The sequence below is a fragment of the Gouania willdenowi genome, chromosome 10 (assembly GCF_900634775.1).
Source record: "Gouania willdenowi chromosome 10, fGouWil2.1, whole genome shotgun sequence".
NCBI classification, from domain to species: Eukaryota; Metazoa; Chordata; class Actinopteri; order Blenniiformes; family Gobiesocidae; genus Gouania; species Gouania willdenowi.
Window position 1 is genome coordinate 30505392 of NC_041053.1, and position 144179 is coordinate 30649570.

At 37.8% G+C, this 144179-nt stretch overlaps 1 protein-coding gene across 1 annotated transcript; it reads right to left on the reverse strand.

The window, feature by feature from the left end:
- Window positions 1–7452: 7452 nt before the first annotated feature.
- tnmd (tenomodulin) lies at window positions 7453–97257 on the reverse strand. The gene is made up of 7 exons (XM_028459729.1): window positions 97130–97257; window positions 86541–86675; window positions 34603–34743; window positions 24710–24817; window positions 17028–17181; window positions 15248–15345; window positions 7453–8114 (listed from the first exon to the last, which is right to left on the reverse strand). Exons 1-7 carry the CDS (start codon window positions 97175–97177, stop codon window positions 7905–7907), a joined length of 894 nt encoding a protein of 297 aa, XP_028315530.1. The 5' UTR covers window positions 97178–97257; the 3' UTR covers window positions 7453–7904.
- Between the last annotated feature and the right edge of the window lie 46922 nt (window positions 97258–144179).

Sequence of the window (144179 nt, forward strand, 5' to 3'; positions counted from 1 at the left end):
AAGCACTTTTAAGGTGGGTTTATGTCTTTTGTTTATTGATAATACATAAAATATTGTTATTGTGAACGTTACTAGCACAAGTAACACTTAAACGTAACTCATTGTTAGGCAAGAAAAAACAGATGAATTAAAATGTATTTCATTTAAAATCTGATATTGTTATTTTAGTTTTATATAATAATGACTATAAATGTAATACAACTAGTAGCTACGATAATAAGTCCTACTTTAATGAATCCTGTCCTTGAGCACTGAATGCCGGTAACATTTTAGAGAACTGCAACATATGAATACATTTACAAATTGAGACCAAATTTAATCTTTAAAATGCCTAAAGTTAAATTATGTTTAAATCATGCTTTCTCTGTAGGAGACCATGGCAACAAAATTATTATTCTTTGTCAAGCCTGTTACAAAGGTGAAACATAGTCTCTACTTTCTTTAAAAAACAAACAAAAAACACACATTTTTTAAGCCTTACATGAAAAATAATTGATCGTTCATATTTCTAGAAAGTTTTTATAAAAGTACATTATATACAGTGAGACAAAACATATGAAATACATAAATATTGATACTAAAGGTTTTTCTGTAGCTTTTCAACATCAACTGCACAAATAAGTAAACAAATCAAAAATCCAAAGCATTAAATACAAATTTTTAGTATTAAATAATATTTTAATATTAAAATATTAAATTCTCAGATTTTTTATTCATGAATTATTTTAGTCATGGTTTCTACCAGAACTTTCCATTTGTTCATGCAAACCTCCAAAACGATCCCAGTCGTATGGCCATAGTTGAGCCAGAGAAGAAGAGAATTGAAACTTAATGGAAATACGTCACAGTTCCCCGTTGGATTCTTGACTCTATCAGAAACCTTAGTATTTTCATACATTTTTAAACCAAATTCATACTGGACATGAAAGTGTACACATCATTCGTCCTCTGTACCATCATCATCATTTTGTTATATTCTGAGTCGGTCCCTCGCTATATTTGAATTTTGAGAGGTTTGTACTTGAAAGTTTGACTTTCATGGCCAAATATTAGACTTTTGTCCCAGCAGGGACGAGCAGCTCTCAGGGAGCCGACTGTAATATCTGTATCAGCCTCTCCTGTCGGGGTGAACCATGCCATTCAGGTCCACACTCAGTGCTGCCATGGCAATTGACTCTCACGACAACACAAAAGAGTCCTCGGCGACCTCAGCAGATCGACAACTCACGGCGTCTTACAAAATACAACACTTTGTACTGTTTTCCCAACACTGAGTTTGAATTCTCTGCAACAGCAAGTGGAGTGCATCCGTTTTAATAATAACTCGGCCATCCTGTGTGATAAATGAGAAATGAATTATACAAACAATGATTTTTATGAAGTTTCCCAAGCTGCCCAGAGGGCTTTCCACTACACTTGTCAGTTTGTGTGAAGGATGTTTGCAATGATTACATTTGTTACCTCACGCCAGAATTTTTTTACTTGACATGTTGCTTTGGGCTATTGACATTATTGATTTAGAAATAACAATATAGCTTCAGCTTGAACAACAGTTGCACGAATACAGAGTAAACATTTGCATACGGTAATCCGTTTCACTGCCTCCATTTCACTGCCAATTATTATTGATTTCATTGACATGAATTTCATTCTGAACCAGCACAAAGCGAGTGTTGTATTTACTTAGCGAGCTAGTATTTTTTTTTTTTTTCTTTCTTTTTCATTTTACAGTAAACAAAGTATGATTAGGTTTGAGATACACAGGAGAGTCTCGAGTTATAGAATAGATGCAATAAAAGCAAATGCGTGCTAAATGTTTCTGCTAATGAGGAATGAGACTAAACTAATCTTAGGAGGAAAAAAAAAAAAGAATCTTTTTTCTTTGTCTCGTATGGATACCATACAGCGATCAACTTCCACACAGACTCCTCAGGGTATTGAGTGGATTTTGAAAAGCCTCATGTTGTTTTGTATGATAGGACAACAGAGATCCTTCAGACGATGAGAAAGTGTAATTAGAAAAAAAAAAGAAAAGAAAAAATCCAGGAAGGATGCAGAAACATTTTACAAGTCTTCAAACACTGTAAACATCTGAGCACAATTGATTCATTTTCGTCTGTGCTGAACTTCTCAGTATCACAGCTTTTGAATACACACGGGTCTTTACACGTCTTGTTGTTGTTATGACACAACATCAATTACAAATGCCTATCTGGCTTGCTCATCTGCTCGTTCACAGATGGGAGTCATTGCAGCTCGACACAGGCGAGATGCTGCGTTGCAGATCACAATCACGGCAGCTTCGTTTGAAACGTTTCGCAATAAGAGCTGAAACAATGGTGGTGACACATCAGTGAGGTCATTGGAATGAAGCTAACAACATGTATTTACAGTATAGGTTATTAACTCGACATGGAGGAAATCATAGAAAGCTACTGCCTACGAACCTTTACACACACATACAGTACATTTCTACAGTCTTTACTCACCAAAAATAATTACGTTTTATGTAATTGTGGCCAAAGTAATTGGGGTTTGTCTTTTTTTATAATGATCTCTGTGGGTATGTTTTTGACTTATGTGCTACTTATTTGTTGGGTTGGGAATGGGATGTGTTTTTGTGTTTATATTTTGTAGGTATGATCTGTTACTTTAATGCAGAGGTAGGCAACTGTTATTACGTTTGATCGGAGGGCCACATGATCAACATTCATCTAGAATAATGAGCGATCTGAGCATTAATACAGGAAAGAACAAAAGAGTTTTTATACTAATTTTGTGTGTTTTTTTGCCATTCTGTGTATGTTTGTTCTTGTCTTGCTCTTTGTGAAGCATTTTGTGCATTTCTGTTGTTTTTTTGTGTATTTTTCCAGTAAAATATATATTTTTTGGAGTCATATTGTGTATTTGTGCTGCCATTTTGCGGGTTGTTTTTTTTTTTCTTTTCTTTTTAGTATTTTTTGTGTATTTCTGTTGTCATTTTGCTTGTTTATTAGTACTGTGGTTTTTTTGGGTGTTTTTCTTGTCTTTTTGTGTACTTTTGTTGTCATTTTTTGTACTTTTGTATATCACTTTTGTTGTTTTGTTCATTTTGTAGTAGTTTTGTGTGTTTTTGGAGTATTTTCTGCCTTTTTAACTTGTCTTTTACTCTATTTTCTTGCAGTGTTGTAATTCCTTGATTTTTTTTTTTTTTTTAATGTATTCTTTCTTGTGTTTTGTGTATTTTTCTGTCATTTTGTACATTTACTTTAGGGGCAGCCTAAAACTAGACAGAGGGCCACATGTGGCCCCTGGGCCGCCAGTTGCCTATATATACTTTAATGGGTCAGTGGGTAAATTTTAGTCACAGTGGGGAATGTTTTTCAGTTGGTTTAGGGCTGGGCGTTATGACCAAAGTATATCACGGTATTTTTCTAAATTCTAAGGGTTTCATGGTATATGACGGTATTTTTTTTTTTCATGCATAATCAGGTGTTCACAGCATTTTCTACTGGTTGAGAGAGGAATTAGAATCAGAATCAGAAAGGTTTATTTTGCAGAGTACAGTTTTAAAAAAAAAAAAAACAGCACATGGAATTTGAGTTGGTAGTCGGTGCGCAGAACAAAAAAAACCAAAAACACAAGCCAGCAGCAATTATAATTATAGTGATAAATAAAGGATAAGGGATAAATAAAGGATAGAGGATAAGGAAAAATCAAAATAAAGATAAGAAAGAGGAATTTCTGCAGTAGATTGACTTAGGATGGTCTATTTTACTGCCATTATGAGTGAATACTGTAGAATAATTCTACACTAGTAGTAATACAAGTTTGCAACAGCAGCCCAATGGCTCTTTGCTTAGCTTAGCATTAGCTTGATTTCTAGCTTTAAATGCTGCATACTCAGTGATGTGGTGGTTTCTTATGATGAATAAGGTAGCGTCTTGTTTGAACCTCCACCAGGACTTATTTCCACATTATAGGAATTACAAATTGCGATCCTTTGCTCTCTTTTTTTGGGTATTACTGCCGACGTGCTAAGCTAACCGTATCGGCTCCTGATTACACCCCTGCTCGGGCTCTGAGGTCTGTGGATCAGAGTCTGCTGATGGTTCCTCGCACTCGTTTCTTGACCAGAGGAGACAGATCCTTCCAGGCTTTGGAACGATCTTCTGCTCTCTCTGCGTTCTATTATCTCTGTTGACACTTTCAAAAACCAACTTAAGACTCATTTATTTGTTCATGCTTTTAACTAGCTATTTTTGGGCTGCTATGGTATTATGTTGTCCTAGCCCTTTTTTATAATGTGTGTACTGTTTTGATTCTAAACTGTATATTTTAGTGTATTTTTTTATTTTAAACTATGTTGTGAAGCACTTTGTGGCTTTTTGTTTAGAAAAGGTGTCACTGTATATAGATTAATATGACTTACTTACTTATTTACCCTGCCTCTGTGTCTGTTCTCCTGTAGCAGAGGCACGCAGGCACATGCACACATGCAGCTTCAGAGCTTTCAATTGTGTCTTTCTTATTCATTTACACGTATGATTTACACCATAACTAACACCAGAGCGCTACTGTTTACCTTCCTATTTAGAAGTGCAACTTGAAAAGGGTCCGGTCCGTAACGTGGCACAGCGTAGCGTTCCGAAACCTGTGTAATCAAATACACCGTTACGGCAGTATATCAAAAATTCATATGATAACAAAAATCTATATCGGTATTCGGTATGAACCAGGTATACCGCCCAGCCCTAAATTGGACTGATTCTGTAACCTGTTTAGCTTTAGTTCTGGTTTACTTTTTGCTAAATTATTGTCTCATTAGGTCTTTAATTCCCGTTTCCTGTTGGTGTGTAATTGCAGCCAGATATATTAGATGGTGCATACTGCCTTCCTTCACTACTTAAGGAGTGTTTCAAAATAAAGTAAGGGCTGTTGCATTGTCTCACCTCACCCAGTTGGTCTGTACTCCTCTTTTTTCAGTAAATCAGTTTTTCTGTTAGCTGGTGTGTCATTTTTTGGGTTCTTACTGTTTGTCAACTTTGTTATGTAAATTGTTGTTTTGGGGCTTTATTAAAGATTTGTTTATATCTCCACCTGCTAACTCCGTATATCTTTTGCACTTGGGTCTTCCAGTTTATTCTATTTTTCAATAACAGTGCGAGTGATCTCAGAGGGTTTTTCTTTTTTTAATCAGTATTCATGCTAAATCATTAAATGTAGTCTTTTTTAACTCGGAAAAATATTACCCAAAAATTCATGATGAACATTTACTTAACCTTTGCGATTTTAAACTTTTCACCATAACTAAATAATCAGCCAATTTCTCCTGTTGTTTACATCTGTCACATCTTATTCTTCTACTTATGGATTGAATTGACTGTTTACAACCATCTTCAGGCATTTTGCTGCAAGCCAGGTCTTCAGTGTGTAACCTTCCAACGCTCACCCACTCAGTTGCTGCTTAAACTGGTTTGAAGGACGGCCGTTTCGCTGAAAAGTTCCAAGGTTCAGAGACTTGTGAACGGCACTCGTAACTGAACTAGAACCATGTCGGTTTTTTCTTTCTGTTTGTAAAAGTAAAGATACATTAAGAAAAGAAAGTTCTTAATGAAGTCCTCTCTCTTAAACAATGTGTAGGTTACAGTTTCATTGGAATTGCACATCTATTAGGTTCATTCACATCTAGTATATTGACAGTAGGTTGGTTTATGTGTGTTAAACCATTGATGGACAGGCAACCTGCTGTGGGTGGAACCTGTCATAGACCTTTAGTAATCTAAGACAAGCTCCAGCTTCCTGTGACTGATCAGGATAAAAGGAAATGGTGGACATGAATTAAATGGAGGCTTTTGAAGGTTTTGTTTCATTAGTGAACCTTTATCTTCTCTTTTTAGATTTATCATGCTTGGTTTTGTGTGATCTCTCTTTTTTTTTCCTCCTTCTTTTCACACCCTGATGTTCTGCACAGCTTTAGTTTTCCATCTCTATGTCTGCTTAGATTTGTGCTTGGATCAATGTGGTGCTAAAAGCAGCTCACACAATAGTAGCTGAAGAAAAGCTCTGCTGAAACTGCTATCAATCCGATCAGATTTATCAGCATGAGTATTTCTTTTATTTTCGCATGTGCTCTGTTATTTGTGCGTATTTTCTGTACCGCAGGTTCCTCTGCCTGTCTGATCCTTTTGCTCTTAGGTGTGCTCGCTCCTCTGGGGCCACTGGAGCGAAGAGTATGGAAAGGACTTTTATCTTCTGCCTATGCGAGAGAGAGAGAGAGAGAGGGAGAGAGAGAAAAAAACGTGACAAAAAGCAGGGAATAAACATTCACCGAGCTGTTTATTGGCAACACCTGTGCAGACTAATGCAATCCAATACAACTCCTCTGCCATAAATTCCACTTTTATGACACAATTATACATCCAGTTCTTGTTGGAGGTGTCAGAGGGTTGATCACTTCACTTTGTCTTTACATTCCAGCGAGCCATTGGAAATGCATTAACTGTAAAATGTTTCATTTATTTTATTCAATGCCTTTTAGTTATTTGGTGCATTCACATGTAGCATTGTGACAGCTAGACATTAGCATCCGTATGAATGGAGTTTTTTCCATGCCTTTAAGGGTTCCCTCAAGGACTTTCCATCCTTTGTAGATTGATTTTAGTCTTCCTGGTTACACAAGGTTATTACTTTACCTCAAACGGGATGTTCTGGTCTTGTTTACCTTTGTCGATTATGTTTTGCGCTGATAGATCAAAAATGTGCCTTTATTGGTTTCTCAAATATTTGTCAAACACAAGGCCCGGGGGCCAAATCCGGCCCTTTAAAACTCCCAATTTGGCCCGCAGGAGAAAGTAAGAATGACATGATTTACAGATGACTCATTGTGTAAATCTCCAACTAATTCAAGTATAGATCTCTCAGTACCTCCAAATACACAGATTCAATGAAACTGCACATTTAGGGAGTTATTTTTAATCTCAAATTGTTGTAAATACTCATCCTAAATTTTTCTTCAATTTATTTCCCAAATTAAATAAAAAATTGGTCAAAAAATCAGAGAAATTTAAGATACTGCACGGACTGATATCACTTATTGCTTGGATATTGTTGGTGCTTTACATAAATGAAACACTATTTTACGTGGAAGTGCAAACTAGGGCATAAGAATAATAAACATGCCCATTTTACCATCTATTAGCTGTGGCCCACTTGAGATTAAACTGGTCCGTATTTGACCCCTGAACTAAAGAGTTTGACACCCTTGCTCTATACTGATGCTAAGGTTGCGAGTCTTTGATGGGTGAATTTTAATGGCAAGAAGAAAATATGAGAAACACCGTGAGCTAAAAGCAAAATATATAAATATGAAAATAAGGATGTTTGTTAAATTTACACATACCTGCCTTTTAGGACTAAAAATTCCTTAGTTGGCAGAATAAGTAAGAAAGAAAACACAGCCAAAGCAAAACCTTTCTATTGATCAGGTTTAATACACATTAATGAGATTAACACAGATGGGATCTAACACTTAATAACAATTGTTTAGGCATTTAATTCTTTATGTTTTTGTGGACTTTCACATGACAGCGTACGAAGATATTTGTCATTGGTCTATCCACTATTTATTTATATTGTCACACATGAGAGTCTTTGTATATACTGTATATATATATATAACAATAATAAAAGGAAAATCAGATGAAATAAACACTGAAAAATTTGGTTTCAGAGCAGGCTCATCCGTCTCCATTGACCGAAATAGAAAAGGAAAGAGAAACAATCGGAGAATCAGACATAGAGCCAAGTCTTTAAGGAAAGAGTCAAATTTGCAGTTTCCAAAGCCACCTCTCAGACTATGAACTACTGATTGTGTGCAGCTTTGATTTCCTCAGTGGGCTGGAACATTTTACATATAACAGCGCTCAGACCCTTCCCAACATGCGAGCGATCCACCAGTTGCAGGGCATGACAATCTGACAGATGGACCGGCCTCCTTGGTAGTAGTAGGGCCAGGGGTTGAAACCTCGCAGGGGCTCGTGGTAGCGGCGGCAGTAGCGGTAACCACGGCGACAATACTGGCAGCAGTAGCCGCGGTCATCCAGACGGCTATCCAACTGGATCCCGACCTCGCTCTGTGGGACACACGAGCAGGAAGGGTTATAATCCCACATGAGAAAACAGCTTGCCCCGTTGATTCAGAGGCAGCAGGATCAAGCATGAGGAGAGAGAATGAAGAGGATGAAAAGGAGCTGGAGGTTGTGTAACAACTGTACGAGTGATCAGATCAGGTCTGACATGTCCGGAAATGCAAAATTGTGCAGCGACAAAGAGATCAAAGCGGTGCTGAGATTGACTGAGCTTGAATATAAATCTAATACCCTTGACCTTTTCTTGATCTACTGAAGATATCCTGATTGACAGCTGCACAATGAACTGAGCTTCTCTCTCTGTACTTCCTTTTGTCAGAAAGACTCTTATGCTGGTAGTTACCAGAATAATTTCACCTTTTCTTTCATCTCTGACCTCATAACTACCTCAGCCGGAGCACACACTCCTCACTAAAATGGCTGCCACTCCTCCTGCAGAACATTCAAATTAGAGCACGTCTTGGTGCCCTCCCCCTGACCTTGACTTTAAGTGCATGGCCCATTGCTAAAGCAATTAGCAGAGTAATGATCGCCTAACAAGGATTCTTTCATTTGCTCTCACTGGCTGCCTCTGAATTTATAGAGAGTCCAAATGAAACCTAAACGAAAGGTAAATTGGGTAGAATTAATGGCCCTAGGATGTTTCCATTGTGCTGGTTGGTTCGTGCCCTCATAGACTTGAGGGGGCTGAGTGCCATGCCTTTGATCAAGAGCAACTCCAAATGGGGTTTGGAGAAGTGCCACTTAACTCAAGGCGCAGGTTGGAGCAGCAACTTCCCCTCAGTATTCATTTAACCACATTTCAATCTCTTTTAGTAAATGAATCCTCTGGGACAATCCGCTGCGGCCTGTTAAACTGCTGTAATCCAGGAGTCAGTGCGTACCTCACAATCAAAGCGAACGGCAGAAATCTCTGCAAGCGTCAAAGTCAGCTTCAGGAAACAAAAGTGGGGATTGTTTAAGAGGTCCATCCATCCATTGCATAGATCAGTGGTTCTCAACCTTTTCAGCTCACGACCCCTAAAATAAAGGTGCCAAAGACCGGGGACCCCCTCTGTACCTGAAGGTGGTTGAACACAGACATGAACATTGAAGAACAGTCATGTGGAGACAGGGCCATCTATAAGGGCTAATAAAGGGTAGAACTTTATGGGGCGCGTCCATAAAGTCAGCAAAATGATGGTCCATTGTTCTATGAATCAGTGTTAACCACATGTATTTATATATATTTTTTATTTATCAGAATAATATCCACTGTTATACAGGACGTTTATTATTATTTTCACCATAGTATATAATAGTGTTGTGTTCAAGACCACACTATCCGAGACCAAGACTTGCCCGAGACCAGAATGGACCAAGACCAAGACAAGACCAAGTCTTCCGGGAGCCGAGACCGAGTCAAGACCAAGACCAAGACCATAAACATTTTTTTTTTTAAATTTAAAAAAATATATAAATAAAAAAAATTATGACAAGGTTCGACAGTTAAATAACATTCTCTCTTTAGTTTTAGTTTCTTTTAAATACATTTGATGGAGAAAAAAGGTGTATTATGTGTATACCGGTAACTTGTGCCATGAGAAACGTTCTGCACTGTTTCGAATGCGTATTTTTCTGTAATGAATTAAATGTGATAAAGTCCCAGCACTAAGAAAAATATAAAACCGGCATTGCATCGAGGAACACATAAAACTACTTATATTATAGGTCACCACCTACACTGGCATATTTCAAGGTTTCTGACAGGAAACTAGCCAATGACAGATGCGTTCAGTTTATTTCTTGCTCTGCTTCTCTCGTGCTTTGAACTGTCAATAATAATACATGCATGATATTCTTAGCATTATCTGTATTTGTTGCTGTCAGAGGTATAGGAAACACACATAGTTCAGTAATAAATGACATGCCAACAGCAGTGCAACCAAAAATAAGTACCAATCACTTTGATGTACGATGTGATGAAGTGAGTGCAATTACAGAATTGTGAGGCATACTTAAAACACACAGGAAAGGTGCATCCCATGATATCTGGAATAATAGGTGGGCTTGATTTATAGTGGTGACAGGCTCAGGTAGGCCTTTAATGATTTATTGTTCCAGTCAGGTTTCAGGTCACCAGCTTCCAGGCAACAATCTGTTATAGGAACAACACGAAAGCTGTCAATGGTCTAGTGATATCGGCTTCTCACAGCCACAAACTGCGAAATGCAAAAATCTTGAGCTTTAGCTCGGAAAATGAAGGAATATTTTATTCAAATAATGCAGGCGTTTATCAAAACAAAGGGCAAATAGGTAGCATTGTACCTTAAAGCCAATTAATCAAGACTATCCTTTTAAAACGGAGGCTTCATATTAATCACTCCGGCTGCGAGTTACTGTCTCTCGTGGGAAACCGTGGTGATAAGAACAGCTAACCTTGGGAAATCTGAGGCAGTCACTCACAAACAAGCGGCATTAATGAAAAGTAAAAGTCATTACCCCTTTTGCTGCATCTGATTTTATCACAGTCCCCACATATACATGCAAACAGAGTCACAGTCGTAGGCACAGGCACAAGCAGCCACTGCCATGCATATTATGAGTCACGGGATGTCAATGAGTGGAAAAACTGCGTCAGTCATTCAATAAGATGTAACGAATCAAAGCGTGACTCCTTTAATCTCCACCCTTGTTGATATTATTTCACAGCACTGATGACTGCGTTTCATGAGCTCGAAGCACATGCCTGGATGTGTTATTAAATCTCATTGCAGAGCTTGTCACATTTACTCGGCAATCAAAACGCCACTGATAACATTTGTGTTTCATTCTCTGCGTTGTGTATTCCAGAGGTAGCGTCTCTTATGAAGACGCACAGCACAGGACAGTGTAACACATCAAGTGCTGTGCTTTGCTGCGTGCCCTGATCTTAGATTTCCATCTCACTGTACTTCCCCATTGAGGTGGCATGACAATGAAATGGGAGGTAATTGAATAAGCAGATAGTGGAGTATTTCAGTAAACTCTGCCCGCTTCAACAAGGCGATAAGCTTCAGTGCAGAATTTCCTCTGAAAGTACAAACTGCTCATGCATTCATAGATATAAATTATTTCAGCTGTTTGCACTCGTGTTATACATCAGCGTTTGTCTGGCCTAACCCTGTGTGCGTCAAGCGGAGGTTTATAGTTACAGCCAGGTGTGAAAAGAGTACTGATATAACTTAATTGAAATTGTACAAGCAGGTCATACATAAAATACTCAAGTACAATTAAAAAGTAACTCTATTAAATAGTACTCAAAGTAAAAGTTACTAGTTGCGTTCAAACCTCATGTTCATTTTTTGGTAATAAATCTTGACAGAGATCCCTTGCATACAGTAAACATTTCATGTATAAACTTAAAAAGGAACCTAATTGGAACCTAATTTATTTTCCACAAAGGCATATGTATAAAATAAAAGCTTTGTCAAAATGTTGAATTATTTTTTCAATAAAATAACACCAATGAAAAAAAAATATATATCAGGCTCTATATATAGCTACATTTCTGAACTCTAAAACTGAGAAAATAAACTTCATTCAAAGCTGTTTTGGCAAAGTGCATTATACGTTTAATCTGATTGGTCGGCTATGATGTGATGCATTTGATTGCTGTCTGGTCGTTTCATTTTTTGTAGTTTCACAATCTCCGTTGATCATTTTAAAAACAAAAAATAATAATTTACTCAGTAACAGTTGTGTGTGGAAATGTAATAAGCTTACTTTACTTCTTTTAAAACGCAATTAAGTACAAGAAAAATTACTGATTTGGAAATATACTCAAAAAAGTACAAGTACACATAAAAGCAACTCAATTACAGTAACGTGAGTGCTTGTAATCTGTTACTTTCACCTCTGGTTACGGCACACATTGCAAGTACTCCAACACAGGCAGACTGCACTGTTTACGTGTGTGTGTGTGTGTGTGTGTTTATATATGTGAGGTCACATCCTATCACAGGGCGCTGGGGTCAAGGACAAAGGAACAATCCCTTCATGCTTGTCAGAAGGCAGTTATTCAGTTTGAAGTTTCCAGGGCCACCTCTGATAACACGCTGCAATCAGCCACGGCAGCTGCTGCACACTTCAGCATCAGCATCATATATCTGTAGAGATGCGTTACAAAAAATCAAGCGATTATTCTGCTTTATGAACGCCGCTACGGCAAGACGTTAACCCTGAAATTTAGCCTAATGAAAAGCGAATTATTCATGTGACACAGAAGAAATGCTTCAGAAAAGCAGAAAGGAAATATGGAAATACGACAGCAATAAATAAAACTGGCCACCCTGTGTACTTTCTCTCTCCTGTAGTTCTTACGATAGGCAGTGTCGCACGTTCAATCTCATCATTTCCTGCTTGAACTGATTAGCCTTGCTATTATCCTCAAATATTACACATTTTACCCTCGGTGTCAATCTGACCCTAGGTTTTTGTGTAAGGCTCTTTGTTTATTTGTTGAATACATAAATAACAGCTTGATAATGAAACCTTGACCACACAGCTGATCAAAAATAAATAAATGTTTCTTCTGTTGGACTTGTCCTTTATTTTTAAAGAAATTTTCTTTTGACAGGCATGTTGTCAAGAAAATATATAGATTTATGTTTTTAAAATGATAATAATGCTGTTTTTTTTTTAACCCTATTGGTTGTGGTAATGATATGATCTTGGGCGCATAGTAGCTTAGTGATAAGCACGCCAAAAAGCACAGCAAAAAGGTCCTAAGCTTATGCCCCGAGGTGGACACCTGGGTAGCCCCCGTGCAGAGCCCACATGCCCCCCCCCGCATCGTGTGGGCCCTCCCTGGGCACCCTGGCCCACCCCTCCAATCCAAAAACATGACTGCTTCACCTCAAGGAGCAGCCAAAGCAGTGGTTCCCAAACTTAGGTACATGTACCCCTTGGGGTACCTGAACACCCCTCAGAAGGTACACAAAAACGTTTGTCTGTTTAATTTTTAACATTATAGATTTTATTTTATTTTTTTTACATGCACATACTTTTTTCTCTTATCCATAAATAACAATTTGTGACATAACTCATTAAAATACAACAAAAGGTGAAGTTCAAACTCTACAATGAGCAAAACATCAGAAATGCATGAATAAAAATGCCTAAATTCAAGGTTAATGATGGACAAGACACAGGAAAGAGTTTAGACGAGCCTGCAGACACAAATAAATAATGTATATAATGAGCTAAGGGGTACGGGGGGCAATAAAGTTTGGGAAACACTGAACTGAACGTGTGATACTGTGTTGGTAATTTTGTCAATCAAACTAGCACAGCTCTGTTGCTGGTGTCAGGTTCTTTTTGGTTTTTGTGTCTTTAGCCCTCGTGGTACTCCTTTTTTTTTTTTTCTATGAGTTTTTGTTTATTGGGTTTTCTATTCTAGTTTCATGTTTTAACTGTTGTCTTTGTGTTCCCAGGTCTTCCTGCTCATGTCTTCACCTCCCAGTGATGTCAGAGTGTTTGGTTGGTCATTTTTTTGCACACAGGTGTGGCCCGTTACCAATCAGGCCTCCCTCACTATTTAGCTGAGTGCTTGTGCCTCCATGTGCTTTTTTTTTTTTTTTTGTGTTAGTTTCTGCCATTGAACATGGACTGGTTTTATGAACGCTATGCCAGCCTCCATCTCTCTCTGTGCTTGGGTCTTCCACCACCACTTCCACAAGGTGTGACAGCTGACAGAATTTGAAGCCCAATGTTTGACTGATAGGTGAGTGTGTTTTTTCATTTTTCTATTTGTTTCTCCCAATGCTAAGCACAAGTAAATTCCACATTTATTGTCCTATAATTCAGCTTTTAAAGCAGATTTACAGATGTCTAAACTGAAATAATTGTGGTGTTCTGTATACAATTTTCTCCCTAGAGTCAGGGATTTTAAAACTAATAGTTTACATTCAACTAATGTTAGAGGTGTAAAGAGTACTGATATATCCTATACTCAAGTAAAAGTACTGTAACTTGATTGAAATTGTACTTAAGTACAAGTAAGTTATACAAAAAATACTCAAGTAAAAGTAAAAAGTAGCTGAATCAAATAGTACTCAAAGTAAAGAATTACTAGTTACTTTAAAGGCACACTGTGGACTTTGTGACCTAAAGAGTTGAGTTATATTAAATGGTTCCTCAGGCCAATAAACAGGGCTTGACAGTGTCAATGCTCCGAGCCCGGGGGCTATGGCTACGTTTATTATTGGCACGGTTCTCTTGCATACAGTAAACATCTCATGTATAAACTTAGAAAGAAAGAGACAAAATCAAATAAATAGGAAGAGAGGAAATCTTGCACAATTGGAACTTTAAAAAAAAGGCTTCAATTATAGTTACATTTATGAATTCTAAAACTGAGAAAATAACCAGCTTTCAATGCTGTTTTGACGCGGTGCAATATGTTTAATCTGGTTGGCTATGATGTGATGCATTTGATTGTTGTCTGGTCATTTCAATTTTTGTAGTTTAACAATATCCGTTGATCATTTTAAAACAATAATCACTTACTCAGTAACGGTAGGGTGTAGAAATGTAATGAATGACTTTTTCTTTTAAAATGTTCTTAAGTACCAGTCAAATTACTGATTTAGAAATACAATAAAAAGTACCCATAAAAGCAACTCAATTACAGTAACACAATTACTTGTAATCTGTTACTTTCACCTCTGGCTAATGTTACATGGCCTTTCCATTTCCTGCCAATGATTTGTCAATTAAAGCCTTATTTCTAAAAGTATCTTATCTGTCCAGCAATGAGTGACCTTGAGAGGAACTTTTTGTGCGATGCCTTCGCTGCTTCAGAAAATAGAAAGTGGAAAACGTGTGGAAATGTGTGCTGTGAGGCACGAGTTGCTTCCTTTGAAAAAAAGCTCTCAATTAACGGACGGACATTAAGGGAGTCTTCAATGAACTGGCTTTACTTATACAGATATATAGAGCAACTGTTGTGTCCTCTGGTGCACAAAGTCAGTTTTAACATCAATTAGTGCGCGATTTATATGCAGAAAGAGTCACGGCAGAGCTGCGGCTCATTGAAGTGACTCTACTGGAACTCTTGGTTTTGTCCCGGGGGGGGTTGGACACGTTCTTTCACTTACATAGTCGTTAACGGGTAGGTGGTCCAGGATGTCACGGGGGAGGCGCTGCCGGCCCACAGGCTCTGCGTCAGGTGTGTCCACGTTTTCCGCCTCAGTATCTGAACAGAAGATAGAGGGAACGTTTTATACTTGGAAGTTTTCTCTTGTAAGACGTAAGATAAGAGACCACCTAGATTTAATCTTGGCTCATACACTCTTGGATTTCCCAATGGCTTGATTTTTAGCAGCAAGCATTAATGAGAAAATATCTGAAATATCAATAGGACATACTCCATTCCTTTCCCAAAACCTATGATTTTTAGATGCAACTAATTTAATACTTCTAAAAATATCCTAACTTGTCAAGCCAACAAATCTCAAGATGACCAAATAAAGAGATTGATCATCTGTGATGGTTTCACTAGAGAATGAAATGTATCTCATTACCCAGTAAGTAAAGACAGGGCAGGTAGTTTACAGATCAATGCCATCATGTACACTTTGAAGCTTTAACTTTGGCTTCAGAACTATTACAGCATTTTGTCGTGATTCATTCAAAAAAAAAAATACAAACAGTATGCCGTCATGTCAGAGAGCAAAGGCTCGCTTTTGTTTTGTTTTAGCGTTTCATGCTTGTTTGTGATTGTTGCAAGAAAACATGTTTAGTTTTTGGCATGGTAACACAACTCATTCTACAGTTTAGTATACATTACTGCATAATGTTGAGCAGTTTTCATTATTTGCAGAGTTTGCCAAAAGGTTTAATTAAAGTTTTCCCAAATTCATTTGAAAAAAAAAAAAACAATTATAAATATAATGTACATAATATACAAATATTTTGAATGCCATACAAAACAGTGACTGTACAAAATATACAATAATTCGTTTGTTGTTGTTTTTTAAATATTAGTATACATTTTCAGTGAAATGAACTTTTGAGGCTTTAGGTTGGTTCTTCTGTTGTGCAATGTAAATGGTGACACGACACTGCTCCCAGCAGTTCATGTATGGTACTGCAGCAAAAATGAAGCAAAAAGCAGCCGCTGACCTGATTTTCTCATGAATTTATAACATAACGCGTCAACGCAAATATTTGTCGTCAACCTTATCAATTAAGTTACTAATCACTTTTGCATTATTGTATATGTTTCACACATTGTGATTGGCGCGAATCTCGAGATGGTCTATATATTTAATTCTATAGTTTTATTTTCCCCCCCCGGCAAGAATCTTAAACTCTGCCGATGGTTTCTTTTTGGTGTAAAAGTTAATCCACGTGCAGGCTCATGTCTAAGTGAGTAAAGTCCATAACCTTTTTTTTTTTAGGCGAATACCCTGGATATTCATTTTTATAAGGAGGAAAATCTTCTCTCCAAGACCTGAGCCTGTCTTTTTTTTTCTTTTCTTTAACTCTTGTCTTCAGGCAGCAGCAGCAGCATCATCCTAATCTTTTGTTAAACCCAGTGGCTGTTAAAAGTTTAAGCAATTAATATTTTTCCATATTAAACATGTCGTTTTGGCATTGTAAAACAACCACTTTATGAACTTTTGAATGAAGTTATTATTGACATGACCTTCTCATAAGTCTTTGAGAATAACTAAGTGCTATAGCAACGCATCTGAATGCTCTTTTCACCACTGACCAAAGCCTTTAGGCACACACAAAAACAGAAACACAGTTTGGTTTGGCAGCTCATATGGGTTTGGAAAAGCTGGCCTCTCTGTGGACTCTGTTGAGATGCCCTCCAGTGAGCGTGTTAATAGTGTGCGTTTAGAGGCAGATATGCCCCCCTGCTCTCACCGCTCAGAGGGGAGGGATGGATCCAGTGGATGGGCAGCTGCTGGCAAACCTCCCAGATCTTGGAGTTAAAGAGGAAGTCTGGGTTCACGATGGGCTCCTCAGCAGGAACCCACACCTGGGATTCCTCCACCTTCACATCCGTGGCCTCATCCACCTAATGGAAAACACACACACACACACACATCGCAGCACGCAATGCACACACCCATTGAAAAACATGTCAGAGCTAGGGAAACCGTCCAAGCCTGAAAAACAGTGGAGTCCTGCATTTGCACGTTCTATCCCTGGAGCCACAGCTGCTCCATCCCTCTTGTTTCATCTCTAACCTCTCCATCTTTTGATAGGATACAAACTTCCAGACTCCTGACTCCCGCTGCTTCCACTCCCGCACTGTCTCTCCCTGTTTCCCCTTTTCTATATCAAACATCATTGAAATTCACAGACAGTGGAGGATTTGACTTTTAAATGACTTTTCAGAATTTGTCTTCATTACTTCATACTAACGTGTATGTGCATTACGGTTTAATGTGCCTTTGCATCCTCCTCCTCTTTTCCCTCCATCTCCCACCCCCTCCACCCCTACTGCTCCCTTTGGCACCCTGCACTATCAGTGGGCTTAATTTGTTGATACTGTAGTTCATGAGCTGTAAAGTAAACTATTATTGCTTAATGATAGGGACTACACGTCAATGTTGTTTAATAGAGATATATGAAGGGAATTTAGTAATGCGCAACCCTGACCATGGGGATATTTATTTTCTTCCATGTATATGTAAATACACACACACACACACACACACACACACACACACGTCCCATCCTCCTGTTAATTAGCAACCGAGAACAGAAAAGCAGTTCACTTGACAAATGTTTTTACAAGGTGATTTTCTTCCAGTCTAAAGCTTAATTGCACATTAGTTAAGCTTGATTTAGGATCCTGGGGCTATGGTAGTAGCAGAGATCATTTATACTGGGTCATACCCCGCCACACCCCCTCTGTAACCCCCGCCACTCTTGTTTGAATCACAATTTTGCTCTTTTTCGCTCCCTGTTTGTCATCCGGTTGTAACTTGCAGGGAAAGAAAACAGAACTTCAGCATGTGGAGCAATATCAAAGGTTGTGTTTGAGCACAGGAGGGGTTCAGTTGAGCTTTTGACACACTGTTTTTTTTTTTCTCACTTTCAAATGCCAGCCAGCAAACTAATAATGATGCGGAGGACGTGTGACCATCGGTCGGTGTTTATCATCAAGCTGGGGTTTGCAGGAGTTATAATCCGACTGCCGGAACACAAACAGCGCTCGTCTAATTGGACTTCTGAAACACTGAAGCCAAGTTAGGCTTCTCTGGGAAGAGAATGGAGGTCACGGCGTGGGGCTCGCTACATGACTTTGACTTTACAGTTGAAAAACGACTTCCAATAGCTCAGAAGATGGTGCCCTGAGGGAAAGTGGTTAAAGGTCAGCGTTTTAGCATGTGACAGAGGTTTCAAAGTGCCATTTTAGAGGCAGAAAGACAGTATGATTACTGTTCACCACAGTACAGAAACCAAATCTCCTTTGCTAAAGACTAATGATGCATTATTAAGACACAAGCAACGTTTTTTTTTAATTTTTTTTTTTTACCAAGTATTAGTTCTTGGGAATGCTGCTTATTTGTTTTGTTCCTGCTGTATATGTGCTTACAGTGTACAACCTAATTATGCAGCAGTTGTGCAGCAGTTAATGAATTTACCCTCTCCTGCCACTGTGTCCCAAGGGGAGGGGGTAACACTGTCAGCATGACACATTGTTTAAAGTGGTGTTAGGTTTGCCAGAGATCAACAAAGATTTTCTCACACACCCAGGAGGTTTCACATGCTGCACTGAACACAGAACCAGCTTTTTTATGCTGTCTGCCAGGTGTTAAATTTCAGCTGACAACCTTATTCCCCGCTTACAGTTATACCTGCATCGAGACACCCAACAACACCTCGCAAAGAGTGGAAATTCAGATTCATAACAGCCTTTCTTTTCCTTCTCACACTGATTGGATTTGCTAAAGTAAAAACTGTGCAAAAATACTCTGGTTTCTTCTCAACTTTGGTGAATTTTGACATGCAAATGGGTGCCTTGGAAAAATGAAAATCTGTGCAGCTTTGAGTGAACCGACAGCTTGGAGAATTTCAAATAGATGAACCTGTCCTAACACACCAGCTGTGTAGCACCGTGCAGGCTTTTTAATCCGCATCTCCTAAAAAAATAAGAAACTATCTTCAAATGACAGAATTGTAAGAAAGAAGTAAACAGCACAAACTCACTGATTGAAAGACTGTGGAATTTGTGAAACTACACATACAGTAAGTGATGCACATGTTGTTTTTTAAATTTTCCATCCAGAATATGGGGTAAATACCAATCAAAATAAATCTTCAGCTATCCAGAGTAAATGTCAACTTGGTGCAGAAATGAAATACTAGTCACTGACACCAAAAAGCCTCTGCTATTGAACAGAAAAAGCAAATTTCCTGTGCATTCTAGCAGATGTTTGGGTCTTTTTTTTGTGGTATTTTTTTGTCCCCAGAAAGTTAAATCATTCTCCAATTCAATCTATGAAGATTTTCTCCCCTTAAATTAAAAGATATGCTTTATGTTTGTGTGGAATGTGAGTACCACACCAAATGCATGTTTCTTTTTTTTTTAACTTTTACTTGACTTTTTGGGGGAAACTTGTGCGTTAAAACCACACTCCTCCACCTATCATGCTGTGGGGCAATTCAAATTGACAAAAGACCTGTCTTCTTTTTTTAATGTCTTCTGGTGCAAAACTAAATATTCTGAGCCTCCAATGGGGATGTGACAGGCTCAGAATGTTGTGCAGACAAAGAAAAGCATGTTCAGAATGAGGACATGCTTGGATTGAGGCTGAGTACCTTTGCATGGCAGCTGCCATCGAGCAGCGTCAACTCATGTACAAGGATTTCAAACGCTTCTTTGACACTTTTTGAGATGAAATGGCCATCAAATGTTTACACAGAGAACAGCAGCATCAGAGGAATATTTCGTTATCCCATCGCTAGGCATTTGAGTTTGATCATTAATGATGCATTATTTTGGGTTTTGGTGAACGCCGCTGTGTGCCGTGAGTGTTTGGTTCATGAGATGTTTGTGCTGCAGTTTGTTTTTATTAATCCCTTAGAATAACTTGTCAGGTTGCAAGTATGGATACCCGAGCCAAGCCCGACGGGACCTGAAGAGTCGGGGTTTCCGCAGTTGCCTAATAAAAGGAGGCTTTTCCAGTCATTAGTTGACTTATCCCACCATCCTGCGAAGCAGCAAGCTCATTGGAAAATGGATGGATGGAATTTTGACTTCATTACACCTTTATGCACATTAGCAAAAAAGACTGGTATGTTTCATTCTCCTCAGATGAGGCAGAGGACTCAGTTTTGAGGCCCCCAAGTGGCTCTTGGTCAGAAAATGCAATTGCACTTTTAAGTTGGGAGAAATGTTATAGTAGTGCTTTTATGTTGAGTAATCAGTTAAGCCAGTTTGGTGACAAGTGTGGAGAAATTAAAGCAGGTGATGCAGCACCCAATTTAAGTATAATGGTGGCCGTGAACAGAGGGAAGGGGTGAGGGCTTATGCCTAAAACTGATATTTGGGGTCATACTTGGTATATACTTTGATGGTCTAATGCAGGGGTGAGGAACTAACTTCTGTTCAGGGGCTATTTACAACTCAGTTTAATATCAGGTGGGCCCAACCAGGAAGATACAGATTTATTTGAAATTAGATTAATATTGTGTCAGAATTTGCTTTTCACTGTGTAAACAATGCACGTCACTCACTGAGAACATCCTTAAGCAAGAAACAATAACATCAATGTTTAGTATTGATGAATTTTTTTCTTAGAAATTGCAATTTGTAGGAATTTCTGTGAATATTTGAGAAATTTCAGGGTTTGGGGAAATAAATTGAGTTATACCGAATAATTTGTGATTTAAAAATACATATATCCTTGATTAGTGAGCTTAGAAAGATTGTACATTGTACATTCTACGTATTTCAGGTAAATGTAATACATTTTGGAATTTAGATGAACTGAAATGTCTGAAACTGAAAAAAGATTTTCATTCATGTTTTCTCATGTAATTTTGACTTTGAAAAAAAAAATCCTCCAGTGGGCTGAATAGAAAGCTCAAAGCGCTAGTGGCCGGATTTGGCCTGCGTACCTTGAGTTTGACACCCCTGATCTACAGAATGCTACAAAGCATATTATTTTAAATATATCTTCATTTTCCCTGATTCTGAAGTTGATTACTTGCTGTGTAAAAATTCCACAGAAGCTGTAATGTAATCACTTTCTTTGTCAGTGGCCATAATGTATGATGGAGATTTTGCTAATATTTGCAAAGACGTATTGACACATTTCTCTGTGTGACCCGATCCCTAACAATTATTCCTCCAGAGTAAAAAGTGAACTTTGTGCTGCATGGTGCGTCGGCCTTCGCTGAGTTCATCCCGACGATTATTATGGAGAACAATCTGTGCTCTGTGCTCGTGAGACTTTGGTGTATTCACTTCCTCTGCAGCGCTGTTGATGCCCTGCACACTGTTGCTCTGTTTGTGGTTTGCTGTCTGAGTGGGAGGTTTGGGGTTGCTGTGTGAGCGTTGGTCATCCATATTAAGTGGCTGTTTATTGGAGCAAGCAGCATTCATTGACAATGTTAAAGGCTTCGAGGGAAGCGGGCAGCGATTTTTATTTGTGTTTGTGTCAGAGGGGAAGCTGAGTGGAATCAAGCTCAGGGATTACTCCCTCAACACTTTTATAGAGAAGGCTTTTTTTGAAAAGGAATGAAAAATCCTGGCAACAATTCATGTTTGTCACCTGCTTTTCCCTCACAGGAGCTGCTTTTCCTTATCAGTCGCTTGCAGTATTCCCACATTTTTTCCACATTGTTCTTCACCTTTGCTCTAAAGCCGGGCCGTGGCTGCTCGGGGGGATTGTCATCGCATGAACTCAAAGCTTCCATTGGAACAGGACAAAAAGAAATGATGCAGCAATACACTGTGCTGCTTTTATAATCAACTGGAAAAAAAAAAGACAATCAATGTCCAACAAAAAACATGCAAGAGGGAACGGCTCAGCTGCAATAAATAATCAACACGAGATTAAGTTGAAAAGATTCATCCAACGGTTGATTGTGTGTCTGATGGTTTTGATTTCTGATTTAGAACAACAAACCCTGACTTGCTTGAAAATAAAAGTTTAAACCAAAGAGAAAACATCTTTCTATGGCAGTGGGGTTGATCCTATGATCTCTTTCATGTGAGGCATCAAAGCAGAATTACCCAAAACACTTTAAACTTCCTTTATGATGATTCCAGCGAGTTCATAAGGTCTTCTTGTTTTGAAATATGTTAAAGCTGATATGCGGAGTTTCTGAAAAACGTCTCGATGTCCCGCCCTAAACAGCTCTACTTCCTCCCACTGCCTCTGCCAGTCTACCAGAAGCCACGCCTCTACTTTTCTGCACGCGCATTGCGGAACATCACAAGATTGCATCGGGTTGCATTGATATACAGTAGGTCTATGGGTCGGATAAGAGCCTAAATTATATTTACCTGTTTGCTGTTGTGAAGCGTGGCCTTGTTTCTGTGCACAGTTCCACATTCACTTTGATTGACAGTCTCAACACTAGGAAGTAGAAGCCTATTGGCTGGGCGCACTCGGTGATCGTTTCCATTTGTATAGGGGTCTATAGGACGAAGGACGGACTTATATACATAAATGTATGTGAATGACCGTAGTAAAAGACCAGTTAGGTATTTTTTCACATTTCTAAAGAAACATACATAAACAGATTTCTCAGCAACTCAAGATATCAGCTTTAAGGTTTTGTTTATTCAGATAATTTTTTTTTTTCAGGAAATTTAATTTCCTGACATGTTTTGACTGCCAACTGTCAGTCTTCCTCACAGCAGACTGGGATGGATTGTATATCAATTAAAAAAGAAAATATTCCCAGAATAATCCTGCCTGTCTGCGGTGATGTAGAACGGATCGTTGATATAGAATAGCTTGCTAGCCAACAGGAGTAAAGCATCAAGTCAGATGACTGGTGTACTGGTGAAATGCATCATTATGAATACATACATAAATCAAAAATAAAATTTGGAGATGACGACAAACACTTGAACATATCTGATTCCAGGAACCAGAGTTAGTGTTCTATATCTACTGGTGCCCATCATTTCTTGTGATCAACTTCCGTGTTTTGAGGGTGACCATTGGTAGGGATAGGTATTAAAATATGGAAATCATTTTTAGTTTTACTGTGTAAGAAGCTGTGTAATTATTATTTTTTTAAGCCTCTAATCTTAAATTTTCTAACATCAATTGTTCACGTCAACCACCAGTTTACACAATCATCTTATTTCCTATTGGATCACCAAAAAAAATGGTTGTTTTAGTTCAATACCTTAGTTCTAATTGGATTTTGTTCCATGTGGACATTAGAGATTATTTAACAAAAATGTCTTTTTATTTTATTTTTTTTAGTGAGTAATTGTCTCGTTATTGTCACTTAAAAAATGTTTTAGAAGAAAACTATGACAAAAATCTTAACACAAATTCTAAGGAAGAACATGCAAACTCCTCACTCAAGCCAGTGATTGCACCGACTGATCCACGGAGGACAGTATAGCATTTTGTTGCTATCTTGCTATGTCCTCACAGCTTCACAGTAGTGCTAAACTCCTGAGTATTTGTGTTTTAATTTATACAATCTCTACTGTTGTATGTCTCAGCCACTTTGCTGCCTACAGATGATTCACTTCTGAGCCGTGAATTAAGCATATTAGTCTTTGCAGCACACTAAAGACGACAAAGATGGCCCGGACATATGGTGCTTCCAGGGCAATTAGTATCTGTAAACGTGGCTCCTGCTATGAAGATGCAAAGTTTTTCAAAACAAAAATACCCATTGGTGTCTGTTTTTTGTTTTGGTTTTGTTTAAGTGTCACAGCTTGTGTTCTTTCAGCTAAAACTGAAACTGGGCTTACAATGGGCTCATTGGGTTCCACTCAGCATACCAGTGAGCCTCAAGCACCAGATACTTGTCCATGACTGCTTTCCAGCAACAATTTGACATGTAAATGAGAAGCAGTGCAGAGGACTCTCCCTTTGAACACAAGGCCAACCTAAACGCTTTGTGACTCCAAATAAATCCCAATTTAATTGAGAGAATTTCCTCCACTACTCTTTACTGGGGTTTACTCAAATCCATCCAAAGAAGTGAAACTGAATCTTTTGGAAGTTCAGGCCCCCAAAAATCACAAAGAATACATCTTTGAAAAGGCAAAAAACTTAGTCTAATGGTTTACCTTCACTCCTTCTCCCAGACCGAGCTCACACCCTTCCTCCCGTAGGCTATTTGGGTAAAGCCTTCTGAGGTGATGATTAAAAATGTATATTGCCTCAAGATTGACAGCAGACACTATTTGATGTCAGCCACAAAGAGGCTGTGTGTTTGTGGGCAGCTTCCGAGCAATTTCACAGGCACCACAAAAACCTAGTTTATACTTCAGTGAGATGGGATGAGATGGACAGGCGGTGGGTTTGTGTGGTGTTGGACTCTGGTTATCTCCCTACAATATGCATGACAGGCTGTGCAGGACTACACACAGAGGAGGCGTATACCAGCAGCTCTGCGTCCTCAGTCTCCACCTCTGCCACTATGGGTAACTTCTTGGTCTGTGTCCTGATGTAGCACCTCTGATGTTCCGTGAACCGGATCCCAGTGATTCCCTTTGAAAAAGAAAGGGAAATGAAGCTTCAGTTAGAAATTCAGATGTATGTATCATTCATTAGCTGTCTGTGAAGTGGATCACCCCAAAGAGCTGGGAGGATGGTTTTAAAATCTTATCTTTTATTCTGGAAATCACATGTGTAAAGAATATTAAAGCCTTGTGACGGGAAGTGTGTGAACTTTTTTTTTTTTGTAAATTTTCTTTTTTACCCTTTTATTTTGTTATATTATTCATCACTGCATGGTGTGTGCAATGCAGCTTTCAAGCCAAATGAAGGGAAAAAAAAGAACAAGAATGGTGAGCATTGCTCGCCCTCGTGGCCAAAATTTATAATTACATTTTCCCCAAATTATTAGCAAAAAATACAATTCTTAATATCATTTTCATAATATACAAATATTTTAAGTGCCATAAAACGCTGTCAGATGTTATTCTACCTCAGGTGTGTAGTATACATTTTCAGTGAAATGGTCCAAGAATGTGGAGACTTTAGGTTGGTTCTACTTCTTCACATTGTAAATGGTGAAAGCGACACTGCACCCAGCAGTTCATGTATGCTACAGCAGCAGAAATGAAGCAGAAAGCGTCCACCGGCTAGCCTGGAATCCATCCTAATCCTGTATTATTCAATGTTTAATACAGGTAATTGGTCTGGAAGAGCTCACAAGGCGGTTGTATTCTGGGGGTCTGACAAACACGTGCAAAGTAACCAATCAAACGAGTGGACGTAGATCTTTTTCCCTAAATGGAGCCGGCAGAGGAAAATGGCTCATAGTACGGTACAGACTTACCGTTTTAACGCCTCTTCTTGTTTTGGTTTGTAAATCCAGGTCTTTCAAAACAGAGCAGACGCAGCTCCAAACATCTCCGTGGCGGGCGCCATGTTTGTTTTGAAACTGCTTGGCACAGGACATATGACATTCTTTCTGTACATCTCTGATTGGCTCGATTTCTTTCACCATAGCCACTTTCTGACAAAAAGTAAGAAAGTGTGTGTGGCTTATTGCCAAGCTAGCTGGCAGCCTGATTTCCAACATCAAATGACGCGTCAATGCCAGTTTTTGTAGTCAACATTATCAATTATGTTGCTAATCATTTTTGCATTATTATATATGTTACACACATTGTGGTTGGTGCGAATCTCGAGAGGGTCGATATATTTAATTCCATGTTTTCTTCCCTCACCCATGACAAGAATCTCAAACTCCGGCACCTATGATGTTGGTCTGTGTTTGCATAATGCTTCATGGCAGGATATATTGCACAAGAGAGCCAAGTGACATTGTTGAGAATGAAGTGTTTTCTACAGAGAGTGCACCCACTGAATTAGCCAGTCATAGGTCCCTGTCACTCTCCTAATCTACGCAGTCAAGTGTGGAGTCGCTCTCTTCAGCTGCTCTGATGATCCTCCAACCACATGGACCGTGGCTCCATTCAGTCCGACACGCAAAGCCTCAGTAGGCAAGATGAGATCTGTTAATTCTCTGCCTTGGCTTTTCTGTGTTAATCTAAGATATTCAGCTGGAAAATAGTCTGAAAGACTTTGAGGAGATCAGATTGTATCCAATTTATTTCAGCAGAGTGGAGCTGCTCATTAAGCAGACTGCATTAGAGGAGACGACAGGATCTACATCTGCCACGGCAGCTTTTAAATTGTATCGAGTGAAAATTGTATGAGCACACCATGAAAATGGACTAGATTCAATCTAAATTTAATTACAGTAACACAGTGATTGCTATGACATCTTCTTTGAATTGGCTAACTTGACCATGTGGATGCTTTTTTCCAACATTTTCTGTGGCACTGTCACTCCAAGAAGCAGAAACCAGCTGCAAATGACACAATACAACGTGATGGCTGTTATAATATACTGCTTGTAATTTCATCAGCGTTCAAAAAGGGATGGGGCAATAATAGTCTCATACACAATGGCGTGATGTTGATGCCGAGCTTTATTGTGATGAGTCTCTATTTAATTTGGCTCATCTTTGGCTGGTGTGTCGCAGCAGAAGAAAAACTGTGATGAGATACAGTGATTACTGCGTTTGGTCAACCAGAAAATGAAGAAAGATACATTACACTGAGCAGAGAGATGGAAAAGCCATGTCATCTCCACAGACAATGCTGAAATATCCATGTTACAAGATGCTCATCAGAGCCTATTCATGGGAGCAGAAAACATGTAACGGCAGATGCATTAACACCTTGATATAGACTCTTATCTAAGCTTTATTTGTTCAAATAATTTACCCATGTTTGCAATCTTTCTGCTTTGTTGAATTTTATTTAACCCACTTCGTTTTTTGGATTTAGAAACAACAACATAATTTATCTAAGAATAGACATAAAATAAAAAAGAATTAAGAATAAGAATAAAGCCTCCCTACAAAATTACATGTTTTTTTCTTCTTTCAAAGATATTTTAAGTTTAAATTTTGAAGGTTTGAAATCCCAATTACTGTGCACTTTGGTTTCAGATATGACCTAAAACTGCTGGACATTAACAGATAAATCCCTATAGTGTATACCTCATAAATAAAAATAAAATACAATTTAAAAAATTTAAATTTGCTCAAAAAAGGACCCGCTTAAGTTTTTTTTCATCTCCACTGTAAACACTCAGTTGACATTTTTGCACATTGTATTGTGGTATGTGAACGGGGCCGGCTATACGCAGGGGCAAGTGGGGGCAGTGCCCCCTCAAATAAATGTCTTGCCCCCTCAAATCAAAGATTATAATTCCTCACTCCTTGCTCAGATTTCCCGAGAGACGCATCTATTACACTCAGTTCCTGCACGTTTTTACACGTGTATTAGCAAGCAAGCCTGCCTGAAGAGGGTCCTTTCTATTACACATCTGTCTGTGTGACTCCACTCACATGGAACTTTAATAGTGGTTTTCAAAATTTTAATTGTTAGCTCTTTTACAATAATAATGTATGAAAAGGGATTTTTATAAATAAAGATTGATTTGATGTGATATATATAATAGACCCTGCATATATGTGTATTTTTTTCCCCTCAATACTAACAACATTATGTCATGGACTAATTTGATTTCTTTAAGTGAAAGAGAGGACACATGTATGCCTTGTAGTTCCTGTATGTTTCCTTTATATTTGACTGGTGACTATGATTTGACTGAACTGCCCTTCAAAATGTTCTTTACCAGCACAAGGAAGGCAAAGAAACATCTTTGAATGTTTTTAGTAATCTAGATGATGGTATATGAATATATTTCAGTTAAGACAGTTTAGGTGTGAGCCAGATGGAACAAAGTGTAACATTGAGTCTAAGCTGGTTTTGCGTTAAAATCAAGATATCTGAACTGCTAAGTAGGGATTGTTCTCTGCATGGCTTTCCTCCCACAGTTGGAAGATTCACTGTTAAGCCAGGTGAGGTTTGAGCACCCAGGGGCTCAGATCGGGCAGACGTAGGAGATAAATGTTTGTTTTGCCTGGAGTTTACCTTGAGGATTTTAAAGGCAATTTTGGACTTGTGTCTATTTTTGGGATCAGGCCAAGTCTGTTAAATTGTGTGTAGTGCATCGCGTAGTATACATGGGGTCATGAGAAGCAATTAACACCTCACGACCAGCTCCCGATCAGCAATCGTATGGTCGTGAGGAAATCATAACTGTTGAAGCAATGCCACGGACCAGCTTACCACAAACGCTCACACTGCGCATACGCCAACACCGTAGGACCGCTGTAAAATTGACGGACTGTACTGCCCATTTTCTGTCCAGCCAGTTCCTGGTCCATCACATCGCCTTCTTTTCTTTTGTAAAGCTCTTTTCGCAGAAATTTGCGAGTGTGTCTCCACTTCCGGGTACTACTTCTTTGGTTTTGTACGTTGTGCTTCCGGAAACAAGACTCCGACGTGTCGTGTATGAACGTACAGTGTGAGCAGTCAGATTGTCTCAGTGTCGGTCCGTATAGTGTGAGAACATGAATCATGAGCTCTGCACATTCGAGCTCTGGAATTGAGTCGCACAGTTTGAGCTTGAGCTGAGTACAACGAATCAAAAAATCGCAGTGTATCCCAGCCTTAAGGCTCCACATCATGGGAGAAGGAGGAAGGATGAAAACTCTTTAATTTAATCTCCAAACAAGTCCAGTTGCCTTGACTAAGTTTTGCTGATACACTGGTTTAAAGAAACTGGAAAATCACCTGGAGGCCCACAGCCTTAAGGATGGAACGCACTTTGCATTGGAGAACTTCTCAATTCTCTATGAACCTCCATCAGTCTGAGGAAATAATAAAATGTATTCTCCATCCACTGATATACATTGGAATCAGTCAGAGAAAGCAAAGCAGGACTTAGAGGCTCACCTCCACATCATCTGTAGTTTTCCTGCAGTCATGAATTTTAGAAATGCTCAAAAGAAGTTTTGGATGGATGAAACGCTCCAGGCCATTTTTGATGTTTCCGTTTTATTTGCAGTGAGAGGAGGCGGCAGCAGGGCATGCAGCCGACGATAGGGTAGTTTAAAAAAAAATAAAAAACCCTGTTGTACCGACATATCTTCATAGCTAAGGGCAGTATAAAAGGTTGACACAGCGCTGAATACAAAGAGCACACAAGAGGTAAAGAGCATTTTATATGAAGATAAGCTGTCAATATGGTCAGAGAAGCAGCTTGTTTTATTGACAAGATGGATAAACTTTAAAAAGTTTACTTTAATAGTCAAATCATTTGCATCTAATAATTCCAGTGACACCTTCAGGAATTTTTTCTTGAGGATTGAAAACCTTTGATTATGATCATCCAGAGACACATTGGTTTCCTTTAATGTCCAATGATCAAACTTGAATGTAACTTGTTTTTTTGTTTGCTCTAACTCAGGGCTGTCAAACTCATATTAGTTCAGGGTCCAAATACGGACCAGTTTGACTTTAAGTGGGATACAGATTTTTGGATGGAAAAAAGAGCAAATTCAACAACAATTTACATACATTTCCCAGGATTTTTTGGAATTTGGGGAAATTTCATGGAATCATTTTGGAAAAATTTGCCAGATCTTGGAAAAAATATGCCAGATTTTGGAAAAAATATGCCAGATTTTGGAAAAATTGAGTTCTTTCAACAATTTGAGATTAAAAATCACTTTTGTCATGTGATATAAGAACTGGAAAACTAAGCTCTGCAAATATTGTGGATTTTAATTAATTTTTTTTTTTATTTGGAGTAGCTGAAGTATCTACATCTGAATTAGTTGGTAATTTGCAAAATCTTTCATGTTTTTTCCATCATTTTTACTTTCTCGAGCGGGCCGAATTTGATGCTCTGGATTTGGCCCCCGGGCCTAGAGTTTACACATGCTAAGTGAACTTACAATAGTGAATTACAGTCACTATGTGTCATTTTAAAGTTTGAACTATTTTAAAAATGCACTAAATCTTGGCCAAGTGGTTTGGTTTAACCCCAAATTTGTCAGTTATCCTTTCAAAAAAGACAGAAAACAAGCTTGTATCACAGTTTTTGTCTTATAAGCAACAAACATCGACTCCAAGCTTGATATTTGACAGAGGCTATACGTCAGTACAGGAAGGTTTTGAGTGGACTGTGGGTGAATTATCCTGGGAACATCTCGAGGTACTTTAAAAAAAAAAAAAAAAAAAAAGGTTTTACCACAAATTAACTAAAAATGGAGACAAAACTTCATAGAAGTCAAATATTTACATGTAGATTTGACCATATTGAATAGTCAAAAAAGAAAATATATGAAATGTTTTGTTAATTTTATCATAGTGAAGTCTAAAAACTGCCACTGAAATTAGCAATCACTGATAAGTAATGCTAAAAAGTAATGGATTATAAATGAGCCACCAAACAAAAAGTGGGATCCTAAATGATGAGCCTGCTGTTTATACAAACATCTGGAGAAGATAACAGATTTTGGCTTTCAGCTTTGCTGTTAAGAGAGATTTGTTGCGATGTTGTTTGTCATTGCTTTGTTGCTGCTAAGTCTATTCCTACATTATGCAGTGCTTGCACCACATATTGACTTGAGTCTATTTGAGCTGCGAAAGACACAATCTTTAACATCTACATCTTTAGAGTGATCAGTAAAATGGTGAAATTCAGTGAATTATCATAGATTCTGACAGTGAATACACATGCTATCATTCACACCTTCCATGTTTTTCCAGTAAGAGTACACTATTCCGATGACTGATGTTAATTGAAGGATTCTTGCAAGAGGGAACAAGTTATTTTCTGGACACTTTAACATTGGGATGGCTAACAGCAAAGAAACGGAGGAAAGACAGATGTAAATCAACCCAAAACCAACATCAACACAAATATCAGTTATTACTGAGAGACAGCATTCACCAGCTGTTTTCTTCCAGCAAGGTTTTCTTCCACATGATTTATGGATACTGGCTACCTTCAGCTTCAGGCTACATGCCATTTTGAAAGCGAGAAGCTAAGACTGATGACTGACAGCCTCTGCAGTGTGAGTTTGAGAAGAGCCAAATCCAGCAATACATGAGCTGAGAGGCCGGCGGCAGTTGTCTCATGGTTTTGTCTTTGTACGTGATCAAGAAGGTCAGGTGGTAAATGAAGGAAAAACACAGCAGGTGTGCTCAAAACTCAAAGGTGACGTCCTAACATCTGTCTATTGCTACGACTGGGTATTGAAGACGATTTGAAGCGCACTCTACTCTGCTCAAAATACTTTTCCGTAGAGATGGGCGATATCGTTGGCCCACTGATATTATTAGCTGATATTTGCCAGAATATCAGCTAATAATATCAGCTGACATCAGTATCCGTTTTTTCCACAGATATTGAAAAAAACAAAAATATTATGTGCTGCTCTGGCTGAAGCATGCATTTACTTTTTTTTTTTTTAAAGGGAAAATGTTTTTACAAATGTGGTCTAAAATCTTTGAAATCTTTGAAATGTCCTTGTTAGATTATCTATGCCTAACAAAAACACATTATTTTGCACCATATTCGTTTTATTAACTTTTAAAAATGGGAGTACTTTTTAAAACCTGTATTCTACCATCTTGAAATCACGTGATTAAAGACATCTCACTTCCCCCAAGTTGCCTGTAAACAGCCCATTGTTTTCTATTAGAGTGAAGCGTTCCGACGGCTTTTTAGATCATTTAGGTGCTTTTTCGGTCAAAATGGCAATTTATGATGCTTTTGGTTTCTAAATAATTAGGAAATGTTAAAAATGTCAATGAAACCCTCTTTGGTTTGCCAAAAGAGGATAAGTTGTGACCCGAAAAATAATTCACTTGGTCGTAGACAATGAAACGGAGAAGAAGAGCTCAGTGCATGGTTGACGCTCTTGTGGCTGAAGTTGGCAAGTAATCACGGACTGTTGAAGACACACAAACCCTGAGGATAGAAGTCCTTTTGGGTGGGAGTCCTTCAACAGTAAAGTAGTCCCATTTTTAAAAGTGAATACAACAAATATTGGGCAAAATAATGCTCACTTTAAAGTGTTAGAGTTTTATCCAGTGTTAGAAAAGAATGTTTGATTTCCTGACCAATACAGGTCATTTCCTGTCACAACCGGAAGCACTGGAACGTACTGTTGCAATGCAAATAACTTCTAAATGGCTTGTTAATGTTCATACTTTGTGCTGAAGTAATATCTGTTAGCGTTTTCAGTTGGTAGACAGTGTTTATGATGTGCTTCAGTCATTTTACATCTTAATATAGATCATTGTTACCTGTCACGTACATGTTTAACTAGCTCATGGGCTAACCGCTTGTTGCACATTTTTGAAAGGTTAATTTATTGCTACAGTTCACAGTGATCATCATCAAAGCTGTTTCTATTTTGTTTATTTTGTATTTTGTTTTCTCGGAGATAAGTAGTCATGGGACCAAGTACGTCGCGTCATGTGACCAGGTACATCAGTTTTGTGATGTGTAATTATGGAAAAAGTGTTTCCAGAGCAGTTTTGCGATACATTTCACTATCGAAACAACTGTAATACCTCCTCATGAAAGTGAAAAAACTTTTTAGCGATATGAGTGTTTTTTTGATACTCGGGTGTTTCAATTACCAGTTTTTATTGCGCCATTTAGATTTTGCGCATTTCCAAGGGTAATGGAAACACAGCTAAATATCTTGTTTGTTGTGGAGTTCTTGCAACTGACCACTGATACTGCTGTTGTTTGAGACAACATACAGTAATAAACAGGACAATGGCGCTTTTTTCATTACTTAAATTAAATACATATTCTTACTTTATAAAGAATGTTTATTTGTGCAATACATCCAGTGTGGGATCACTTTAAAGCAGGCTTATCCACTTATATCTATAGCGATATTGAGGTGTATTGACTGCTTCATATGATTCATTTAATGCAATATACATTTTACCTAGATTTGAGTGTTGCCCTTTTGCATGTTTGGACACATGTTTTCACAATCAAACCCAGCCAGCGCTGCTGTTGAAATGTTGTATTGACTTGTGAACCTTGAGGGTTCCCTGTTCACAGGCTAGTTCTTCCCCAATCGTAGCTATATGCCATAAACAAGTCTAACTCTGGCCTTTGTTTGTTGATATGTGGAAGTTCTACCACCGTATTACCAACATTTTTTGCTTCCTTTCTTTGTCCTTTAGCTAAAGCCTTAGACTACACATGTTGGGTTTCAGGTTTCTCGTCAGATCATATGTCTTTGCTTGGCTGTTCGTCCCTCAGAGTAGGGTTTGGCTTTGCTGTTCTCAGACCTTGCCATGGAGGGTCTAATTTGGACACTCATCTTCACTTTGTATTAATAAAATGTTATGTTTATATCAAGAAGGTGTCCGCGAAGAATTCTTCACATCATCACATCAACATTTAGATAAAGGGGAACCCACCACAATATGATGTGACCTGAAATTAGATTTGGGCAAGGTCTACGTATTTGTTCATGTGAGTTGTTTTTCAGGAATTTAGTGTTGGTCAATATCAGCAAAAAGCTAATATCAAACATCTCGTCTGGTTTTTCTAATAACAAGGCCTACCATTGAGACTAGGTGTCTCACTTGTTTACTCCCTCACTCACTAAAATGTGTTTCTTCACATGCTCTGAAGACTCTTTGTAAAAGAAATGGATAAAATAGAAGTTTTTTCTGCGGGATGTCGTCTTGTCTCTAACATGAGCATCATCCCCATAAATATTAGCTCAGGAACAAGAGTATTCATTATGTATTCAAGCAGAAGGCTTAGATCCCTCCACTGAGGTGCAGCCAGTGCAACCTCCTTCACACTGGTGCAGGATTTGGGAATGAAAGGTAAGTTAATGAGCTCTGCTTGAGACAAAACTGCAGCAAAATAAAGTGAGAAGAACAGTGATGAGACTCCTAATGGTGTTTGTGCCATTGTACAGAGTTTGAAAAGTAGAACTTTTTTTTTTCTTTTTCTGTGTGGACTCAAGCACGTAACAAATCTCCTGCACCGGCTTTAGCGTCAATTACTCGTACTGATAATATCAGTAAATACGGCAGTGTTTGTACAAAAGTATGTTTTTGAAACCTTTTCCGAACCTTCAGTGAGTATAAACTCCATTACTCACATTGTCATATTTCAAAGGTCTGTCACACCTTTATTTATTGGCAGTGACAAAGGAAGAAAGCAGATAGCTGAAGAGGAAAATACAATTTCAAGAACCGATAAAAGTGTCAATTGTCTCTTTGAAAAGGGCACAGTGTGAACATCATAATCTCTATTCTGCTGTGGAGGACACGATTACAGCATCAATGTTTCATCAAGAGAAGAATCACATATTGTATGTGACCTCGTGGCCTTTGCTTACATTTTTGAAGTCGTGCACCTCAACAACTTCCTCACTCCCATTTCCCATTCTGAAGATCTCCACGCGTTGATCAGGGTCAATTTCCATTGTGCTGTCCTTCTCCACACCGTCCAGAACCGCTTTGTACTGATGATCGTACACCTGCAGTGTAGAAGAAGAAAAAGAAAAAAATCTACAATAATGGTAGATAACAGCTTCATGGATTTCCCATTCATTTAATCACTTTGATATAATCTTTAAAAAGATAGAAATGTTTTAGCACTTTTATTTTAGATTAGAATAGATTAATTTAGAATGCAAATTAAATGACGTTTCACTATTGGCAGAAAACTGAGCAAAAATACATGAATAAAAACACCAACTACACTGGAAGCCTTTTAATTCATTATTCATTCATCATTAATATCGATGCAGGTTAAAGTCTGGTGCCTATTGTATGGGGGCTTGACACAGTTTACATTTTTTTTTTGAGATTAGAGATAGTACTTCATAGTGTGAAGATTCCTAATTCAAGTCCAAAAATGTGTGGGTTTACCCCAGATACTAATAATTTCACCTCACAATCTAAAAGCACATGGGGAAACCAATGAGTAGGGTGGACCGTGAGAAAAGTGCTATTAACCCACTCACTACCATAGACGTAAAAATACGTCATTTCAAATCCATACGCTCGCTGCCATTGACATAACTTTTTGTCTATTGTGTTTTTTGGTTTGCTAGGAAACACTCTGGTGGAGGTCCCTCATGAATATCGGAGCTGTAGTGTGATGTAGTGACCAACTGTAGGCATGTAGGTGGCAGCAGCGCACCTTTGGGTGAGAGATCGGCCATGATTAACACCATTGATGGGGAGGGGGAACCCAGGGACGGGGGAAGAAAATGGTGCTACGAGAGAAGACGGTGAATCTCCCAGCAGTTCACTGCAGCGCAGACTCGACCAGAGCATGTGTCGACCTAACTGGACTATTGAGAGTGTTGGGATCGTGAAAGAAAACAATCAACAAACCGAGGCAAGTGGTGACACTCGGCGTGTCCGGAAGTAGGAGGAAGTTGCGTCTGTGGAGACTGGCCTTCATCAAAGTCCCCCCCCAATCAAATATACAGTATAAGAAAACCATACAACTCTGACCTAGATAGCAAAATAATATACATTTTGCCCTCAAAAGCTCAGTCTCAGTATTGTTTTTGTTGTTTTATAGAAGGAAACTAATGTTGAGGTGTCACGAAAGCAAAAAAAAATGTTTAAATTTCACTGACAGGATTTTTCAGAAAAAGGCTGTTTTCTCAGATTTCTGTTAGAAACTGGCGATTTGTGTGAAACTTGCCTCTAATCAACTGCTGATTATGGTATAACAAGACGAGCTAAAAACATTTTTTTTTTTCTTATGAACGTAGAGACTATTTCAGAATTTGATTTCAGATTGAAATGAGCATGTTTATACCCCACAATTTTGTTTTTCACCTCTAGCGGGCGGAGTTTTGACTATACCCGGGAGGGATGCACATATTCAGACTCGGGCGGAGCAGACTTTTCTGATGATATCTTGTTAGCCCGGAGCACTTCTTGAAGCACTATCGATGCTGAAGCCGCTTTCACATTGCTCTCATAGACACAATAAGGAGGCGGCGCCCAGACCCCAGCGTCTCAGAGCAGAGAGAAGTGCTTGTTTTTTCATGATTTTGAGATCTAATTTCATATACTTAGCAATTTTTTTCATCTTTCAAATTTGGCTCAGTGGCCAATGACACACGTTTCTGTGGTGTGACAAACTCATAACATAGATTTATTTCTGCTTTACACAGACTTTAATAAACCTTATTAATATATTTTGGTTACAGCTTTCTTTACTACCTCCACCTAGGAGGCAATATTTTTTGCCAGTATTTATTTATTTATTTATTTGTCTTTTGGTAGGATTACGTCAAATTAAATAATTACAGATTCTGACAAAGTCTTGACCAAAGATGGGCCATTGCTTAACTCATATCTGTGTTCTTAATTGGCCAATCTTAATGAAACTTGACTCATGTATGTCAACTTGGATCTTCAATTACCCCACCAAGTTTCATTCAGATCGGATCTGGATTGTGCATTTCATTGCAACTTTTCAAAAAAATGGGTGTGTCTATACATTTGGACTAACTGCATCATTATTAACGGGAAAATAAATGTAAAGTAGGGGTATCAAATTCATTTCCACTCAAAGGCCAAATACAGAGTAGTTTGATATCTAGTAGGCCGCAGATTTTAGGCCACGAAGGAAACCTTATTGTGACCAAATTTTTACTTCCACGTGTAAATAATATCTCCATTCAAGCAATAAATGATCTTCACTTTCAAATTCAGATTTTGAGACCAATTTCTGTGTAAGTTTTTTAAAATTTATTTATCCATTTATCTTGTCATCAAAGATTAATATTTTTGACAGCAATGAATGTTTTATTTTTGCAAAAAGGAAAAGAATGCAATTTTTAAATTGCATAATTGTGAAGACATTTTGTGTAATCATTAAGGGAATTTTGTGGAATTGCTTGTGAGGAAATTCCAAGTTTTAAAGAGTTTAAAGTTTAAAAACCACAAGCGACGTCTTTGGTAATTTACAAAATAATAAAGATTTTCTCTGTCATTTCTACTTCATTCTTGAGGGTCAAGTTGGATGCTCTAAAGGGCTGGTAAAGGGTGAATGATCATGTGACCATGATCAGCATTACTGATCCAGATAACTGTAATATCTGGCAAAGAGGCGGAGGTTTGCGCTCTCTTGTATTTGTTCTTTTTTCAATATATGTATATTCCATAAATCTGCAGAATTATATCATATCCCTAAATCTTTTTCCCACTTGCCACTGCCAGACGATGAATGCATCTGTTGTTATATAAAAAAATAAATACATAAATACAAAGGCGGCAGCTTTTAGCCATCAAAGCTTTGATATCTTCCTGTTCTCCCAAATTTGTCAGCCTACATCTGTCATCAACCAACAATCAAGCACTCTTGTTTTATTTTAGGATAAACAAAAAAAAAGAAAACAAATCAGTTTGATTTATGCCAAAAAACAACAACCTGACACTGCTAATTTGAAAGCTGTATACAGAAGTCACATCAATAAAAACAATTATCCCAGCGTTTAAATGATTTGCATTAATAATCAGAAGTCAAATGAGAAGATGTATTGATGGACGTTTGCCTGAAGTGAGAAAAACAAAGATCCATACAAACACATGCTGTACAGTCGCAGCTCCCCCCCCCCAGCGCTGCATTAAAGCGTTGTTGTTTATCACAACTGCTTGCTTATGTACTGTTCTCGGATATGCATGGATGCCTCTTAAAATTCCCTGTCTGAGAAATGATTCATGCCCACTAGCTGAAAATATGCTATTAATATTTATGTGAGGGTTGTGTTATGATGAGAAATATATTGCTGAGTTCATCTTCATCTGTCTCAGTGGCACATCAGAGCTCCGCCAATGAGACGCATGATTAATGAAGCCTCTCACACGGGAGTCCATCAGGATTTACACCCCCATCAGAACCATCTCCATGTCCTCTAACAAAAATTAGCTCTCTCGTTTTAGGATCTAGCTGTCTCGTGTTCCTTATTTAACACGGTTTGTATCTGTTTCGCCTGTATGTAGCCTCCTGAACATTCAAATATGCTGCTTCACACACAGTGAAAGAGAAAAGTGTAATAATGACCCAATGGGATATATTCTTAATAGAAGATCACTGTTAGAGAGGCACTGGCCTATAAATCTCCATTAATATGGGTCACAGAAGACTTGGCTTCAAAGAGAAGCAGAACTTTAAGCAGTCAGCAGAAGCCAATTTAGGAATGGCTTAAAATTTAAGTGTCAATTGGGTATTTATGGATAAAATTGGAGCTATTAAATAGTCTGGCAATCTGTGTGGTGAATTAAACCTTTTTTTTTAAGCATTTTTATTGTATTAACATAAAGCTAGTAGGAGGTGGAATGGATTCCAGTGGCTTATTGATTTATACTAAAACTGTGAATTACATTTTCAGCAGGCTATGTCTTTCGATAAAACACCCAGCAGTGAGAATCTTCCCATCACACCAGGTTGAAATAGATAATAATGTGATACAACACTTGGTCTTCAAGTTGTTTAATAGCCAAGGCTGTGAACAATAATTGGCATTCTGAAAATAGAAATAAATAGCCTCGTGTGATACTTATGGAGTATGTCAGGAGACAAGCTGCATGATTTATGTTGCGATAATGCAAAGCATTGTGAAGCTTGCAAAAGGAGATGTCTTTTTTTTTTTTTTTTTTTTTTTAAAACTTTGTTTCCACTTCTAAATAATAATCTTCAGAACTGTCACTTGACTCAAAGTTTGCCAGAGTTAGAAAGGCTGTGAAATCTTAATTAGCCTCCCTTATGATACTGAACAGGCAGATTAAAGGCCACCACATTGGAAAAGCTCCAATTTATGCTGCATTTACTTCACAGAAAGAAAGCCACCTTCACTGCAAGGAGCTGCGTTTGACCTCAGATGTTGTAACATGTTGTTGTTCACTCCAAAGTTAGCAAGACTTCTTTTTAAAAGACACTTCAGGCATGCTTTCAGAGCTCTTTTATCAAATCAGCAAGAGTCATATGTCAAGCATCTGACTGTTCATAGTGTGATTAAAGAGTAAAAATCAATAGGAAAACACAAGTTTAGGAAAAGTCTCAACCAAGGGACACAAAAGAGATGTAGTGGAGGTTTTTCAGTGACTTTAAAGACATTTAAGATGCTTGATACCCCTTAAAGCGGTTCAATGTTATTTCAGTGTGTGATAATACCCTAATTACAGTGGGTAAAATGAGTATTGAACACGTCACCACTTTACTAAAATGAATACACGTCTAAAGGTGTTACTGATATTTAATTTTTATCAGATGCTGGTAACAACCTAAGTAATCCAATCACAGATTATGTGAAATGACAGTATTGAACACATGAAGAAAGGGAGGTGCAAAAAAGCATTGAATCCCAAGACACCAGCTGAAATCAACCAGTAATTAGAAAGCAATCCTGCCCCTCATCAGTGCAAATTCATATCAGCTGGTTCAGTCCCAACTGATGGCCTATAAGCAGGTGACTCATTACCAAGGTGGCACACAAACATCTGATGGGTAAGAGCAATGAGCTCTCTTAAGACTAATAGTATCCAGCTGCCTGGAGCGGAAGCTCCTGATGGGACTCAAGCCCCTGGCTTGATGTGACAAACCTCGAATTAAGCCAGGAAGTGGAGGCAGTAATGGTTAGGGGCTAGGGGTTAGTAAAAAAGGAAGGCAAGTATAACCAGGAAGTGGAGGCAGTAATGGTTAGGGGTTAGTAAAAAAGGAAGGCAAGTATAACCAGGAAGTGGAGGCAGTAATGGTTAGGGGTTAGTAAAAAAGGAAGGCAAGTATAACCAGGAAGTGGAGGCAGTAATGGTTAGGGGTTAGTAAAAAAGGAAGGCAAGTATAACCAGGAAGTGGAGGTGGCAGCGGTTAGGGTTAGTATAAAAGAAAGGTAAGTATTGCAAAGTTGCCAGAACAGTGGATAGGGTTACTGGTATTGTACGTCACTTCCATTCAGCCAGGGGGAACATCCACACAGCTAGAGGCTTGTGTCCCGTCAGGGGCTTCCGCTCGGGGGCTGCAGCTGGATACTACTCCTCAAGACTGTCGTAACTGTATTTTCACAGAACATACTGATGGCATTATTTACAGTGGGATTTCTAAAGTTCTGAATGTTCCACTGGGCACCATTAAAGCCATAATCCAAAAGTGGAAAGAACATGATTTTACAATAAACCAAGAACCAAGGATCACGTGTAGAACTTCAGAAAGACCTTGAATTAGCAGGTACAGTTGTTCTAAAGATGACAAGTCATGCACTCAACCGCCATGGCCTGTATGCACACTCACCACACAAGATTTTATTGCTGAAGAAAAAGCATGTTGAAACTCGTTTGTTGTTGTTTATTGTTGCACAATATTCGGACAAGTGTGAAATACTGGGAGAATATAATATGGTCAGAGTAGGCTGGAATTTAACTCTTTGGATGCCATTACACCAGAGGTAAAAGTAATAGATTACTAAGTGCTCACGTTACGGTAATGAAGTTGCTTTTGTGGGTACTTGTACTTTTTTGAGTATATTTCTAAATCAGTAATTGTACTGGTAGTTAAGTACTTTTTAAAAAAAAAAGTAATTAGTTACATTTCTACACTTAACTGATACTGAGTACATTTTATATTTTTGGTTTTAAAATGATCAATGAACATTGTGAAATTACAAAAAATAAAATGACCAGACAACAATCAAATGCATCACATCATAACTAACCAACATATGTTTTAGAGTTTATAAATTTAGCTCTACTTAGTGCCTGAGAACATTTTGAACTGTATATTTTGACAAACCTTTTATTTTGTACAGATGTCTTTGTGGAAAGTAAATTAAGTTCCAATTGTGCTAGATTTTTAAGTTTATACACAATATGTTTACTGTATGCAAGTGAACTGTGGCAAAAATAAACGTCATTACCAACAAAGGCTTTAGTACTGAAGTATTTGATCAATTCCAGTAAGCGTGTTCAATATTTTTTGTCTGTCATTTCACATTGTTACACAACTTCATTTATGGACATCTATGGTTTGACTTCATTGCATGTGTGGATTACATTGGCTGTCACCAACATCTGGTGAAAAATTCATGTCAATTGCACATTTAGAAATAAAATGGTGACGTGTTCAATACTTTGTATATATTTTGAATATATGTACTAAATTGTAGGTTATATCCACTGTAGAGCAGAGTGGTGATGTGTACACATGAAGAAACCTGCTTAATCTAAAAGGTAATTTCTTTGGAGTGATACAATTTTTTATAACAAAAAATTGATATTTTAGAAATGAGAAGAGCCTGCAGGTAAAATATTTCCAAATCATGAGTTCAGTGTGGAGTCCCTAAGGTCTCTGCAGCATTAAACTTCTGAGAATATACTTATGAGCACAACAAACAACTCTAAATACCAATACGAAGACGTTGACGGATGCTACTTTTGATTTTCTAACCATGAAATCTGTGTTTGAAGGTTATCCTTTGTTTTGACATGCTGAATTAGAAAGGAAGACTAACTTTTAACATTGATGTTTCTTATTATTGGTCTTCCACCTGTGACACTTTCCCATAACAGACATTGTTCCCAGTCATCACAACATGCCTCACATTGTTGTACAGTATATGTGATGGAGAAATGTTGCCTCCAGAGTGTGGGGCTATGTTTGTGAAAGTCTTCTCAGACAATGGCTTGTTTGTTTCCTCAGTTCAAGGTTTTCTGTCTGAAGTGGTTCCTAACAACCTCCTCCTGGACGCTTTCAAACACAGACTCTGCAGTGAAAGAAGTGAATGAGAGGCGGCAGGCGCTGCCAGACCTGCAGGCAGTTTGTGCGAATGGGCTCTTGTGTGGCACCAGAGGACATCAAGTTAAGGTCACGTAGATGTTACAGGTGAGTGGGTCGGGGTTGGTTGTGCAAGTGTGTCTGCGTGGGTGTGTTTGTAGAAAGGGAGAGTGTGTGCATACAAGCGTCTGTGGAGGAGACAGTCTAAGAGATGAGTTGATGACAATGTGTCCTTGGAGTTGTCCTTGAGGGCTTGGAGATAGAGGCTTCAGTCAAGCAGAACTGGAAGGCTGTCACTCATGGTGAGCCGGCAATGGCAGAGAATGTGTGTGTGGGGGGGTAAAAGGTGTTGTGGGGGCTGCAGCGTTTACACCAGGCCTCTCTGGAGCCATAGGCAGCTCTGTGATAAATGGAGGTGGGCAGCAGCAGCAAGAGCAAATGCTGTGTTCTTCTAGTTTTAGTTTAAAAAAAAAAAAAAAAAAAAAAGTATTTTCTCAACTTTGAATGTGAGTTGGCTTCAAACTCTTTTTCGCCAAAGCTAGGTACAAACAATGTTTCACGGTTTCTCCATGTTGTGCTGTTGCTTTTTGTTAACATAGGTGGTCTAACACTCTTCAGCACTTTGGATTCATTGGTTTCGTATTAGCTCTGCTGAGATGAAGGACTCATTTGATTCAGGAGTGTTAGAGAATCTCAATAAGACATTAGTTAAGACAAAAACCAATAATAGAAATCAAGTCACATGCTAATTTCATTTAATAGTTTTGATCAGCTTTGACCCCAACTTTCACCCACAATCTAAGAACATGTACCGCACGTTGGGTTAACTGGAGTTGCTAAATTGCCTGTATGAGTGAATGAGGAATTTAATGCATGTATTTCCAGCTGGAACAGTCTCTGCCTTACACCTATGAGCAGGAAATCAGCAGAAGCAGATAGTCGTAGTCCTGAGCCAGGGGCGTCGGACTGGTGGGGGGAGGGGGGGGGGGGGTAAAGGCTACTTAGTACCAAGGGTCCAAGCCAAGCCCCCCCTTTTAAAACAGTGCAAATGGTACAACCCACATGTGCTTCTGCTGCTGCGCTGTGGAAGTAACAAGGAGCGGGAGATAGACAGATACACAGCAGCAGCATGTTTTTCCAAAAACACAAAAAAGGGAGAAGGTGAAATGAAGGAAAACTGCTACTTAATTTTTCAGAGGTGAGCTTTAAAACACATCTTTTTTTAGGCAGTATATTATTTTGTTTGAAATAAACTACGTGCACTGTTGCGTATTTCAATGCTGGAACATTCCTTTTGCATGTCTCATCTTAATTGGAAATTCAATTATTTGTATATATATATAGAGGACTATATTTTGCTGCCACAAAGGTTTAATGGCTCAGAAAGATCAGGAGAAACTGGTCCATGGTTTTATCTCCAGCAGACTGGACTATTGTAATGGTCTTCTGACAGGAATCCCCCAAAAGAGCATCAAACAGCTACAGCTGGTTCAGAACGCTGCAGCTCGGGTCTTAACCAGAACAAAGAGGTCAGAACACATTACTCCAGTTTTAAAGTCTTTACACTGGCTCCCAGTCAGCCTCAGAATAGACTTTAAAGTTCTGCTGCTGGTTATAAATCTGTGAATGGGTTTGGTCCAGAATACATCAGTGAGATGTTAGTCAGGTATGAACTCAGCAGGTCTCTCAGATCTATGGACACAGGTCAGATAGTGGAGCCCAGAGCTCACAGTAAACATAGCAATGCTGCTTTTAGTTGTTATGCTGCAAAGAAGTGGAACAAACTGCCAGCAGAGCAAAGTTAAAGGCCATCTTTTATACTGCGTATGATTGAGAGAGAGAATTTTGGTCATGTTGTTGATGTTATGTGTTTGTTGATGATTTGAACTGATTTTACTGATGATTTTAAATGTTCTTATTGATTTTAAACAATTGAATGTTTTATCATGTAAAGCACTTTGAGTTGCCAAGTGTATGAAATGCGCAATACAAATACATTTTCCTTGCCTTTTTATTAACCTTTGTAGATGTTTGTTTTGTGTTCGTTATTTATACCCCCGTCCCTCCCAAAAAAATAAAATAAAAAATTACCAGCTTCCCCTAAATTGAAGCAAAAGTATTTCACAAACACAATATTCAATAAACCACTAAAATATAGTAGAACAGAATTATAAAATATAAGCAATGAATATGGAGTCAGTAGGTCATTGCAGCTTTTCAACCTTAAGGTCAGGACCCCATGTGGGGTCACCTGAAATTTATAATGTCTAGTAATTGTTAAAAAAAAAAAAGAAACACAAAAAACAAAAAACGTATAGGTAAAAAAGTATTATGTATTTCAGATACACATCACATACAATAAATATCAAATAACTGTATCCTATTCTAAAACTTTCTCAAATACAAATCCAGTTAAAATAAAATGCAGTATAAAAATATCTAAGGTGGTACACTTGTCACTTCTACTCTGTATCTGTAACACACTTTTTAATAAACATGATCAAAAACTAATTGTGGAAAAAAAATGTCTCTGGGGTCGCCAGATTGATATCAAATTGGGGTCATGACCCGAAAAAGGTTGGGAACTTGGGTTCATGTGGAAAAAAAAAAGTAAGCTTATTTAATAATAACAAGAATACTAGTAGAGTTTCTGGGGGGAAAGTTACATAACTTACAGTAGGGGCCCAACAAGATGGTTTGTTTTAAGGGCCCAAAATGTGAGTCCTGAGCTCAGCATTAAGTGTGTACAGAAGACAGAAGAAGCGATGCTTAATCTAAACCTATGACTTATGATAAATAGTTTTTATAATAAAGGTGATAAATGATACATTATCTCTAAAAAGAGATCTGCACACTTGGATCGATGCAAGTAAAATAATTTAATTTCTAAGCTTTCGGTCAGAGGATCTTCATCAGGGTAACAAACAGCATGGTCACAATGAATCGACTCATATAACACAGGCAATCAGTCACACCTTTGCTACACCACTCCTGATCACATGGAAAATGTATATGTATGCATATACATATGCATACATATTTGACTGAAATTAAATTGAACAATATTCTATTTTATTTTTAGGGTTTTTAAAGTATTTTCTAAACTTTGAATGAGAGTTGGCTTCAAACTCTCTTCGCTAAAGCTCGGCACAAACAACGCTTTAAGGTTTCTCCATGTTGTGCTGTTGCTTTTTGTTAACAGAGGTGGTCTAACGCTCCTCAGCACTTTGGATTAATTAGTTTCGTATTAGCTCTGCAGAGATGAAGGACTCATTAGATTCAGGAGTGTTAGAGAATCTCAATGAGACATTATTTAAGACTAAAATCAATAATGGGAATCTTCGCGTTGAAGTGCATTTTTTTATGTATTAATTGTATTTTATACGAGTATAAGGGCCACAAAAAATAAATAAAAAATTTAAGATTAGTCGTAATAAAGTAGTAATTTATGAGAATAGTCGTAATTTTATTAAAGTCGTAATATTTCGAGAGTTTTAGTCAGTTGAGCTATAGTCTCAACTGGTTAATTTCCAGATCCTGTTCTGAAAATGCATTTCTATTAACTTTGTTCAGGGCACTTTTTGTTCCTTTTCCCCAGTGTGTAGCTCCTGTAAAAGGGACAGAAACGTAGCAAGACTGAATCTTGCTGTTCTGTTATCATGAGGTCACAGGTCCTTTGTTGGCTGAATCCTCTTGACTCCCAAGCAACATTAACAGTCATGAGACGGTTCTCTTTGCCTTTTAGATGAGCCACATTATCAGCCACTTTCTCAAGTTTTCATCTTGTATCCCGCAGTTCTTTTAAATGTCATTTCCTAATGACATTTATACTTTGGAAATTGGAAGCTGGAAGCACTTTGATATATTTTCATGGTCTTTTCTTGCTTTGTGGACATCAATTAGCTTAATTTCCTGTCAGCTGCTTAGAGGAGCGCAACGTGGATAAGGTTTGATGAATCAATGAGCTATTTAGGTCTGAGCTCACTTCTGATGAGTATGTTAAGGCTTGAGAAAGGGATGAAAATTCGAGAGGCAGTAGATGGTTTATAACCTTGCCTGCAAGATGGATTCTCCTGGTGTTCACAAACACCAGAATCCATTTTTGTGCTGTTCTTGCCTTTGCCTTTTGAAACCTAACCATGGGGCAGTGTTGTGATTTAGGGCGAGATATCCGGGTGTGACGAAGGCAGAAACGGTGAAGCAAAACTGGCGCATGCACAGTTGTGGGGGGAGAAACTAGCTGGGCTACCGCTATTAGCATAGCTCCGAATCAAAATAGAAAGATGTTGACACAGTAGGATGGTAAACGTGCCCTTAACTCGCATACTCGTGTTGCAAAAACGGCAAAAGTCAGTCAACGACATAATGACCACAGCATTACTATCCCAAAAGAAAGTTTTTACCACCAGAGCCTTGTTTTTGTTGTTGTAGCAGCGTCTCTGTTGGGCATGCCAATGATGACATCATTTTTTACCGTGTGACTGGCTAAAACAAGTCATGGCGGACAGGCGCTTCGCCCAATCAGCTTCAAGCATTGTGTTCATGTCCCTCCCTGGTTCCGAAAAGATTTGCCAGACACAGACACAGATTGATGTGGACAACACGAGTTAGAGGGAGGGGCTACACATCAATCTGGCTCTTGCCAGGTTAGGTGGTTTATGGAAAGACATGTAAGATTGTTATCCTTATTGTTAAGGAAAATGGTCAAAGTGAACATCTTTTAAACAGACCCTCCCCTATCTAATGCTTTGTAGGTCGTTATAATTATTCAAGAACGTGAGTGTGACTTTTGTGTTTTGATTCATCAAAGGTATTTAATGCAATTTCACACCACATGAATCCTCTCCTTATTGAGAACGTACCAAATGAAATGGGTAAAATGTTGTTTAACTTTACATTTGTGTACTACCTAAAGTTGCTACCCCCAATACATTTTTAACCACAGTGTAGGCCTCATAGATCAATGAATCAAATGTCATTTACTCCAAAAAAATTTCCCTATTAAATTTTAGCATCTGTTTACGAGATTCCACATCCCACAGTGCAATGCACAAAAATGAAAATGTCAATCTGTGTTTACAGTGTACTTTGACACTGATTTCAGGAAATATTTATTCCTGAAGTTTATTGTTTTTGGTGTTTTTGTCAATATGCTAGTGATTTTTTTTTTTGCTTTAAAAAGAGAAATGTTGAAACACACTCTAGATGAGGGTTGGTCTGTGTGGAGGACAGTTATACACATTTCCATACATGTCTAAAATGAACATGTATATAGACGTGTGTGTGTGTGTGTGATTGTGTGTATATATGGACCGACAGTATTTTGCACTGTACTGTATTTTTGGTTCAGATGTTCCAGTGCTATTACGCTAATGGGAAAAAAAAATAAAAAAATGATTTGAAATGCACAAATTCTGACTTTATGATTATAAGGCATTGATTTCCACAAGAGCTGAACTGGACAATGGACTGTTCTGGTTGTGAATTATTATGTCCATTTTACTTTAATGTTGTTTTTCATTTTAGTTTCCAAACAAATAAAAAAAAAACCAAAATTAACCAAAAAAACAAACATAAAACGTCAGCAGATAATGCTACCAATATTTTTTATTATGTCCGCCAGTCTTCAATGGTAACCTGTCACTCCTTTATGTGAGTGAATTACAGGCACCAATGATGAACCAGTGACAGAACGTGTGCTTTAAGTTTGGATGACTTTGAATTGAATGGGAGAAATGGTTTAAATACAGGTTGTTTAAAGTAATTCATAAACCATCCCATTCTGAAAGTATATCACGACAAAATCTTCAATACCAGACTAACGCCACATTAGCTAAAGCCTTATAATCCTTGCCATCTGAAGGATTGGTCACGTGACAAGTATTCGAAACGATAAAACAAAAATGTAATCAAAACCTTTACATGGTTTCAACTGTTTCATTTATTCATTTTTTCTTCTTATTTTTTTTTTAATCAATTTCTTTCAATGATTGGTATCGTTTTTCACCCAGTAGGGCTTTTGCTCTGACTTTAAAATACAGGAACAAAGACTACGGTAATACAATATTCCTCAAAATCCAGCCAGGGAGTAAATTTTCAGCTATTTCAATGTTTTCCCACTCAATTATACAGACAAAATGAAAAATCCTCTTCTGTAGCAACGTTTTACTCTCAGGTATGAGAATAGTTTTTGACTTTTCCTTTTTCCTTCTATACTGCAGGGCTTAAAAAGTAAAACCGTGAAGCCTCCAGTGTGATCGTCGCTGCTCTCTTTATTAGTGATGCTGTGGAAGCTTTCTTTGTTTCTGCCGCTGGCTCTTTGTCCCCCAGCAGCCAAAGTCTCTCCACATGGGCAGTCACATGAGAAGCTGTAATGTCTCTCAAGTACTCTGGTTGCACTCTAGTTAGTAACGGTTGTTGTTTTATTTACTCGAGAGGAAAAAAATGAAACATCTCAGTCAGACACACTGAAGACTGGGAAAACTATACCATTAAAAAAAGTTACTCACACAAAAAAAAAAAAATCCTTGGGTGGAACAGAGACAATCAAACAGTCAACCACAGCCACCCACACACCCCAGTAAGGGAGGAAAAATGACAGGTAATGAATCAAACCTGGAAATCATTCTTTGAAACACTCAGTTTGTGTCAATGCTGTTTGAGAAAACTGGGACAGACTTTTTTTTGCCACAGAAACAGCAATGCTGATGGCATTCGCTCATAATAACATGCATTCAGACCGAGGTTAGGGTCAATTATTAGTGTAATTACGTAAATAAATTAAAAGATTCAAAGTGTTTATCATGTGCACAAGAAGAAAACATGTTTCCCTGTACAATTAAATTCTTACTTGGCTGTCTACACCGGATGCCACAAAAAACTAATTTGAAATAAAAAACTAAACAAAACAACGAAAAAAAAGTATAACAATAATTATAATAATTTAAAAAAGTAGTAAAGATATGTATCTAAAAGGATTGAAAAGATAGAAATTTAAAGTGCATTGTGCAATGGGAGAATGAATGAAGGTGAATCATGAACTTCTGTTTTCGATGTCCAATAAAAATAATTGGTAATTAATTACAATTATGACATCATTTTGATTAAATGTGTAATTGAAAAAAATGTTGCTGTTGTAATCGTAATTGAACTGTAATTGAGTTCAGATAATTGACTGTAATTGTAATTGTCATGAACGTTTTATAAAAGCTGTCATTTACAATGTAATTAAATGCAAAACTGGGGAACCAAACAGTTCTATTGCTTACTCATCCATAGTTATCAATTATTAAAATATGTTTCATATCAAGTTTACCTGTCTGTTCTCTTGAGGATCATTTTACCATTTAAAAAAAAAAGAAAAATAATCAAATCTAGGGGTATACTGACAGAAAAAAGCTCAGATGCCCACACCAAAAATATCAATACCAATATTTTCATGTATAAGGAAGGAATAACCAAGAGATGAGAAACAAAGATATATGATGGATAAACATTTTTTGGGTCAAAACCGCCCTTTTTTGTTATAAGAGATGTTAACACAAGAGGAAGGTTAAGTTTTATAAGGGTAAATTATTAAATGCTTAGTAGTTGTGATTAATTGAATATGAACTTTAGTAATTGAGAAGGTAATTGATTTCAGGGGAAATATAATAATTGTAATTTGAATTGTAATTGGTTCAGACAGTATACATATACAGTACATAGATGTGCTTATACTGTCTGGTTTTTACAATTCAAAACAAAAAGTATGAAAGGAGATGTTCAGCAGCCTAAGTGGAATGAATGGCAAAAATATCCAGGAGTGACATCATCATTGAGTGGTGGAATAGTCTGCAGCATTCATGAGTCTTAACCTGATAAGCAAGTATTAATATGAAGAGTGTAGTGGACACTGTGGACTAAGTGTTTCAACACTCATGGTCTAAAGCTCTGCAGCTGCCAAACACACAGCAGCTGGTCAGTGATACCTGCTGAAAACAGACAGCAGGTTTTAGACATGGTGGCAGCATGGACAATTCAATTCAAGAACATACTGGTGGGTCAATAATGCATATTCAACTTGGTTTTTAAACAGTAAAACACATATTGTCCATGCATTGCATTCATCTTACTCAAGAAAACATGATAACAAACTGGGTGTATACTGTACAATATGAGGCTGGACACCAGGCATTAGTGACGTGCAGTCAGGTGAGGTGAGGGTGAGGCACCTGTCATCAGTTTATCCAATTTGAGTTTTCTATAAATCATTTTCCTGTATGACTTCCTCATTGATGGTAAAAATAGCTGAATTCACCCATTGCCTGTTGAAAAGGTGAAGCAGGGAGGAGGTGTGCCTCACCTCTAGTGCAGGTAGGAAAATGTTGACTTCCAAACTGAGTATTAAAGTCAGCATCAAAACCCAAACGTCTTCACCCCCTGCAGTCCCTTGGGGGATATGGGTGAGAATACAGGGACCAGTTTGACAATGGATAAAGGTTATTATTTTCTATTAAACAGCTGCTATGCAGAGTATTACACAGACAAATCTGTAACGGTAATAAATATGTATATATAATATATAAAAATATGTAGTTCCTATATAAGTAAAGGTTAGATCCAACAGAATTTTCAAATTTAATAAAGAGTGATCACCCAAAAAAACATAATAATAATTAAAATTAAAAAAAAATAAAATAAAAAAAAAATATATATATATATATATATATATAAATTGACCCTTGAACAGTATAAAACTGAAGCATATTTAAATTTTTAAAACAAAGTTTCAAATTAAGGTCAAAATTCAAGCAAAAGCTTTAATTTGGGTTCATGGATTTGGACTACACTTCACTTGTGGTCACTCTGAGCTACTGTATATCTCCTTCTGGCTGCTCTCTTCTCCATTAATGCATTTGGTACATTAAAAGTACTCAATGCATGATGTTATCATTTGATGTTGGAATATGTTTTAATTTCTTAAGACAATAATATCCAGATTTTGACCTGATTGACCCACACCTTTGGCCTTGCTTACTCTGTATTGTCTTTTTTTTTTTTTTTTTTTTAAACATGATCTGATCTTATTTTTTCCCCCAGAGTCTACTGCAGCATAGAGTAAACAAAACACGACACACTGTAATGGAGTTCCTTCAAAAAATGACTTTCCTTATCCATCTTCATCTATAAAGAAACCTGCCCTTTGCAAATCCACTGTGTCTCTGACCGACTCTGTGGGCCGTGAACATGTGGCTGATTGACGGGGCTGTCATCATCACAGCAACCAGGTTGACCGCGGTCTGAAAATGTGGCAACAAGTGGACGCCAAAAATATGCTCCACAAACCACAGCTCCCAAACTCCCTTTGATTGTAATATTACTCAACCACAACAGCTGAAAAAATGACCAGTACATGTAAGAACATACTATACAACAAAAGAAGCATAATATCTTGAATTAGAGTTGTTTTTTAAAAGAAGCACCACTGTTCAGCAACACTTAGCTAAGTTTATCAAAATGCTAATACTGCTACATCTAAAAGTGGATCTCTCTGCACTTCTGCCCTTGTAAAGTTTGAATTTTGACTAACAGTTCAGGTTCAAGTTTTTTTTTTTTTTTTTTTTTAAGATATCTAAAGGTATTACTAAGATAAAATTTTCCTTATATCATGTTAGTGATAAAACTGACCTTGCTGTTAGAACTGAAATTAAGTCGGTGGCTGCTTCAACTTCAAAGCAATATCACTTGCGACATCAATCATGGAGTTCCTCAAACTCAATTGGCATTCCTGTCAACTTTGTCCCTGCAGAAGGATTTTAAATCCATTCCGTTGTACCAGATATTGCTAGATTTTCAGGGAAATAGTCTCAGTTCTACAAAGATGAGGTCTGACAACTTGCAGTTGGCGTGTAGACATGAAGAGTTTTGTAATTAGGAGGGGAGTAAAGTCCCAACGATCAGCCTCTAGAAGAACAAAACAAAGCAGTTTGAGTTTAAATCAGGAAAACTGACGAGGAGTAATTGAGCTATGGCTTTAGTCTCACCTCGGGCTGAGGACACAGTTTCAAAACTCCCAACATACTAAAAGTAACCGTGATGATCAGGAGTTATTCCTATATTTGGTTTGGTCTACACACAATTCTGAGCTCATGTTATATATATATATATATATATATATATGAATTGATTGATAAAGCAAAAGTATATACACATGTACTAACATGCATACACTTTACTACTCCCTTTAATACACTCTTCTGTAGCTCAGAATCACTACTGTACTTTTCCATCGTATTATCTTATCTTTTTAATATCAAGACATTCATACTGTCAATTAATTTGGTAACACATTCCATAGCTTCACCCCATGGACGGATACATCAACTTTTCATGGTTGTGTTGGGAATGGGCTATTTTCAGTTTGAGGGGATAACGCCCCTCGCTTTCTGTGACCATATGTAGTAAGTTGGAGGGAAGTAAGTTATTTTTAGTTGTGAACATAATTGTTGCTATTTTTGATCCACCAGATCCAATCTACCAGGTATTTGTTGGCCTTTTATCAAGCATGCCCACACTAACAAGTCAAAAAAAAAAAAAAAAAAAATCTGCAATAGCCACGTGAGCACAATGTCCACAACACCACTGTGCTTATAAGCTTCAGACAGCATACAAAGTACATTTGAATAGATTTAAAAAAAAAAAAATAACAATTCTCAAGCTACTCACTCAAAAGGTTTTTTACTCACTATCTTGTTTGACGCATATACCTTTTATTGCTACACTAAAAAGAAACACTGGTACTGTTGTGCTCAAAGGTGAGCGTTTGCTTGTTTATAGTCTTTATTTGAAGGGACAATGCATAGAGACATTAAGCTCATAAAAGACAGCAATGTTCAACACCAGATTATAGCTAAACAGCTCGTTTCCATCCGTAGTCCCTGGTTTGTGACTGAATGATTCAGTGTAGAGCCAGGAGATTATATAATAAAAAGTTTGCCTTTCAATAAGTACTGCTGCTGCTTGACTTTGTTCATCCATTCTAACACTAATATATCAGGCCCAATCCATGGGTTTTATTTCCATTATAGCAGATTAAGTGAAATAGTAAATGTCTAATTCTACATTGGCTTATAGAAGCTGTTTTTCAATACCACATGTTTTGGTCAAGCAGTCGCACTGACTTTGAGGTACAAATCTTTGCTTTTAAAAAGATGTTTACGTTTCAGTTCAAAAGCAGTCTTTTAGATATCGTATATATGGTCTGTGTATCATTGGTATTTCTTAGATCTTAAGACCCAATGAGTGTGTGTAACTGGATGGTCATCTGTGTGGCCTGTAGCCTGGCTCTTAGATGTCTATCTGTCATCATCCTGTTAAAAAGGTCTAACTTTTAAATCCCTTTTTGTAAATATCCACCAGCTGTGATATTTCTGTAAAGGGGGATTTATAATGTAAACACTTTTCCCTTCAGAAGGAAAATTCCAAACTTGAATGATTTTGTTAATGCTACATTTGAGTGTTTGTGTCTGTCAGTTCATGCTACTGCTAACGCCCAGTGTGTCATTTTTAAACTTTGTGGAATCAGATGTCCGTTCAGCTATGAAACTTATCCACTTTTCAGTCTTTTTCAGTTTAGTTTTTATTTTAGCATTCATTAGCTTATTTGTTTGGGATCATGTGCAGAAAACTGTAATCCGCAAGAAGACAAGAAAAGAGAAAAAAAGGAGTCCCATGGATTCATTGTGTAATGCACATTTAATAGGAAGTCATTGCTCACGTATTTAAAATCTATGTTTACTAAACCTCTAAACATGTCAGAAGTTTTTTGGACTCTAGTACCATCCTGTAGAGTTTCTGTTTTGAGGGAGCATTAATGTAGTCGAGTTGTGCACATGTTGGAAAAGTGCATTTTTAAAGGTTGACAGGTATTAAACAAAATTAATCCATCCATCTGTACCTCCTGACACTCCTATACCACAAAACTCTTTGACCAATCAAACACATAATGCATTGAGATTGTATTTAATCACAGGCACTTCTGTATGACCTATAAACATGTCAGCACCTTAATGATTACTTAGGTACCACATTACATTAAAACAATACACTGACTCTTGAGTTCGGTACACTATTTTTGAGTCGGTAAAGAAATAGAACCCAAACCCAAACTTTTGACCATGTTGCTGGTGTGAGACATACAACAGATGTTTGAAAATGTATGTTCAGAGGCTTATGGCGATGACGGCAGCCATCAACACACAGAATGTGATCACAAGAACAAGGAGCACCAGTAGATACAGAACAATAACTTTGGTTCCTCTGATCACATATGTTCAAGTGTTTGTTGTCATCTTCACATGTTTTTTTTAGATTTACTGTATCTACGTGTCCATAACGGTTGATTTCATCAATACATGTGACTTGATGCGTTGCTCCTATTGGCCATGCAAGCTATTCTACAACATCGCCGCAAACTGCCAGAATCAGTCTGCAATCATCCACGATCAATCCTGAAATATATATCAATAATTCCTATCCACTAACATTGCACTGAAATGCAACGTGATTTATTTAAACGGATGACATTGTAGAAACCTTAACTATGGAACCTTTTGAGTGCTCTACTACCAACTGGCCTCATAATATGACAAAGCCCAGTAGTTAGGGATAAAATTATTTTTAAAAAATGTTTGGCCATGTTTCATAGAAAAAGTTCCCTATGTTTTGAAATCATTGGCTGTTGTTACGATTTGATCCAAGACTTCTGTGGTTTTGTGTGAGCAATTAACCAACGGTGCTCAAGCTTGGCGCCCTTTCCCTGTTAAGAAAGTCTATCTTTGGCACCAACAAATGCCAATGTATGTTTAAAGTAAAATCCACTTCGCTGTAAGCACTACTTACCATTCTAACATTTTGACAGCAGCCCTTTTTGATCTTGCTGGAATTACTGTTCACTCAAGCTTGAACTCATTTCCTAATGAAGTTTTTGGAGGTTGTTAAAAAAAAAAAAAAGAAATCACAATGTGAATATGTGGTGAATGTTGAGTTTGACTGGAAGGCTCAAACTGGGTTTGTGTTAAAATGCTTTTGGGAATGTACTCGAGTAATTACTTTAAGCACCAATTTGATGTTAAAATGCTTTACAGCTGCTAAAGGCCACTTAGGAAAAATGTTAAGGTCATTAGCCTTTCAAAGAATAAGCTACAGTGTGTCAAGTCTCAAAAAGTTAATGGAGCCATTTTTCTGAAGAACATTACCGGTGTTTAAACAAACACCTTCTGGTATCTAACATGCACCACTCTTCAGAGACAATCTGTTGTCATTTTAGTGAATACATTCTGCACAAAGTCACTGAGAGAATATTTCTTTGCACTGTGACTTTGGAGTTTAATCACAGTAACATATGCTACCAACAGAAACCTGAAGTGATGAGTATTAGACTTTTTGAGATGGTTTCATTTTATTTTCCTTTGACGATATAATCACAACGATCCACTGTAAAATGCAAAGTCCCTGATAGAAATCTCAACAGACTCTAGTGTAATGTAGCCATGCAGAGGTTAGTGAAAAGTATATTCACAGTTGATTGAAGGTTGGATGCTTAGAAAGCTGGACTCTTTAAAGCCTAGACTTTAGATAACCTAATTAAAAATAATTTCCATTCTAACAGGGACTAAATAAAAACCTCACCAGTGTCACAAAATGTCCTTAATCAGATCTGAAAAGCACAGATGGCTCCTTGTGTGGTGAAGCTCCAGAGTAAAGAAGGTAACCACTTTATCTTTAGTTCTTCACACAATCACAGGAGGTCACATAGACATTTATCAAGTTACTTCCCACTAGTCTTTGAAGGAATAGTTTGACAAAGAAACATTTGCTTTTTTTTTTGCCAAGGCGTGGGAGTTTTTCATCAGACATAGTCTGTGAATGCGTTCCAGCACACCTTTTTGTCAACTTTGGCAAGCATCTCCTCACGGTCTAATAGCTGTCAGCTCTGTGTTTGTACATGGCTCCAGATTAGTTAATGGGAAACAAAGTGACTTGGACCAACGATACACAACACTATTGAAGCCAGTAGGCTACAAAGAGCACCAGCGCTTGGTTTTATGCACAGGGACTGAAATTTGGATCTCACACTGCCTGTGATTTTTGTCATTTTTTGCATTAAGTTATAACCTTCTCCTTGCCCATCATAAGAAGAAGCATAAGACGAACTACAGTTGTTTAAAGTAAAAGTAAAAAGCGTGTTACAAAGGTGATGGCTTTCATTCAAGGCAAGGCAAATGTATTTGTATAGCGCATTTCATACACAAGGCCATTCAATGTTCTTTATATGATCAAAAAGTGCAACAGAAAACAATCAACATTCAAAAATAAACAATAACATGATTAAAAACCTCCCTCTCGGTCCTACGCAATAGAGAAAAAGATGCCAATAACTTGGATTTCAGCAATTATAACATTTCAAATGAACCCCTACAAATGGGCTTCGAATATCACACATTAATACTTTTGATCATTTTTCAATTAAGTAAATGTCACCGAATTTCCAACAACCTCAGCTTGCTGTTTAGGTATTTGTTTTTAAAGATTTGTAATGATAACTGTGTAAGGGGAAGTAAACTATCAGGGACCACCCCCATGTCAACCTTTTTAAAACATTATGTTTGGGTTCTCTCTTTTTTCAGTATTTGAATGTGAATCTATTTGAAGATAACTAGATTTATTCATAAAATCATACATAAGTATTTATGAAATAACAGCCCCTCAGATAACAGATCGGTCAACAAATCAATACAATACTTAACTGTAAACTTCAAAAATAGATTGAATCTGCAAAATTCTAAAACATCCCTTCAAAAAGAAATACTGCATTTAGGGTAACAGTACCAATATTTCCACAGGAACCTATCGTGAACATATTAAAGATGATTTTATTAGTAATTTGTAATTCATCACACTTCTTCTTGTCTTGTTTGCCTGGAAAATACTACTTACATGCACAGCTTTTAGCCAGGAATAATATGGAACAAAGACGATTACTTTATCATCACATCTATACTGGTACAGACATGAATGCTTTTTTTGCATTTAACCCATCGCCTGAAGCAGTGGGCTGCCACAATGTAGCCGCCGGGGAGCAATTAGAAGGCTTTATTGCTCATGTGTCTAAAGTGAGTGCCAATAGCAGATTTGAACCTGCAACTCTTGGGGTTTAAGTATGCTTCTTTAACCACTAGCCTACAACTGCCCAATACACCTTAAACCTAATGGCCCAGCAGTATATTTGTGTAGGAATTTATCACGTACCTGCTATTGTTTACTGAAATGGATTCATCACAGAGCCCTGCACTGAATCTCCTTTTTTATCTTCCTACTCATACCTGAAAGGGTGTAATGACCTACTTTTTCTCACGTTTGACCACCTCGCTTCGTTGGACTTCAGTCTGCAGCTGCTGTTAATTCACAAGAGCAACGTGCACCCCCTTTTTCAGCTATGAAGCATATTTGACTAATCACACCGGTCATTTTAAACAACTTGAGCTCTCTCTGGTAATAAATCACCATGATGTGTGCTACTGCGCCTGTAATAGAGCGGCGTTCAGGAGGGAAGGGGGAAGGGTGGGGGCGTGTGTTGGTCAATACAGTATTCAGAAGAAAAATAAACTCTGGGACTGGGACGTTGTCTTGTACAGTGCATTTGTTTCTATGATCTCTGTCAAAATCAAGGTGTAAACAACAAAGGATCGTATTTTCTTTGTACGACAGTACGGGGAGAAAAATCTCTGTTTGGCTTTTTCTTTCATTTAAAAAAATAAAAATAAATAAAATGTTTTTGAAAAGCAACAAGAAGTTTCAAGCACAATGCAATCCACATCAGGCAATATGCACAGTGCACAGATTGTTTTCTAAAACGTGAGAGAGAGAGACCCAAGGTAGAAATAAGATGTTTATAACTCACATTTAACAAACGTTTGATGTGCTTTGAAGAACTTTTTCATTCTAACATCAGAAGAAGTAGAAAAGGGTTTTTCACCTCAATACCAAGATGAAGAAAAACTTCCCAAATATCCAAGACTGCACTTTATCTGCTTCTGCCAACTGTAGAGAGAGAACCAGGGGACTTCACACAGCCTTTAAAGATGGAGGTAAACAGTATTTTTAGGACTTGACAAATGATTTAACAGTCCCCAAATTCCAGCCAACTTCAGATAGATTTTTCTTCTACCAGTATCTACAACAAGACAAACTAGTAAAAGTAATTAGCTGTAAATAACAGAGGAAAGAGCAGTGTTTCGAGGTTTCTTTTTTCATTCCGTCACTGTTCAATGTTACATCTTTCCTTTAAACCTTTACCTGCCAAGTTACTGTAAAAAAACAAAACAGTAACTGAAAAACAATCTGCTCCTGACAGGAAAGCTGAATGAATCCTTTTGTTGAGGTGAACATGCGACTTGAATATGTCCAATCTCCTACGATTAAAACGAGCTCTAGTGCTTTATGAAATATTCATCAACGATATCTCCCATGAGACTGCGATGCATTCAGATGCACATATCTGAATCTGTAACAGACAGCATGCGACAACAGATTGCAAAGTGGTGACTGGAAGCTTCCCAGTCGCAGGCAAGTGACCTTAGTGTGGACACGTCTCCTTGTCGCTCTGCTGCTTTTCAGCCGTTCCACCTTCTAATAAATCAACAGGAGCGCGCTCTGAAATCACGCGGCTAAGTGGCATTTAAGAAACAGCTTGTGAGAGCTTTAAGGTTGCAATCTGGATCATTTAGAAGCCAGGGCAATAATTTGGCCCAATGAATGACATTAACTAGAGCTGGAAAGTTTTTTGGCCACTTAAAAAGAGTCTGAATAGCTTTTTATTTGAAGTCAATGAAGTCTGAAGTTCTTGTGCAGAATGGTGACAAAATGTTTCCCCAAACGTTTCAGGCTCAGTAAATGGTTACACATTTAAATGAACAGTTAACCAACTTATACCGGATCAATTGATTGCTGTCTGACCTTTTAATTAAAGTGTCAGCATAAGGGTTGGGGTCAATTATGATTGTAATCGATAATTAATTACAATTATGGCGTAATTAGGTTCCGAAGTCCCAGAATGGGACGAAGGTACCTATTGTTTTTGCTTTTATTTATTATTGTTATGATTATTATACCTCGCCACGATGAATCCTAAATTCAACCCCCTGAACACGCATGAAGTCTCACCAAAATTTGCACGTACCTCAGAACTGGTTGCAAATTTCATAATTTCACACAATAAAAAAAATCGGCAAAAATTCAGATGGAACCGCACAACTGGCAGGGTTGACCTATAGGTACAAGATTTTCCACCTGTATTTTTGACCCCAGGATGAGCCACAAAGTTACATTATGACCCTGCCAAAAACCAAACAGGAAGTCAGCCATCTTGGGTCAAAGGTTAAAAATGAACCAGCCTCATATTTGGTGCTCATGATGACTGTCCATCCCTAAACAAGACTCAATGTGAAAATTACCCATCATGCCTTGTGTTCTCGACTGGCACTCTTTAGCACGCCATAATAGAGAAACCGCTATAACTCTTATATCCAAAGTTCAAACAGTCTCATATTTGGTGCTCATGATGACTGTCCTGCCTTAAACAAGAATCAATGTGAAAATTACCCATCATTCTTTGTGTTCTCAGATGGCACACGCCATAATGGAAAAATGTATATAACTCTAATATACCACGTTTTAACTGCTTCATATTTGCTACACATGTTGACTGTCCATCCCTAAACCAGACTCAATGTGAAAATTATACATCATGCCTTGTGTTCCCAAATGGTGCTACTTTTAGTGGCAATCAACGCTAACAGCTTTAGCGGAAAGACTAGTAAGAGTACTTAGCTGTAAATAACAGAGGAAAGATCAGTGTTTCGAGGTTTCTTTTTTCATTCCGTCACTGTTCAATGTTACATCTTTCCTTTTAACATTTACCTGCCAAGTTACTGTATGATTATGTTACTTTTGTAATCGTTGAGTGTAACAATCAAAATTGTAATTGAATTTCAATTAATTGAGCAGCCCTACCTAGTAATCATAATTGAATTGTAATTGAACATGGATAATTGAAAACGTAACTGTAAACTAAATATGTAATTGACCCCAACCCTGATTCAGGCTCAGTAAATGGTTACACATTTAAGTGTGATTAACAAACATATTCTGGATCGATAAATAGCTGTTTGACCTTGTTATTCATGCATAGGCATCAAAGATGATGATTTCTTTGAAGACGTTTACAAGACAACGTACATGCATCCAAAGCAAAGTATTGTTTATCCTAAAGAATAAGAACGGCACAAACTACTGCACACATCACTTCTTCAGTTCCAGTGATCAAAATTATTATGACACGCCAAGATCATGATCTTTTTGCTTCACAACGCTGCCGACTCCCTTCCGTCTGTGTCTCGTAGAGAACAAGCCAGATATGGCACTAACAAGGTAAAGAAAAAATCCCCAACAGAACTGCAGAGATTTACAGCCTCATAATTGTTCAGACATTGTTTACGCCATGCCTCTGCCTTGAAGACACAATAAAAGGAGTGATAGTCCTATGCAGAGAGTCTGGCCTATCACACGGGGGTTGTGGGAAGTGATGAGAAGCTCTTGGTCTGTTGCCATGGCCCGTGTGGGCTGCGTGTCAGCAGGTCTACTCTCCTTTTTAATAATGCTGGAAAAAACAACACTTTGAAGACCCACAGAAGTGACACAACGCATTATACTCCCTATGGTGTGAGTCTGTGATTTTACAGCTTCACTTCGTCTCCTGCCATTACAAAACAAACACGGGAGCTTGATCATGGAATCTGTTTTTTTAGTATTCATTTTCAAACCTGTGCATTCCATCACAGCTCGCTACTGATGAAATGCATGCAAATGAAGCACTCTAAGAAAGCAAATAAATGTATTTTTGTTTTATCACTAAGTGAAAGTTTGAAATTTAGAGAGCTTGTTCTAAAAGGGAAAAACCAATGTCTCTTCCTCTAAAGGGTAATACGTAGATCATGTTTATCGTTCTGTGGGGAAAAAGTCTGCACCGATTTAAAGCACACAGAACCTTAATGCCAGTATTTGACTGATGGCGAAGGCCACTAATCGGTCTCAGAATTGTTTAACACACAATGTTTCTGCGTTTTCTTATTGTGTTTTGGGCAATCTTTAAAGTGTTGCAGAAACGTTGGACACAGCAGGGAAGTTTATTTTCCAACATTTCTAAACTACTTTTTCTGGTTACATTTTACTTGAAGTTTTATACATAAGGCCGACATTACGCTGTCATTATTATGACATGACACCTGTCATTAGCATGACTAAGGTGTCATGAAGGCTGTCATTAATTTAATTCAACTAAGTGTCCTTCGTTACCACCTGACCGTGGCTCAGAGGTTGGGGGTTCGATCCCAGTCTATACCTGTCTATGCGTCAAAGTGTCCTTGGGCAAGACACTTAAGCCTAAGTTGCTCCCAGTGGTTGACCAGCGCCATCCATGGCAGCTCAGTCTCATTGTTGTGTGAATGGGTTGATATTGTAAAGTCCTTTGGGACTACTTTAGTGTTGGCATAAAAGGCATAAATCAAGTCCATTTACCATTTAGAGTCGGGATCAATTATATTTTTCATTTTCAAGTCATGTTCAATTACAATTCAATTACGATTACAGTTACCAGCATTTTTCCCCAATTACAATCAAATTACAATAATTTTTTATCCTTAGAAAGTCAATTACAATTTTGTTCCTAATGACTGAAGTTCAATTACAATTAATCACAATTACTGTGCCTGAATTAAATAACCTAATGCAAGCTAACCTTCCTCTTGTGTTAGCATCTCTTATGATAACGGGTCCTAAATCAGCTGTAAAATACACTAAAAACAAATCAATCTAATTTCCTTCCTATCTATTGGTTACCTTGTTAGGCTTTCTAATCAAGGTAAATGTCGTTTTTTTAATATTTTTTTAAATATGGGAAAGCTTGATATGAAGCATATTTTACTAATTGTTAATGTCATATGTATAACAATATTTCCCAGTTTTGCATTAAATTACAAGTGATGATTTTGATAGAAGTGTCATGGCAATTACAATTACAAAGTCAGTTATCTGAACTCAATTACAATTTAATTAAGGTTACGACGACAACAGATTTTTGAAATTACAATTATTATTACACCAGAATTGTAATTAATGATCAATTACGGGATTATAATTATAATTGACCCCAACCTTGACCCTAACTCTACCTATCCTCACTAGATCGCTCCACCTAACCCAAAAAATGCCAACATAGCTCCAAAGGTGTCATAATTTAGTGAACGACACTTAATGACAGCCTTCATGACCCCTTCTTCATGTTAATGACAGATAAAAACTATGTCAGCCTTATGTATAAAACTTCAAGTAAAGTGTTACTGTTTTTCTCTCTTTTAATTTCTTGACTGATTGTATTTCTCCCTCAGAGATACATCAAGTTGTTTAATGTGGATTAAAGAACTTGTTTTTCACCTTGGTGAATACATGAGGAGGTTTTCTGATATATTTTCATGTCCTATATCTGCCATAAAATGCCTACGAAGGGTTATTAGTGGACCTAGGCTGCTTTCACAGCAGGATAATCAGGGACGCTGAGTATAACTGGGAGAGGAAAGTGAAACAATTTTCACACATTGATTTGGTTGGGTTTCTTTCAACATTGGATTTTAGAAAGCGGATCACACTGTCGGCACATTAGAGATTTCAAACATCTAATCATTAAGCTACAGTAACGGCATATTTACACGTCTGTCAAATTTCCTATTATATTCTGGCGGTGTATTCAAACTGTATAATTGGGTTTTCTAAGGCCTACATTTGCAAGCAAACCAGAGTCTGATCGCTTATTCTCATGTGGCTAAACAAGGCTAGTGTGAATACTATGATATGAACAGTTATACATCAATAACAGGTGGATGTTTTCATCTTAGAATCACATAAGAAGCTTTAAAAACAACCACTTTGTCAGGGTTAAATTCAAGACTTTTTATAGGGATCCTGTTTTTTTACAAATGTGGCCTAAAACCTTTGAAATATCCTTATTAGAAGATCTATGTCTAGCAAAACACATTATTTTGCACCATGTTCATTTTTATTAACTTTTAAAAATGGGACTAGTTTACCGCTTGAGAGCCTATGCACCGCCATGTTAAAATGACGTCACTGATGTTGCCAATCGCCCCATTGAGTTCTATAGGAGGTGAAGCATTCAGAATCATTTCGTAGCTTTTTCAGTCAAAATGACAACTTATGCTGCTGTGGGTTAATCTAAAAATCAGTAAAAGTAAAAATTAAGTAAAAAACCGGAATTTGATAAACAATCTGTGACTGCAGGGGGCGACAGTTCCAACTCTGCTGTTTCATAGACGGCATGAAGTAGAGAAGAAAAGCCATTATGAAAAACCTTTGTTGCACAGACAATTTTTGTGAAATGTACATTTCCCCATGTCGTTGAAAGCAGCTACATCACTGTTTTGTAGTTGTTTCTGCTGTCGTGATTGCGCAATGTTGCGGTAAATTATGTATGAATGTAACTATTTATATTGAAATGTGAGACGAATTACGATCATGCAATTATACTTATGTTTTAAAATGTAAGACTTTTCAAACATGTATTTAAGACATTTTAATGACAATTATGGCCTTTTTTTTAGATTCATGAATTTAATGCTTTTTAAGACTTTTTTTTTAGGATCCTCGGGAACCCTGTTTGTACGAAAATAAGCTGCACAACTAAATTTCATCAAGTATGACTCCGTGATGGCAGTCGAGTAATTATCAAGCTTACACTAAAAAAACTTTTAGCTGAGTCGACTCATTTTGTTCAGATGAGAAACTAACATTTGAACTACAGCTCCAGTATGGAGGCTGAAAATCAGTTTCTCACCGCAGGAGTCACACTTGATATTAATATTTTGAGGGTGACAGCATTGTTGTTAATTAAATCCTGCAACAATCCACCCAGGCTATTAGATGTTTATGCTAGACAGCTAATGAGAGCCATATTAGCTCAGCATGAGACATAAGCCCAGAGGAAATGCTGTATTTTAAGGAGTCTCATACCCAAGGCGTAACTGGTTAAAAGAGACGTGCACTTTAAATAAATAACATGTCTGTACGGATGCCAGGGTAAGTAGAAAAAAAATCCCCAAAACAACCATCATCCCCATCCAATATTTACTACAAATTAGACACCTTTCATTTCAGACTGTCCTGTTGGAGCTACTCGTGCCACTGCCACACAGAAAAACAGCTCTTGACAAGTTTCATCTCTATCAGCTGAAAAACGGAAAGTACATTTTCTAAGCAAATGAGACACAGCAGCCAAGTAGCAGCGGCCATCTATCATCTCTGGTGATGACTGCTGGATCAGTATAACCACTGATACTTCAGGGCCCTAAACGCTTAAAAATAAAATGTTGAATGTGCTTTGAACAGCCTGATAGGATAACAGATGTCAGACATTAACATGAAATGACACAGTCAAGAGCAATAAACAGCCAAAAACAAAACAAACCCTGATACAAAAGTACGTCAAATTAAAGGGGTTCACTTATATCTTTAGGTTTAGGACAAATGTTGAACAGGTATGGTTATTACCAGGGCTTTAAATGAACACCCACCAACCCGCCAAATACGGGTAAAAATTAACTTTGGCGGGCAACATTGTAGTGTTACGAGCCATTTTGGCTGGTGAAGAATGAAACAAATACCACTGCATGTGTTTGAATCGGCAGGCTGCAGAAACGAGCCGACAAGTCATTGTTACCAGAATGGGCTGCTTTACGCCAAGAAATTTGAGGGTGTTTGTGTGTTTAAACTTTAAAACGTAAAATGTGCATCTGGCAACCCTTTTGGTTGTACTACTCCTACATTTCTCATGAACAATATGTCGTGACGTGTCATACAACAATTGGCTATGTGCTTACGTTAGCGTGATTGTTAGTTTATCGGAGAAGTCAAATGGAATGAAGATGTAAAAGTAGTTAAGAACAAACGTAGAGATATTTATCGGTTGTAGAGTTCCTAAGATCAAGCAGCTACTGAGCATGTGCAGAGGAGCATAGACTCTGAAGATTATATTTCACACATGATCTTTAGCATTTGTTCACCTTTAAAATATGCACTATACAGTTTGTGGGGAGTGGGATTTGTTAACAGTTGAATAGCATGCATGTTAATAAAACATTTTTCTCGACAGTACATGTGTTTCTTAGTACTAATTACTTCTATTTTTTCTAACTTCAAACTGCTCCGGGTTTTGTTTATTAAGATATGATAATATACTCTATACATCCAAAGTTCCATATTGCACCTTTTAGGCATCGTTACAACATTGTTTTTAAATTAAATGTTTATATTTTTACCATTTTAATGAATTTCAGCAATTAACTAAAATAAAAACTATATATATATATATATATATATATATAAAAAAACATGAACGCTTAAATCTATTCTGTGGCACATAATGTAGTTTATTTTTGCTGGAAAAAAATGTGGCTGGTGAAAAATCTGGTTGGCTGGTAACTATAAGGATCTACTAACCATACTGGCTGGTGATCTAAACAGTTAATTTAAAGCCCTGGTTGTTACACTGTTGTGGTTTGAGCGCTATAAACTAAAAGTAGCTTATCTCCACCACTATAACTATTAATATTAGATTATTTTTCTCTATTTTCAATGAGAAAATTATGTTTTGGATAATGACTGGTTTGCAGTTATGTTGTTGAAGCACAACTGTAAAGTTTAGTGTAAATATTTAACTCTTCGGCTTCTTCAGCTTTTCTCTTAGCACCACATATTAGAAATTCTAATTTCTCACGCAGCGCTTTGATGTCTGTCATGAAAATATACATTGCAATTTCTAACCTTTCTCACCTTCACGTCTCTGTGTGAATGTTTAGTGTAAGATTATATGCATCCATGAGTGAGGCTGCATAAATTTGAGAATCATCAATCAACACTTAGTATTCACCAGCTGAATAAGCACTGCCAGGGTACCTTGAGTTATGTCACGAAGCACATAATACTGAAAATAATGAGAATACATAAAAAATCTGTTACAAGATAAAATATATAACCTTAAATCATCTTTTTGTTTTTCACAAAGTGTTTATCCAATTGGAAATGTATCAGAAGCCTTGTCACATAGGTGGCGCATTAAATAAACACTTGTAGCTTTCAATGTGATTTGTTTAGCAGTTTCAGCTTTTATTTATTAATAATAATGCTTCCTATAAATCCCTGCGAAATATTTTAAGGGTCATATTACTGGAGTTGTAATTTTCCAATTGTAAGAACTTAAAAGGTGTTTAACAGACAATTTTGCTGAGAACTAAAAATGTCTTAGGTCCTTATTTTTATTCCATCAGAGCAAAAAAACTGGCCAATCAAGCAAAAGCAAAGCCTTGGTAATGTTTTTACACAAGTCGTAGCGATGATGGCAAAGGAAAAGTTAGATGTAAAGAAAATAACACTGGTGTCTTGTGTAAATATATTATTTTATTATTTTGCCGACCTTTTCGCGTCCTCACTTTGTTGTTTCTTTTGCAAATATCCAAACTAGCTTTTCATCACCTGACAAGATACAGTAGCTAATGTGGCACATAAAAAACAAAAAACAAAACAAAACATGTTTTTGTTGAAATACATGTTGGCACAATGTCTTTTTGTCACATGTGAAAAGTGGTTTGTCAGGTGTGATAAATAACAGCTGTGAAAACACATTTGTTAGGATTTTCTCAGAAAGAAAATATTGACCAACATTATGAGAGCTAGTTTTTTTTTTTTTTGATAACAAAGATGTGATACTAACTAACTTACTCTCAGATGCTATTGTTGGTTTTCGTACAATTCGTAAAGATTCCAATAAGTCTAATGTACATTTTTCTGAAATGTGGAAAAAAACTTTTAAACTGTCAGCATTGACTATAGACGAGAAAAAAAATATCTTCATACACTGAGCAAGAGACATTTCAATACTATTTGTCCTGGTTACCAATGATAACCTGACTACTATGACTCATGTCAGAATTAGTTCTCATTTGTTAAGAGCCTTTAGGGGTGAAAATCTTTAAATGATCAATTACTTATGTCCTAATCTAGTTAATGGAGTTGCTTAACAGGGGAACTTTTATCAGACTAAAGCAAAATATAATTTTTGCAATAATTTACACCATCTTCCTTCATCTATGAGGACATTTTTTTTCCAACCATGACGTTATGGCTTCTTAATTGTTCCATTCTGTTGTCTGCCGTTTGTCACGGTCGCGGAGGAAAAGATTACTAGGCGGTCTAGATGGTCCTCTTTCTTGCCTTTTCCAACTCCTCTGGGGAGATCTCAAGATGTTTCCATGGTCAGCTGAGAGAGAAATCCCCTCCCTAGGGAGGCAACCAGGAGGTATCCTTGCTTAGTGCTTGAACAAGGGCTGGGCAAAAAAAATCGATTTAATTGAATTTGTAGATAAAAACAATTTTTATTTTGCAAACTTGAGTAAAAAATAAAATAAAATATATAAATATATATATATATATTTATTTATTTTTTCTTCATATTTTTATATATTATTTTTTTGTTTTGTACATGCCGAAAAAGGAGACGAGAGAAGCAGTTTGCTTATCTAGGTCCCGTCCCCTGTTTTGAACACAGAAAATTTACATCAACGCTTGTCTCTTTGTATATATATTATTAGTATTATTTATTTATTTATTTATTTTCCCACCACAGTGTTTTCGAACTTTTTTGCGTTCCGATGTGAGCCCGCCCCCTCTTTGTTTATATTTGTTTACCCTTTGAGTAGGCTATATGTGTACCACAGGCATGTTCAATTTTTTTATTCGCACTATGCTGAGATGCTAAGGGAATAGTTTATTATTTTTTAATTGTGATGTTATATGTTATAGAATATGTAGTTATCTGATTTCTTAATCAGAACATTTAAGCTACTGTGAAGTTGCTGTTGCACTTTTGCTTAAACCTTGGTTAAAGCTTGAAATTGTTGGGATTGTTTTATGCATTTTAACCCTTGAGGACAATTACAGCAATAAAGTTACACTTTTGATAATATATCTGATGTCTGCAATCATTTTTAAGTGCATTAAAAAAGAAAATTGAATTGTAACTCAAATTGTTCTTTAGAAAATCTGTTTCTTTTTTTTTTTTTTTTAGGTAAAATCGCCCAGCTCTAGCTCGAACTATGGTGAAGGCAGGACATCTGAAACAAAAGCACTCAGAGAGCACAACTCTCCACCAAGCAACTTGTGTTCTTTCAACATCAATTTACAACTGAATTTACACAATGATTCATGTTTTCTCTTGCGAGCTGAAGCGGATGCTCTGGAGGACTGGATTTGGCCCCCAAGACATTTTTAATTCCCATTATAAACAATACAGTAGGTCCAACTGTATGAGCACTGCCAGCTATTTGTAAAATCATGATGAAATGTGCAATATGATTTTTTAAAGTTTTGCCAATGATGAAAAATGGGTATTCTGATCCAGAATCAGTAGGTTGATCCAGATCCCCTCCAAAATGTAATGGAATCTTCCATTGCTTGGTCTATTCTTTGTGAAAAATATTGCCATCAAGTTTTGTTGAAGCAATTCTGCTTACACACAAACACATAAATATATAGACTCAACAAAATATGACCTCCTTAGTGGAGGTAATAGGGAGGTTCATTACAGTTCCAGAACAGACGGGTGCTTTCACACATACTGTATAGCCTGGTGGACTCTGTGCAGGTCAGACGGTGAATCATTGCAATAATGCAACATTAGCTGGGTGTCCATTACAGATTTTTGCCAAAAAAAAATTATATTCAGTGATGTCCTGAAAAAAAAAGTAGTGGGCTAAATGTCGCGGCAAGAAATCACTGCGGCAACTTTTTGCTATATGGTGGCATTTGGTGTATTATAGTAGTGTAATTGTGGCTTTTCCTCTGTCTATTTTGTAGCACTTTTCTTAGCATGATGTAATTTCTCATCTAGTTTTTGTTTGCATGATGCAAGTTGAAATCTAGTATTCATGATAACTATGACAAAGAATTGAGCATCATTAATAGTTTACCTCTTTCCAGTTGAAAATATACCAACTTATCCAGTAGTATGGTCTCTCAGTAGTCGTCTGTAGAATGCTGTCTGGCACTGTAACATACTGTATCTGCATGAATAACATAGTTTTTGTGTTGTTTGCTTGTAGTTGGTTTTGGTAATATATTTAGTTGTATCAAAGCACATTCATGTTCCTAATATATCTAACACAAGCAAATTCATACTCATATTAATATATCGAACACAAGCATATTTTAATGAAGCATAAAAGTTGATCATGGAAGCTTAGAATCCGTGTAAAGCAGAAATAAATTTGTGGTATGAGGTGTCAGTGGAAAGGTCTGCTCCGCCCGAGTCCGAATATGTGTATCTCTCCAGGATAGAGTCAGAACTGCACCCGCTAGAGGCACACAACACACAATCGTGGTGCAAAAAAAGTGCTAATTTCATGGAAAATGTAGCACCAGCTGACGCATTTTATTCCCCGGAGTCCGAATATGTGGTTTGTTTTCAACTAAGGGCCGAATTGCGCCGGCCGGAGGCCGTGGAAGTTTGGTGTGCTTCAGCAGCAGGGTCGGGTTTATGCTAATGATGGCTGATGGGAGAGGTGTGTAAAGCTGCTGTTTGGTAGCCTGGAATCCATCCTAATCTCCGTGTATTATTCATACAGTTGATTAATCTGGAAGTGATCAACAGGCGTTTGAGTTCTGGTGGCTGAGCGGGGCGGGACAAACACGCACAGAGTAACTAATCAAACGATGAGCAGACCTGACGACAATAGCGTAAATGGAGCCAGCAAACGTAAACAGCGTGTAGTACGGGACAGACTAATGATTTTAAAGCCTCTTCTTGTCGTGGTTTCAACAATATAGCCAGGTCTTTTAAAACAGAGCAGAGCGCAGTTTCAAGCGTCTTTTCCATGTCGGCTGCCATTGTTTGTGTTGATAGTGCTTGGCACACAGGATGTGAGTTTTTTTTCCTGTTCGGCTCGAGAAACGGCGCCGGCAGAAACATTGTGGTTTTGCCAGGCTCGCTGCTTGGTGGAGCTTGAGATGAACTCTCAAGAGACTTTGTGCGAGATTTAGAAAATGGCCACCAAAACAGTGTTGCAAAAGTTGCTCAAAGTGTGGAAAACTTCAATCTGTCATGGATTTTAACAATTTTTTTGGTGCGAAAGGGGTACGGAATCATTTATGAACATGTTTAAGAATAGAAGGCGGCCAGAAAGAGAGTAGTAGGCAATTCCGCCCGCCCGCCTCCTACGCTTGTTTACATCCCTGGATATTTCTAAATGTCCACAAAGAATAATTGCGCTTTGAATGTGTTTCCATTGAACATTGTTTTGGGCTGGAGGCTCGCAACTCACGTGAAATCTCATCTCGCAAGACTTATGCGCAGGAAGACGGATGCTCCAAACCTCCTTAAAACACTACACGTTCCTTTGTTGTTTCACGCCTAATGTGACAGTAATAAAGTTTTAAGTAAAACGCTAAGATGTCTGGGTATCCTCTTCTGTTTACACGTACCGCGTCATGTTTGCTGGGAGGGGAGTGGTCATGTGACCAGTACGTCACGTCCTCTGACGTGTATTTGCGGAAAAAGTGTTTTCATAACGCTTTTTCGACACATTTCAATATTGAAACGTCTGAAATTCCTCCTCATCAAAGCGTAAAAACTTTTTGGCAATATTTGAGTGTTTTTTTCGAAATGTGGGTGTATTATCAGGTTTTATTGCGCTATTTAGATTTTGCGTATTTCCAAGGATAATGGAAACGCAGCTATTTTTCATTTAAATTTGGTCTAGTCCGCTTTCACACATTCTTTGCCAAGCGCACTAAACTTTCTGAACAACGTCACGCAGGCAAAACGGTCGGTCAGACAGAGTACTTCAGGCTCTATAGACATTTGTCAGAAAAATGCATTTTCCAAAGGAAATCCTCAACAGTTTGTGTGACTGCTTTGTGCTGCTGCCCTGTCGATGACAGTTGCGCCTATATTTGGTTCATTTTCCTATGTTTTCAAAGGATATCCTAAAACAAACCCCACAGAAATGTCGACAATAATAATTCAAAATAACCCATAATCTCACAATCCCACAACCTGCGCTAATGCGCTACATAAACACAGCTGATGACACTCTGTCTCACAACTGTCAGCGCTCAGAGGTGTCATGTCACCTTACTCACCGGAAAGGATGTGTAATGTATGAAGATGTGAATGTATGAGCAGGTGAAACATACAGCAGTCAGGTGTGCAACCATTGCTGACCGTGTGAAGAGCATAAGGAAGAGAGAAGTGAAATAAATGATGTTTGAGAAATATGGAAGAGAGAAAGAAATGTTTGTGTGCTGACAAAGCAGCTCTGAAAATGGATGGATGGATAGATAGATGATATTTGTGTGTGCTGCCTGCTGGAGTGCTGGGTTGTGAGTGTATGTGCGTGCCTATTGCCGTGACAACAGTGTGTGTGTGCCGCCGCTGAGCTATCACTGATGGACTTACAATTGCGCTTCCATGTAAAGTCCTATATTTTGTCCTGTTTGCTTTTTCACATGATTAATAACCGCACCATGCTTCGCTGGAGGCAAACCAAGACCCACTTTTTTCAGAGGACCAGCGTTTGCTTGTTTGCTCCGCACTAGAGTTTGAGTGAGCTTTCAAATATCGCAACGAGAAAGCGAGGCATGGCGCGGAGCAAAGAGGTACAGTATGTGTGAACGCACCCTTTGCCACTTACTGAGCTCGTTCACTGTGGCACAACTAAATTTTACATGTCTGCTGATTTTACACATTTATTCAAATAGTTAAAACAGCAGAAATAGTCAAAATTAAAAAGCGAAGAAATGGTGCGCTTGATCTTCCAAACGCTCTCATTTTCTCACATTTAAAGATGCCTAATAAGCTGAGGTTATTCACCATAAAAACGTGCCCCAGATGGAGACCTGCAGTGCTGATTTAAATGTTGCCTCACTGCTCACACATTAAGCATGCTGACTAATGGGGCAAATTTACAAAAAAAAAAGTCAAGGCAAGTGTTTAATCGCTGACAGACACATAGCAAACTCCTCTGACATGTTTTGCAAAGATCAAATATCTAAAAATAGGATTTATCACTCCTATATGATGCGCTAATGGCAAGGTTTTGGATCAGAAATCATATGAGAAAGGACAGATGAACCAAGTGCTTCCAGCTCAGTATTGTGGCGAGAGAGAAAGGGAATGTTTGTCTGGAAGGTCATCAGAACTGTTCATTTGGGAGGAAGAGGGACACAAGGTGTTGGGGGAAAAGGAGCATGCATCTCTTCTGGATGTGCAACAAAAAGAAAAAAAGGGGGTAGGGAACAATTCATTGAAGCCAAATGTGTTGAATCTTATAAACTTTGCTGAGTAATAGTTTCACTGATGTTCGTTTGTTTCTGTTAGCAGGATTACCTCAAAACTAGTAAATGGATTTTAAAAAAGATAGACCTTCCACTATGGAAGATTCAATTTGGAGGAGATACTGATCAATATACTGATTCTGAATCAGTTTGAAAAATCAAAAATTCTCTATCTTTCGTTAGCTATATTAAATTTTTTTTATCTCGGTTTGTCATTCACTGATTGTTATGAGATTTGACTCAGTTATGTCAGGTTGGTTCCTCAATTACCTCACTGAGTTTCATACAGATCAAATCCGGATCGCACATCTTTCTGTTTTGTTTAAAATGGGAGTGCTTGTATCATGTACTGTATCATTATTAATAAGGATATCTGCCAATATCTATCAAAGAGGATATTTGATGCTTGGTGGAGGTTTGTGCTCTCTGAGTGCTCTTGTCCACTTATATAGTTCAAATACCACTGAAGTTTTATTTATTTATTTATGTATTCCCCATGTACAGTACGTAAAATAATATCAGTCCAAATAAAACATTGTCATTATTCTAAAGGAGCAGTAAAATCATATACAGTATTTCTTAATCAATACTCATTTGATGACCCCACCAACCTACCCCCATCAGTACACACAATTTTCACTATTCTCTAATAATGTAAAAATTTACAAATTACTCTGCAAGTCAACTTTTTAATGTATATTCACAGATTTTTTTTTACATTTTTTTGCCCATCCATTTTTTTTTTTTTTAAATTGACAAATATTTGTACAAACCTTAAATAATTGTATTGAGCATTCCACAAACGCCAATTAATGTAATGAAATTATTCAATTCATACACATTCATAAAAGGTTGACGATCAGATAGTTTTAATCTTTTAATCATACACAATACACATATTTTAGCCCTACTGTTGTACAGCATAAGCCTAAAGTACTTGGGTCCAATATAAAGTTCCTTTTTGGTTCTGTCTTTCTTTGTTTCAACCACCATCAGAGATATAGGCAATGTTACACAACTGCCATGAAGCTTTCCTACCTCAGGCGTTTCACTGGCAACCTATTTCAAACTACTGCGCTCTACTGCTCTGCAGCCCATTCACCTCTTCACTACCCCCCCTCTTGCCCACCCCCAAAGTGAGACGGCACAATCCATCATCTCAGGATGGAGTCCACTGCAGCCTAATTTAACAGTCGTGGCAAAACAACTGTGGAGACAGTCCAGCTAATGAATGAATGAATGAGTTAGACGTGTAAAATAAAAAAAAAAAGATTACAGACTCAGGGACCGCCCTCACTAAAGGTCTTGACGAACCAGCTGTTGATAAACCCTGTTGCAGTGTTTCCAGTACACATCCATTACCAAATCGAAATAGCACAATAAAAACTAGTAATGGAAAAAACACTCAAATATCGCTAAAAAGAGGAGGAATTTCAGACGTTTTTGATATTGAAATGTGTCGCAAAAGCGCCATGGAAACACTTTTCTTGCAAATACACATCACAGACCGTGACGTACCTGCTCACATGACTACCTCTCTCCGAGAAAACAGCGCGGTACGTATAAATAGAAGAGGACACAGAGTCATTTCTTAGCATTATATTGTTTAATTTCTTACTGCCATATTGGACATGAAACAACAAAGGAATGCAGAGTGTTATAAGGAGGTTCTGAGCGTCTGTCTTCCTGCAGCTAAGTCTCGCGGGATGAGATTTCACGGGAGTTATGAGGCTCCTGTCCAAAACAAGCTTCAATGGAAACACGTTCAAAGCGTAATTATACTTTGTCGACATTTAGAAATATCACTTTTATTTTGCATTAGTTTGTAATGGAAATCCAGCTAGAGAGATCTTGGTTCACTTGCATTGCCATGTTTGATTGTGGCCTGAAACAAGAGGGGTGTGGTTTTTTTTGCCTTAGCATCTGCTTGTCAGAAAGATAAAATCATAATAAGATAAAATCTGGTGTCTTTCTCTTCAGCGGCATGTTGACAACCGGACTCCGAGGGGAATGCTTGGTATACACAGCCAAAAAAAGCAATAAATAAGCAAAGGGTGTCCTAGCCTTGAAAAGTCATACACCTGCAACCAGTGGACAAGCAACAGTGTTCATTAAAGCAGCCAGTCCTGACAGTGAGGCCTTTAGGAGGCCATCAGGAGTGACGACTCGCCAGCTACCTTGGGACCAGCAAAGGAAAGGCATCAAGGTGAGCAAGACTATTTCAGCTTGAATAATAGGCACTTTCTGCTGTATTTCTTAGGAAGCTGCAGGTCGATCAAGGTCCTTTAAGAAAAACTGGTTTACGATGTCGAGGCTCAGTTACTCTGTACTGGTGAGCTGGTCAGCGGGCAACAAATTCAATTATATCAAAACAAAATAAAAAATAGCACCACACAGTGTAATTTATGTAACTTAACTACTCATTTTTATCAATAATTTGTATGTTTATTCTGTTGACCTGCTGCTTAAAGTGTATGTCACCTTATATTACATATACATTATATGTCACCAGACTGAGGATCTCCTTCTTTCCCTCGACCATCAGACTCCTCAACAGCTAATAGAACTAAATATGCTTCATATATCTTTATTACTTTTTTTTTTAATTATTATAATTATTGTTGTTATATTTTTCTTTTCTGTGTTTTGATTTGTTCTTTGTTTCAAATTGGTTTGTTTTTCTTTGTAAGAATTTCATTGTCCAGGGAAGCATGTTTCCTAACTGTGCACATGATAATACACACTTTGAATCTTGAATTATGCCCAAACTGTTTTTTTTTAATGTATTTATTTATTTATTTGTGGCAAAGGACAATGTCCATTAATGAACATGAACAAGTAAATGTGGCAGATTGTAGCCACAGGCTAGTTTCCATCTGTAGTTCCTGGCAGGTTGATGTTTTTTACAACAGAAATGACATTTAAAAACAACAAAAGAAAAAAACAAAACAACAGACAACTCTAAAATCAGACAGCATGGACAGTTCAATAAAATACAAAGACTTAAATATAATGAAGTTTAGCTGAGGACAGACCAGAAATAAAGTGACCATTTCAGCTAAATAGGCATAAGGCAGATGATAAAGTGCTTTTGTGCTTTAAAAACAATAACTTTTTTTTATTTTAGCAATTTAGGGATGAACCAAAACTCCAAGAATATGACTATGACAAATGTAAAATGATTCCTTTTAGATCATTAGACTGAGTAGTTGTGTCAGTAAAGTTGCAATTGTAATTGTAATAAACAACAGAGGGCAGTGATGGCGAAATTTTATTTTTTTATTTTTTTGTAATCTAGTGGTTTTATACACATTACATTAATTTAGCCAGTGTTGTGCTAGTTAATGAAAAAAAGTAACTAGTTAACATTACTAGTTATTTCATTCACAAAGTAACTCAGTTACTATTTTAATTACTTACACTAAAAAGTTATGCGTTACTGGAAAAGTAACTTTTGAGTTACTTATAATTAAAGAACGTAGTATTTTTTGCATCATTTATGTCCGTACAGCTTCATATCAGTGCTGTATCAGAAAATAATCCACCATTGATCAACTCTGCGATAGAGGAATAATGGTTTAGGAAGCTGGCTTGTAATCAGAGGGTCAGTGGTTTGAATCCCTCCTATGCCAACTGCTCCTGTATTAACATTGTTTTAAATAAAAGCCTCAGATAAATGAAATGTTATTATTTCACCCCCCTATAGTTTCTAATCATTTACATTCACAATACTAAGACTAAGACTAAGTATTAGTCTTAGTCTGAAACACCATTCTGACTGATACACTAAGTATTTTTTCAATGCTAGAGACCAGCAGAAACTGAAAATGTTACAAATAATTCTGACATAAATAACACAAAACAACCTGAATATCATTTAGAATCAAAGATCAAAAATTAAAGTGGGTACAGCATCATAAAATGATTGTGTTTAGCCCCTATAATGTTCCCTTACAGCTTTAGTACAAAAACTATTGCAACAATTTACAACATAAACACAAAAAACCTTCTAAAATAAATAAATGAAAGCAATCTGAATTAACCTTCGGAATAAATTTTGACCAACTCTGCTTTACAAAAACTGCTATAAAACAACCATAAATGATGTGCATATAAAGCACAAAACAACTGCTCCAAAACTAAAACTGCAATTTTTCAACCTTAGCACAGCAATGTAAAGTAAGCTGTGCATATTCCAAGTGCACATTCTGCTGTTGAAAATACTCTTAAAAATAAATATGGAAAAACAAACTCACAGCATTTTTCTCAGCTACACAATGCTAAACGTATCAGGCTAACGAGCAGCTGTTAGCGGTGACTCCACAGTAGCAACAGGCTGCATATTTACAACAACATACGTGCAATAGGTTTTCTGATTTGTCCCTGGATAATAATCACAGTCTGTTAAAATCCAGCCGCTGTTGTTTCGGTGCAGAGGCTTCCCTCACGTCCTCCAACGCAGCATTAGCTTAGCTTCACTGATGCATGTCTCTTTTGGAGACAGATTGGTAAAATAATACGCGTATTTCCACTCTGAGAAGCTAGTCCTGCTCTCGAATTGTCTCGCCATGATTAGTGCACGCAATGTAAACAGAGACACGTCGACAATACTTCTTCTTCTTCTTCTTCTTCTGTTTTACCGTGGTTGGCACGGCATCCTGCAAAAATATGTAGCGCCACTGTAAACAGGAAGTATACTGCAGCTAGCAAAGTAACGGGCAAATGCACAATATTGTAACAGTAACTGTGTTTTGTCTTTAAAAAAAATTGCATTAGAGTACTAGTTACTGTCAAAAGTAACACTGAATTTAATGATATAAATTATGTATTATGTTTTGCAATGTGTTTATTTTTATGACCACAGAGGTGTTTTAGATCACGTTACCTTTCCTTTATAAGCAAGTGTACCCATGGTTTGTGCTCTGTCTGATGAAGGGCTGTTTTTTGGAGCTATATCTGGTGTGCGAGCTCACTTTTGCTACTTTTGAATCCAACCTGGGCCATCACTGTGCCACGCTGAGCGAGTCCCTTAACCCTCTTTGGATAAAAGAGTCTGCTAAATAACGTTGTTTGCTAAATTAAAGTGTAATTCAAAAAGTTTGTCACAAAAGCAAAATGTTCCTTTCCCCTTAATAAAAAACCTGCCATCCTTCAAAAACATGGTGAATAGTACATTCTCAAAATGAAAGAAACACCACTAAGACTCAACTTCAAAGGATCAAGGTTAAGGATTCCACTCGCAATTTGCTCTTAACACACACTCAACTAAATGAAAACAATGAAATGGAAAGCAAGTAATATACGCTTTTGAAACAAATCTGTGCTTCTGAGCACAAGTTTTTAAAGGCAAAATGCAAGAACTAAAACATGTTTTCCATTAATTTCCTGAAAGACAGCCACACACCCTTGAGATTGTTTTCCAGAAATTCCTTAAAGCCTTCTCTCCAGACCTCAATCAATCTAAAGAACTGTTTCAAAAACATACAAACGTCACATAACCAATTAAATAAATAAATAAAGTGCATTCTGTGAGGCTAAAGTGAAGACTGTAGAGCAATATCGTGCTGTCAACTTTACCAATATTTAGGATCTACATTTCCTTTGCATGGACGTAAACCAGTAATAACTAAGGATTAATTTGCAGAGAAGGCAAAATCCTCCTGTGAGACCCATGGCACAGAACAATAATGTGCACATACTAAGCAGAAGTTTCCTGTCAGCAAAAGGAAAAATGCATAAGTATCCTTCCTGGGACTCTTTAGCAACATATGTTTGCAGATAATTAAAAGAAGTTCCTGTGTGGCATCATGTTGTATTACAATACAACACACACAGCATGTTACCTCTCTGTGATTGTACACAGCCAGGTGCAGTTCACTTTTACTCTGGTGAAAAAAATAACAGGAAGTGTATCTGACTGTAGATATTCTGTAGGTTTGTCTTTATAATGTTAAAATCAAAGTGCTGTGCAGTATATGAAACATTTTATTGTGTATAGCAGTGATTCTCAAATTGTTTTGGCTCAAGTACCCCCTTTGTCCGACTAACACATTTTGCACAGAATTCTGTGAAAAACAACGATAGAGCATAATAATGGAATAAATGAATAAATTTTAAAGAATCTCATTTTGTAAATAAGTGGAACAAAACTGTATTTAGTGCTTCCTGAATAGATTAATTTCTATAGTTTTTATTAATAACGGTCATCTCCCTCCTGATGTGGAACCAAAACTCACCCTTATATTTTCAGTTCATGTTCTAATCAAAATCATGTCTATTATCTTTTTGTCTGTTTTCTGTTGTCGTTTTTGTGTGTTGTTGGTATTATTTAAATTAATCTCGCTCAGTGTGCGTGTTTTTGGTGTTTTTGTTTGATTATTATGGATCCCCATTAGCTTAAGCAAAAGTTATGAGCTATTCTTCCTGAGGTGTGTTCCAGAAAGGTTCAACAAGCTCTGAGTGTATCTATAAACTCTAAGTCAACATACCCTGTGATGGAAAACTCTGGGTATCGGATTCCATAAATCAACCCTGAGTATGTAAACCGTGGGTTACTTTTGTGCACGAGCACAATAAAAAGTTGTCATCAATTGAGCGAAGATAACACAAGCTACCATGGCAACCACCCGGAAGAGAGTGATTTATTCACCCCGATGGGTGAAATAAGCAGGTGTTTATAGGACAATATGAGCCTTTTATAAAGGCGTTCACGCAAAATGCCACTTCAGTGACTATAGTTGCTTAAATCGCCCGCGATAAGTTGCGCTTTTTGCTCGCTTCAGCGCCCCAGTGACGTGACGATCGGGGAATAATATGAAGTGTGTTTCAGGAGCCGGGGCAGCAGCACTGAGAAGGCATAGACAACTCCACTTGTACATACGGTTTAGATTATCAACTTCCAGAGTTACTAATGGATGAGTTCACTCAAAATATAAATACATTTTAAATGGTGTATTCACTTTCATTTGGCCCCAGTAACTTGGGGAAGCGTACACTGTACAGCCCTCCTACTGCAGCGGCTATGAAGACAGTGACGGCGCTCGATGTTGTATCATTTATATTTATTTTTAAATGATAAAAAGGACGGGACAAAAAAGATGACTGTTTAGATTCAAACCCCCAACCCCATGCTCCCAAGCACGCTTCCTTACCCGCTGCACCACCATAACTTCCAAACTATGTAATCAACTCTATGGTTGACTTGAGAAATAATGTAAATATTGAACTTTAAATGTGGATGCATTTAAATTGACATATCCCCCTTTAAATTTGCCAAAGGTTTGTATCCAGGAAACCTTTACAAAAGACCTTCTGATTGCTCTGCATACAGAGCTTTTCCCTAAATGCTCTTTATCCCCAACGTTATGAAGAAAACTACCAAAAACTACCAAAAAAAAAAGAAAGTGAAGCAACACACAGACATTTGTAACGATGTGAGCCACATCTCTGGTGTGTGATGTTGCTAATGTGTGTCAGAGAAGAGTGTCAAGGTACATTATAGTGTTCCTTGAGAAGCAGTGTTCAAGTGGGCGGAGCTAGGTAGAAACCCAGGATTTCTTAGACAAAACCTGCCAGCGAGCAGGTTCAGTTCAAGGAGAAAAGAACATACTCAAACAAAGTCAATAACAACAGACATAAATGCTCCAAAGTATTAGAATCAGTGTTTGGATTTTTTTTAAAATGATAAAGATTACATTGTTTAATGTCACTTGGTAATGAAATCCATTCATGCATAGCTCTGTATCTTACTGAGTGCTGTACTAATGAAGTTCTTACTTTGGGTAAAATAAAACAACCACCATCTGCATACCTAGTTGAATAATGATGGGTTTCTGTACTGAAGGAAAGCATTTGGCATAAATAAAAATGAGTTTTAGTTGTTATAATCATTCATAGGAAGACCATCCTTTTTTACATTCAAATCATGAGATTTTAATGCATTTTAATGACATTTGGTTGTTTATTATGTAATTTTATACATTTATTTGTTATTTTTGTGCATTTTGTAGTGATCATGTGTATGTTTCTCTCATTTAGTGTCTCTTTGTTGTTGTTTTGTGTGTTGCTGGTATTTTTTTTAGTATGATTATCATTTTTAACCAAATAAAAACATTATCAAACCCCATATTTTTTATGCTTTCATTCATAATTTTATATACTCTCTCTCTTTCAGGTACCCCCTGTAGTGCAGTCGCGTACCCCTAGGGGTACACGTACCCCCATTTGAGAAACACTAGTATATAGTATCACTGCTTGTCCAATTGGTACAAAAAGGAGAGGAGAAATATTGAGTTAACATCAAACAAACTGTTCTGCCCAACTGCCTGTTAGCAGGAGGGAGGGGTCAGGTGGAAGCCCCTCCCCCTTGTGAGTGTGCACACCTGATTCTGTTAATGACACTAACCAGTTACTGTGGGTGAACTGGGGTCAATGGCAGTGCTTGTTTAGCAGCTACAGTGGAACAAGTTATTTACTCTCATTTGGGACTAAACTTTGATGTTCAAAGACTCTTTCCTTGTTTGGATGTTTTCTGGTAAGCACCTCGATATAGACACGTGTTTCAAATAAAATTAATCAAGTAATCAGAAAATTAGGACTTAAACATTGTTTATCATGGAATCTCAAGTTGAATGCATTTCTTGTTCATTTACTTGTAAAGTTTGGCAAATAAAATTGTGTTTAATAGGCAATTCAAGGAATGTTTATCGAGTTTAATGTACTGAATTTATAGATTTATTAAGCTTATTTCAGGTGCCATGTTAACTGTGTAGTTCAAACTAGATTTGGTTGATGTGAAATATAAATAAGTTAGTATAAAATGGTTAAAAGGAGTTGTTTAAATAGCTAGTCTACATTGCCTAGAAATGCTATGGTTTAAAACTGTTTAAAAATACCTGGGTTAAAGTATATTAAATGAACTTACTTTTAACAATCATATTTTGTTAAAAACATGTGGTTAAAAAGAAGACAGTATCTAGAGATACATTAAACGTAGCCATAGCCACGGCCTAAAAAGAATGATGATTTTAATTATCTGATCTGTTATTTTTAAGACTTTAATAAATACTATCCACACATGTTAATACTGTTAAAATACCAGTAATTTAATATAATTGATTAAGATTGGAAGTGGAAAGTCTTGTTTAGAAAAACTGTTAAATAAAATGTAATATTTGGAAAAGGTTACAAAATTAGATTTCTAGGAACAAATGGTGTTGTAATTGTTCTTGTACTGTGTATTTTCCATTTGAGGTTTTTCATACGCTGAGTTCCTACCTACAAACAATACTTTGAATACAATGAAAGACGTAATAGTAGGTCTGGTTCTGTGAGTGAAGTCCAGTTGACACATCCAGTGATGGGAAGTTATTTTCTCGTCAAGAGCAGCAGACAATTAAGATTGACGACACACACACACAAGTGATATTCAGTTTAGTAAATTCTAATTTAAGTGTGTAACTTCTTGATTCTTTGAATGATCATAGATCTTATATTGGTATGAATGCAGAAAATTGGGTTTTATTTTGGAATACTTTGTTTCAGAGAACTTTACTTTAAGTTTTCTTTCAATTGAGTCAATTCTGCACATGTGAAAACACCTTATGTGTGTCAACATCAAGGTATAAACGTGGTGGTGTTTTTTCACTTCTGGCTTTGCCAATAAACAAAATCCTGCTGATTTTTTTTTTTTTTTTTTCCTGCAAGAATTTAATTAACATAGTCTACTTGTAAAATGCCAAACTTTCTCTGAAATGTCGTGTATAAATAGAAATAAACACAACAACTAAAACTTAATTTTCCATCAAGGATGATTACACAAAAAAGTGTAATCTGAGTTTGCTTCATAGTGTTCACTCCATCATTAAGATTGTTTTTAGCATGTGGTTATTAACCCTCCGGCTCAGAGTCAGTAGAAACAGCTGGAGAAACTGTTTAAGAATTTAAACCCTAAATGAAAAATACTTGGATTTTTTTTTGGGGGGTTTTGTTTTAGTTTCTGCTTCACTTTTTTTTTGACACTGTAAATACAGACATTTTGAGAGTTTGTTAATTGGCTTTATATTTCCTTGTTAAAAAATGTGTCAGTGGCTGACACTTTCACTGAAGATGTGTTTTGGTGAGTCATGGCACACCTTATGCATCAAAACAAAATAACCAATACCACACTGTGGCAAACTTTGATCGTCACTGTGGTTGAAAATCAGCAAATATTACACAAAGTAACATTACAACTTTTCCTTAGAAAAAGTGATCAGCTGTCCATCACAGTGTATTTTTCACTAGACAATTTATACTAATGACATGATTACTTTGCGTGTCACATCATTCATTTTATTAAATCAATTAAAGAACTCAAATCTTTCAAATTCTCACTATTTAAACAGGACTTAATTTTATTAATACATTTGATCTTTTATCTAAATAAAAAGTGCTATTAAAAAAAAAAAAAAAAAGTTTTCATCTGATATTAAAATGCAATTATATTTGGTACTTTTAAACCTGTATATTTTTGTTATGTAATATATAACCGGTATTCTTAAGTTAATATAATTACAGTCTTGGTCTCTATGTTTACTTAAGGTACTTTTTTATTTTTACTTTTTTACTTTGTTTGTGATTCTTTTCACTTTGTTCTAATATCTAATTGTAGCCGCTGTAAGAAATGTAATTTCAAACTGGTATTATATCTGATTCTTAACTAAATCATGAAGTTGTTACATATTTCTAAGACAGGACAGTGTTAAAAATAATTCAAATTAGCCATTGTCTTCTTTAGATTTCAATAGCCCATTTATAAGTTAGATTTTCATAAAGTTCATATAGAAGAAAAAAAAGGTCATTTGACTCATTAGCTTATTTTAAACCATGTTACTGACACACCGCTACTGGCATCTTTAACATATTCATCCAAAAATATCATAAACAGACCTTGGCCTCTAAGTGTGATGGGGTTTTTCACAGCCTGATTCCTTTTTATTTGTTTGGCTTCATTTATTAGCCTTAAAGGTCCCATATCATGCTATTTTTCACCCATCTCCATTTGTTCTAAGAACCTTAAAAATATAGTATTTGAGGTTTATTTTCCCAAACTCACCTGTTTTCCAGAGTTTTAGCCTCTGAAAAGTCACTTTCTGAGCAACTCTACTCAAACAGGCTGATTTGCGGCCTACTAAACGTGTCTATAGATGGGACACTGACTTTCTCCTCCCCGAACGGTGACGTAGGGCCAGAGGACGGCCCGCCCTCCTCCCACCCACTCCGTAGCTGAGCTCATGCTTCTCCAGCTCAGTGCCGCGTCAAATTCATCATCAAAGTAGGAACGCGTCATCAAATTGGAGTGAGGTGTTTGGGCTCACCCTGCAGTAAGAAAGGAGCAAATCACCCTCTAACTAACGATTGAGGGAATCAATGAAAAAAACACCTTGGGCATGTGCATGAAGCCCAAATAGCACATTTAGCGTAACATGGGCCCTTTAAGATAAATCTGACAAAAGCTTGAGGCCCTCGATCTAATTTTATGCAACAAATGTACAAAAATACACAATACAAAAGCAAGAACACCTTAAGAAATACCAATATTTCCAACATTGCGGGAAAATACAGTAACACAGAAATTATTCCCAAAACAGACAAAAATATTCAAAAAATGAACAAAACAACAACAGTAATACGCAAAATTACTCAGAAAAATATACAATATTACAGAAAATTAGAACAAAAGTAAACTAAAAGACAATAAAAATATGAAAAAATTACTCTAACCCACTGTCCTAACAAACAAGAAAAACGACAACAGAAATATACAATATGACTCCGAAAAATATATATTTTACAGAAAAAGACAACAAACATGCACAGAATGACAAACTATTTAACACTCAGATTGGTCATAATTCTAATTGCTGACATGAATGTTGATAACGTGGCCCTCTGTGGCCCGGCTGTGATAAAAGATGGTGTAGGTTATATATGCAAAAGACCCCGGACAACATGTCTGTTCTGCAAGCCAGGGTTTTGTTTCCATTTGTCAACTGTCAAGGTTTTCTCGTCCTGTGTAGCATCTCACACCTGTTCAGTAAACATTGGCTGATACATTAATAAAATACCTAATCAATCAGTCAGTTGCTTTACCCTGAAACCGCAGTATATATTTGGTTTGACAATGACCACGTACTGCTCCTGAGTTATATTCCATCTTCAGGAGAGACTTCTCTCCCTGGGAGACTCTTAGGAGGTTCCTTCCCACTGCCTGACGCTAAAGCCAGTCAACGTTTTCCCCTTCAAGACCCCATTAAAAGAAAAGCCAGGGTCCATGGGTTTGATATTCATCGGCCGAGCAGCCATCAACACATTTTTGTGCCACGTGAGAGTGATCACAGCCTATTAAAGTGGAAATAATGACTGCTCTGCCTCTGGCATGAAATATTTAACAAGGACAAAGGAGATGGCTCAAAGGTGATTCATATCCGTTTTGAAAGGAGGGAACATTGACAATGGCGTTTGTATAGAAGGTTCAGATAAATGTTGGTTAACCAGAGCTGAAAGAGGCGTGAGGTTGAAACTTGTCAGTGAAGGCTATATAAGGAGAAAATTAGCAGTAAGTGATTGGAAGCGATGTTTATAAGCTCTCAAAAAAGATGTTGGTGATACAACAGGAAACATTGAGTGCACTGCACCACACTTTAAACACCTGAAAAATAAGCATTTACATCCCACACAGTCCACACTTGTTGATCAAGTTTTCAACCACTCCCACCTGAGTATGTACGGAGAGCATTGAACACCGGATGGGAACTCATGTATGTGTTTTTCCTCTCAACCTTGGGCTAAATTAACTTTTTTTTTAATGGCTTTTGGGAAAATCAGAATAAATTGTTCTCCATCACTTGTGAGTTTTCAGGACTAGAATAGTTTAACCCAACTATTATGTGAAGAGGCTACAGTCACGACACATCCACTGTAATTCAGGTCATTTCTGAGTAATAAAGGATCATAATTGGGAGAATATGTTTCCAGTCATTTTGCATTTGAAACTGTAGAAGGGGACTTTACCATGAATTACACACCTGACAGCCATAGGCGGAGTTTAAGATTCTTGCCAGAGGGGGCAAAAAAAAAGAATTAAATCTATAGACCGAGTCTCAAGATTTACACCATTCACAATGTGTTTAAAATAAATAATAATGAAAAAACGATTAGTAACATAATTGATAATGTTGACTACAAAAAATTGCATTGACGCATCGTTTAATGTTGTAAATTAATGATAAAATCAGGTCGGCGGCAGCTTTCTGCTTCATTTTTGCTGCAGTGCCATACATGAACTACTGCAATCCAAAATGCAGGTTGGAATGTTCAGAACCCTCTTGTAAAGTGTCTCAAATTGAGCAGTGTATTTATTTATGATGTTCTACATGATATATCATACAACACTCGATACATGTTCTTTAATGTAGGAGCTATGCTTTTACATGGAGGGGTACACTTGCTGGCAGTTGAAAATCACCAAGTTAGACAACAGGTAGGATATAATAATGGGAAATAGGCATTTGAATGTCCAACAATGTAGATTATGGGATTAAAACTATCTCACAACGTTACTCCGTCTTTGCTGAACGTTGAATGCCCTGCCCCCCGCAAACTATTGCGTATGGGTTTAACCCAACTATTATGTGGAGCGTTCAGTAATCAGGGATCATCATTGGGATAAGATGTTTGCACTCATTTTGCATTTGAAACTGGCCATGAATTGATGGAATTGCACACCTCACAGCAAAAACAATGACAGCAGCAGATTTAAACAGTCTTCTCCATTGCCCACCTATCCTTGAATCAATATAACTCAAAGTGGAAATGTTTCTGCAGGCATCTTATCGTGTAGCCATCCATATTAACTCTGAATACTTTTGAAAGAAGAAAAAAAAGTTACTGCATTATTTGCAGGTGTGGAAACTTTTGTTTGTTTGCTCAAAAAAGACTAAAAGTTGCTCCAGATGGTAACGGTAAAGCTTATGACTTGACAACAGTGACATTTAGGCCTACCTTCCCCAAAGTAGGGCCCCACAGATATCTCAGGCTGAAGACACCGAGAGCCAAAAGCAGGAAGAGAAGAGCCAGGACGAGAGCTACTCGCTGGTAGCTGCTGTATTTGACCTTCATTTCTTTTCCATTCTCCACCTACAAGCAAAAAGCAAGCGTGAGAAGACACAGATTTTGTAAATAAATACTTTAGTAGGTTCTCTGGTTTCTACAAAAGAACCTTAACATCATCAAAGAGTTTCAGGAAATGTTTTATATTTCCTCTATTGGAACCTTTTTGGTTTCACTTTGAAAGATGAATGGAAAGTAACATCCTAAACCAATTCTGCCCAGAGGTGAAAGTAATAGAAGTACTCACATTACTGTAATTGAGTTGCTTTTATGGGTACTTGTACTTTTTTTGAAAAAAATTCAAAATCAGTAATTTTGTTTGTACTAAAGTACATTTTAAAATAAGTGAATTAATTACATTTCTTAACAAACATTTACTGAGTAAATCATTTGTTTTGTGATAATTTTTGTGTGTGTAATGGTCTCATTTAACATAATCCATTATGTTCTTAGTCTTTATTTCTGATCAATTCCCAGCCACTTTCTATGGTTCAGGTTAAAAATATAAAGGAGGATTTTCCCAAAGCTTAGAAAAGAAACGCCCTCTCCACTTTTTGAAAAAATGCACATGCGCAACACTCTACCTGCTCCCAAGAGGGAACGGCTATTAAACGACTGCAAGAGATCGTACACAAGCCCAGTTTTCCTCATGCACCTCTCTGTTTACAACGGCGAGCTTCAATAAATGGCTGAAACCGTTGCTCATGAGACACATAAACACTTGTAAAGGTGCGTTCACACCAAACACTACTGCAGCGACAATCGCCCATGATGAGTCGCTTGAGCATAGTGGTGCTTTTTGATCGCTTCATCACTCCAGTGACGTGTACGCAGAATGTAGGTCTATTCAAGAAGTAAACCTCTTTAATTTTGCCCCAGAACTCCGCTGCAGCCATCTCACTGTAGCGGGTGGGAGGGGCTGCTGGCTCGGCTCTACAAATGGTGACGGCCGGGGGAGTTGTCGTTTAAAAAGTTCACATTTTTCAACTTTGCGCGACTAGGTCGCGATTGACTAGTGGCTCAAATCACGCAAGTCACCTCGTTTGAGGGAAGAGAACTTGAGGTCACGTCATTTGTTTTGTGTAATCTGGTCGCTTCATTCACTCCAGTGGCGTTCGGTGTGAACGCACCTTTAGTGCGTATGTGCAGCAAGCAAAAACTAGCTGGGGATGAGCACGTACGACACCTGGAATTGGAAGCCAAAATAACATCCTCCACAATACCTTTTAGGTTTCTACCTATTATGTTGTTACCCACATGACACATTTGGCATGGCACTGTTTTAGAGTTCATAAACGTATCTATACTTCGAGTGAATTGAATTCATTGGTGTTATTTTATTTTATAAGGATGCTTTTGTAGAAAATAAATTAAGTTCAAATTGTGCAAGATCTCGTCTCTTCCTTTTTAAGTTTATACATAAGATGTTTACTGTAAATTAATTAAAGTACGCAAGGGAACCGTGGCAACAAACATGGGGGGTGAAAGTAGCTTGTAACTTTTACTTTGAATACTATTGAATTGAGCTACTTTTTGCTGATACTTGAGTATTTTATGTATGACTTACTTGTACTTTAGTACAACATCAAACAAATAACAGTACTTCTACTTGAGTAAAGGATATATCAGTACTCTTTACACCTCTGATTCTGCCTTTCTGTTATATTTTGCTTGCTTTTACCCGAGAATTTTTCTTTTGGAAATGTAATTCCCTGTGGTAAACTTTATACCTCTTGAATTTGTCCTCTTTCTCTTTCATCGATGTTGTCTACAATTCTAAAGGAAACATTTTGATTAGCACATTTTGCTATTTTTTTTCAACCAACAAGGCTGCCACTTTGCAAAAAGAAGTACAGCCATCCTCATGTTAGACTAAGGGAGAAACAGACTTGTACAAGTGTCTGAGAAAGGTTACATTTATTAAACTTTTTCTTCAAATTAAAAAAAACTCTGCCTGCTGTAGTCAATTCCCAAAGCTTAAGGCCACAAATTAATAAAGACAGGCTTTTGTTCCACCACCGCCGCGGCTCCAGCAGGGAGAAAATGAAAGCTACTCATTCAGGCTGGAGCACATTTGAAGGTCCCAGAGGACAACAGAAAAGCAGATATGTGGGAAAAAACTGAACTAACTTCAATTAGTGAAATTGGTGTTGCTTATCTTTGTGTCTTTTAAAATGTTGATAAAGCAGCTTTGGTTTTCTATTGTGGCAGAGTTTGTTACAGTCGTTAAACTGCAGTCGATTAGAGACAGTACGTTCACACACTGAGGTTTCAAAACAAAAGGAAGGGAATGTGACTTCTTTTTTCTTTTTTTACATTTTGACCTGAAAGCTGTTAAAATCATTAGCAATGGTCTCAAAAAAGTTTTCCACTCGAAACCTTGTTTCCTCCCACTGACCAATGGATGTATTTGGTTCTTTGGGGTTTCAGGATTTAAGCAGTTAAAAAAGATGTTTGGACAAAAGAATCCATCCTGTATGTAGGGTTCATTTTGTGGATAGATTGTTGCCCCGACAATGCTGAATGTTTGTGTGTCGTGGGACATTATTAAATTTAACCTAATTGGTACATATTTTCTTTGAAAACTAACACTCTGAACGTTGAACGACACAACAGTTTATTATACATTTATTTACTACGACTACTTGCGGAGGCAGCATCCTTAGCAGGGAGGCCCAGATTTCCCTTTCCTCTTTCCCTCACTTCTTCCTCTGGAGGGACGTGATCTAAACACCTCACTAGGGAGGCATCCAGAGGGCATCCTAATTAAATGCCCGAGCCACTTCATCTGGCTTTACTCCGAGCCCCTCCCGGATAACTGAGCTTCTCCCCTATCTCTTAGGGAGAGCCCAGCCACCGTACGGAGAAGTAAGAGTTGAAGGTCACGTCATGATGGAGCCAACAGGACCACATCGTCTGCAAAAAGCAGTGATGCACTCCTGAGGTCCCCAAAATAATGCCTTATGTATTAAATATAATGTAAAATTAGAATGTATGCAATCAAAAATCATATAAAACACAATATTTAACAAAATAAGAATGTAACTTGGCAAAAAATTTTCATACTGTGCTTGTTAATAGTTATTGCAGGTGAATATACAGATTTTTATAAATAAAAATGTTTATTTCACAACCCAAGAAAATGTGTTAGCCCTGATACAGATGTACAATAATGTTAGCCATTGTAATTTTTCGTAATTACATGAAGATAAAGATTTTTAAAAGTGATAAAATGTTGTCCTCATGTAACTGTTTTCATTATGTTGCTTTAGGTTAATGGGGCAAACAGGACAACAAACGTGTGCCTGTCTGAGTATCACGCATTGATCTTTTTAGCACGAGTGTAGTGGGCCTCATGCAAGAAGCCACATAAGAACAAAACAAGCTAAAAAATATTTCGTACAAGGATTTTGTTAATACCCATTGATTTTTAGGATTCACAAATGTTTTCTTAACTTACAAATTCTCTTTTTAGGAAGGGAAAAGTCTACGAGTGATCGGGAACATTCGAACTTGGGTAAATGTTTTTCACAATCTTATGTTTTAAATTTAAGAAACATAAAAAACCCACACAATATAGTCTAACTTACATTATTATATCAAGTAATTTGTGATAATAGATAAATCCCACCTGAACCCAGTCAAGACTATAAAAGCACTGAGATTATTTTGCGGATCAAGCATCTAAACCTTTGATTCTATACTGGTGGGTCGGGACCCAAAACTGCATCACTGGGTGGGTCGCGGACAGCTGGTCAAAAAAAAAAAACAAAAAAACTTAATTTCTCATGTTGGACTTGTCTTTTATTTTTAAATAAACTTTTCTTTTGACAGGCATGCTGTGAAATGCATGTTGTATAGAAACATATAGATTTATGTTTTAAAAAGATCATGTATATGTTTTCATGGTTGGTTGAATTCTGAAAAAAAGTGGGTAGTGATTTCGTGGCTATTGTAAAATGTGGGTCCCAGGGTAAGACCATTTGATAACCCCTGATCTAAACTTTAGGTTATGTATATAACCGCGGTTCAATGAATAATATGAGTGAGATGTCTCGCTATGGGATGCAACCTCTGTCTGCATTCCTCAGAAGCATTATTTCAATCTGCCAATCCTGATTGGCCGGTGAAGCGCGTCCATCTGCTAGGGAGCCACCCACCTCCTATAAAAGGACACGGACATTTAAAAAAAGGACCTCTTCTCCTTGTTCGAGCAAGAAGGGTAGTCTGGTGGACATCTCACATATTACTCATAGAACCGGGGTTATATACATAACCTAAAGTTCTATGTCTCACTATGGGATATGGGAACTTCCGTAGTGCAGACATGCTTATTGGGCGATACCAGCCCCGAGGGCAGAAGTCTGATCACGTCAAGACATTAAAACTGCCTGTGCCACGCACAGGGCGGAAACGTCCAGCATGTAAAAGCAGACAAACGTGAGGGGTGAGGTCCAACTTGCCACCGCACAGATGTCCAAGACAGACACTCCCCTGAACAAAGCCCAGGATGTGGCAAGACCCGTAGGCTACTGCATACCCTGACACAAGTAAGCCAAAGCAATATCCTTCTCCACCCAGTGTGACAGGCATTGCTTAGTAACAGGCTTCCCCTTGCGGGGATTGGCCTAGGAGACAAACAGCTGATCGCTCCTCGTCATATCCATAAAAGTGCGGGTAGCACAAACTCGACATTCGGCCACTGCTCACCCTGTGAGACAGAAAAGGCCAAAAGGTCAATGGGAGAACATGAGCCCACAACCTTCGGCACAAAGGCCGTGTTGGGTGTCTGAATGATCCTTGCATTGCCAGGGAAAAGCTGAGTGCACGACGGGTGAACCGAGAGCGGATGGATGTCACTGACCCTCCCACCTCGGCCCGTTTGTAACGGGCCCACAGCTGCCGCTAGAGCATCCATTCCCCATAAACCAGCACGCCCCTGGATAACAGGTCGGCACCCACGTTCATGATCCCCGGGACGTGCGTCGCTCTCAGCGAGAGGAGACGCCCAACACTCCACAGGACCAGTTTGCGTGCCAGTGTACGCCACCGTTGTGGTGGTGTTCGTTCTCACCAGGACATGATGTTCCCTGAAAACGGAAGGAAGTGGATCAGCGAGAGGAACATCGCTGACAGTTCCAAGTAATTTATGTGAACGCGCTGGAGGATTGCATCCCAGCAACCCCTCACAGACCTGCCCTCGTGGATCCCGCCCCATCCTGTCAGGCTGGTGTCCGTGGAGACCACCTTCCTGAATGTAACGATGCCCATAGGCACCCCCTCCATCAGGAAGTCCGAGGCACGCCAGTGGCGCAGAGCTGTGCCGTACTCCGTCGTAACCAAGACCCTCTGTGAGCCATGACGCACAGGATTGAGCCAATGTGAGGCCATCCACAGTTGGAAACTCCTCATGTGAAGGTGACCAAGGTGGATCATGAGGATGGCCAAACCCATCAACCCGAGTAAACAAAGTCATAATCTGAACTGAACAGATTTGCCAGTTCGAAACAACTTGAGACACGCCCCGAACGTCTTCACTCGCTCCGGTGAAAGATGCACAGTGAACGGTACTGAGCGCAGGAACAGATCCAGGAAAATGATTTCCTGTTCAGGGGACAACACACTCTTTTCGCATTGACTACAAATCCCAGATTTGACAGTCAGAATGTGCGTGTGCGCCCTGGCCTTTGTCTCTGATTGTGCTAAAATCAGCCAATTGTCCAGGTACATAGCCAGGAGAATGCCCCGCTTCCTCAGAGGAGCAATCGCAGCATCCGTGCAGCGCACAAACACCCTCGGGCTCAAAGAGAGGTCGAATGGGTGAACACTGCAAACTGTAGGTACTTCCTGTGAGACGGATGTATTGGAAAGTGGAAATACATGTTTGAGGTTGACAGGATTAAACCAATCACCCTGTCGCACCTGAGGTACCTGTTGAGGGCCCGTAGGTCCAGAATGGGACAAATCCCGGACCCCTCTCGTTTGGGGACCAGAAAGTACCTGGAGTAGAACCCCTGCCGAGACCGAGCGGGAGGGACCACTGAGATCGCTCCCCTGTGCAGCAGGGATGTGATCTCCTCCTGTAATACACAGGCCGACTCCATGGTCCAACGACACTTTTCTCCACTGTTTTTCTCCTTGCAGCGCCACTGCATTGAAGATAAAGCAGAGCGCGTTTACACACGTCTACTGTGTCCAGGCTGGGAGGATAGGAGATGGGCGTGGGGCCCTCCATTTCCTCTTGGGAGGCGAAAGAGGTGGCAGAAAGCTCTCCCCGAGCTGAGGTGATGAAAGGTCCACACCCGAGCCGAGAGGGTCAGAGGAGTCTTCATCAAACTCTCCACAGTCAACCACAAGGACATCCTCGTGAAGCGGGGAGGGGCTCGTTAAGTCAAGCTGTGAACCCCAGCTGCAACCCTGAACAGCCGCATTTTAAATCAGCAGAGTCTCTACTTCACTCGCCTCTACAAGGACGCCGTGAGGAGGGAAGGAGTCCTGCTCTGACAGGCTAACCTAGTGTGCCAGTCTCCTGTGGAGACTTTGTGCATTGAACACGGCGCAGTGCTGACAAGTTCCCAGAGTTTCGACTACAGGCATGTTCAAGACCCAGGCAATTGGAGCAAACTTTGTGCCTGTCCTTAGTGGAGATTTTACCCCTACATGGACAGAGGCAAGGCCCAGAGCATCCCGCTCCCTTGGTGAGAGGTGCCTTTGCTTCCATCACTGTGTGATGCAGTCAGGAGAGCAGGTGGCTTGGTTTGCGCTACCACGAGGCAGCTAGCACAGGTGCAGGGATGCAGGCCAAAGTGTACTGGACCGTCAAGGACAGCGTTGGATTTCGAGACAGCAGCTATGTTCGCTGGAGTCCAAAGCTCGGATACTGCAGTATCTGGAGCTGGAACCGTGAGAGCCCAAAGGAAGGAGTGACGTGCGCACAGGCCCATAGGCACTGAGAGCAGTGGGACCTAGATGACAGCGAGGTGTACTGAAGTCAAGGAGCATGCAGCGGAGCTAACACAGCAGTGAGAGAGTCGCTGGGAACCAATGTCCGAAGCATTGGAGTAGCAGCATTGGAAAGAGCCGTCAATCGGAGCTGAGGCCCGAAGGTTAACTATCTTTTGACAGTGAAGGACAGCACCTACCAAGCAAAACAAGATAAGAGCTGAGTTTACCCACCTCTGAACCTGTTGTGGTCTAGAGCAGGAGTTCTGCCAGCGTCCGTCGACTGGAAAAGGAATCTGCCTGTTAAACTGACAGTTTAGCTGGCAAAATAACGCGACATAGCTGAGAGGATAAGAGGTGTTTGAATGGTCCTTTTATAGGAGGTGGGTGGCTCCCTAGTGAATGGACGCACTTCACCGGCCATTCGGGATTAGCAGATTGAAATAATGCGTCTGAGGAATGCAGACAGTTTGCATCCCATAGTGAGACATTTTACAAAATATTATGAAATAGAACAATGGTTTACCTGTATGCATTGGCAAACCAGGTTTTACAAAAAAAGTGCTTGTTTAGAGATCTCACAGATCCATTTGCAGAGTGGCTTTTGAGCCCATTTTGATTGCAATGGACCGTGCGATTAGAATTATGCAATATATTGAGATCCTTTCTGCACTTAACATTTGCTACTTTTTTTTTCCTTACAAATTTTAAATGTGCTTGGCTTGAGTGACACACTTTTTTTAGCATGTCTTGCTCAAGACACTGTCGACCCGTTCCCAAAGTGGGGTACGGGTACCCCCAGGGGTATGCAAATTGTCATCGGGGGTACTAGTAGTGATGCTAGGCTAATGCTAAGCTAATTATATTATTAGGCTAATGTTAAATTGATGTTAGGCTAGTGCTATGTCAATGCAAATGCTAGTAAATGTTAGGCTAATATTAATGTTAACTAATACTAGCTAATTCTAACAATAATGCTAGGCTCATGCTAATGCCATGTTCAATGACGCGGGCCAGCACCTGCATCCTCACTTGCATTTTCTTCAAGAAATGCAAATATTCTAGTTATATATTATTCCAACAGGAGAGGCACAATTTAAAAACAATTTCCCTGTAGGGCCACATTGTATATGACATTACATCATTATGTTTTTTAAGTGTGCAGGAGTAGGAGGTACATGGTTTCAGGAAGAATGTGTGAAGGGGTATGGGACTGTGAAAAGTTTGGGAACCACTGCTCTAATCTATTTCAAACTATTTTCTTTTAATCTGCAACAGTGCGTCCCTGCGCTGACATGGCACTCATAGCATCACTTGTTGCCAATGCTCTATTTTTTGCTGCTCCTGTAACACTAATACTCACACTCTGAAATATAGCTTTTTTCCAGTGTTTGAAAGTATTTTTGGTTTCACTGGCGCTAAAGTTCTTTTACTATCTATTCTATTATCTATCTATTATCTCTTTACTTGTCGGCTGTTTGAACATGCCAACCTTAGCCCTTATATGGAGTTTAGTGGGTGCTATATATATATAAATGGGTAAGAAAATGTGTTGCATCTCAAGTTAATTTCTCTTTTTCTCACATAAGAAAATTGAGAAAAGAATATTGCTGCAAAAGGCCCAGTTTTTTGTACCTTTGTATGTATATAACTTCAATAAAAGCCATATATTTGACTGAGGATATACAGCATGGATTAAATGTCTGCTTGGTAAATACATCAGCAGGCCCAGCTGTGCTCAGAGACTGAAGGTTTATTGTTCAAAACTCAACCTTTCAAATGCGGAAACTTCCAACGCCATACTGCACTACTTTGACAAATTAGAGACAGCGTCAAGCCGAGAGGGCTGCAAAATCCCAGATGCTTTAAACTTCAATAAGAGATGACAAAAAATTGGCTGAAGTCCCTGTGCTCTACTGTGGAAGGTTGCATAAGCACATGGAAAGGAACTAAAGGACAAACCTCTTTTTCTCGGCCCTGAATATTGAATACAGAGGATGAAGGTGCGACTGAGACACACAGACGGATGCATTTGAATAGAACGGCAGACTGAGTGCACACCACCTGCCAAGTAGTGTTTAAAGGTTTAGGAGTTCGCAATCAGTCAAGCAATTCCTTTTGAGCTTCATGGGGAATAGTGCTTGGTGTCCCCTGCTGTTTCATGCAAAGTAGGAGCAATTCTTGAGAAAACAACAGGGTGCAAAACCTCACCGACGAACACATAGGCACTGGTTTATTAGACTACATCTGCGAGGGCATTTAAATTCCTGTGAAAGCCTTCTGAAATAGAAGCCACAAGTGACTTCCTAATCATATTTTGTATCCATCACGATGCATCTAAAAAGATTTTTGGAAGGAACACAGTGATTACTCTAATTCATTGTTTTATGATCTCTTTTGCATACAAATTAAGTTTGCATTTACCTCTAAATGTGAACTTTATCTGGATTTGACAAACCCATCTCCCCACATATGTGAACCGTAGTAAAAAACCCTGAAAAAACCCCTTCAATTAATGGAAGACAAAGTCTCACCTGTCGTTCGATTATACAGTAAAACCTGAAATAAAGACGTACCTACACTGGATTCTCTTTGCATGCTTTTGTTTATTTGAAAAGCAAGGATACTCTAGATCACGTGTCAAACTCAAGGCCCAGGGGCCAAATCCGGCCCTTAAGAGCATCCGAATCAGCCCGCAGGAAAAGGCAGAGAAAACATGAATTGTGTAAATTTCCAAATAATCCAGTTGTAGATATCTCAAAATCACCAATTTAATAAAACTACAATATTTTCAGAGGCTTGCATTTTTCATTTGTTTATTTGACATGAATGCAGTCATGTTTAAGTTCAAATTGTGGAAAGAACTTTCAATTTTTTTCCCAAATCTTGCAATTTCTCACATTTTCACAAAATTCCTCTAAATTATGCAAAAATTGGTAACAAAATCAAGAATTTTTGAAGCAAACGTCTAGCAGAGATTGATATTAAAAACTAGGGCACAATGATGTAAAATTGTATATTTTTCCACCTTAAAATCTGCGGCCCATTTGACATCAAACTGGTCCATATTTGGCCCCTGAACTAAAATGAGTTTGAAATGCCTGCTCTAGATATACAGCAAGTAAAATAGTCCAGACGTGACCACAGTTAAGAGCGAATATAAAAAGAGGAAGTTAAGGTGATAATAAGCCAATGAGACTGAGGTGGAGGATTTATTTTTGTACAGAAAAGGGAGCTTGGGCCACATCTTTGTCTTTCCAAAGGCCTGACATATTTAACTTAAAAGCCACTCAAACATCAGATCCTTTCCCCACCTTTGAAACCACTCCTGCTGCCACCTGCACTTAAATTAATGGGCTGTACATTTCCAGAGAGGTGAATTTCTCCTTTAAGTCTTCAGTGAAAAGAGCTTTTATACAATGTTTAAAAAGACAATAAATTATTGGATTTATTGAAAATAGTTTTTTGCGGTTCATTAATTATGTGCAATAAACCGGAGATAAGAAAAATAAAAATTATAGGTGAAGAAATGAACTCACATCTTTCCATAGATTCTGTTGACTGCTGGACTGACTGGTTGCCTCCATGATGCAAGACCACAGTGGGATTCTTTCCGATGCTCCTGAAGGGGAAAATATTCTCTCTCTGCAAAGCAAAGAGTCGTAGCTTCATTCCTGTGCTGTAATTTGGGAGTGTGCTGCAGGGGAGGGAGGTTTCAGATGGAGTGGAATTACTGAAACACTTGTGATACCCATTAAAACCATGGCAGATGTCTCAGCTGCACCGCCTGCTCCTGTTTCAAAGGTAGAAACTCTGAAAAGAAATGCACCTCTTTCTCTTCGAAAATGACATATAATCTCGTTATAAAAATCCAGTATTTTTTGTATTAATGACAGAATATACGCATGAATCATGAAGGATTTTTCTGTAGTACCAGGAGCCGAGATCTTCTCTTTTAGCTTTATTCCAAAGACATTTGTCTCCAGTGTATGAATATAAAAGGTTAGTGTCATTTTAATAGATATTTAGATACAAAATATATTGATGTGCACAAAAATAATTAAAGAAAACCTCAAACAAATAATGATACAGAACATTATACTATTTTTATATGTTCTACAGCAATTTATAATTAAATGGACTCTGATAATATTAGGCATTTGAAATCCATTGTCACACAGAGTTCTCCGGATGTCATTTTTTTTCTGCACAAGTGAACTACTTGTGGTAATGTGTTCTGGATGGGCATATAAACGTCCACCCCTGCCGTGCGTTCTCTCAATAGCTTTAATTATGCACTAATGGCAGGTCTAAAGTGCAATCACTTTTTCACTCCTTTATCTAAGGTGAAATTATTGTGCTGAGGAATATGATGGATTACACCCTTATTTAATGCACTTGGGCAATGGGTGAGTTTATATAATAGTGATGCTAGTCAAACTGCACATTTCTAGCTTCGTGACAGGCTTTGTGCTATCGCTATACATCTATCTATACTTCCTAGATCACATCTACTTTGTTAAAGGAGGCCTTTTTTGCAGCTCACAGTGGTTTGGCGTTATTTTTCACCCATCTCCATTTGTTCCAAGAACCCCAAAAAGAGTTTTAGCTTCTGAAAAGTCACTTTCTGAGCAACTCTACACAAACAGGCTGATTTACTTATGCATATTCATGAGTGGGCGTGTCTATAGACGGGACACTGACTTCCTCCTCTCTGCGCGGTGACGTAGGGTCAGAGGACGGCCCGCCCTCCTCCCACTCACTTCGTAGCCAAGCTCATGCTGCTTTATAAACACGAGACAGAGCGTGGGGGCGTGCTGTTCGCCGGTGCATACATAGCACTGCGCAAAGGATGCTGGAATGCTCACCTTTGTAGCCGTGTCTGTTTACATGTCAATCATAGCAGAGAGCTTCCTGGAGGCGCGGCTTCTCCAGCTCAGTGCAGCGTCAAATTCGTCATCAAAGTGGGAACGCATCATCAAATTGGAGTAAGGTGTTTGGGCTCACCCTGCAGTAAGAAAGGAGCAAATCACCCTCTAACTAACGATTGAGGGAATCAATGAAAAAAAACAGTTTGGGCATGTGTATGAAGCCCAAATAGCACTTATGTTTAAAGCACAGAAAAGTTGATTTAGCTTAACATGAGCCCTTTAAATAACCAATGGAGTAAACACAGCTAATATTTGCCACCCAGGAAAAATGTCTATTAAAAACGAAGGTGAGCATTTTATCGGTTTTCTACAGAGCCCCAGATATGACATGGTAAAAAAAATGAAACTGTGGCCAAGAAATAGCTATATGTGTGGATAAAACACTGTCATGGCCCCGAAATAAGTATAACTTGCACCCAAAATAGTAATTTGTGGCCACAAAGTTATCATTAATACCTGAAGTATATACTGCATGTACTGGTTAAGTTTTGACAAGTTATCTGTTGACCAAGTGGTTAATGCAATATACAGTACATATTTTGAAACAACCTAAAGTATTTCTTGTTTTTCTTTTTAATGAGACCTATTATATAGTTGTTCATTGTTTTATTATTTCATAAAATACAACAAGAACTAATATGTTTTTAATGTGCGAAAATGTGCAACTTCCTTTTTACAACCACGTGGCACCAAAAAGTCCAGTGTTTTGCATGTGACACGTCCATACAAACAGATGCACACGCACTCGCATTATAACACTTAACAAAGTCATGAAAGCAACACGGCATCAACAAGGGCAGCTCAGCACCTTGGTCCTCTTTGACGATGCTGCAGCAACTAGCAATGCTAAACTAATAATATCCACCAATCCATCAGTTTTCCAACCCACTTGCTCCGTTTTTAGGGTCATCTGTGTCTGCTAATGCCTAGGGAATGACATTAATATTATCTAGTATTTCGTGCACACTTTATAACTATTTCGAGGCCCAGAATTAATATTTCTTGGCCACAAAGTAGCATTTCTTGGCCACTAAGTAGTGTTTCGAGCTCCTATCCTGCATGTTTCTGATGTCTCCCTGCTCCAACACACCTGGATGTAATGATGGGGCCATCATGCAGCTAAACAGAAAGCCCAGTATTAGGCTACCCTCTACAATCAGTTGTGTAGGACCAGGGGATCATCTAAAAAATGCAGAGCAGTCTTACAGTTGAGTGATTTGAACCTTTGTTTTTCTTTTCTTTCTTTCCCTGGTTTCTTTACAGCAGCTCTTTTTAACTCACAATCAGGGTTGGCCTCAATTATAATTGTAATTGTGTCGTTAATTACAATTATGGCGTAGTTGTAATTGGAAATATATGTTGCTGTTGTAACTGTGATTGAATTGTATTTGAATTCAAATAACTGACTTTGTAATTGTAATTGGCATGGAAATATCAAAATATACAGTATAATAACTGTCATTTAGTTAAATGCAAAACTGGGGAACCATGTTTCAGTTCTATGGCTCACGCATGTAGTTATTAGAATACATTTACCTGTCAGTTCTCCTGAGGATCATTTTACAATTTTTTTTGAAAATTTAAATCAAGTGATATACCAACAGAAAAAAGGCTCAGACGCCCACACCAAAAATATTAAAACCTATATTTTGTTAGTATAAAAACAGAAAGCTAACACAAAAGGAAGGTTACGTTTTACGGGGTTATTTATCAAAGGCTCAGTAATTGTGATTCATTGTAATTTAATTTTAGTTATTGAGATAGTAATTGTAATTGACTTTTAGGGGAAAAATAATAATTTTAATTGCAATCACGGGAAAAAACATTGATTGCTGTAATCCTAATTGAGTTGTAATTGAACATGGATAGTTGAAGCCGAAATTCTCATTGAAAAATGTAATTGACCCGAACCATATTTAAATTTTAAATGTCTTTGCAAAGCAAAATAAAATGTTTCAACATAATTCCATCTATCCATCCATTTACGACCCACTTGCTCCTTTCAGGGTCTCAGGGGTCTGCTGGTGCCTGTCTCCAGCCGTCAACAACATAATTCCAATTTAGAAAAAAACACAATTTCACCAGCTTAAAGCTTCACTTAACACTTGATTTCAAAAAGGTGAAATATCAACTATAAATGTGTGAAAACGGGTCAACCTGCAAACCTTTAGTGTGACGGCCGACATTCAAGCACAAACTAATTCTGTCAGATCTGATAGCTGTGGGACCTCGTCAGCTCTTTCCCACTGATATAAATCTGCACAATTACTGCAACATTTTGCTTGGGTAAATCAAGCGGCTGGTCTTTCAGGAATAGTGTTGTGTCAGCAGCCGTGTTGAGCATCCTGGGACCCTCATTCCCCTGATAGCATTCAGTGACCGACGGGGCCTTTGACACCCACAGAATAGAATAAACAGCAATTTAGTTCAGAGTGTATACCAGATACTCGCAGATTAGAGCAGAGGTTGATGGCTTTGCAAACTCATGGAATCACAATATAAACATTTATTCTTTTCTGTTCGTGCTTCAAGCTTTGATAGGTAATTTTTGTCTTTTGTATTTGTTGCTTATGCAGACACTTACTACAAAATCAAACACAACGCAACGGATCGAGTGAGTTTTGTTTCCTTGGATGAATAGACTGTTTCCTTGATACAAAAGCAGTTCTAGCCAACCTGACTTGTGTACATTAGCCAGATGCTGCAGCTTGTGTAGTTTCTTTTCCATTTTACAAAGACCATCTGGAAAAAAAACAATAATAATTCCCATTTTTATTTCTATAACTTAATCTCCAAGGCTTTGTTAAGCTTCTGTTTCACAGAGGAAAAAATTCCCATTTGTGCTTTCATATTCCCAAACGGCTTGTTTGAGCATAAGGACAAATATGGTCAATGGACAATAATATGCAAATAAAAATTAAAAATGAAAGTTGGTTATCAAAAAGAGGTCAGAGATGGTTGTTTTTGCCAAGCATGGCCTGGAAAAAATCTTTTTCTGGCTGGCTGGAAATGTTTTACCTAAGCCTGCCATGTTGGACACGATGGTGGAAAAAAGGCAAAGGTGTAGCCAGATAAGTTCATCAGGAACTCAAATATTGAAACCCTTTTTCCATCATACTTAAAGTTTTTTACCTCTTCAAGTTTTTTTACCTCTTCATGCCTTAGTGACAGAAGGAAGGAAACGCGTCCTTGTGGGGGAAGTTTCCACGTTGATCTGTTCCCCAGGAGTAGAAAAACCATCAGAAGGATGAGTGCAAGGTCCTTTTCAAATAAAAAACAGGAACGGAAAGTGACCCAAAAGTGACTGTTTCCCCTTTGAAACATATTGTCAATAAGCCATAACAGATGACCACAAGCCAAAGACCTGGGGTACAGACTTTGGATCTAACAATTGGCCAAACTTTTCTTGTCATTCAGGGTTGGGCAATCCTGGTCCTCAAGGGCCACTATCCAGCATGTTTTAGACGTTTCCCTCTTCCAACAAACCTGGTTGAAATGACCAGGATCGTTATCAGGCTTCTGCAGAGCTTGATGTTGGAAGAGCGAAACATCTAAAACATGCTGGATAGTGGCTCTTGAGGACCAGGATTGGCCACCCCTATCACAGGTTTTAAAAAGACCTATGACCATTGGAGTTCTTGCCAGCGGGAGCAAAAGGAAAAAAAACAAAGAATGAAATAGATAGGCCGCCTCACGATTCACGCCAACCACAATGTGTGTAACATATACAATAATGCAAAAATGATTTAGTAACATAATTGATAATGTTGACACAACAATGTGCGTCAATGCGTCGTTTAATGTTGTAAATTCATGGTAAATTTGTTTACATTGTGAAGAAGAATTCTGCAACAGAAAAAGAACCAACCTAAAGTCTCAAAAGTTTTGGACCATTTCACTGAAAACTTTTTCTTAACACCCGAGGTAGAACAACTGTGACATGAAACTAACAGTAATATGTTAGAATCAAAGCAGCAGAAAAAAACAAACATTTTTGAATTCCTTTGGGAAAACTGTAATGAATTGGGCAATGCTCCCCCTGCCCCCCGCAAACTCCGGGTATGCCTATGATTGCCTTTGGCTGTCTTCCGTATTCATGAATGGAATACATTTATTTCTTTAGAATTAATTTTTCTTCATTTTACTCTTGATTTACTGCATTTAATAGTATACTTAATACTTTGGATAATCAGCGTTTCCTTCTGTCAACATAACAATGTATCTATTTGAACATATATTCATTACAAATTGAGTCATTAATCAAGGTGAATATATTTCTATATAGTCCACTAGTTTTTACAGTGTGATTCTTTTTCCAAATTAAAACTAATGCTGAGTCTGGCCCAATTGACTGTATGGAAGAAAGATTAGGGAAACCAATTGAAACCCGTCACAGCTTTGTAATGCTGTCCTCCTTTGAGAAATGTTTTAATTTGTTAAATTCAATTAAGTGCCTTTTTTTTTTTTTTTTAGAAAAATGTGAATCCACACTGGCGTGTATAACAAAGGTAATGTGGAGACTAATCCCACTGTCCAGCTAGTAATTTAAAACTTTACTATGTGAGTAGGTAGAGTGCATCATCCTGCTATAACACTGCATTGTCAATATAATAGAGAGTTATTTAAAGCTGATATCTGGAGTTTCTGAGAAATCTGTTCATGTATCATTCTTTTGAAATGCAAAAAAATACTGAATTAATCTTTTACTATGGTCTACTGCCGGTGGTCATTCAAATGCATTAATGTATATAAGTCCCGCCTTCGTCCATAGACCCCTATACAAATGCAAGAAAGCGCCGACTTCGCCCAGCCAATATTCTTCGACTTCCCGGAGCGGGCCACTGTCAATCAAGGTGAATGCGCGTGCACAATCACAACAGCAAATAATCACTGAGCAGCATAGCGTCATGGAGGAGCGCTCTGAAACTCCAGTTACCCATTCCACGATTGCAAACGTATAAAGCTTCTCCTAAAAAAAAGAAAAGAAAAGCCCTGGTACAAAGCTTGTGGATAAACGTCTTTGTGACCGCAACAGAATTTATCTCGGAGATGCTTTTCAAAGGTGGAGTGACCTTCTGCTTTTAAAAGGATTCCGAACCGACCAGGATTGGGCAACATTTCTCATTGAAAAGTTATGGCACTCTAACAATAAATGTGTAGTTTTTGTAGTTATGCAACTTTGTTATGTTTTGCAATGTGCACGCACAAACGTAGAGGCGTAGCTTCTGTGTAGTGTGGACAAGTGTAAGGCCTTGTCCACACGTCGCTGGGTATTTTTATAAACGTATATCCACCCTCCTCCGTCCACAAAAAAACGTATTAATCTGTTACTGGCAGCTTTATTTATGGGGTCCCAAGTGCACTGTTACAGCTTTGCACACCTGCCTAACAATGTTTGAGACCCGGTCCATGTAGGAGGCCTTTCTGGTGTGAGCCCGGCTTGTCTATATGGCCACCAGAGAGAGTAGAGTCCGCAGACGGCACGCACCGAGCAGCAGTGCCAGAAACCCTACCGGCCCCACGGAGCACCGCGGCACCCCCCACCTCCCATTCACAGCGAGGCAGTCCAGGGGGCAATTCCTGGCGCATGCCAGCCCCCGTCTACCCCGCCGCAACGGGAGCAAGTGGACAGCAGAGAAACCAGCGCTCACAGTCGGACCAGCACAGGTCCGCATGGCCCCTCGGTTTTGTATTTGAGCGTGGACATAGATAACCAGAGTTTTCCCAAATCTTTACTTTGGTCGTAGTTTTCCAAAAGCCCTGTTTATAATGACCTTATCCTGCGTTTTCGACAGGCCAAACAGATGAAAAATATTGTGTATTCGTTTTTGCAGATACTCGTGTGGCTATGTGTGGACGGGGTCTAAGGCAGTAGTGCTCAAACTTTGGGTGTTCCCCACTTTTAATGAAAGTGAACTTTCAAGCCCCACCTGCGCCCATTGCCCACAAAATAATCCAGACAAATAACACATTTTCAAATATATTGAGCTAACCTTCCCTCTATCTAAATGTTGATGTGATGATGTGAAGAATTCTTTGCGGACACCTTCTTGACTTAGTAAATGGTGCAAAAAACAAAAACAGAAACAGTAGGATAATAGTAATACAGAGAGAATGACTTTGAATATGGACATATGTACAGTACATGTAGTGCATCGTTATGTATTTGCACTTTAGTTCCATTTTACATTTGGTTCCTGGTCCATATCTAATGCAGTCTAATAACTGAATGCTCTTTCAATTTCTGCTACATTTGTATTCTTCTCAATATTACTTTATTTGTGTCTAGGTGTTTTTTTTTTTAGTTTTATGGATCACTAATGTCAATGAGAAAGGTTAGAAGAATCGCATAAAACTGAAAATGTTTTCCTGTTTTTCGCACCCCACCTGTCATACCTCCATTCCCCACCAGGGGAAGCACTGGTGTTAGGTGTGCCCTATTTCATCCCTGACTGAGTTTTCTATTGACTCTGTGTTTGATTATGCATAGAGGATATTATTTAACTGTCACTGTTGCTCACAAAAGTAAAAATAAATAGCAATTAAAGATGTCAATTTGGAAAAATTCTCCCTTTTCAAAATAAACTGAGTAATTTTACATGGTAGAATCACTTAATCACAGTAAATATGCATTTCTGTCTTGCAGAAGTCAAAAAGATTGAAAAGAAAATGTGGTTTTCTTCTCTGTGGGTTTCACTTTGTCTCTTCTTTCCGCTTCTAAATGATTTTTCAGGAGTATAGATCTTTAAAAGGGATCACTGTGTACCATCTGTATGGAGTTTATTTGAAATACCAGGGGACTATATGAATAGGAATGTGGATTACGGCACTGCAAATCTTCTTTAGCTTTATACATTCATTTTTCAAATCTCACTTTGAGAGGAAAAGCTACTTACCGGGGGATTTTCTCAATTTCCTGCTTGATGGGACCGGTGTATTTACCTACGTGATTGTATTCATTATTTAATTTCTAATGAGATTAAATATTAATACAATTTTGAGTATGGAAAGAAGAAGACCTTGGGAAAATTCTATAAATTGTTCTTCCGGCTAATGTAAATTTTTCAATCAACCGTAAATGAACAAAATCCTTGAAAAAGGAAAATGTTTATCATGACTCATCTTGGCTGATGATACATTGTTGAAGAGCTTTCAGTAGAGTCATAGTTGAACCCTCTCAATTGAACTTTGTGCATCAAATGCCAAACATGCCACTGTCCGCCCCATGCAGTCCACCAATGCATCAAGCCCCAGTTCATTTGTAATTGGTGAAGGGCCTGATTAGCCGTGGGCCAGCTTGGTTTGTTGCTGAGGGAGTGTAACAGTCAAACATACTACTCATGCCAAGTCTGATGTCAAAATGAGTATGTAGTGCAGGGCTATTCAGCTACACTTTGTCGTGGGCCATATTGTCTAAAGGCTATGGTTTGTGGGCCGGACATTCCTGGTACAGTTGCTCTAGTAGTGAACTGACACAAAGCACCATCACATTTTCAATATTTTCTATTAAACTTTAAATTCTATAAATGGCACCGGTTGGCTTTTTGGACAAGTAATAAAAAACACAAGCAGCTTCATGTTTAATTAAATAATGATCATTGCAGATGCTGATTAAAAAGGGCAAAAAATAAATAAACTGAAAAAACATGACCATTTTCTGGTTTTATTAAATTAAGTAACATCACCTTCTGGCTTTTTGTGCAAGAAACAACAATGACATAACGAGCTTTAGGTTCAACTTTAAAAAAGCATAGTCACAAAAGCATACGCCTGTTGGCTTTTTGTGCAAGACATTTTAAAAAACATAACGAGCTAAAGCTTTTTTTTTTTCTTAAAAAAGGGGCATAGTCACAAAATCACACACCTGCTACGTTTCTGTGCAAGAAACAATAAAAAGCAACTGAAAAAAACATGACCAGCTTCCAGTTTAAATAACAGTATTAGCACTTGCTGGATTTTTGTACAAGTATTATAAAATACAAGCAACTTCAAGTTTATTTGAATGTTAATCACAGTACCTGCTGGCTTTTTGTGCAAGAAATTTAAGTAAAAAAAAACATTACCTGTTTCACTTTGTTGAAAATGACTTTCTTTTTCATGAGTATCCATGCTACTCAGAGTGAAACAATGGTTGGCTTCTGCTGCAGCGTGCAAGTGCGTGACGATTGTCGAGGTTCGTTGGTCGTTAAAAACAAGCATTTTCAGTTTTGTCTGCCGAGCATCTGAACCCGGTGGATAGTCATTGTCAAAGTTGGTGTGGATTGTCTTGAAGTGCCGTTGGACATTGTATTCCTTATTTACTGAGCAGATATCTTAACATAGCAGGCACATGGGATTTCCCTCCTCATTTGTTATGTGAGCATACTTATTAGTCCAGTCTTTATTAAACTGTCTATTTTTGGCGTCAACTTTCTGTCACTTTTCCTTTGAATGTGCCATGCCTGCTGTTTTTCTGGAGCGCCTTTCCATATGCATTGTAAACAGCAGTGCCGGAAAATGTCGCAAAGTGACTCAAAGTGTCGTAAAGTGCTGTGAAGTGCCGCATGTGGGCATTAAACAATTTATTCACTAACTATGAGATGGGCCAGGGGCTGGTTCAGTTTGAGGAATGGGCCAGTTTCGGCCCACGGGCCACCAGTTGAATAGCACTGATGTAGTGCGTTTACATTACATAGTATTAAATGATTGAATATGTAAGAAACACACTGATGTATAATATATCAGGACATTTTTTAAGTGTGCATGGTGGACACGCATCCATGATGCATTGCGAGCAAATGGTCCTGGGACTGGCTTCAAGCTAAAAGTCAAACATTCCCTTTTCAAAATAAAAGCATATCTTCTTGTCTTCCATTAGTTTTGTAAAGAGGGCTCTTGTTTTGAAGTTAACCGGAAGTTTAGTCAGTAGCACAATGGAGGGTCTCTGAAAATCTCTGAAAAGTCAGTGAAATTTGTTTCCATGATTTTTATGCATCAAATGAAAAGATGTTGATACTCTACTTTGTGACTTAAAATGTTTTCAGAAGTTTCAAATGAATCAACAGAGATATTTAGCCTCAGTGTGCTTCAGGTTTTTGTCATTATAGGCCACAAATGTATCTTAGGAAACTTGGAAGTACGCTTCAGTGGGAACTCTCATTATCCTAATCATCCTAACCATACTCATAGTATATAGTAGACAGTATATACTCATTGAGTGTGTAGTGTATAGTACGTTAGTATGCGATTTCGAACACAGCCTGTCTCTTCACTTGTTACACTTCTCATCCTTTTAAGAGCAAAATGTTTTTTCCAGAACGTTTACTTTTGAATTAATGCTAATCATATGACTATATGTATACATGTAACATTTCTAGTATATCGCTGAGCTTCGCCACATGCAGGGAACCATCTAAACAAAATAAAATAAAAAACAATAAGACTTCTGAGCGTCTCATCATAGGTAATGAAGGTTGAGACTCTAAAGTAATACAGGTCATTTTAAATTGGGCTATAGTGTGATAACAAACTGAATCAGTGGTTCTTATTCTGTGCTATTTCCTGGAGCGGCTGCAGTCTCACTGCGCTGTAAGGCAGGAGGAGGCCACGCTCCCTCCCAAAATCATATTGCTGCTCTGCCTCTGCTCCCATAGCGTGTTTTTATGTTTGCGCATGCGCAGTCAGTTCCCCAAGATGACAACCATTTACGTTCAAAGGTAGCTCTCTATGCTGCCTTTGGAGGCCACCGTGCTATGCTAAATGCTATACGTAAGTTCACAGTACATTAGTGAATTGATGCCATGTGACCGCTGCTGCTACATTCTCTCTTGCTCTAGCGAGTGGACGGGATAACACTACAGGCAGGATGACAGCGCTAGAGACGATAGAGAAACTATTTTTTGAGGAAAAAAAAAGTTTTGTCTCCCATCTTTTAAAAGATGGGAGACCAACTCCTGAGTTACCAGACCTTCAGCAAAGGTAAGGTCAGAAAATGTTTTGTATTTTTCAGTGAATGGTACAAAAGGAAGGATTGACTTTGTGGATGCTCCTCACTGAGGCTGTTCTGAGTTGTTGTTGTTGTCATTTTCTCAGTGTTTCTGTGTTTTCAACACAAACAACAAATGTGCTGCCGTGTCATGAGATATATCTTGTTGGGAGAGTATGGAGGCTATATTAAATAATTGTTTATGCTTCTTTTTTGTTGATTTTGTTAGATGACTAAATACTTGTTCATGTGGATCTTGTTGGGTTTTTTCTTTCTTATTATGAATTTTATATTTTGATAAGTGCATTGAGATGACTTTGTTAGAAATTGCTTTACAAATAATGTTGATTTGAATTAAATTAACACTTGCCAGCAGTAACATATGAAATTGTCATTGGTGGACTCGATTTGCAACGTGCCTACCCAACTCTAGTGGTCACGGCACGTCACTGCCAATGACTGACCTATCACGTGACCTAAACTGGCCAAATAGGGGTACTGTGTACGGATAAAATGATGGTATGTTGATACGGCAACCGTACAGATAACCACTGCCTTGAGAATACACAATGGATACAGAGAAACATGTGCTGTCAGAATAAAACTTATCGGGGGATGTTTAGCATTTACTTATTCAAATTCATTCACCAGGACAACCTGGTGAGAAAAAAACAAATACATTGACAGGTGAAAGGGGGGAAATAAGCCCAGCTGACTGAGTCATTCACTTCATCTCAGTCCAATAGAGTAAAATTGACCCGCTGTGTGCCAGACTAATGCAGAGAAAGCCCAGATAGAGCAGGTGTTTAAGGTGGCTACGCTGAAGGCCGAGGAAAGCACCACTGGGATGGATGGAAACTGTCTGATGATGTCAGTGAGTCAAACACTTTAGGCAGTCACTGACAGCAAAGGCATCTTTATCATTATGAACACAATAATAATGTGGAATTACAGTAGTAATGTCAAAAGAACTCCCACACAAACTTTTCTGTACTAATGATATAGCTGCTATTTTAAAAAAAAATAAATACTCACACATAAGAAGAAAGGCAATTAATTAGCCTTATGTTGAACTAACACATTGTTGCTGACTGTCAGTGTTTGACATTCGAAACTATAAAGAACCCAGATAATTTATTTTTCTTTTTTGATTTTATATTGCAACATTAAAGACGCAATGAAGAAGAAAAAAAACACAGACATTATACAGTACATACATAATATAACAGAAATAGATATTTAGCAATTTAACTTGGGGTTGTTGGGCAATAGGAGGGATGTGGTAGAGAAAGGAGGCAAAAAACCTAATAATAATACAAGAAGATATAATATAGCCCTATGCATTTCTGCATGATTTTTTTTTTACCTTTTTCTGAGAGATGGGCCAAATATAGATGTCAGACATATGCTCTTATCAGCTGTATGGGATAAGTGTGTATAAAACAATAATAAAATATGCATTTCTTAATCATAACACAACAAATGAAACTAATTATAACCGTATTTCCTTCAAAGCTGAAGAGAACCCATCGTTTAATAGATCAGTGGTTCTCAACCTTTTCAGCCCAGGACTTTAAAAATAAAGGTGCCAGTGACCAGGGACCCCCACTGTACTTGTACTTGAAGGTGGTTGAACACAGATATAAACATTGAAGAACAGTCATGTGGAGACAGGGTTATCTATAAGGGGGAATAAAGGGGAGCGCCTTATGGGGCTCATCCATTAAGTCAGCAGAATGATGGTCCATTGTTCTATGAATCTGTGATAACCACATTTATTTATTTATCTGAATAATATCCACTGTTATCCAAGTTTATTATTTTTTTGGCCAAAGTCATCTTAAGGATGCAAATCCTTGATTTTAATTAAAAAAATGACAGAAAAAAGTAGGAACAATTAGTTTAAATAATGGCAAATAATGGGCATGACGAATTGTGAATGTGACTAAATTGGAAAAAAATAAGCATGAATTATGGTGGGAAGAGGTTAAGTGAAAATAATCGGTCAACAAATGTGACATTAGGTGGGAAAAGTGGTGGAAAGAGTTTATAAAAGTAGAAAAAAATGTGCTGAAACAGCATTCAATTTTGATGGAGAAGTGGCGGAAATGGGAGCAATGTAGCAAAGATGCATCAAAATGACCAAAAACAGTGATGAAAATAGGTTATAATATGGCAAGTTTGGTGAAGTTGCAGAAAAAGGCTAAAAATTTGCAAAAATGGGCTCAAATTGTTATTTTTAAGGCTGGCGATCCCAAAGGTTGAGAACCCCCGGAATAGCTAACTGGGAATAGCCTCACCAAAACATGACTTTTTTTTGTAGTGGGCTGTCAGTATTATAAACTTGAAATAGGTTCAAGTAGACAAATGTACCATAAGTCAGACTTCAGACCCTTACGCAACTCAGGCTAAATACTGCATCTTGAATTGAGGGTCAGCCAACAAGCTGTGACATGACAGTCGAGTCCTCATTGCTGATAAGCCTGAGGAAGTTTGTACAGGTGATACAACAGAGACTCCAGGACATCCATTTATGAAATGCATCTTAATAATCCCATATTGTGGATCTGATCTGTAAGAAATACAATGTCATTTGACACAACATAGCAGCAGAATAGACTTTAAGAATAAAAGACAACACTTTGGAAGCAGTGCAATGTTATCCGACTGTGTGCAAAGCATTTAGAAAACACACAATTGAATAGAATTGAATCAAATATCAAACAAACAGACCTGCATTAATGTGAAACCCTTTCATGATTTTAAAAACAAATAAATAATCAGGAACAGTTCAGTCCAAATAATTTCATATTGATTGACGCTTTGGGGATTTGTTCGGTTTCTGCATTTTACCAGATGAATGCATTCGATTCATCATTATTCATAGTTATTAAAGCCATGCACCAAATGATTCATTACACATCTGTTGAATTTAATCAATTCAATTAATATTTCATGACAAGGAAAATGTTCTTGAAATTTTTAAAGAGGGAAAGAGGAAAGTAATAGAACTTGGGTACATGACTGAGCAGGCTGCTTCATTAATAACCTTTTAGAGTGAGTGCTGTAATGTTTCCAGTAACTGATTGGGTAAAACAACTTAGTCGTTTGGAACTTGACTTTTTGAATCCCAAAAAAAAAGTTTAACTTTACCCTGCATGGTTTGCACTTTTTTACAGTACATCATTGTACTTCATTCACATCATTAATAATCAGTTTTCTAACTGTGGTGTAATTTATGCTTGTGTTTCTGTTTGAAAGAATATAACTTTACTATTCTATAATAGTTTTGTCTTTTTTACTTCTTTACTTTTACCTCTTAAAAAATAATCTGAAAGGTAATCTGTCTTTTTAAATGTAGCTGAAGAAAAAAATAATCACATGCATCATTAATATAAGTAATTGTACATGACAACTGTAAATGATACTCTACGAGCCACGAGAAATCATCTTCTGTTGACTGATGATGTTGTTTATTTGTATTCTTATTGTTGAATGAATGATACAACACTTAGAAACAGCATGACAAGTAATGTATTTAAAAGGTGTGTACTGTAATAAGATATGATCAAATAAGCTAAAATTATACTTTAGAATCGACACCGAATACAAAATAATGTTAAGAAAAAAGCAAAAAGAAAGGAAGGCATGAACAATTTTAGTAATTTAGAGGAATTTTGTGGGGTTCTTTGTGAGAAAGTGGAGGACGATTTTAGAAAAAATTTAAGTTTTTTAGACAATTTATGGTTAACTATGACTATGCTGAGATTTCTTCAACTTTATACAATGATTCATGTCATCTGTCATTTTTACTTTTTCCTGCAGGCCAAAATTAATCCTCTTAATGGCCAGATTTGGCCCCCGGGCCTTGAGTTCAACACATGTTCTAGATGGTTAAAGTGTGGGCCATGAGCTGCACTCTGCAATGAGTAAAAACCTTTAATTTAATTCTGTGACCTAAAAATGAGCCAAATATCATTTATGCTTGGGACTTAAAGCTGATATCCGGAGTTTCTGAGAGGGCGTCTCGATGTCCCGCCTTCCCCTTGCCTCTGCCAATCTACCAGAAGCCACGCCTCTACTTTTCTGCACGTGCATTGCGGAACATAACAATGTTGCATCGGGTCGCATTGATATATGTCTATGGATCAGGTAAGAGCCAAAATTATATTTACCTGTTTGCTGTTGTGACGCACGGTCTTGTTTCCGCGCATAGTTCACATTCATTTTGATTGACAGTTTTAAAAAATAGGAAGCCAAAGCCTATTGGCTGGGCGCACTCGGTGATTGTTTCCATTTGTACAGGGGTCTATAGGACGCAGGAGGGACTTACATACATTAATGTATATGAATGACCACCTGCAGTAAACCATAGTTAAAGACTAGTTAGGTATTTTTTTTTTTGCATTTCAAAAGAATTGTACATAAACATGCATTTCTCAGACACACCTGATATCAGCTTTAAAAAGCAAAATTCACATTTTTTTTACTGCCTAATCCATTTTGTACAAGTTCATAGAAATATATTTTGCTAATGCTAACTTGGGTTATCCAAAAAGAGTCAGAAACTATTCATATTCATAAAATGCAAATCTGGATTAAATTTTTTACATTATAACTTTTCACAGATTGTAAGTGTGAGATTTTGTGCAACTGATTTTTGTTGAAGCACAAAACCAGTGTCACACAGCTGGCACAATGTGTGAAAGTGAATACTGAAGTATAGTGTGGGTATCTCCTGCTACACCTGTTGAGTTCTGACAGCAGCCTCACAATCATTCATGCAGTAGCCCAGCATTGTAACAGTAACTGTGCGGAGGTGATTTATCTTAAATCTCAACTGATAATACTGTGTAATGAATCTAGGCAATCTGTTTTCATGCATTTCGAACAATAGGCCCCTGTAAGCGATAACAGTGTTGACGCAAAATGCTTTAATTGGATTATAACATTGAGCTATCAATACATGTAATCTTAATCCCCAACAGAGGAAACTAAACTACTTCTGGCTAAACAATGCTAATAATCTCTTGGAAACCAATGTGAGAATAGAACAGAGTGAACGTTAAAGCCTGCAGGCATGGTAATGAGCATGCAGGGAGTTCTTTGTGAGGAAGGAAGTGGTTGTCTGACATAATGTTTGTTGTAGAATGCTGCACATATTTGATCCCAAACTGGACTGCAGTAAGAATTAACCCTAAAAATCTTGAAAAGCTCCTGGTTTTACACATGCAAGTACACATAATCTGGTTCATTATAGATTTTGAAGTCATTCATAGCAAAGAGACCATTGGCAGAGTTTGAGATTCTTGCCAGGGGGGAAAAGAAAAAAAAAAAAAAATGCACGTGCACACACACACAAATTTGCGTCAACGCTTCATTTAATGTTGAAAATTCATGATATAAAATCAGGCCGGCGGCTGCTTTTTGTTTCATTTTTGCTGTAGTACCATCCATGAACTGCTGGGCGCAGTGTCTGTTCAACATTTACATTGTGAAGAAGAATTGCGCAACAGAAGAAGAACCAACCTAAAGTCTCAAATGTTTGGGACCGTTTCACTGAAAACTAGTATTTTTAAAACAACAACAAATGAATTCATATATGTTTTGTACAGTCACTGTCTTGTGGCATTTAAAATATTTGTATATTATGTACATTAAATAAAGAATTGTATTTTTTCGCCGCAAACTCAGCGTATGGCAAAGGTCAAAGACTATTCAGATAATGCACACATGGCAGGCAAAAAATCATGTACAAACCTCTACAATGAGAACAATGTTTCAGTAGTTTTCTCTTGAATTTTATGACGTGCTGTCAACGTGTCTATTCAGTCTGACAAAAACAGGTGATGCTAAAGTTCAATGTTGAATCCGGCTCTTAGAGGTGGAGTGACGCAAGTGAGAACAGTAAACAGCAGTGGCAGAGAAGGATTAACAATGTTGATTCTGCTGATGAGGGACGCGTCCTCCGATACAGCAGAAATCAAGAGTAGGCATGAAAGAAAGAAACAAACGACTTCACATAAAAACTTTACAAAAAGGATGTTAACGTTCAGGGCTGTGACACAAAGTTTTGCAGAATGTTAAGCCAGAAGTTTACCCTCCTATTATCTATGGGGTCAATTTGACCTAATTCAATGTTTATCATTCAAAAAACATTTTTTTTTCATTTTTGCTTTATATTTCATGACTTTTCCTAAATTGATGGGTACAATTGATTAAGCATAACATTATCAATGACGGACTGGTGCAGACTCCGCATCACTGCAGACGCCGCACCAATCCGCCTGTCGATCTCTCGCTCCATCCTTCCCTCACTCGTGAACAAGACCCCGAGGTACTTGAACTCCTCCACCTGGGGCAGAACCTCATCTCCAACCCGGAGAAGGCACTCCACCTTTTTCCGGTCGAGAACCATGGACTCGGATTTGGAGGTGCTGATTCTCATTCTGGCCGCTTCACACTCTGCTGCAAACCGATCCAGTGAGAGTGGAAGGTCACGGTATGTTGGAGCCAACAGGACCACATCATCTGCAAAAAGCAGTGATGCAATACTGAGGCCCCCGAACCGGACCCCCTCAACGCCCTGACTGCGCCTAGAAATTCTGTCCATAAAAGTTATGAACAGAATCGGTGACAAAGGGCAGCCCGGGCGGAGTCCAACCCTCACCGGAAATGATTTTGACTGTTTCAACTCCACCCGAAGGCGGAGGGAGGCTACCCTCTCGTCTACCGGGGTAAACTCCAACGTACAGGCACTAAGTCGGGGGGCAAGAAGTATTGCCACCCCGGCCCGGCGCCTCTCACCATTGGCGACTCCAGAGTAGAAGAGAGTCCAACCCCTGTCGAGAAGGCTGGTTCTAGAGCCCTTGTTATGTGTCGAGGTGAGACCGACTATATCTAGTCCAAACGTCTCCACCTCGCACACAAGCTCAGGCTCCTTCCCCGCCAGAGAGGTGACATTCCATGTCCCTAACGCTAGCTTCTGTAGCCGGGGATCAGATCGCCAAGGCCCCAGCCCTGGACGACTGCCCGATCCACACTGCACCGGCCTCATATGATCCCTCCTGCGGGTGGTGGGCCTACGGGAGGGCGGGCCCACGTCATCCTTTCGGGCACTGCACGGCCGGGGCCCGTAGGCAAAGCCCCGGCCACCAGGCGCTCGCACTCGAGCCCCAACCCCGGGCCTGGCTCCAAGGTGGGGCCCCGGTAGCGCCAATCCGGGCGACGTGAACTGCCTTTGTTTTTTCACTTTCATATATGGCTATTGAATCGCTCTTAGTCGGACCCGTCACCTGGGACCTGTTTGCCTTGGGAGACCCTACCAGGAACATTAAGCCCCCGACAACATAGCTCCCAGGAACATTCGGGTACTCAAACCCCTCCACCATGTTAAGGTGGTCTACGTTCCAACCCTCACCTATGGTCATGAGCTTTGGTCATGACCGAAAGAACAAGATCGCGGGTACAAGCGGCCGAAATGAGTTTCCTCCGTAGGGTGGCTGGGCTCTCCCTTAAAGATAAGGTGAGAAACTCAGTCATTCGGGAGGGGCTCAAAGTAGAGTCGCTGCTCCTCAGCATCGAGAAGAGCCAGATGAGGTGGCTCGGGCACCTAATTAGGATGCCCCCTGGACGCCTCCCTAGTGAGGCGTTCAGGGCACGTCCCTCCGGAAGGAGGCCCCGGGGAAGACCCAGGACACGCTGGAGAGACTATGTCTCTCGGCTGGCCTGGGAACGTCTCGGGGTCCCCCCGGAAGAGCTGGAGGAAGTAGCCGGGGAGAGGGAAGTCTGGGCCTCCCTGCTGTCAGATTGACCCCAAGGGTAAAACATGTTATTTGAGGATAATAAGAGGGTTAAAGATACTTTTATTAATGAACTTTTTACAAGTAAATAATCCGAAATATAACTATTGTTTATACACTTTTTAGAGAATCAATTTTATTAGACCAGCTATTCAATTACTGATCCCCCTCCTACATACAATCCATCAATTTGGTTCACACAAATGAAAAATGTAATGTCTGCATGAGTTTTTGTTGATATAACAATTTGAAAGATCATGCATACTTGTAACTTATTTGAACTCTAGTACTCAAGTAATCATCTATGTACGGGATTTAGTTTAACTGAATATTCAGGTTGCAGAATGTACCCATGGTTCCATTTTTGATCATCTAATCCACCAAATGCGAATGTAAATTTTCTATGGCGTGAGCATAAAAAGAAACAAAAAGCCACTGCTCAACATTTCTTCATTGAAACATTGTGAGAAAGAACTTTTAAGTTTATTCAGAATGGCTGCTTGTTCTGCTTTATTCAGGCTAACCTAGTGCTAGTGTCTTGTATGTCCACAAAAAAAAAAAAAAAAACACTTCGGGTCAGCAAACCTAAAAAGGTCAGTAAAAATATATACATATTTAGTTTTTTTTTCATTTAAAGTAGAACTGGGTGATTTTGCCTAAAAAAAAAAAAAAAAACATCTCCAATTTTTTTTTAAAGAAAAATGTGAGTTTTGATTAGATTTTCAATTTATTTATTTATTTATTTTTTTTAATGCACTTAAAAATGAGTGCAGACATCAGATATATTGTCAAAAGTGCAACTTCTTTGCTGTGATTGTCCTCAAGAGTTAAAATGCATAGAACAATCCCAAAATAAAAAGTAAATGAGTCTGTCATTCAACAATTTCAAGCTTTAACCCAGGTTTAAGCAAAAGTGCAACAGGAACTTAACAGTAGCTCATATTTTCAGATAACTACATATTTTAAAACATATATATATATATATATATATATATATATATATATATATATATATATATATATATATATATATATATATATATATGCCTGTGGCACACATATAGCCACTCAAAGGGTAAACATAAAAGGGCCAGCTCACATCGGAACGCGAAAAAGTCAGAAAAAAAAAGATATATATATGTACATGTATTTTTTTTTTTTTTAAACTCGAATTTGCAAAATAAAACTTGTTTTTATCTACAAATTTGATTAATCAATTAAATCAATTTTTTTCCCAGCCCTAATTTAAATATGACATTACTACACTGCCATCAAATGGAATTATTATCCACTGATAAATCAGCAGCATGAGAAAGATAAGAATCACAACTGTCCATAGAATGAAGGCATGATGAGGAAAGCTTCACACAATGTTTATATTTATTTCCAGTCCGGAGCATCTCTTTATCTCTTCATTGAGAAGTCTTTGCCATCACTGCAGAGTTGGTGCCATAACTCTGGCATTGCTTTTGGCAGCAAACTGCAGGTTTTTCTCACTGGTTTATGAGAGCATCTGTTGAACGTTTCAAACTTTGTTTATAAGCATCTGCAGAAACTCATATTTGTACAGCAAACGGCATATAAACTAACTGCAGTGACGCTACCTTCATCCAGAACCAAAGCTCCATCAATCCACTCTCCAGGATTATTTCATCATCATACTTTCAGTGAAATATTGCCAGTCTTTGTTTGGTTGAGTAAATCTGCATAAATACCCTCTGTATATTGCACACCTGTTTTCTGTAATAAATATCAGGTAGAGTATTATTCAACTCTCATAACTGATCCGAGTGCTTTAAATAACCCATAATGTTGCTTTCCTGGAATCCTATAAAAAACATAAAATGCATTATGAAAGTAATAGAAAGGTGAAAAGAAAAGAAAAAAAAAAAAAATTAAAAGAACAAATAGCTGACAGAGCACGTCAAAAAAACAAAAACCACCCAACACCAAATAGAGCAATTGATCAAAGAAAAATTAATTAACATGGCTTGTTTCAATGATGAATAATTAAACTCATGGACTATTCAATTAAACCTTTACTTTAAAAAAGACCTAATCAAAAGGAGGTCCTTAAATTATGATAATGAGGTAATTTTTCCACTAAATCCATTCATAGAGAGACTACTGAACACATTCATCTTGTCTCATTAAAACAATGCTGGAAGTTAGAAACAAATGATGGATTCCAGTCTATTCATGTTCAAATTATAAAGGTTGAGAAAGGCAAGACAGGTTAAAAGTAGCATTGAAAAACAAAACGGAGCAACCCAATCTCATTCCTCATTGTTGTCTCTGTAGTAAACAAAGTGTCCTCATGGTAACATGTTGAAAGATCAAAATTTGACCTCCAAAAACTTTGATCACAAAGTTTATTTAATCACTACTATCATCTTTATCTGCTGGTTTATTTTGATTATACGTTTTAATTATTTCAGTGTTTTACCTAAGCCATCAAACAAAGTTTATACACTGCTTTTGAATCAAGTCAAATAAACTTCTTGGATATAGAGTAATTGCAATGGTTGTTAATCAGTAGTTTTGGTGTTAATGGCATTAACATCAGATGCATGTGAAGGCAATAATTGGACAATAAGCAAAACAGGATGTGTTTTACAGGTGGAGGCCATTTCCATTTTTTCAGTGCTGTAATTGGATTGTGTATGAAATGCACTATACACATACTTTTTGCTTGCCTTATCTCATTTCTGAGAGACTTTTCATCCGTGTTGTATTTGGCTATAGGATCAGTCACACTACTACTACATAGAGTGGTATCTGGACCCTGCAGAGGTTTTCACAGGTAGTACAACTCCTCCAGGATGACATATTATTATGTGCCATTGCCAGACGGTTTTCTGTGTCTGCAGAACAGTTTCAAATGCAAGCAGGAGATTCCAAGAGTTAAGGTGGTTGGATGTATAAGGTCTTTAACCGACCAATAGGACTGGAATCTGCTTCTTTGTGCAAACAGAATGACCACTGCCAGAGCCCGACCTCCAGCACGTTACTGGTGTGAATGTTTCACAGCACTTGTTCTTGATTTTGCACATTGTACATTTTATCCTCTGTAATTAAAATTGTAGATATTTTTCTTCAAATCTTCCATGGCCAAACAATAGAGAAGGTAAAAAGAAAAAGTTGAAGTACCTATTTTCTATTCAACTTGTTATTTTCAGAGTGGGCAGTTTGCCACACAATTTTTTTAGTTAGAAAAGAAAATACTCCAAAGGTTACTTTGTCCTGGCTCAAATGCTCAGAAATGATGCCAAGACTTCATAATCATAATCATAATTCCTTTATTTTTCCCAGCGGGAAATTGCTTTTGTTACTGCGGCTCAAGTATACTGTATATCATATTAAAAGAAAAAACGTCAAAAAATGATTTAAGAAAGACTAAACAATAAGTGTATAGTTAAGTAAAAGACTTAAAAAACAAGGATTAGATACACACATTACAGTAGTAGAAAGTAAAGTAAGATAGATAATACTAATAATAATAATTATACAAATATGATACAGATTTTTACAACAATCAAGCTGTGAGGTTACAGTGATGCATTATACAGTTTGATTGCCACAGGCAGGAATGCACTCGCCAACACAGACTCATAAAACATCCTCAGCATTTTCCTGCAGATGTTGTAGGATCTCAGCCGCCTCAGAAAATAGATGCGGCTTTAGCCCTTCCTGTAGAGGGAGTCAGTGTTCCTCCCCCAGTTCAGTATATTGTCAATCACTACTCCCAGGTATTTGCACTCCTCCACAATGTCCACACCAGTGATGCGCCATGACCACTAGGGTTGGGTTGGCACGTTGTAAATCGTGACCACCAATGTCACCACCAATGACAATTTCAAATGTTTCTACTGGCAAGTGTTAATCTGACAAAATCAACATCGTAAAACACCATTAAAGAAACATGGACAATTATTCAATATAGCCTTCATACTCTCCCAACAAGATATATCTCATGACACAGCAGTGCATTCATTGTTTGTGTTGGAAACACAGAAACATGGAGAAAAAGACAACAACAACTCAGAACAGCCTCAGTGAGGTGCATCAACAAAGCCAATCCTTCCTCTTGTTCCATTCACTGTGAAACATACAAAACATTTTCTGACCTTTCCTTTGCTGAGGGTCAGGTAGCTCAGGTGTTGGTCTACCATCTTTTAAAAGCTATCGTTTTTCCTCAAAAGAAAGTTTCTTTATCATCTGTAGCGCTGTCATCCTGCCTGTAGTGTTACCCCGCCCACGAGCTAGAGAACGTAGCAGCTGTAGCAGCCATGCTGGATCAATTCACTAATGCACTGTGAACTTACGTATAGCATTTAGCATTGCGCGGCTACGTCCAAAGGCAGCGTAGAGAGCTGCCTTTTTACGTAAATGGTTTCATCTTGGGGAACTGACTGCGCAAACTCATAAAACAAGCTATGGAAACAGAGGCAGAACAGCAATGCTCTTTTGGGAGAGGGTGTGGCTTCCTCCTGTCTTACAGCGGAGTGAGACTGTGTATCGGAAATTGAAAAATAAATAATTCATAATTATATTATAATTAAAACAAAAAATCAAAATATAAATTAATTCTTTGGTAGGCACTGCCTACCTTGGCTACCGTGACTACACTTCACTGGTCCACACTGACCCCCTGGATGGAGAGGGCTGACTGGCCTCTTTGTTCCTCCTCAAGTCCACAATCAACTCCTTCGTCATTGTCACATTGAGCTGTAGATGGTTCCGCTCACTCCATGTGACAAAGCTGTCTACAGCAGCCCTCTACTCCACCTCATCCCCCTCCCTGATACATCCAACCACTGCAGAGTAATCCGAGAACTTCTGGAGATGACAGGTCTCACTGCAGTAGTTGAAGTCCGTGGTGTAGGTGGTGAAGAGGAAGGGAGAGAGGACAGTCCCTTGAGGGGCCCTGGTGTTGCTGACCACTTTGTCAGACACACAGTGTCTCAGGCGTACATACTGTGATCTGCCAGTTAAGTAATCCACAATCCAGGACACAATGGAGGAGCCAACCTGCATCTCTATCAGCTTCTCACCCAGTAGAGCCGGACGGATGGTGTTAAAAGCACTGGAAAAGTCAAAGAACATGACTCTCACAGTGCTCGCTGGCTTGTCCAGGTGAGAGTAGATGCAGAAAGGTGATGGTGTACTCAACCTCAACTTTGGGCTGGTAGGCAACCTATAGCGAGTCTTCATGATGTGGGAGGGTCTTCATGATGTGGAAGGTCAATGCAACCGGTCTATAATCCTTGGAGCTGCTGGGACGTGGCATCTTTGGAACAGGAACCAGGCAGGGTGTCTTCCACAGCACAAAGACCCTCTGTAGACTCAGGCTCATGGTGAAGATGTGCGGAAATATTCCATAGAGCTGCTAAGCACAAGCCTTCAGTACTCTGGGGCAGACTCTATCAGGTCCTGCAGCTTTTCCAGCGTGGAGTTTCACCAGTTGCCTTTTCACCTGGTCGGCTGTAATGTTCATTGAGGAGGGAGCAGGCAGTGTGGGGGGAGACGTGTCACTGCAGTCCAAAGAAATGTGGGTATTCAGGGAGCCAGGGAAGGAGGTGAGAGGATGGTTCACACAGGGGTGTGAAAGGTTATGAGGAAGGGGGGATGGTTGTGTCAAATCTGTTGAAAAACCGATGTAGTTCATTGGCTTGGTCCACACAACCTTCCAACCCTCTGTTGCTGGCTGACTTAAAGCCAGTGATGGTCCTCATCCCTTTCCAGACCTCTCTGGTGTTATTTTTCTGAAGCTTCTTCTCCAGCTTCATGCCATACTCCACCACCTCCTATCACATGTATCGGGAGAAAACACAACAAACATTTTATTGTCGGCTGTAACACAGACCACACATAACTGCTTTCACCTTTATTTTGATTGTAGTTTTGAAGCAACAGCTCGACAATAACACACTTTGGTCCGCAGAGTGGAAGGGAGATAGGAACTAATCACCGGTAAATAAAGCCCAATTAAACGGCGGAAAACAATAACCGGGAACAAATAGTTGCTCCCTGGTAAAGATAGTAGCTCTAGTAGGAATTAAAGCTCCCATGTAAATGTGGCCTGTCTTGGACAGTGGACAGTGGTGTATTGGTGGTGCGTTCTGTGAGGTTATCAAGATCTTGACTTTGTAAATCACATAGAGAAAAAAAAATGGAGAAAATGGAGAAAAAAACAAACAAAAAATAACAGTTTATTTTTCAAGAAGTAACTTTTTTCCTCCATGACAGGAAGTGCATTGTTGTCTTGTATCACTTTCCCTCAGCTGGTTAAGTTTCCAATGCACGCACATCACTCATTTTTTAGGCAGATGTATCCAGAGGCTGCATCACTCTGCAGCATGAAGAACTCTAGAAAAGAAAGAAGATCAATTCCCATGTTGTTAGCTTTTGAAAAAGCTGCTTTGTTAGTGTATGTGGAACTCTCATACTTTTCCTTTTAAATCTTTTCCTTCTTTGTAGCTGTTGCCATGACTTCCCAGATAGCCAGCTGACTGGACAATGCCTGCAGCAGATTTTTACAGAAGTACCATGAAAAAATACACAGAAAAAGGTAATTTTAACTAAGGTGTTTATGCTGCTATGCACAGAATAATAATAATGTATAGCAACCCGTTACTCTGAAAAATGTTGCCTGCTGGAGTGGAGAATAGTGTGTTGCTGTTAAAGCAGTTAATTTCAATGCAGCAGGGGTACAAAGACAGAGTGGGGACATGAGAGAATGAGCACATTACCCATTTATCAGTGAATTTAATCAAACGCTGCCAAACTGATTACACCATATTTCATGCAAGGGGACAAAAAGATTTACTTTATAACATTTCCTCTCAGAATCACCTAAGGTGTAATTTTAATCAAGTCTCATATACTCATATGCATTCTCTTTTAAATGACCTCATTAAGGTGTAATAGGAGTTATAATCGCTATGTAATTACTTTGTGATATAATTACACGATGATTAGCGTGGTATTGGGGATAATTTTTGGAGAGCTGATTCTTTTCATCTTTTTTTAAGCTCCTTGTATCAAACATAGTGACCAACAAGTATTAAGTGAAAGCAGTCATCCATCTGTCTGCTTTTAGGAATTGTTTTTTTTTTTTTTTTTTTTAATTTTCCTCCGCAAAGCTATATGTTTTAAAACCATTACCAACAACATCTGCAAAGTATGTGCATTCATAAGCTTTTCAGGACTTTTTTTCATGCTTTATTTGACGAGCTGTAAATCCACCTTGAGGCAGCAGCGCGACACAAGCAAAAATATATAAATAAAAAAAATCTATGCCTTGTACGTATCAAGATGCTTGAGATTCAAAACTGACCTTGATAACGTTATACAACTGCGTATTATTTTTTGTAAACATGTTGTTTAATACTCATTAACATGCATTTTTAATTACCTCAGCAAAAGTGGTAATATTTTCACTAGCGTTTATAACATTTGTCTTTCATCATTGGCAAAAGACCTACTGTATCATTATCAATGGGGAATTTGTTACAAGCCTTTAAAGCAGACATGGGCAACTGGGGGCCCGTGGGCCACTTGCTGCCCTTGGCCTAATTCTGTGCGGCCCCTGAGAAAAATCCGCCAAAATTGGTAATTCAAGAAATTGGAAGCAATATGAAGCCCAACATAATGCACACAATAACTCAGAAAATGCACAAGAAAACCGCAAAATGTACAGAATGTCAACACAAACACACAACGTAACAGCAAAAACACAAAAAAGATTGACAAACATTCTGAAATGCAAACAAAATGCAAACACAACACACAATAAATAACAAAAAGCACATGACACAAAATGCCAGGGCAAATTCCCAAAATAACAGATGAATACATAACTGACTACAAAAACTCATAAAATGACTAAAAACCCAGAAAAAAACAAAAAAAAAAAACACAAAAAAGAGAACAATAATAAAAAGCCTTAGTTTCCTGTATTAATGCTCATACTGGTCCTCACTATTGTAAATGCTGACATGAATGTTGATAATGTGGCCCTCAGATCAGACGATCACAATTTTGTGGCCCCACTGTAATGAAAGTTGCCCATCTCTACTTTAAAGGGTGAATTATAATGGTACACTGATCAATATTATTGATCCAGATAACTGCCAATATATGGCAAAGAGGAGATTTGTTGGGAGGTTTGCGCTCTCTGACTGCTGTTGTTTAGTATTTGTAGTACTTACTGGGCATTCTGGGGTGCCGATGCTATTAAATTTATCAGGTGATTTGATGCACAGAGATGTATACGGAAAGCAATGTGCACATTTCTGATTGATATCCTTGTGAAAGTACATATCAAAACATCCTTGGACATTGACGATGTGCAGCTTCACAGCGAATGTCCTAAAGTTCGACCTGCGTTTTGGAGTTTGATGCTCGAGTCGTGCAGTGGTAGCTCATGTGGAGCTTTACATGCTCCCCCCCCCCCCCAAAAAAAAAAATCAACATTTGCTGCCCTTAGGCCAACAAACCATATTTTTCATGTCAGATGGCATGCACCTTCAACTTATAAGTAGCTGTTTGACTTTCACAAGTCTCACATCATCTAGGCAGGCACACTCCCAGGCAAGGTTGCCGTATCCTTGGTTCATAATTGTATGCCAGTTATAAGTCCACTTCCGCATGCAGATGGGCAGAGCTCCTTGAAAATCACGGAAGTTACACTGGACCTTCAGTATCTACTGAGATTATTCATTATTCCCTCAGGAATTTGCGCTATTATCTTAAACTGCTAAAAAAAGGCTTTTTGTTCTTCATTTTTTTCTTTAAGTAAAAAGAGGGAATGCCTTTGATAACAAAATCCAGCTGTTGACGACTGAAATCAGTAGTGTTCTTTTAAAGTTCCAAATTTACTGTATAAAACCCTTTCAATCATTCACTGTAGCATGAGAAAAAAAGGCCAATTATATGGCATCAAATCAAAGTCTGAAAAAATAAATAACGCCACCAAATGCTGACTGATTGCAGTAATGAGCCATAATCAAGACGTGTAGCAAAGTGTTTCATCTGAAGCGACTATGATTCTTATTTGAAATGCATTTCACATGGTTTACCAAGTACTGTCAGGTATTGAGTATTACTTTGCTATCGGAAATTTCAGCTCCTTATGGAGAGCCGAATGTATATACGGTATCTACATTAATAAACAATATGTCAAATAGAACAAATGCCAGAAAAGACTGGTTTGAAAATTAAGCAACATCTCTCGTCCCTGTCTACTGCTTTTTAACGCACTACAGATACCACTTCAGTCTTAAACACTGTCAATAAAGCACTAATGTAGCCTTGGCAAAGCAGTTAATGTATGAAGACTATTATAAGCATTGCTTTCTAAGTTTTAATATGACCTGTAATTTAACAATATACCTGTAGATATAGCCCCACATCTACGTTTTACTTGTTTGTGTTTTACAAGCCACAAAGTGATCTGGGAAATCTAAATGGCCATCATAATTTGTGATTGACTCCCTGTTTGATACAAACATTAGAAGCTGTGGCGTCTTCCTACGTTACGAACCCCAAAGCACAGCTGCAGAGACAGCTGCAACATACTTCAACACCTGCCAGGGAAGAAATGAGAAAATATCACTTCATTCTCAATCTCCCTTTCTGATTGATCTTTGCTCTTAACTAAACTATATGTGGATAATTCACTGAAAAATAAACAAACACCTGCAAATGTCAGCAGCTTGAAACCACTTTAGAATCAGTTAATTATGAGATGTTAAATTCTTGAACGTCCCATGTTTGGAGTGGATTGAGAAAGAACAAACGCACAGTTTTAACAAGAAAAATGGCTGCAGCTTCAGTTTTAATTGAAAATATGTTAGGATGGTGATGCTGGCAGCTAGCGCACACGCCATGACATCGGTAATAAAGCACAGTGTGGGTCCACGAGGCAATTTTCTGAACACGAGTTGATATCCAGTCGGACTTCCTTCCAATGTTACAGGGCAGCACTCAAGCCTCACAAAATAGTCATTACAGAGTTCAGCTCCATCAGCAGATTTCAGCAGAACTTTGTAGCTTTGTGCTAGCTGCAGACTTTAAACTCAGGTTGACAGACTTCCCTCGCCAACATTAAAGTTACAAAAATGTGTGACCTCTGGTGTTTTATACCTCATTGTTAAGGAGAAATTAATCACTGAATCCTTAGTCAGCTGATATATTTATATTGTATGAAAATTGTTATATTCGTTTATTGTCTTTGTTTTAGTGGATCATTTTACAAGGGCTCAAGTTGTTTTTACCTTTTCTATTTTTATTTCAGCGTCCAATGTAATGGCAATTGATGTGTAAATAAGGCAAAAGATGTACATCCAAAAAAAACAAACCCTGTAAATCACATAGTGGAGGCTATATACAGTATTATGTAGGTACCTCATCCTAACTTTTTCACATCCCCAACTATTGTGTGGATTAAGAGAATAAGAAATGTCATGCCATGAATAAAGCATTTGAGTATTATAAAATGGTGGTGTAACATATTCAGCCATACTGCTCATGTTTTACCATCATTTTTAACCGACAGTAAGTAAACACAAGTTACCAATAAATTTCATTTTTGTCCTTAGCGAGAAATAAAATAAAAACACAACCTCAGGGGCAGCGTTTGTACAAAAAAAACCTTAAGAGCTGATTTAAATTGTGGTCAGCCTGGGTCTTGGGATGCTGTGAAAGTAAAGGGGAGGAGAAACTATCTCCAGGAAACAGCATTCATCAGAGCAGGACACTCCTGCAACACAGTTTGATCACACCTTTCTACAGTTGCATACAGATTTTTTTTTTTTTTGGTGCTTGGTGGTGTCATTCTGTGTTTTTTTTCGCAAGCTGTACTTGTGAATTCACAACTAACTAATATATTTATGCAGCAAAAGGGAAGGTTGGCAAAATATGTTCAATAACAGCTTAATATAATCAAACTGTTCTTAAATCCTTGATGGACCTGCAGTTTTGAACTGTTACTGTAAATGTATTCTATTGGTTTTAGCTTTTTTGTTGACTAATACATGTCACTATCTAGGGGTAAAATTTAAACAAATCAATGTTCACAGAGAAGTTGATTCTGCTCTGATTATCCAAAGTCTAATGAAGATACAGTATCTTAAAGAGTAAGTAAACCCAGAGGTTTTTGCAGATGTGCGTCAAAGCTTGAAATTCCCCAAAAAGGCCTTGATTATGGACGTGGCACCTGGATAAGTTAAAAGTCCCATGTCATGCTATTTTTCACCCATCTCCATTTGTTCTAAGAACCCCAAAAACATAATATTTGAGGTTCATTTTCCCAAACTTGCCAGTTTTCCAGAGTTTTAGCTTCTGAAAAGTCACTTTCTGAGCAACTCTACACAAACAGGCTGATTTGTGACCTACTTATGCATATTCATGAGTGGGCGTGTCTATAGACGAGACACTGACTTCTCCTCCCCGCACGGTGAAGTACGGCCAGAGGACTGCCCCCCTCCTCCCACCCACACTGTAGTCGAGCTCATGTTGCTTTATAAACACGAGACAGAGCGTGGGGGCGGGGCGTTCACCGGTACATACATTGACTGTAGAAAATACATATGTAGCACTGCGTGAAGGATGCTGAAATGCTCACCTTTGTGGGCGTGTCTGTTTACATGTCAATCACGGCAGAGGGCTTCCTGGAGGCGCGGCTTCTCCAGCTCAGTGCAGCATCAAATTCGTCATCAAATTGGGAACGCATCATCAAATTGGAGCGAGGTGTTTGGGCTCACCCTGCAGTAAGAACGATTGAGGGAATCAATGAAAAAAAACACTTTGGGCATGTGTATGAAGCCCAAATAGCACTTTGTTGATGTTTAATGCACAGAAAAGTTAGTTTAGCGTAACATGGGCCCTTTAAGACACACCCAGGCTGTGTTCAAAATTGCATACTAACATACTACTCATACCAAGTCTAATGTCAAAATGAGTATGTAGTGCGTTCATATTAGATAGTATGCAAAGATTGAGTACGTGAGAAATACCTGGATGTATGCTATATCGGGACATTTCCTAATAATGCACGTGGGCACACTCTCATATTCAAACCACCCATGATGCATTGTGAACAGAACGTAAAATCGTCCTGGTTCAAGCTAAAAGTCAAACAAAGCTTGTCCTTTTCGCTTTAGCTGGTATTGGGCACAGAACCTCCTCACGGACATTTCGGAGGATTTAGAGACTAAGTGTTGCAGAGCTAAAGATATCTCGGAATGTGTAACGCTTCACTTCCGGGTCACGCAATTTGGCCAATTGGTAATGGAGAAAACGGATAAAGGTGTTCGTTTTTTGTTTTCTCAACCGAAGCAAAAGTGCTTGAATTTGAAAAAACAAGGAGTGTTTTTTTTTTTTTCGTTTTTCATGTTTTTGTTACATAATGAAAAACAAATGAATGAATGATACACGGATTAATCAACACCACGACATTTGTTTTCAGCATCAGAAATAAATGGTTTTAGTAAGGGTTTAACAATTCATCCGTTAGATTGATTAATCTATTTATATTCCTACGATCCAACTGCATCAATCTGTGCTCGGCAAGTTGGCCTTCCCTCGCATGTAGCGTTAGCTCGTTAACATTAGCCCTTCTGAAGCCTTTGGATAACCATCATGTTAAAATAAAGAGTATCAGGTTCAACCACTGCTCATTGAACATGAACAGATCCCGGTTGCACTCAATTTTTTTTTAATATTAATATTGTATTATTTTTATGTATAAATACAAGCAGAACAGTCAGGTAAACCTAAAGAATATGCATTTTTACTGAAAATGTATTGAATATTAAAAAAGTTAACATCCTGTTAGTTTAAACTGAAATGTTGGCCAGACTTTATTCAAATAAAATGTAAATTAATTTTCAAATTAAATGTTGTTTACTTGTTTGTTCATGTCCATAATTAATTTTATAGACTATTCCCTTACAAGAAACAGGAATCTAGGAAACCTCATCTGTTCAGTATCCAGGGATTTATTTCATAGTCACACTAGTTGAATTATTATTTTGGATAAAAAGTATGAATCAATTTCAATTCACTGAATTGTTTCTGATCAAATTGTTGTAAATTAATCAATATCGTCCTTGAATCAAAACGGCAACAGCAAATCGTTGCTAAAAAAAAAAAATCGTTACACCCCTAGATTTTAGGTATTTAGTTACTCTTTAAGCGGGTTAACTTTACCTATGATTCGGGAGCAAATGTTAACATCTCTCTTTGAACAGCTACAGTAAAAAGGACGAAGGTGTTATTCACTAGCTAAAGGTGAGAGGCATCAAGTTGCTTGGACATATGCATGTGACTTCACTCCTGACCATCTCTGTAGTATCCTGCAGTCATTTCGCTTCTGACGCAGATAAAAAGATAACTGTAGACGAGTTTCATATATAGGAAAGGAGAGGTTGTCTAAATTGGAGCAGACGTTGGCCTCTCTTTCATAAGGTTGCAGCACAGGACACCCTTCACGCCTGAAGCACCTTTTCCTGTGAGTGGTCATGTAATATCTACAGTGTGAAAGACTCCTTCCAAACATTTATAATGCTCTGAAGTTCCTCTCCTTCTTTACCATTCTATGAGTCTCGTTTATCAGCACAAGTACAGCGCTGACTATTATTGTGTGATTTCTGCACACTACCTTTGACATTTATTTATTTATTTATTTTTTGTACCTCACAGCGATTACAAATAAAGCTTCTATTGGAAATGAAGATTTTTTTTTTCCTCAGGATGTAATTAGGGGGTGATGTCTAAAGAACTCATAAAAGGTATTTGTATAATGGTAGTTTCCATAGAAACAGCCATTATACCAATTAGTTGGAGTGATCCTCTGGGAGCAATGCAATAATATATCGGTCGGGGAGTGGAAGCACATATAGAATCACCCTGTTGAAATGCCAGTCAATGAAAAGATATGGCAGCATTTCAATCCCTCGGGTTTGTTATATAAGGGCACATAGGAAAAATAATAAGACAGCTGAATATGACATGAAAAAGGTGATAAGCAAATTTGCCTGTGTTTTAAAAGGTTAGTGACACACTTAGTCTATAACAGGGATGGGCAACTCATCACAGCAGGGGCTACTAAACTGTGATTGTATCTGATCTGAGGGACACATTATCAACATTTATGTCAGCATTAGAATTATAATTGATCTTAGCATTTTTATTTTTTATAAAATCATTTTGAGCGTTTTTGTTGTGATTTTGTGTATTTTCTCAGAAAAATGCACAAATCGACAAAATGAATGCAGACATTTTTTTCTGCATTTATTTTGTCACTTTCTGTAATTTTGTTGTTGTTTTCTGTATTTTTCGTGTCATTTTGTGTAATTCTGTGGGCAGTTTGTATGTCTTTGGAGCTTTTCTGTAATGTGTGCTTGGTTTTTTGTGTTTTAAGTTGTGTCTGTCTTCTTTTTTGTGTTTCTGTCTATTTGTGTGTTTTAGGAGTAATTTTGTGTATTAAGTTGGGCTTTATATTCTTTCCAACTTCTTGAAATACAATTTTTGGGGGATTTGTTTTGGGGCAGCACAAAATTAGATTGAGGGCCAACAGTTGCCTATGTCTGGCCTATAGGATCTAAGTACATTAAAATCTAGCCAGTCCTTAGACAATGTCACATTTTTACTTCATTCATGTGCTACAAACTTAAATATACTCGGTATGGTTTCAACATCCATCAAAAACCAGCATGGACTTCTACAACAATTTAAGAAACCTTACCTCATCTGTTGGGTTGAACCACATAAGCGGTCCTCACTTTTTATATTTGACAATGCATTAGCCTTCTATGACCCGGTGCACGGTTCGCTGATCTTATACTTCCATGGACAACTTATAATAGATTCCACTGCACACCAGGAAAATCCAACAGTAGCTACATTTTTAGAGTTGCTCTGTTCCAGTTGTCAAGTCATTACAATCTCTTCTCTTAAAAAGTTCTTACACCACTACTAATACAATATAGTGTATTTGGTACGTACAGTACGTAAATTTCAGGCTCAGAGGTTCACAACCTTGGGGTCGCGAGACAGTGGGAGGGGATCGCCAGATGCCTTTAAGAATATTAAGAATATTTTTTGAACAAATTCACCCCATTTTTGCCCTTTTTAAACAATTTTTCTGCAACTACAGCAAACTTATTTTCTTCACTTTTTCTTGCTATATTTTTGCTCCTTTGAATGGATTTTTGCAACAATACTCCTATTTTTGTCACTTTTCCATCAAATCTCAATAACTTTTCTGCACATTATTTCCACTTCCAAAACATTTTTGGCACTTATAAACCTTTCCCACCAACATCCCTACTTAATGTCACATATATTGACCCATTATTGTCACTTTTAACCTCTTTTAATCATATTTCATGCTTATTTTTTTGACAATTTAACCACATTCCCGATTTGTCATGCCCAAAATTTGCCAGTTTAAGCTAGATTTTCCAATATTCACACTTTAAACCTTTTTTAACCACTTTTCTGTCTGTTTATGGCCACTCTAATTTGCAACTTTTAACCAAGTTCTGTGTTTTTTAAAATCCCATTTTACCACCTTTTCCCCCATTTTTGGTCACTTTTAACCCAAGTTTTTTTTTTCGGATTTACATCTTTAAGATGACTATTTACTACGGCCCTGATAATAATAAACTTCAATAAATAAATGTGGTTATCACATATTTGTACAACAATGGACCATCATTTTGCTGACTTTATGGATGGGCCCTGTCTCCACATGACGTTTATGTCTATGTTCAACCACTTTCAGGTACTGTGGGGGGTCCCCGGTCTCTGGAACCTTTATTTTCGGGGTTGCGGGCTGAAAAGGTTGAGAACCACTGTTGTCCATTACCACGTTTTAATGGAATTACCATAGTTCATTTTTCATTCTGAAAGTGTTAAACATTTATTTAATCATAACTGATAATCTAATGTTTGATATACTACTTAATTTAGACTCGATGCCTGTGATGGGGTATTGAGTCGAAGATATTATACTTCCACTAATATTCAACTACTCCTTTTTTCTGCTTAAGTGTCTCAAGTGTTGTTACAGCTACTGCTTTTATTAATATTAAACCTTTACGTTTGGTATGACTTAAAACCTATGATAGCACATTTTGCTCTATATCCTACACTTCATGATAGGAATTCACACTTTATTATCTTAAAGTTGAATGTTAAAGTGGCTACAATTGAATACATTCCATCAACTGAATAAGGACTCTTTTAAAGAATAAACTGCAATAAAATATATAATTTACACAAAGAAATATATTCCTATCAAAGAAAATATAGGCAAATAAAAAATATAATGGGGGGAAAAAGCCCATAGCTTATATTTCCCAAAGAATAAACCTTGATGAAGGATCTCCATGAATTGCATTTGTAAACAACATAGCTGGAAAACTACAGCCCTGATGAGTTTAGTGTGATTTGAATTCGAAAGCAAGCCCTATGTCACTTCATTTCCTAAAGAATAGATTGTCATTACAAGCCTTTGTCCATACCAACAGTCAAGTCTTTGCATAATTCTTGGTGCATACGATAGAACCCAATTAGCCACCTACTATTTCAATTTCAGCTTGACATCATAAGAAGCTCTTAGCCTTGTCAAAAGACACTTCAATTGTTCCAATTCCTCTCTTCTGTGGTTTCCACTATGTATCCGTCTAAGCCGTTGATTGGCTTTCAAAAGTGCATGATATCAAACACCAGCCCTCCACAGATGATATACTGTAGATTCTTTTTCTTGAAGAAAAACATTTAAAAAGCTATTTTTAATGAAAGCACAGGGTGAGATTTGGTAATCAAACAAAATCAATACCCTTTCTGGTAGAGGTATTATTTGAAATCAGCGATAAATACTACTACATTTGATTGTAATGGTCGGAATCTTCATGTGGTCTGAAAAACAATACAATGGTTGGATTTATCAGAATACGCAATCTGTTACATTGTGTTGTTTTATTACATCTTATGGGTCCATCAACTGGACCATCACCTGAATCAATAGGCAATACGAGAAAGTGGATGTGTATTTAGTTTTGGTGATCTCGCTGCAACTACACAACGTGTGATATTTGTCGTTATGCAGATGACATGATGGTAAGGCACAACATATTACACCTAAAAAACCCTATGGTTAAAACATGAATCGGGACGCATTTAAAGAAAAACATTTAAGGTTTTGCTTGAGCCAAGCATCAATGGGGAAACCATAATATATCAGCAGAAGGAAACACTCCTGAACAAGAGACAATGTCTTACCTGGACTGTGGAGAAAAAGAACTGGACTGTTGTTCAGTGTTCCAAAGTTCTTTTTCCAGATGATGGTAAATTTTGCATATCATTTGGAAATCAAGGTCCCAGAGTCTGGAGGAAGAGTGGAGAGGCTCAGGATTCACGTTGCTTGAAGTCCAGTGTGAAGTTTTCACAGTCTGTGATGGTTTGGGCTGCCATGTCATCTGCTGGTGTTGGTTCACTGTGTGGCCATCTACCAGGAAATTTTAGAGCACTTCATGACCTGAATGCTGCTATCAAAGCACCCTGGGCTTCTATTACACCTGAGCAGTGCCACAGGTTGATCACCTTCATGCCACGCCACAATGATGCAGTAATTCATGCAAAAGGAGGCCCAACCAAGTATTGAGTGCATAGAAATGAACATACTTTTCAGAAGCCTTACATTTTTGTTTCAAATATTGTTTTTTTATTGATCTTATGTATTATTGTAATTTTCCAGAAATAAAGGCTTGAAATATTTCTCTCTGCGTCATGAGCCTATATCATATATGGGTATATGACTTTCTGAAATGAGTGACAAAAAAATATTGAACATTTTCATGATATTCTAATTTTTTGAGATGTACTTGTACTCCTGTTCACTTCATTGGCAACAATTTCTCACAAAATTCAGCAGACACCAATGAATACTTAATTCAATATCCTCAGTGCCTGAAAATATTACATTTCATTGCACATGACACCTTTTTCTTCTGATCCTTTCATTTCAGACTTCTGTGGTGCAGGTCAAACTGTCAGTTTAGACCGTACACATACATTATTTATTTACTGCTGGCCAAGCACTGACACAGGCAAGGTCTAAACAAGACTTTTCATCTACAGTCCTTCAAAAAGAATACTCATTCATTGAATAAATGAATGCAATGATGTTGAATCATTTCTAAGGATTTTCAATTATTTCAAATTTGTGAATTCATTTTTTGAGACAGGAATTGAGCAAAAAAAAACACACCACTTCAGGAATAAATTAGTTGCAGAGAAATTATTACTGTTCTTCAAGTTCAAACCATATTAATATGAATAATATGATACATAATAAATATTAACATATTTGCATTTAGTTATTAAAACCTGTTCAGCATTGTTAGAACAATTTCTTACCACAATATATTTAAAGGTATGTAGTTTTAAGGAAATTCATTGGAGATAAAAAAAATAATTAAAAAAAAAAAAAAAAGGTTTGCAGCAGAGTTTTCAAATGTGTTTGTGATTTTAATCTTAAAAATATTCAAAATATGGTGCTCACATGTTTTGGCTCATCAAGATTAAGTTACAAAAATTATTATCAAAACAGTATTCTGTTGTTTACTATCAGCATAAGTTTAAAAGCTGAGAAAGAGGGAAACATTTTCTTTCAAAATGTCATTAATTGTCTCGTTCAGATTATCTACTTTAATGTTGTGCTTCCTGCACATTTTAAAAGCTACATTTTTGGCCCTGATTGAAATTACTGGCCTTAATTTCATGCCTATAGGTTCCTCTTGATTTTCTGTCACATCACTCAATAAATGCATCACAATGAGGAAAAACATGTATGCATCACACTATTTGATCTACCTCTACATCATCACTGTAGAGGTAGGACTCTCACGGAATTTTTAAAGCATTTATTTTTTAAATAATTTATTAATGGTATCATTGCTGTCCAAAAAAATTCGACGTTGTACACCCTTGAACCAAGCAACAGCCATGTTAAAACTCTCAGGTCAGTCTGATATTTGAGGAACACACACCCACACAGACAGACAGACAGACAGAGATTCCTTGCTTTTATAGAGATACATCTTGCATCCAACACGTTTTTGAGGAACAGACAGACAGAGATACCTTGCTTTTATAGAGAGTTGCGTCTTGCATCTAACACTGCACTGTTAAAATACTTGACACATTCAAATTTTTTTTATTTTAAACATACAACAATTTTGACGATGAAGTTGAATCTTTATAGATTGAAATATTCCTCTTAGCAGCCTGTTCACTTGGATGATGTGCTACGCTTATGGAAGTTCTTAAGAGTTTGTGGAGCTAAGTAGATGCTAATTAATTAAAGCAGTTTTCATTTGTATGCCAAAAAAAATGAGTTATGGTATAATCCAACCATCATTCACAGTCATAGCGCCACCTATTGGTAAAAGGAAATCATAGGCATTATATTTGCACAGAACATTGCAGGAAATTTTGATATAATCCTTGAAAATGATCAGCTACGTCTCAATATGTTAAAATTTCTGCCACACCCTGACATGCAACACACCTCAACTTGTGCCACGTTCCAACACGCGTGTGGTTGTGAGGCCCTGTTCAACGCTGCTTGCAGCTTTTTATTATTATCATTATTATTATTATTATTATTATTAATCTGCTTACTTTATTATCTCATTTCACAGATCCAAATTGGAAGTAATGGTACTTTTATTACTGCATATAATCAAAATACCTAGAGCATCATGAGAAACACCCAATATGTCACCCAGTACCATAACCTTAAAAATACAAATGTTCTTTATTTATTCATTTTAGGTTTTTAAACTATGACAAAGGTCAATCTAAATGTAAATTTTGACTTAAAATATCAACCAGATGGGAAAAGATATCATATCTTTCCAGGAATGTAACACGAGGCATTATAGAACAGGTTAATATGTAATAAAGATTTTTCCTTTAGTATTGACTGGCTTTTGCCACTGACATTTTCAGCTTAACTGCTTAATGGCAGTATGTAGGAAGTCTGTTCCTGAAGTGATAAACTCCATCCAATGATATTGTTGATACTCGGCTGAGCCCTAACATATGTTTTGCAAATGAACATCTGCCAGGGCTAATAGTAATCCTATGGGCAGCCTAATAAACACAGTTAATATGAATCCTGGTATTCCAACTTTGCTTTGCATGCCAAACTGATTTACAAAAAACTGTTTTTGGCAAATACAATCTGGTTAAAAACATCTGTGAAATCAAGCAGAGGTATTTTAAGTGCAGTACAAGAAATATTTAGAGCAGAGAGGGGCAACTTATATCACAGCGTGACCACTAACACCTGATTGTATCTGATCCAAAGGCCTATCAACATTTGTTTAAAATAATGACCAATCTGAGTATTTACACAGGAAAGAACAAAGTGTATTGCTACTGTTGCTTTGTATTTTCTGTTGTCATTTTGTGCATTTTTGTTGCTGTTTTGTATTTTGTGTGTCTTTGTTGTCAGATTGTGTTCTTTTTAAAAACGTTTTGTGTATTTTTATTTTGAATTGAATTCATTAGTGTTGTTTTATTTTTTTTAAACAAAATTTCCATTTATTTTATACAGATGTCGTTGTAACAAATAGATTAAGTTTCAATTGTGCAAGATTTGGTCTCTTTCTACATGAGATTTTTCCTGTATATGCAAGGGAACCGTGACAAGAATTATTACCAAAAATAAACCTGGGGGTGAAAGTAACTAATTACTTTATTACTTCGACTAATATTTAATTGAGCTACTTTTAAATTGTACTTGAGTATTTTATGTATCAACTACTTGTACTTGTATACAATTTCAAGTAACAGTACTTCTACTTCAGTAGGATATATCAGTACCTCTGGGTATCTGATCCTTATTTTTAACAGTCTTTTACTTAATTATACACTTATTTAACGTTTATTCTTCTTCCCTAATAAAGGAATTCTGATTCTGATATTATCTAACCAAGATTGAAGAGAGGTTGTAATTTTTCTTTCTTTTAAAAGCACAAAGTCGGCACAAAAGTTTTAAATAGGTTTTAAAAACGATATCAAATTTTGTTTACTGTAGTTTCATCAAGTAACGTTTGACTCTGTTGTTTAGATGCATTTCATCTTCTGAAATGAATTCAAGTGAATTTAAATTTAAGTTTATTTATGAATTTAAGTTTAGGACCTACACCTGTACACATTCTAACTTCTGTTTTAGACGACGCATAGCCCCCTTTATGGTGATTTCACGTTCTGCAAATGTATTCATATTTTCACAGCTTTCCTTTCCTGTCTATGATTCCAAGAGAGTTGCAAGTGAAGTTTGACTGTTCTTTATTCATGAGGTTAAAATAACCATTCATTGCGCCTTGAGCCTTTGAGGGAATATGAGAAAGTATAACACAACAAATCTAGACAGACATAGAGAGAGAGAGAGACGCAGAGGTGGGCCACCACCACCACTTCCAATCTGTAGCCAGAGATGAGTATCAATCTGGTCAAAGAGCCGTCCTGTGTGCTGGTGCCGTCCTTGGAACTATTTAATCACAACATGGAACACTGTGGCAAATTGTTGCCTTCGGATTGGCCCACACTTGACAACCATGACCATATGGTGGGAAGTGATATACCTACCTGCTATCTCCCCGTGAGTGATGTCTCCAGTGAAAATGATTACTTCATTTAACCACGCATTATTCGGTTGGATAGAGGTTGGAGCAAAATAAAATTATATTAGGCCATTCGACGCCAAAGCACAACAAATCAACTGAAGCAATGAGGTTTTCCTTTACGCTGGTGGAGTTGGATTTTTTTTTTCTTTAATTATGTTTTATACTTTGTATTTTAAAAATCTACGTATTTTTGTTTGGATATATTTTAAAAGAAAGTTTTGGTGAGTCCTGTTTAACTATAGTAAAAAAAAACATGTTCTTATTGGCTCTCAGCTAAAGGCTTTAACACTAGCATGACCAGAGTGGTGTCATTTGACACCTATACCTATAAAGTATGTTGTCTTTTTTTTTCTTCAGAATGACCATCTTCCTCAATAAGTATCTTGAATAGAAAAACTTTTGTGATTTCCTTTTGGTAAAACTGTAATTTCTGTTGTAATTTAATAGAAACTCTTTTCTGTATATTGTCATATTTATATGAAACACTCAAGTTTTTCCCTGTGATCAGGTCAGATGTAAAGTTATTGTCTGCTTCAATCGTCTGTTGGGTATTCTTAAGGCCATGCACTTGCCAAAAATCTAAAAATGTAAGTTCACAGATTAACAAAATAAAGAAAATATGGCTGAGTCATGTTCTAAAGAGAAACTTTACAGGAGGTCCTTAAGATCACCACCATATGCACACAAAGGTAAAGGTGTGTATACATGTTTCTCACATTTCAATACCTAACATCCTTGCAAAGCAAATACACTCATACTGTTTAAATTCCTTGACCAAATACTGCACAAGCTATGATTTGTTGCTTTTATTCATGATGTTCATGATATATATACAGTATATATCATCAGGCAGTAAAAAAAATAGCCTTAGGACCACTCGTCAAAACATGTTAGCCGGGCAGATATGTAGCAATATTAAGCTAAGATGTTCACTTCTGGAAGAAAGCAAGACAATTTGCACATGGGGGTTTTTGAATATCCGGGATTCATTTTTAATGGAATCCATGCTGGCAAACCAATGGTTCCCACTCAAAATCAAGAAATCCAAAATGGCAACCATCCGTATCGCTAATTTGGATATGTTGTCATAACTTTGGTTCTATTTGATATAGAAGCATGATCTCAGTGACGAATTATAGGTTTTCAGGCTCAAGACATTCACTATTTTATCCTAAAATACCATAAATTGTGCTCAGAGCAAGATCCAAGATGGCCGCCATCCGTAATGCAAATTTCAATTTTACTATAACTTCGGTTCTGTTAGATGTAGAAACATGATCTTTGTGTCAATATGTAAGTTTTTGGGGACAAGGGTTGTCATGAAATAGCTTAGAATACTGTAAATTGCATCCAAAGCAAGATGTAAGGTGACCACCACAGCGTTTTACACATGGAAAGGGTGAAATTTTCTTGCTCCTCCATAGGACTTTTAAAGAAAATAGCTTGACTATACAGTATACAGCTCTACAATAATATACGGTCTTTGATTGCGCTTGTAGTTAAAATCAACTATAGGTGCCATTGAAAATGGAAGCAGTGGCCAATATCATTTGTGCTTCCGCCCCCTGGTGGTTCCCCTACACAAAAATTTACAAATCGCTGCATGTGTGTGACGCTGCAAGATTGTAGCAAAGATCAGACAACACATCCAATCTAGAGGTCCAATATTTACAGATCCTACATTGGAATACACGTTTGTAAATACTTTTGAGACAATAATGGCCCCAATAATCAAGAGGGTGAGTTGGATTGGTATCTTCACATAGGTTGTAGACAAAACGTCCAGGGCCACCCCTGAACACAAATGGTCACTGAAGACAACAATAAACAACATGGAAAGCCTTATCCATCATATAGCATGTCAGTAAAGAGAAAATAAGAAGACATTGAGAAAATAAATTAAAATCAAAGAACATCTGTATCATTTGTATGGACATATTTTATTGTAACTTTGTTAAGCTTCAGTTAATTCATCAAAAATGACCTGTTAATGCATTGTAATATCCAAATCATGTTTGCTGCCTGGTTATTCTCAGCAATGAAGTTTTACCTTTACACCACAAGCATAAGCCTGTTGTCTAAAATCAGGTTTTGGGGTCTCTGATGAAATCAGAGCTGGATTTATATGTAAATTTGCAATTAGAAAAAGTACCGTAATGTGGGAGGAATCAACACAATACCTGCTCATGGTCAATTTCACATCAGCAAGTCGAAAACATCGCAGATGAAAAATTGCCCTGTTTAGTGATATTTGCCAGACAATTGTACAGTGATTCGGAAATTACATTTACATACTCATTGAAGAAGCAGCACAGATATGTGGCATTTGGCTAAATGTCACCCGAAGCTATAAACAATCTTTGAGCTTATTTCCATCCACAAGCTTATTCATTAGTGCTGACTGACATACATGACAATTAGCACAGTTAATATATTTTAACATTGCAGAGCAACCAATAAATGCCATTAAATGATCTTTGACACTGGAAACCATATATTAGATGATAGCCACGTGGCTGTAATTTATTATCTGTGTTCTGTCTGTGTTTCAACGTGCTGCAAGTTTTTGCCTGGTTAAACCATTAAACGAACAAATTGGATTATGTGTTTATAATGCCTTTGCTTGCGAAATGAGTGGGTTCATAATGAGGGAAAACAAGAGATTTCTTTTAGAGGCATCGTGATAATATTAGTTTCTAAAATTGAGTTATTCTTTCTGCTAATAACACCTTAAGGACTTATTACATTACTCTGTGACACAGAAAATGATCCAGCAGTAAACTTCATATGAAGAAGAGTATGTGATTATGCCAATATGCAAAGGTAATATGAAGAGAGCAATTCAGATATTACGAAGGCCCGATGGAAAATTAACGTGTTGACTATTTGGTAGTTTTGTGATGTTTATGTGAGGCAAAGGTGATTGCATGTCTTGATTCCTACTTAGTGTTAATTCTAACAGCACATTAGTCAGCAAATCACTTAGTTCTGATGACTACATTTTTGGACTAAAACTATTTCATTCAGGTCTCTATTCTGCCATGCGCGTAAGTCCAAAAAGCTGTACGGCGGCGCTGTTTTTAGCTGTGTGCTATTTTCCCCCTGTACTTAAATCAGTCACTGCACGCCTTCATCCCAATTACACACTGTGGGTGGAGTAGCCCTGAAATGTGGGTGTTCCTATTCAAATATGGCTTTACATGCATTTTCCTGTGTGTGTAAGTCCTTTTCCTCTTACGTGCAGCGCCCCGATAAGGTGAAACGTTATATTGCACTAGAAATACGGACTTAGTTACATTTGAAGCCACATGAAAGTTATGGATTGTTGTTTTATTGTAAAAAAAAAAAAAAAAATTTATTTCCAAACCTGTTGGCTCACATGTTTTATTTTGAGAATTATGTTAAAGTATGAAACCAAGTTCCCTTAGAACAGGGCTAGGCAACTCTATCACAGCAGGGGCCACAAAACTGTGATTGTATCTGATTCGAGGGCCACATTATCAACATTAATGTCAGCTTTTTTTGTATTTTTTGCGGTTTTGACATTTTGTCAGTTTTTAGACATTTTGTTTGTTTTTTGATATTTTTTGTACTCTTGTTGTAAGTTTGTGTATTTTTCTGTCATTTTTTGCATTCTTGTTGTCGATTTGTGCTTTTTTTGTGTGGGTCACTTTCTTTATTTTTGTTGTGTTCTGTATTTTCCTCTCATTTTGTGTAATGTTGTCTTTGGAACTATTCTGTAACATGTTGTTGTTTTGTGTGATTTGTCATCATCTTGTTTGTTTAAGTGGTTGTTGTGTCTGTTATGTTTGAGTCGTTTTGTGTAGTTTAGGAATTTTTTTTGTGTACTTTGTGCATTTTGCTGCCGATTTTTGTTTTGTCGGAATTGTTTTGTGTTTTATTTTGGCCTTCATATTTTCCAACTTCTCGAATCACAAGTTCGGGGGATTTGCTTTGGTGGCTGCACAAAATTATACTGAGGGCCACATACAGTACGTATGGCCCCTGGGCTGCCAGTTGCCCATGCCTGTCTTAGACATTCATTACTATATAAAATATTTTTTTTTTTTTATTAATTGGCTGTAGCAATTCATTAACAATGATGATGACCCTTTTTTTGTCAGACTCAGCTAAGACATTCCAGTTGTCAGAAGCTATCAGCAGAACTGCTCTCTGTGACGAGCAGATTAACCCTCTTAAATGATCCAACAAGAAAGACAAATTAACCATGTTTCTCAATTCTGTTAAACATCTTTATGACCCAGTCTAATAAAATTTCTGATGTTTGCAGTCAAAAAAGTACATGAGTGTCAGTGTTGTCAAAGGATGAGGAGCAAATTCTTTTAGCAGTTCTTAGGTGCTGGTGCCAGATGTGAATGTAAGTCACTGTGTTGCACTGAGACAAAAGGTGGAGAGATTATTTGGGCATGTTAAGCAAAAGTCTGCCTTCACAGAAAGCAATTTGAGAAATGCTTATTTCCCTCTTGGATAATGAAATTCAAATGACTGCCAAGTTATTATGAGGAATACTCCTAATAATTGATATTGTATAGTCCCTCTTCCTCTCTCTCTTTTCGAGCCAATTCTCATTATTTTTCATATTGATTTAGTTACAGAAAAACATTGGATTTGTTCATTTAAACAAAAACATGTGGCATTAGCATTCAAAGGTCATTTTTGTGATGAAAGATGAGCTAGATGTGTTGTTTGATAATAGAAATAGATCCAATCACCTATATTGGAGAAAAGCTTTTAATTGTTAACAACTGTTGATCTAATTTATTGTTTGAGCTCTGGGTGCAGACCAAGTCTAGGCTTGAGGCTGAGTGAAATTGTCCCTAAATGGAAAATGTAATTTATTCTTCACAAAAAAAAAAAAAAGAAAATCACGACAACCTTGGGGTGTTTTTTTTTTTGCAACTTTGCTGCATATTTTAAAAGTTTTTGGTTTAAATGGAGTTGTTTATTGTGAAGTGGTTTCCTGTACTCCCCAATATGTCCGTAGATGTGAGATATGACCATTTCTAAATAATCCAAAACCTTATATTTCTTTAGTCACAGTTAATACATCAATGGGCATTTAATCTTGCATGAGTTAATGTCGCACCATTCCTTCTTTGGGCCACATTTGATATTTACGATATTTCTGTTGCGTATCAAAGCATAAAATAAATTACCAAGATTTGTAAAGTAAACCATCTGTATGAACAAAAACAATACCGACATGGTTTGATATCAAAGTTCTATAAATTACACTGAGAGAAGGAAACTAGCGGAGGCTGAAAAAGCGAGCTAATGATGAAATTCAATTGCCAACAGCTGCCGTTTCGCCCCAAATAATTTGCCTCCGTCAAACTGAGTTAAAAGACTTATCCGTCTGAAAAAAACGTTTAAATTCTACTCAGTGCGAGGTTATTTGTTTTGTTTTTCTGTCCTCCAGTCAAATATTACCCAGAATATGAATTACTTACTAGATGACGGTGTCTGTGCCGCTGTTGTTGTTGTGTGATCGTTCCATTGAGACAGAGCAAGACATCTCATTACAAAGACACCATTTCTAATTGCTGTAAATTTGCTCACACCGATGGGCCTCATTTATAAGTTCACGTGAAGGAGCAATTTGCTTTAATGCATCTGTACAAATCATTTACCTCTATACCTCCGTCTTTTCCAGCTCCTCACCTCGCTTCATCATCATCGAGGGTTGACAGACAGAGAGAGAGTCATATACTGAACCCATCTGTTCTTCTGTCAGACCTTTTCTACTCACAATTTATAGCAAGTCTATTTTATCGAAGTGCCCTCCCTCCCACAGGGTCCCCACGAGGAGCTGCAGATATGAACACCTCTCACATCGGCTTCACAGCTAAAAACAGGCAAACACAATGACACAAGGTGTTCTTTAAGATGTTTTACATGTTTATGAATTGCTTTGTTTTACTCGTTAAAGGTTAATGAAGCAATCTTTGTATTGAGAGGTTATATTTTTTCTCCTCTTTGTTCCCCCACCACCAAAACCTACACGTTAGAGACATTGATCAAGGTTTATTCAAGGGTGCGCTTGGCCACACTGGTTAAGGCTCATTATGAAAGCTGTTTGAGCATGTACTCAATTTTGGTTTACTCGTGCAGCAATTCTCAACTGGTGGGTCGGGACCCAAAAGTGGGTCGTGGACCTC

Excerpts from the sequence above, each read along its gene's own strand:
- tnmd (XM_028459729.1), bottom strand. The coding sequence starts at position 97,177 with ATGGAGGCAACCAGTCAGTCCAGCAGTCAACAGAATCTATGGAAAGAT. Across the intron at positions 34,744-86,540 it reads GGGGCCCTACTTTGGGGAAG|GTGTACGATCATCAGTACAA; the intron begins GTAGGCCTAAAT and ends TCTACACTGCAG. Across the intron at positions 17,182-24,709 it reads CTGAGGACGCAGAGCTGCTG|GTGGATGAGGCCACGGATGT; the intron begins GTATACGCCTCC and ends GTTTTCCATTAG.